The following is a 144179-nucleotide window of genomic DNA, read 5'->3' as shown; positions in this document are numbered from 1 at the left end:
GCTGTGTATACGACTCATCTCTGATCTCTCTGTCAGTCTGGATACCTTCTCCCAAAGGTCCCCTCTTCACCGCGCAGCTCACAAGCCATTAGCTTTGAAATGACTCATAAAGAATCAATTGAAAATGATCACAATAGGAAGTGAATATCTGAGGGGACGCTGCGTGGCTCATGAACAGATGTCGGCATGCACGCTGCATGTCAGACACATTATTGCTTTACACAGACATTACCAGCGCAGCCAAATGGGAGAGATAATTGCAGCGACATTTAGATATGACAATAATTTCTTGGAATGCGAGAGAGAAAAAAAAAAAAGCACGCTGAAATGACTCCAAATACACAGACAGGTTAGTTGTTGAGTGCAGCTTGTGGAAGAACGCGCAAGTCAGAAAAAAATAAATCAGGAAACGCAGAAAAGTGGATGACATATTATTTGCCAGAGGTTACTATATGAAGCTTAGGCTTTAATAAGCTACACTATGAAGGTGATGTATTGCTGGGGGTTGAGAATGTTGATGTAACCCAAAGATGTTGAAGTAATTACTTCTTGTACCTGGGTGGTCCCAATGAGAATAGAGTGAGTGCTTGATATGTGCATGTAAGTGCGTGTGTGTGTGTTTATGTATGTGCTTGTACTGGACGGTGTGGGACTGGTGCAGACCTTTTACAATTGATAGTTTCCTATGTGGACAGATATAGTAACAGCAAAACCGGCGCAGTTGTCTGATAATATAGAATTAGAGCAGTTAACCCCTGCAGCGCTGGGTGGATTGATGAAAGCCTCTTACAATGGGGTCCTTATGCAGGACAGGAAGTTATGCTGATGACTGTGAGAACTAGGGATGAGAAGTGTCAACACAGCAGATGATTAGTTATTGTGACACTTTTTTTTTTTATCTAGCATAATAAAGTGACTGTGTTTCTGTTCAGGTTATTATTATTTCAATAATGAGTCCGATATTAGTTGCCTTTTTGGAGTGATTTATCATCATTAGCCTGTTTATGGGTCAAAGGGAATAAACATTTTCATTATTTATGTACACAAATGAGCACTTCCTTGCTGCCTCTTCCTAATATCAGCCACTACTGTGAAGTAAGGGCACTAATCTGGACTTGAACTGGGGTGACGGTGTAGTTAAGTACACCCCTTTACACCACAGCCGCTTTGTTTCTTCTGCTTTTTGGGGGCTTTCTGGTTTAGTGGAGGCATGTATCAGTGAGTGGCTGCACGACACGAGTGCTTTGTCTCGTGATCAAGATTCATTGCCACCAGCTTTGACTGCATCTTATCTTTTTTTGATATATGCTGATTTTATTCACTTCAGCCAAAAAGGAAAAAACTTTTTTGTGCTAAAAGGTTGGTTCAGAAGTAAACTCTAGTAAATTTATCGCGTGATTTGTTCCCTTCACTAAGTGCATCCCATATGCCTTTTGAATCACAGGAAAGTAACATGAGAGTGATAAAGCACATGAAAATGTATTCAGCTAAAAATTACATTAGATGAGGCCTCTGTTTATTTTAATTTAATCATTTCACAATGAGAGCAAATGTAAACTAAACATGGTGCACGTGTTCTTTAAACATATTTAATATAATAATGTAATAAGCTAATATGTTCACAGATGTCTCACAGATATTTTCCTTAAACAAACATCTGACTTTTATCCCCATGCTCTGCAATGCATCTTTCTGCTAAACATAGCGTAACCAGATTAATGTGTAACTTGACGATATTGAAGGCTAGAAAGAGATATTTCTTCCCCTTTTCTCTTAGAGGAGCCCCACATGTCCTTGAAGCTTTGCGAAGTGTGATTTGTAAATGAGATAGGCGAGTATTACAGACCCTTGGTATTTCTCTTGGCGCCCTGCGATCAATTAAAGTGCGACAATAATAAATGTATACATTTAGAGGGATTTCGCTGCGGTGACAAATGATTTTACCCTTGAGCTATTGACATTGTCTGGGAATAAGCTGTGTCTGTCCCTGTTGTGTATTCTGTCTGAGGGTCCCTTCCTCTGCTCGGGGAGTCTGAGGACATGGCAGACACATATTCATCATTAACATGTGAGCATGGCTGCACACACACACACACACACACACACACACACGTTTCCCCATGCATGTGTGTATCCTCTGCTTAATGGGTTTAAAGTCTCTGCATTGTTGTACATTTCTATGCTCACAAGTCAAAAGAAAAGTAAGATTTAATCATTGTTCTTACTTATAATGGGATTAGAAAGAAATATTTGTGTGTTTCTGTTGCTTGCTGATACCATCTTTAGGTCGAGGTAATTGGATCCCCTGTAGTCAACTGAATGATGATTGTGAGCTCTCTTATTAAGTGGGACAAGAAAATTGAAGACTCTACGCGGTTACACGCGCTTTGTTGTACTGGTGACATTTTCTTTGCTCATTAATTCCACAACTCTCTTTTCAAATGTTTGTTTCATTTCTCTTTCTCCATGGCAAGCAGATTTACCCGAGTCCTCCATCTCGCCCACATTTCATACTTTTTTGTATCTGACATCACATTTGGAAAAGATATCCTCTAATCCCTTTTTTGATTTTATTCATGGCTTTGATATGTTACCTAGTTCATATGATTGATTGGTTGAGGGGGTGATGGAATTGCAGTAATAGAAGTCATTAAGCTGGTGGGGATCTAATATTACCAATCTGCTAGCCACTGAAAGATCCATCAATAGGTGAGATATTTTCTCGCGGAGAGGGGGGGGTGACACATTTAACATATTTCAATAACGTAATTTTCATGTGGGGCAGGTCAGGCTGTGAGTACAAAGGGCAATAGTGTTGGAGTGTGTGAGTTGAATCGGGGCGTATGCTAAGCAAATCAATAAAACATTAAAGGCAGCATGCAGAGAGCAGCCCATTTGGTACCTGTCTGCCAAGGGCAATGGTCTAGCCACTCAGAAAAGAGAGAAGGATTGGAGTTGCTGGGCTTGAGGAATGCTCTGGCACTAACATAATTGGAAGGTAGTTGCCTTATGACTGCAAATTGGGTTTTTGCGCTTCATCAATAGGCATTTTGACAAGCAGCGTCCATCACGGCGCATCTTACTCTTGCCACGCGGAGCACAGAAAGAAGTGTCTCAATAATTACATTAAATCTCTCCCTCTCACCCACCCCCAGCAACCTTCCTTATTGTTGGACAAGAAAAGCAATATGGTATAATTAGGTTTGATTGGGATGGTGGGAAATAGGAGGGGGGGGGGGGGTTAGATACGTTTCTGTGAGATTTGCAGATGAATGACGTTACCATAGCGACGTGCATCTGTATCCACTAGTGCGTAAAGCATAAAGCAAGGCACGTGGGCAGGTAGGACAACACATAACATCTGTTAACTGAGAGCATGCCTGGCGCACTGACATTGACCTGCTGTGACAGATGAGCTAATGGTGCCTAAACGCAGATATATATAGTTATAGATAGGCTGCTGGAAAATTTCATCCCCTTCTCACTCCCCTGTCTGAAAAATATACTGTTTTATCGTACAACGCCGCATAAGGCCCTGTCCCACTGCATTACTAGACATTTTGGGCAGCTGCTCCGGCCGTCCCTCCTCTCCAGATAGTCCTAGATCGTCAAATACAGATGCCCTGGCCGCACGCATGCTGGACATTAGTCAGCATGGTAAAAGTAAGAAGACATGCTTAACATCCTGAAACAGTAGCAGTTTTGTTGGTTGGTTGGATTTGGAAAACATGATAGTCTGGGTTAAAATAAGTACAATACTTACTTAAGTTTCATTTTTGGTTTCCCATGGTACTTGAACCACAGCCTGTTGGATGAAAGTGCTGTGTTTTGACCAATCCAACCAGAGGACTGCAGTGTGCATGGGACCCATTGTGTCCCGTGGAACCCAACAGAAATCTCACAGTGGCTGGGAGAAAAATTTTAGATTTCCATGGAATGAAAATTGCATAAATTAGTGCCATTATGTGTGAGTCAATGGTCACACTGTCTTGAAATAACTGCTGGTTTATTAAGAATAAACTAAATGTGAACAGATCAGACATTACGCATGTCCTCTTTCCTGACTGTGAATGAGAACATTTAGTGGCGTTGCCATTGATACGCATGCATAGTACAGTGGTTCATACTGACCAAACAACACAATCCTTCAGCCAAAGAAGCAACCGAAATCAAACCGTGTTATGTTTCAAAGGAGGAGGAATACTGACAGGTATACATTAGTGGACTGCGTTGGGATTGGGATCCCGAGGGTCCCTTGAGACCTTACACAAATCTCATGGGACTTGGCAGGTAAAACTTTGCTGTGGGCAGTATGGGGTGGTCTGGAACAGCCCCCGGACCTCAGCAAATGGAAAACTTTGCTCAGTGCTTATATACTGTGTGCACGAAGACTATCTTTTGGACTTGCCTGCAAAGCAACACTCACATTGCAGGAATGGACAGTACACCGGATGCCCTTCCTGGCGCAACCCTCGCCCCTTTTTTGGTAGCCGGGACTGGGAGGGAGTCAAACCCGGGTTCCCCAGGCCGACAGCATGCACAATTATCCACTGCACTACCGGCCGGATTGCAGGAATGGACAGTAATGATCAGAAATACAGCTGGAGTGGTGGACGCCGGATTGTAAAAAAATCCCTGTGCAGGGCTCTACATCCAACCATCTGTGGCTCCTTCCTAGGCGGACTTTTTTCACTCTTTATACTACATATACTGTATATATTTATATTTAACTTTTTTTTCTCACAGTAAATGTTCACCCCAGTCAGATCTCTCTTGTTCTTGTTTGTTTGTTGTTTGTTCGCTTACACTTGTTTATTTCAGTGAACTTTGTAAAGCACTATGAGACACTCTGTTGTGATATTGGGCTATACAAATAAAATTGTTGAATTGCCAATGCAATCAAGAGTAATCCGCCCCTTGTCTTTTAAATATGGTGATGACAAAAACAAGATGGCAGCGGACCATACCACTGGAGAGCAGGCATCTAGTCATGTGTCCTTTTAATACCATCCGTGGCCTATTTTTGGCTCCTTGTACACTCCCACTGACTGTACTAGGGTCAGCAGGACTGTGACTTTGCAAATACCCGAAGCCCGGATACCTCAGCAATCGGACTTTGGACTTGTGATTGAATTATTTTGACTTGCCTGCAAAGGACATTTTCTTATGTTAGGTATGGTTTTACATTGTACCTACTATACATTGATTTATTGCTTTGATTATTTCTGGGAATTCTGTTTGGTGAGTCGGGTTAAAGAGAGTAATTCCTGTATTCATTTAACGGACTGACCTTAAACATCAGGGAAGGCAGATTTTTATTTTTTTATTTTTTACAGCTGTTGTCCTTTAATGCTGTGAACCCAAATAATCTCCACCAAGAAGATAGCCCAGCCTGTATTTTGCCTGAGAGGCAAAACTTCAATTACTGTTGCTGCTCACAAAGTAATGAATAAAGGCTATTCAATGAGCTTATGAGTACTTTTATCAATTACTGGCTTTTCTCATGTGGATTTTGGCAGCTGGAAAGTAAGAGGACAAGAGGATTTTAGTTAGTAATCAACTTGAAACTGTAAGTATAAAATTGCTGCCAATGATAAACTTTGAAGGAGTAAAAGTTTCAGAAAAATACACTAACAACATTCATTTTGGTGGGTTAGCAGCATTCTGCAGAATGAAACTGTCACACCAAACAAATGAGTCCCAAACCTTTCATTCTCTGTTTAAGTAGCTTCTTATTTCCATGGAAAGAGCACACAATAGGATGTCACTGCTTTTTGGGGACAACTTATGACACCAATTGTAAACATCAGACCATGTAGTATAATACAGTTGTTGGAAAGGTACTACAGATTCGTTCAACTGCAGTAGCCTCCATAGACCAAAATGCAATGCAGCCAGACACAATACTTGACACTCTGTGCAAGTGACAGGACTTGGTTGTTGACAGGCAAATCTGTTGCTCCACTATCATCATCATTATTGCTGCCTGCACCCACTCATGTAACCCACAGCTGAGCGCAACACGTTAACACAGCGGGGTGAGGAAAAGCGGGTTCATCAAAGTAAATTATAATACACCGAGATGTAACCACTGCAGTGAACAGCACAGACTGAAAGCTGTGACAGAAGATCAGAGGATCAAGCTAACAGTGAGATTTAAAAACCACAATCCTCTAAGCAATATGTGATTGACAAATATTTGATTGTTTTAAAGGCCACATGCGGTATTAAAGTATGTGCTCGCTGAACATATGTTCGCAAAGAAACAGTGAAGACAAGAAATCAGCTCTAAGGTCTTGTTCCTTTGGGAAGTGGAAGACAGGGAACTGTATTAGCAAGTGGTAGTGTTTCAACTAAACTGCTTACGAATGTGTGTGTGTGTGTGTGTGTGTGTGTGTGTGTGTGTGCGCAAGGGGTGGGGGGGGGGGCAGTTAATGGTGCCACTGTTTCTAGCAAGACTAATGTGAGGATGGATTTAAACCCTGAAAACAGACAAACCAGTCAATCCTTACTTTTAGTCCAGAGTTGTTCACATATTGTCTGGAATGCTATGAACCCCCTCGTCTTTGTGTCTGCGTCTTATAAACACAGAACTGGAAAAATAAAACAACAGGAAGTGTATGACAGAACAGCTCTGTTTGGTGTAGGGTTTGATGTGTCATCACATTCGGTTTATGGATGTTTCTGCCCTTGTTTTTGTTTTGAAATTGTGTAAACTTTTTTGCAAGAGATGTACACAGATAAGTGGATGTTTGGATTGCTGCTTGTTTAGTCATCCTCGTGTCTGTTATTGCAGTATAATGACAGGCAATAATTGCAAATATAATTTTCATGATGGGGCTGAACAGATGCTCTGGGACGCTAGCATTCGATGTTAAGGCAACGACAGTAGTTGAGATGGGACAACTGAGTGTGATGTTGTGCTTCTGAATCCTTAGATCACTTATAAAATTAGACCTCATTTACTCAGTAAAGGAACATGCAAATCCTCTTTCCATCATGCATCGCCACCGCTCAGGTTTCATAAAATCTAGCTTGGTTGCCATGTGTGATTTTCCTTTGCGGGAATCGCCTGAAAGTAAAAACAATTATCCTGCTATTTTGGAGGCATATTTCTTTAAAATTGGACAGTCTGGGGATCTGTAATAAACCTAAGTGCAGGAATGAAGAAAAAGCTCCTTTTAAAGCCGTCCACCTTGGGGAGCATGTCACTGGAAATCCTCTGGCTCTTTTTAATACATCAAAGCAGCAAATTAATCCTGAATACAACACATGTACAGGCAGGTAAATGAAGACAAAGCCACAGTGGACCGAGGCTACATGCCTCTTATTACACGCCATTGATAAACTCTACCTCAAGCCTTACAAATGGTTTATTTGGAGGTGTGGGAGAAACTTATTCTTAATAAGCCTGTCACTTTACAAGGGAAGTGTAAGCAAGAGAAAAATTGAGTTAAGAACACAAAGACAGTCTCTGCACATACTGGTGGTACTGTTATATGGTATCTTCTCATACTAGGCAGTATACTACATCTTCTAACTTATATACTGTATATACTCATACAGGAAAGAAACATTTGCCGGAGAATAGTTTAAACTAGAAAAGATGAACATGGCATTAATGGTGCTAAAAAATGTAATGGACTCCAATTATTTTCCACTTAGCCTTCTAAATAATACCAACATAAATCCTCATTATTTGTCTCTGCTGTGACTGTGACTAAGCTCTTGCTCATTGTCATGACAAAGAAAAGGCGAAGCATGAAGTGTTGTGGAAGATTATGGTTCGGAGCAATGACTCAGTAGTGGCTGACGTGAAGCTACAGGATGTCACAATTATCAACCAGCTCGTAATTGTTATTATTCAGTTTTAATTGTTGCATGATGGGGATCAGTGGTTTTTCTCTAAAAATGGATGTGCAACACACATTTTATTCTACTACAAACAGAGAAAAGAGTTGAGATGTATTACCTCAACAATAACACACTACTGTAAGATACATTTGTATGTTCATTATTGAAATAGAAAAGGTGATACTGCAGTAAAGAAGATTTAATGGCTAAAACAGCTGCACCTTCAAGAAAAAAAGAATAATAACAAGCAACTTATCAGACAAATTTGCAAAAATATTACTGTATATGTAACTTTTGGTTAGTGGGTAAGTATGAGAAATAGATTTGATCCTACATTTTGAATATCAGTCAACACGTTCCTATCGTTTTTTGACACTGTCTATAAATTTGGCAGAAAGAAGGAGGATTCTGATGTCAACTACCCTCTTTTTTTCCATTAGTACTCATAATCATTTTTTTTTTTTTTAAAAACCTTTAGGCAAAAAGTACCTTACAAATAAGGTGGATACTTAATTAACCTTATTTTACTTAACTTCACAGTGAAATACCAATTTTCCTCTGATCCACCCTCATAAAACAGAGTACTGCACTGGCCTAAAAGTGCCACTACACTACCTGTACTCTTAACCCAACCCTGATTAATTAAAACCTGAACCCAACCTGAGATTTTTACACACAAAAACAGACCTGACAGGTAGAGTTTTTACACCACTCAACCACCTGTCAGTATACAGTATATAGCGTAAAACCTCATCAATCGAATAAGGAAAATGTCTTATGTTGGAACAGTGGTTCCAAACTGTTTTGAGACAATTTTGTGTGATGCAGTCATCAAAATTGGTCATTTCCGTAACAAGTAGCCATTTGCATGTTTGTGTTAGTGCAGATAGTAATCGGAAGTTAGGAAACAAATCTGTAACTACAACCATTTACGGACTCCCACTGGTTTCATGATTTGCATTAGTGATAGTACAACAGATTTTTTGAAGAGTGAGGCTGACTTGAGCCACATTTGATAAATGTGTATAAAAGTGATCTTTCATATTCGGGCAGATTATTAATGGAAAAAAAAAAGTGATTTCATTTAAGCATCATCTTGGCAAACTGGGCAAACATAATGCAATTTAATGCAAATATTAAGTTGTATGTTTAACATATGCACCTTCTCCCTCGTGCTATTTCATATAGTTCTGTGTCATTTTTGACACAACTGTGCAGCTGAGGTGACATATTGTATTCCCCGGTGGACTAGAAGACAGTATAATCCCCCAGAGATGACTTTCTTTTGATAGCAAGCTCTGAAAGCTTCCTGTCACTTAGTGCAGTTTGACGGCATCATCACGGCGACTATTGATCCGTTTGCTTGACTCTGCATTATTAAGATGACAATTGTGTTCGTGGGCGTGCGCTGTGTGTGCCCCAACTGTAATGCATGTCTCAGATCCATTATAACTCAATTAGATTCTCCTCTCCTGGAAGTGCTGCTCTGTGACAGAGAGCATAATCTTTAATGGAATTTGTGTGAAATTAAATTATACGAGCATCAATAAACATAACATAATTCAGAAGAGTAAATGGGCTTAATTTATTGGATGGGCAGGCGTAATGGCACCGGTGTGTATAGAATGAAGATGTCAGGGAGACAGGTTTGAAGCAGCAGGGTAAAAGGTTTTGACAAATGCATCACCGGTGTGTACGCGTGCACACACAGTGTGTGTGTATATGTGTCTGTATGTTGTATGTTAGCATGTGACACTTTAAGTGATAAATGTTAACGATGAGGCATAGCAGGGTCCTGTTCTTACTGTCCTGTGTGTGTGTGTGTGTGTGTGTGTGTGTGTGTGTGTGTGTGTGTGTGTGTGTTCAATATTCTGAGGCAGGAATTTGGAACAGCAGGGAACTGGCAGATTCTTCATCCACATGAGTGGGTAAAGAAAGTTCAACCTTTTATTAGAGAGGACTGTAATTTAATGGGCAGGGTGCACACATGGACTGAGAGAGCCGAGCGAGAGATGAAGACAGAGGGTGGTGAGGGAGATAGAGAGAGAGAGAGAGAGAGAGAGAGAGAGAGGAAGACAAAGATTGAGAGACAAATGGGAAGACAGCAAGAAAGCAATGGAGATGGAGAGGGAGTCAGACAGAGAAGGGGGGAAAAAAGGTTGAAAATGTTGGGGCGAAAACATATTGAGGGACGTGGTGAGAAAGAAAGGGTTGAAGTGTGTGTGTGTGTGTGTGTGTGTGTGTGTATGTCTGCGCTTTGAAAGGAAGATTTGATGGAGTGGCTCTGCAGCTGTAACAGTCAAGTGTTTGATTGCCCGGGTGGGGATCGTGCGAGGTTGTCATTTTGCGTCTTAACCTTTTCGGGGGAGCTTTTCTTTTTTTGGGTGGGAGGTTAATAATCAAAAATGATCTGCTTCACTAGAGCAGATAAATAGTGTCAAACACAGCTGGGACAGAGAGGGGCTGACTGGCCACCACAGAGCTAAATTGATGGTTGTAGCTGCAGAGGAGACGGGGAAAAAGCCCCCTCGCTCTACTGTATGACATGAATAGACTTCTAGGTGTCGTATGTTTTTTTCTGCTCTGTCGTTTTTGTGATGAGTCGCAGTCAGAAGCCGGGAGGCGCAGATGTAAAGTGTGGCTCGCCCGAGATGTGAGAGCACGCTGCAGCTCAACCGTCAGAGTGCCTTTACAACGGCCTTTCAATTTACAATCTGAGAGGTTGACATTTTCATTCATTATTTTTTCCCCCTTTCAGTTAGGTTGTGTGTATTTAGGAAATGCTCGCCACAGTGCTGACTCTGTGTGAGGGATTATGTCATAGTCAGGAGCACACACGCACACACACACACGTACACACACACACAATAAGGCAGAAAAAGGTGCAAGCTGTTGAAGACATATGTCATTGTCACATTTTTCCTCCTCCTCCCAGAAGGCCTGACTGTTTTTGAAAGATATACTGTCCACAAAAGCCTCTTCTTCTTTATCCCATAAATCTGTTTGTGTGGCGGATAAAAGGAGATGGACTGAGAGGAAAAGAAAAGCAACTCAGTTTACTTTATCATCTTTCACTCTACCACCCTCCCTCCCCCCATCCTCCCTCCTGGCCTCGCTCCAGCACCAGATTTGTGGCCATAATTGTGGATAACTTACAGTATAATCTTGTTTGTTCCTTTCTTAAATGGAGCGATAACATCTCCCTGGATCATGACTGGAACGGCAGCAGGGGGGGAGAGTAAAGGAGGGGGAGTGATGCGGGGTGGTGTTGGGTCCATGGTAGAGGGAGAAGGGGAGGAGAGGTTGGGAGTTGAGCAACGGGGGAGGTGGGAAAGGATAAAGAGGCTGTTGCACCTCTTTTCTTTATGTGGAAATCCTACAGTGCTGGCGTTTATGACCAGCTGCCTGGCTGCTTCCACTAGCTTCCACTGGATTTACAAACCCCCTCACACAAACACACACACACACACGCACGCGCACACACACACACACACTCATCTCACAATGTGGGCACATTGTTATCTGGAAAAAGGACAGTAATAAATATCAGCAATATAAGAGGTCAGCAAAGGTCGATCAGCAAGGAAGATCCCCTGTCATAATTTGTTTAAGGACCTGCATCCAATACATGTCCTAGGGACTGTCAATGTGTGTGTGTTTGTGTGTGTGTGTGTGTGTGTGTGGTTGGGGGGGGGGTTAAATGCAAACAGTTCATTATTCGGTGAAGTGAAATGGGCTTTTGTTTAGATCAGTCACAGCCATAAGAGCTCCCAGTGACACTGCCATATAAACTAGGTTAAAAAAATCCTTACTGGGAGCCCCGCATTTGTGATGATTGGTGATGTTTATCTTATTAAATACATTGAAAATCAATTGTGGACTTGGATTAGTCCAACTTTTGACTTATGTACCTTGGTGAAAAAAATACGAGTGGTACATTTCAAAGGTAATTCTCTCTTTCAGAGGAAAAAAGGTTTAAATTTAGTCTGCAAGCATTATTGGTTTTCTGTTTTGATTGATTGCTGACCGGAGGTCAGATATCCTCTGAAAACAGAAATGTACCAAAGTGCTCAAAGAAAAAATGATGAATCATTGTCAAAAGTGTTTAATGAAACCATATAGTATTCACATATACAATGATAGTGAATTTATCACCACTGTCCAGTGAAAACTATGAATCTCAAAAAGTGGTGATTTTGCATTTTTCAGAATCTAAAGTGGCATTTTTTCACATCACAACTGTTGACACACATCTCGAAATAATTTCAATATCTTGAAAATTACATCAAAATAATAAGGCTTTCTTTTTGCTATTTGTAACATCAATGCAATGAAAATGTATCGCCTGTTTGTGGTTTCATCGATATGAAATGCTACCAACTCAATTCTTGTTTATTGTTTTTATCCACTTATTTAGGGAGGAGCTGTGTAACTTATAATGTATTTATTTTGAAATAGTGTGATGTTCCCGTGTAAAAGTAATGTGAGGCCTGGCTGAAGCTGCACACTTATTAAAGCTTGTTGTTTATGCCCCTGTTCCTGGGAGGACAGGAACTGGGGCATAAACAACAGCTCTGGGCATAAAGGACAGCTCTGAGATGCAGATCCCTCAGCAGGAGAGCTATAGAAATGTACGCCTTGTTAATTATTTAAAAGGCTGCGCAGGCTCAGAAGCATTACCGATAAAGCCGATCAGAGATGAGGGGTTGTTTGCTCACTGTCGGGGAAGAGACGCGATAAAGGAGACCCCAGCCTTGTGTCTGCTGCCTTTAGACCTTCCAGGCCAAACCTCTCCCGTGTCCAGGGTGTGGCTGATGGATGGGCCTGCTTTTTCCAAGCCTGGGAATCACCCTGGATAAACAGACACCCATCCCCCTATCCTTGCTGCCCCCCCCCTGCTCTCCCTCCCCACTCCACCCCAGCCTACCCCCTCTCTCTAGCTTGGACAGGTGATACAAGTGTATATTTATTTATTTCCTTTAATACTCTTCTTTATCTCCTTCATTGTTAGTAGGCCTGTGAGATTGATCAATATTTAATTTTCTGGGAGAAGGAGTGGGGAGGAATCAGGGCTGCAGTGACACTCAGGAAATCTTCCTCCACATACCGGCTTCACTCTCACATCCTCTCCCTTCCCCATCCTTCCCTCATCTCTTGTCTCATCCCTTTCTTCTACCTCCCCGACATCTTCGCTTTCACACCCACTTCCTGTTACTCTGTTAACCACTGTTTCTCCATGCTGAACAAAAGGGCCTGTTAGTTTTGATCGTCCCCCTGATACAAAAAAAGGGCTGAGGTTAACCTCTAATGTAATGAAGGATCATAAAGGGAGCTGCTGTGCCCTCTTGCAGGAAAGCCTTGCTATGAACAGGGCCCTTTGGTGACCTTTGACCCCATATGGTCATTGCCCAGTGGTTGGATGTGCCCTTTAATGAGTTAGCAGTCTAATCAATGGATCATTTTTCACTTTGGAGACTTGAAGGTCTAGCCTTATGCCACAAGCAAAGGAGGAGAGCACAACGGAAAAGAAGCAGAAATAAAGGCAAGATCATTCAATAGTCATTTTCTATGTCTCCGTCTATATCTGGTGGTAATCTTAGAAGATGCTGAAAACACTTAAGTTGAAGTTGTGTCTGTCAAAATAAGGGATGAGCAGTGACACCGCAGTGCTGTGGTTTGAAAATGAGAAATCGGAGGCCTGGCCCTGCCAATAAAGCCTTGAGACAACTGCTTAGTCAGGTTCAACTAATCATGTCTTTTTGTCGATGTATTTGAAACGAGCGAATTGTCGTCACTGACATAAGCCATTATTGTCTTGACCCTTGAGCCCTGTTTAATTAACCAACACATTTGATTTAATACTTTTTCTTGTTTTGGACATGCAGATGTTACACACTGGAAAATAAAATCTTTGTTTATGTTAAGTGGCTTTAAATCTTTCGATACAAATCGGAGTCTAAGCTCACTTATGGCATCAAAGGAGCAAACACGTGTTGCGGAAAAGAAGGTTTTGGGGTTTTTTTTCCTTTTAGATGCCACTTTACAGAAGAATGTTAAATGGCTTTCTGTGGATTGAACACATTCCTGGAGTTAGAAGGAAAAAAAAAAAAAAGACGAAGCATCCCCGTTTTGCTCCTTGCATTATCAGTGCTGCTCTACAGTAGATGATCATGAAAGGGAGCTGATAGTTTTGACTGCAGGCCATTCAGGGATTCTTTAGATAGAGGGCAGTGCCACCGCGGCTCTCATTATACCCCCCTTCCCTTTGCCCCTCTTGGTAATCGCCACCAGAAGGGTGCAGGAATTTCTCAGCACATGCTGGTGGTTTCTGGCTCGTTTCAACCTCTGCTTCCCATTGAGCGGTGAGGAATTTAAATTTTCATACACAGTGAGGAGAAAGTACTCTTGCAAAGCTGTTCCTGTCTCAGAATGTCTGGCTCTCTTTGAAATATCCCCTCTAAAGTCTTTGAAATCGGGTGATAAAATGTTATCAGGAGAGCAAAAAAAAAGGAGGGAGCTAGCCGTTTATAGGTCTTTCGCTCTCTGTGAAGTGGCAGCAGCCAGTTTTAGCTCTGTCTATCTGTGATCCACATAGCTGACTAATAGTGCTGTGCAGCATGTGGTCTCTGGGGCTTCAGGCCAGGTGTTGGTGTTAATGCTGGAGCCCTCACAACACCTGTTAGGGCCGGCTTCAGCATCGATGTAGACATCTGCTCTGGTTAGCCTGCTTAACCAACTTGACTTACTCTCAATGAGAAATTTAGTAATCTAGAAATCATTACAAAGGAAGCCAAGTTGCCTGGCACAGAAAGTCTGTCATAATTACTATCACATGATATTTTTAGAGATGGCTCAGTTGTTCTAACGTGGAAGTATGGAACTCGATGGCAAGTAAAATATCTCCACCACAACTGAGCAACCTCCATTAGCAGCTGTAAGAGGTGACTAAGTGGTGTGGTGTCATTGGCATGGTTAAAAAAGTAGCCAAAAAAAGGAAAGAACTACTTGGTTAAGTTTGGGAGGAAAAAACATCATGATTTACACCAACTTCCTCCCCAGAGGTCTGTTCACTGAGAACGTGAAGCAAATTCAAGACACTGTGCGATTCCACACAAAGTCAATAGACAGATGCCAGTGGCTACAAAAAGACGAGGATGAGAAGATGTGTTGATTCAAGTAACAACAACAGGAAAAAAGAGTGAGATTAAAGATAAGACAATCACCTAGAAAACAACAGTATTGGTTAATAAGATATTGTTTAATTATTTGCGAGACCACAGGAGGGTACGCGTTACTCGTTTTTCCACTGAATACAGTCTTGCTTGATCCCCCATGATGTACCCTGTTAGTGTAAAGTGACCTTTAACTGGAGTCACGGTCACAACTTATTATGTGTCCCCCTGATTTCTTCAATCAATCAATCAATCTTTATTTATATAGCGCCAATTCATAACAGTGTTATTGCGGCATTTCAAGCAGCAGGCTGTCAGTGTTTGGTTAGTGACACAAGAACAAGTCTAGCTCCAACCACGTACCTCAGCATGTGTCGCCTTGTTCAGCTAGACAGCGAGACACAAAGCAGTGGTGGAAATGACCAGCTTTACTGGTGGAACTATACTTGGTGGAGACTGCTCTTCAACACAACTACTGACAAAAAAAAATGTTGTCCTTAACTTGCAAGTAGCTTTCAGTTTCTTGACTTGCAGCCACTAGCCATGACAGCGATGACACAGAAGCACTACTTTGGGACTATAGCGACCCTGAAGTATCACACCTTCCCATTGGCTGTATGGGTTGTGGTTGGATTTGTGGTGTGTTCAAGAGCAGTAAATCATGTATGATACCTGAACGCATCAGAAACAGTAGAAAACAGCTATATGCGATCTCCCCCATAAAGAACACTGAATAGATTTTCGAACCTGAGCAGGCGTGCAGTGCCCTCCTGACTTTTACTCCCTGAACAGCATTCCCATGGGTCCCACCCCATTTCCACCCCTGCTCTTAACACTTCCTCTTGTTGCCTTGACTTCAGTGAAACCCTACAGAAAAGAGAAACATGGGGTGGAAAGACAACAACTGCAGACATCCTCAGAAGATAGCAGAGTGAAGTTTTGAAGTGAAACAGCACTCTGCTTTACCTGACAGACCACGAGAATGTGAAAGGGTCAAGAGTGCGAATGAAAGAAATTTAACACAGGGTGAAACACAGTCAAGGTTGGACTCCTAACCAACCACACAGTGAAGGGAGAATTTCCCTGCTGGAAAGGGGTACATTAAATCATATCCAATGCTTGACAACTTGCCCTTTGTCTCTTCTCTCAAGTATCATTATCTGACCCTCAGCAGCCACCACACACAGCTTTACAAGATGTTATGACCTCTTAAACAGTGGCACTTTAAAGTATTCCTCTCCTGCTCAGTGGTCCACAGAGGCCAAGTTCTTGCCAGGGATTATCAAAGTTAACAGGATTTTAATGGGTCCGGGGAGACTGGTAAAGACCCTACCAGGGCCAGGTAGTGCCGTTCTCCTGCTACCCCTCTCGCTCCCTAATGCAGTCAGGCTGCACATCCAAGCACCAGCTAAATAATAAACAGATGGCCACTACCAAATATAGCCAGCCCCAGTTCAAACTACAAAGGGACCCCAAAATGAAATGATAGGGTATTAAAGGGAAGATACAATTTGCAGGTCAAAATGTAATGGTAACCCTCTACTGTGCAAATTGAAAATTAACCTTTTGTGTCACTGAATCATTCACAGCTGATGTTGTACATGCAACGGCATTCCTCTGCGGCAGAAAAAGCTGTAGGGGGAAAAGGGGGGAAATTGGTGGTGATGAAGTTGGATCATATTTATGACTCTGGGGTTTTTCTCTTATTTGTCTCCCCTCTTCAGGACCCACTGCGGCCAAGAAATTCAGCAATGAGACGGAGCGCTGAGAGAGCAGCACGTGTAATGCCTTTGAGTTCTACAGCTGTCCTGCTCTCACATTTTAAAAAGCCTCTCATGCTGCACCGATCATAAATCAGCCCTGCTTTGGGTGGCTATAAGGTATGAGAGCTAAATTTCTAGATGATCACGTTTGCAAAACAAAATGCCACTCATTTTTCATAGAATTATGAAGTTCCAAAACAAATGAGTCAAGGTCCAGTGTATTTTTCTCCTGGATTATTGCATTTATACAAATAGACTGGCCTCTTTTCGCTGTTCCTTGGGCATTAATCCATGCCCTAAACCCCCCCAGCAAGAAAAGGCTTATGATGCTAACCTTGTCATATTCAGCAGCTGTCAGCGAAATGGCCACTGTACTGGGCCAAGCTGGTAAAGTGGCCTATTCATTATCCTAATCTCATTAGTTAAGATCTGTTAAGTAGAGACCGGTTTTAATGCATGCTTTTCCCTTTTAATTATTGACCATAAATACATTGGAGTGCATTAGGGTCCTTGGGCGAAGAGCAGAACGGCTCCTAATAGATTAGAGGACAAGCACATTATCTAAATGTACATATCTAACTAATCATGCATCAGCCAGAGCCATGTGAGCATTTTGACATCAATTGCAGTTTGACATTTGACCCCGACTGTGATCTCAGAGAGGTCCAGTCACATAAAGGTCTAGTGCGGTCAGAAAGAAAGAAAAAAAAATTGACGTCATGATTGCAGCAAGGCTGGAGAACACAGCCCCCACTTTCTTACCTTGAATGGTTAAGACTGTAGTGTTATTTCTGAATGCTAACAGATTATTTCTAAATTGCTCCATGGTTAATCATGTTAAGGATTAAATCATTTGGGGATTAGTTTTGAATACATGAATAAGCACTGTACTGTGCTGTATGTCTGCCTGAACGCTGGTGATCTCATGTTGAGGAGATTCACGAGAGGAAAAAAAGAGGGGAGGACAAGTTGGAGGTCTGTGTCTCTTGTCTCTCCTTTCTGCTGCCCCCTCTCTTTTTGTCACTTTCGCTTTCCATCTGTCCTGGACGAGCATTTTCTTTCACACCCTCTGCAGCACACACAGACTCACAGACACACGGTCATTCTCTCAGTGATGAAGGAGAGACGAGTGCCGTTCGCCACACAGAGGGACTCTTTTACAGTTGTGAGGGGCTATTGTGTAAAACAAGAGCGAGGGCATGCTCCTTAGAAGTATCATCCCAGCCGAGGATCATCCTCGCCTCGTATGTCAGTGAATCGAATTATACCCAGTATCTTTTTTTTGTCTGAAAGTCAAAGGTCTTATTATTCAGCATTTCTAATTTTGGTATTACATAGTGTACATATGACCTTATTTTATTCAATAAGGTATTGATTCATTTACCGAGATCAGGTACTTAGTATATTCTGATTGGCCACCTATGCCCACTTTCTTCAGTGATGGAAGCCAATCAAGCTGTGATACATTCTATGGGAAATAATTGAATTGGAAAAAAGGCTTGTTTTTCCCCACTCAAAATAAACAAAATCTTGATTTAAATACTATTTACAGTAAGTACAGTTAATATCAAGACTAAATCCACAGTATGAAATTCTAAATACATAATAAAAAGGTGAACAGCGCAGACTTTCATTTCCGGGCCTGATATTTTGCTAACAGTGTGTCTTCTTGGCACTTTAAAAAGGTAAAACATGGCACCATTGTTGTTACTGCTCCAAAGATGGACATGTGCATAAAACCATCTGTATAACAGTAATAATAGACTGAATAAAAACAGCACACATGTAGTTACACTCACCTCTACCCTTTAGTTTACCCGCAAACTAACAGGCTGACTTACTATGAACCTTTAGGACATGAACATGATCAAAATATCAGTTTATGATATTAAAATATACAGCTAATACATTATGCTATCTAGCCAACGCATAACAAACCTCTCTTAAAATATAAGGCGTTCTGTTCATTGTTACAGCAGCGCAGGGCTACAGAGCAGCTGCTGAATTCGACAGCACAATCATCCCCTCACTCCATATCCAGTTGGAGACACACAGAATAACGACTATTGTCTTGTCCAGCAGATATCCGTAACAGCATACAGTGTGTTTGCATGTGAAATAAGAGCCTCAGTGTTACTTAGCCTTAATGACTGGCTACAGCAAAGTCACCAGTCACAGTGTAGTAAAGCACATTCACATTGTAGTGGAAGTGGTGTGGATTCTGTGCATCTCTGCTCCTGCATTCTAATAAAATACAGTTTCATTCGCTGTGTCGTTTTCTCATTCAGTCGGTAGACGTAGAAATATTTGTTTTCTAATTTTTGAAATAATTGTTTTCTGATAAACTTTTTCATAAATCCCGCAGAATGTAATTAACTCATACAAATCACATAGATTTACACTGCACTGTGCGCACATGAGGCAAACAGCAGTGTCATGCCTCTGCAGCCTTTCTCAATAACACACCTCCAGCATGAGCTAAAAGGATTATGAGTTTTCAGCATCATTGTTCATTGAGATCTCTGGTTGAAATTACTGACTGACTGCACAAAAAAAAAAAAATACAGTAATTACTGTCTTCTTTTCTGATGCTAAATACAGGTGATGCATTCAGTGTTTCCCTTTAATCCATTTAATTACTGTATGTATGACACCATGTGTGTATACTCTTGTGTACCTCCAGTCCTTACCCATGCTTCATGATTATCTGGCAGCTCCATACATTAAGGTCTAATTCAACTGAGGCAATCATTGCTTGGCTAACATGTATGGATGGATGTCTGACAGCGGCAGGTCATAACAGTCATATTGTATCGGCCATATTAGCGAGTCAATAAGAGCCCGGGGCAGGTTGATTTGATTACACCAGGAGCTTGATTAGACTGCTTTCCCCGGAATAAGTACAGACTATATGTCATAATCATAATAATGGTGCAAATTATGAACAGGTCAAAGTAATATCCCTTTGCGGTTTGTCAATGTTAATCATTCTGGTAAATTATTGTGTGCTGAAGTGTATTCATGCTGTGCCTGCAGCGTTGATTTTATTGGGTTTTGACAAACTGTGTCACAGAGAGAGTGAAAAATGACTGTAGTTTTTACTTGAATATTGGGGCAGAAAATAAAAAAAAAACACCTTTCACCACTTTCAACTTTTTCTTTTTCTCTATATTTATGTATCTATTTATTAAATGAATAGAAAACCTGTGTTGATTTGTGACACGTGACAGTAAATACTGCCGTGCCTAAATGACACCCTGGAGCTCAGATATTCATATCTCCTGAAAGCATGCTGGGAAAAAAATGATTTTCTCTGTAATGTTGAAGGACTTAATGAACTATCCCAATCAAAGCAAACTTGACATTTAGTCATTTTCTTAAAACACGTAAATAAATAAATGACTGAAGGTTTATGTTTGTGTTGTCTTTGTTTTAAATTAAGGATTACACCCCAAACCTAGCACCTATCACGAAGCAAAACAATTAATTTGGAAATGTTATTTAGACATAATTTACATATAAATGTGTTTTGTATTAAAATAAAGAAATAACACAAATACACCATAATGATAAATGACACCCTCAAGACTAAAATTTACAATTAAAATGTTAAACGTGCTGATTATATTCAAGAACAATTTCTTCTTGACCTTTCATCAATCAGAGCGTTTGGGCCTCAATTGAAATTTGAACGTTTTTTCCTTTTTGCCATTAAGATTCTCATGGTTTACTTTTCATTGTTTGTAACTACATTACAAGACTTTGGGGTAACACTATAGTTTTTGGTGGTGCTAATAATGTCATATATGGGAAGTTAGTACGCAATGTTTTTCGAGGTGTAGTTGAGATTCAGTATATTTAGTTTATACTTCTACTCCACCTGTACTTAATCGCTGCAGTTACTTTTAATTTTGCATACAAAACATATGGTCTACTTATTATATCATGATGCATTATGGTAAATTAAAGGCCCTGCACACCCTTACAGGTGTTTTCAGTCACTGTGGCTGTTAGACCTGCTCATGTTGGAGCTGTTTGAAGCTCTGCTGGGATTTACCTCAGGTCATCATGCACTAATAAGGAAGATAAATTGTAAATTGAGTTTCAACAAAGCTAACAGGAGAGCCCCTGAAGTTCTGAAATATTTGTATTTTCCTGCAAACGGTAAATTGCATCACTTGTGTGTGCAAATTAATATCTTGTGTGCAAACAATTTAAAACAACATCATCTTTGAGGACATTAAGGGCTTCATAATTTAACACTATTTTACATATGAGCACTTTCACTTATTTTGCTGCTAATGCTAATATTGTGAATGCAAAACCTTTACTTGTAACAAGGTATTTATACATTTTGGTACTGGTACTACTTTCACTCAAGAATCTGTGTACTTCTTCCACCACTAGTTATGATTTGAACATGAAACAATGAAATAAAATTTAGAGATAACTGAAAAGTACATACATGATAAACAGAAAGCACCTTCTTTTTTAATATAATGTTTTTTATGAGGTTTTTCTTAGCAATGCATCTTTATCCTGCAAACATAAATCTCTTATGAAGGAATAAAAACAAATAAAGCCCTGATCATATCATTTCCACCTCTAACAAAAGTTGCAGACACTATAAATGAGTGCATAAATGCAGCTCCAAATGAAGTCGCCTGGGTTACACGTGTAGGTGGATGTGGACCATCAACATGTCATTGTTGCTTACGGAGGCAGATGTGTCCTGCCTCATCCACATGGTGGCAGCAAAGTAACGGGCGTGAGTGAATTTGCATGTGTTGTCACACACCCAGTGTGTCCCTGCGTGTGTGCATTTGGATGTGCATGCACACGTGTACACCGTTGCTTGTTTGACAGCGCTGATCTGACCCATGCTAATGAATGCTGCCAACGTGGCTGACACAGAGTGACACCGGGACAAGAAAAAGACCCTCTTCTGTCCAACGCCTCCATTTCTGGGACTTTAAATAGCTCCACGTAGCCTGCTGCATGTTTATTAGTCATGTATCTGACGAGCTGCTGATGGACGCGGATGCTCATTACCAGTTAGTGTTGCTTCAGAAGAGACCAATATGTGCCCTGTGAGGGTCATCACTCAGAGGCAAACAGACAAGATGTGGGCATAAGTTGATTTAGAATAGGAAATGATGCATGTTATACTTAACTGAATGAAAAGGCGACTTTGACAAACGAAAGAAAATGTTCCTGATCAGATCAGTGTGCATGCAGCATATTGTGATAACAGTGCAGAATGATCCCATGAGACTAACTACTAATAATATCCCTGTCCTTTCTATTACCTCCAGGTATTTTCTCAGTAGGTTAGGTTACCTTACATCTGCATGAGCACCGCACATCCTTTTTTTCTATATTGAGATATCTGATATTTTGGCAACTGTGCAGTGTGACACACACACACACACACAGCCCTGAGAGTCAGACCTGCTCTCTCTCCTGCCTTCCATGCATGACATCACCATGTCTGCTTTTAATTAAAAGACACAAAATGGCAGTGCGGGAAATATGAGCAAAATATTTGAATTTCAATCACTATTATGTTTCCCTTATTTCACACACACTGCATCTGTGGAATGTGCCATAGTGCTGCATATCCAATGATGAGATCAGTCACCGAGCATTAGGCCTGGGAGCGGAGCAGAAAGGAGAGGGCTGTACAGTCTAGGCAGGCTGAGGAAATACAGCACAGTCTGTCGGAAGCAGCAGGTACTTTTTATATTGTACAAGAGGGCTCAGCGTGCAGTGGTGTAGATGTTTTGTGTTCAGTGGTTAGACGCAAATTTGAAAACAAAAATGGTTAACAAAAATAAGAGTTTCTTTTATCAGCAAATGTTTGGTGATGCCAATTCAAAGTAAATTCACTTACTGTTAACATTGCATTGGTAGGTAATCATAGCTGTGTTCTCCATCAGATGGTGCAAAGCTCCATAACTGATCATTGCCTGTGTGATAATGATAACTGTCATTGTGCAATTTATTATTTTACAAACAACAATTTTTACAAACATTAAGTAACTTTTACAAAAGTGTAAACACAATGGATGGTGGTTTGGAGTTTGTCTTGGAATTAGGAAGTCTAAGTAGCTTGAAAATTGTAAATTCATGTAATACATCAGCACCCCAGCAGATGGCAGCAGCAACTTATGAATAGCATCACCATTAGAGAATAGGATGCACTGTAGTTACCCACAACCCATCACTGATCGAGCTTTATGATGTAAAGACCAGGGTGCATTAAGTCAACTAGCCTTTTGTTCAACCTGAGCACTGACACCTTTAATTAGTCACGTCTTTTTTCAGTCAGACATCTGCTCTGTCAGTGTACTGCAAGGCCACTCCATCTGTAAAGTGACAGCTCCTTCAAACTATTATCATGCCACAACATTGGATGATGGGAAGATTGTGATTGCAGGTGAACTGTGCTAATTCAACCTTTTAAACTTTAACTTTCTATCTCTAAAATGCTCAATATCATATATGTAGCCCAATAATAAGATTTCCATGTTTTTCTTTTTAATTAGGTGAACGAGGAAAAATTTTGTGTCCTAAAATGAAATGTGTGCCAGTGGAGTTTCACTCCTTATTTACAGTTAGTGCTGCCTTTGTTTTCTGATCTTTCAAAGGTTTTTTAAATTTGAATAAAATATCATGTGAAGTACTTCTACTGTATGCAGGTAATATCTGTTACAAACATTAGTTCCCTTTTGTCAAGAGCCATCCTTCAATATATCAATATTTCTTCTGGATTAAAGTTAACTTTGAATAAAGTTATTTCAAATACTCTACCAGGTTGGATGCTGTTGGTGGACTTACACCAAATCAAAATTTTACCTGATCATCCAGATGATCAGCCCAATCAGTTGCCAACGTCCTGAGGGTGAATTCATCCAGTCTACACTAGGGTTACTGATAGAAGGTCCCATGTGCAGTAACTTTGTTTAAGGACATTTACATGAAGAAAATAGTGAGGTGGTAATTCAAGTACATTTCTTTTTCTTTCAAATTATTATTATTTTTTTTTTGTACTCCACACCTCCAGGCTGCAAGGACATTTTGCCCAGTTTGGGAGAGAGTTGAAAGCCATCAAAATCATTATTAAGACAAGATAAGATAAGACAAGATAAGATAAACTTTATTCCACATTGGGGAAATTCACTTGTTACAGCGAGTGAAGACAGAAAAAGTGTCAGTAACAGAAGTGGTGCAAAAACAAGGGATATAACAAATATAAAAATAAATACAAATATAAAACTATGAGAAAAAATATGAAATATATACTTGTGTGTATTGCACAGGATATTAAGTTAAACATGTGTAACTATATCAAAGCTAGTCCTACTATACTCCTGTGTGTGCTTTTCAAAAAAAAAAAAACTCATATCAGAACATGGGTCAATTAAAACAGAGCTTATGTCAGAGGAAAGAGGGATAAAACAGACATCTATATCACTATTGATGTTTTGTACTCTCATTTCTTCTGAGAACTAATGCAGAGCTTTTTGGCACCAACAAGCAAAACTATCCTCTGTTAAGATTTACAAAACTGCTTTCAGCTCTACCTGCAGCATATACTGTGTCGAGCTCCATAGATCCATAGATTTCTCCAAAATCTGTGTGAATCACAGCACCAACCACAACTGCAATCTGAAAACATTCATTCATTGTGAGTGCAGGTGTACCAACACTGAACTCCATCATTACTGTTGTCATTAGGGACAGCAGATTGTGTGTGCAAGTGTGGCTTAAAATGAAGGATGACAGGAACTATGCAAAAATATAACCACATTGCCAACATTACAAGTTGGTACATCCTCTCCTAAATCTTTATCACATGACTAATGGTGATTTAGAAAGACTTTCAGACAAAGACAAAATAATGCATGAAGGAAGGAAAGCAGTGATTGTTGGTCAGTATTACTCTGTACAATAGTCTTACACCTAATGCTATGGCTAAGTAAATAGTTTATACAGACAAAGAACAACTTTTAAAGTAAAGTGGTTTGCCTACATTGGTGTGCCCAAGAGGAACTCCCTGTTCAACATGGGACTTCAGGAGCTGTATCCCTCTGAAACCACATCATGGAACCATAACAGAGACATAATAACCTATTTGCTTCATGAGTTTCGTAACCGTCTGGTTGCTTTGAAAAAAAAACAAAAAAAACGAAGCGCCGCCACAGCAGCCAGCCTGCCCTCTGTTCCTAATGTGAAGCTAGGACACAGATCTGGTTCATGTGATGATATGTAAACAGTTTCTGGACTAAATTTCCATCTTAAGGATCTTGGAGCTCCGTTAAGGCCACAAGGGGGGACACGCACACACACAGACACAGTACTAATGTGGTCCGACGGGAGAGCGATCTAGAGCCCCACTGTGCAAGAGTGGGAAATCTCATTCATCTGGAGATCTCCTCACCCATGGCCTGGCGTGGCTTTTGGGAAATGCGGGAAGCCGAGGCATTGACTCACTCTAGACGATGGGTCAGGGTGGTTTCAGACTGTTGGAAGAGAATTATGTCGGAGGGGCCAGTATGGAGTGTGTATTCTCAGCTGGGGTAGCAGGGATTCCCTCTGACAAGACCTGAGCATTTTATTTTCTTACGAAGGGAAGGGGGGCATGGGAGGGTGGGTGTGTGAAGGTGACGATGTGTGAAATTATATTGTCCAGATGTATTTATACATGCAGCCAAAATTGAAAGAGTAGAGAGAGCCATTATTTTTGTTAAAAGTAAAAAAACCCTTTCTTGACATGTGTGCACACGTGTGTGTAGCATACATAGCTTTCTACCTACATACATTTGCTTGTGCACATGTGTCCATTTTTTGGCATGCTTGTGTATTTATCTTTGGCAACGTTGCAGCTCCTGATCTCCTTTTACTGGAGGACGATTATGGGTCCAGACGGTTTCCCAGAAGCCATAGCAGTTACGTAGATAGTGGCAAGTTTGTGACACATGGGAGATGCTGAGTAACACTGCCTCCTGCTGCCAGGACTGACTAGCTAACAAACCATGAAGGCATACAGGCTTGCACAATATCTTTAACTTGTGGGGGGGGTCAGTGTGCATCATAATTCCCAAAACCCATCGTACAAGGCATTATTACACCATATGTTCTCGGAAATGGGATACTATACGCAGCACTGGCATGTGCAGAAAAAAAACCAAATGCACCTCCTCATAATAAAAAAATGTATACCCCGATTAATGCTTTGGATAAATTAAACAAGCATCACACTGTATAATTAGTGATCTTTATGTACACACAAATGACTTCAACTGCAGCAACCATGCCCTGTTAGAAAACACCACTTTAAGCATACTGTAACCAGCACTAGAACACACAACTTCTGGCTGTCATGTCAATAAAAACGCCCAGCGGCAGGCAGGTGGGCATGCAATTCCGCCCTGCCCATTGAAAGTCAGTGCAGTTCAGGCTAATCCTGGATACACTTGCTTGCTTAGGACAGGAGGAGAGCATCCTGTTTATTGTCTGAAATGTGCACAGCCGTTCACCTCAGCTCTTCCCTCAATGTTTTGTCAATTACACAACATCCACACGAATGCAATCCACATCAGGCTCTTGATTTTCAGACACTGGCATGTGTTTGCTTGTTGGAAAAGAGTTAGACTTCATGATTCATCTCATTTTGAGTCACTCTGCAAGAAAATATGACAGTGTTTTAACTGAAAATGCTGATTTGTACTGCGGGTAGCAAATATGACTGTAACACTGGCAGCCACAACTAAGACCCAACTAAAAAATGAACCCCAGATCCCGACAGTCGTTGAATTCAAAATGGTAATTTGTAAATTGAGACTATTGCTTACTGAAATTGTGCTTTTATAATAAACCATGCAAGTTATCAGCAGGAGTAGAAGCCAGTTTTCCTACTTGAGTATATTTCCTGGAGAGGGATCCCTCATAGCACGATTATACTATTTGGTTTCAGCGCAGAGGGTCCAAACTGCAGCATCAGGGTATTCCTCCTGATTGGGATCACTGTCTGAGGTCAGGAACACCGCTGTAGGATTCAAGTGAAAAACATACCACCAGTTCAGGTTTCCAACGACTGGGGAGACGCTTAAAGCTGCAGGATTGAAGGGAATGACTTCAGATGGATCTACAGCAGGGCAGCATGTTCATTCCCTGAGGAGCTGCACTTTATTATGTCTGGTTTCATCTCAACAGTCTTTTAATGGTGTAAAAATGGACTGAGAGACTGAGAAAACGTTTTCTCCTCTAGAGCCGAAGTGGGTACGAATGAATGTTGTATGAATTCAGCCACTCAAGAGTCCTTCTGACCTGATGATTGTTTCATCTGGACGCACACATTCTAATTTGCGCTACTTTTAAATGCACGTGTGGTTGCTGTTAAACCTCGTAAAGGCCTCAAAGCAGAACACAGCCTGATGTAAACCTGTTGTCTATTGGCGCTATCAGCACACAGGTGATGTGAGGGATGTGGAGGTCAAGCCTCGGCCTCAGCGGAGCCGTCTAACACTTGAGCGTCACACTATGCGGCTGATTCCTCATGTGATGCATTCTCGCCCCAGTCGTATCAGAGCCAGATGGGAGTGAATCAAAGGAGAGGGCTGACTAATAACTGAGTGTGAATCACAGCATTTTTAACAAGGGCTTGTGTAGCCTCACAATGCACGTGTTGAACAAAACAGTATGTTAAATATAGGGCTGTCACGGTATCAGATTTTCATCATATGACTATTGCAGCCAAATGAATTCATGCTAATGATATTATTGTGGTATCAAAACAGAGTATGAACTAATAATCATAACGCTATTAGTCAAATTCATTCTTTACTTCATGTATTGTGGAAATTGTCTCTGTTTTGGCAAATGAATTGCACTCAAAACATGAACACATTTAGATGAACAGAGAGTCTGTCACCATAACTGCTACCATAACATAACTGTACAAAAGCATACAAGAAAAAGCAGTGAATAGTGAACAAGGCAACAAGATGAACTAATAAACAAAAGATCCACAAGGCCAGATATCTGTCATCAAGACAATGTCAACTATAACAAAATCACTTGGGGGGGAACATGGCCAGGCTGACAACTCGTCAGCCCACGAGGGAGGCTCACCGGACGATGGGACAAACGACAGGTCTAACAAGGGTTGAAAACCAGCTTACAGTGATCGAGGTGACTGGAGCAGCTGCTGATGAGACTTTCCTTGAGCCGGTGTTAGCAGGCCTGCTGACAGAGAGACGCTGGTCTAACTCACAGACACGTCTCTCTAACCGAACAGTCCACGTCTACAACAGTGGAGATGTCAGCACAAGCCATCATCGCAGTGGTTATCAAGGTTGGGTGAAAAAGGCCAATCAGGTAACACTGGGCCAGGTTAAACTGACAAGACTACTCCAAACACCAAGATCGGTTTGAAATTAACTCCAAGTTTAAAGCGATAGACTGAGCAGCTAAGAGTAGAGATTACTGCTTTTTTTTTTTTTTTTCAAGAAACACATTTTTTTTAATCATTCAAATATGGCTGGATAGTTACAAATACATCTTTTTAAGGGGTGACAAACTCAAAACAGATCATTATTATTATTGGTTTACACAAACTTTAAAAAGTGATACTGAACACCTGCAAAGTAGTTCCAGTAGTTCACAGTTTTAAATTAATGCTACCAGCTTACATTAGTAACCATAGCAACTGGTCAGAGCCTCTGTTTACAATTTGTTGTAACATAATTTATTTCCAAGGCTAATCTATCAGCGCCTCGGCCTCTGAGCACCACAGGATGGAGACTGTAACACACAGGCTGCAGGAAGTAGACTGTAACACACAGGCTGCAGGAAGTAGACTGCACCTCTGAACTCAGACACTTTGGATCCCATCATCACTCTCTGACCTGGTGGCACACAGTGATCTCCACTCATGGGAGCGATCCTCTGGCCTGCTGCTTTCATCGGAGAGTGGTAAATAAGCACAAGCTTATAGGTACTTCAGGCTGGGGACCAACCAAGTAAGATTACACATTGACAGCGAAAACATTTATATTGATTAAGGGACAGTGACAGGGCTAATTAGCTAGCTAGCCTTGTAGTTAAAACATAGGTACGGACTTTTAATCTTGCTAGCATAACATTAGCTTTCCGGCTAACAGCTGAGCCAAAGGGTTTTCTGAGCTGAAACATCTCCTTATTTACTGAAGTAATATCAGTAAACAAGCTTTATAGTGACCATGGAATAACATCAGTGTCAAGTCCAAAGCCATGATAACTTAACTTTAACAACACAGCCAATGTAGCATTTCCTGTTTCAGGGCTAGCAAACGAACGCCAACTACTCACTGCCTTGGTGAAGTCTTGAGGACGACGGAGGTGAATGTGGTTGAACAGGTAGATGGAATCAGCCGGCGTGTCCTGCAGACTGTGGTGTTCACCAGCAGCGTCTTTTTTGCGGGAACAAAATAAACTCCCACACGGACGCGCCAACTTTTCTGGTTACAGGAGAGTGCGTCGCTGCTGTCCGTCATAACCTTCCTGGCTTTGCGCGGCAGTAACGTTGGTAGCCATATTGTGTTAGTAGCTAGCTAGGTAGCTAACTAGTGGACTGGCAGGTGTGTGTGTGGCGTTGTTGGAGGTAGATAAAGCGAAAATGGAATGAGACAAATAATTTTAGAGGTGCTGGATTATTTCCATCACATGAGTATTTTTAAAATGATATTAAGAATATCACTTGTTGCCAATACCAGTATATTGCGACACTCCTATTTAGATATCATGTTAACTTGTCTTCAGATAAGAACGATAATTTAGGGAGACAACAGTCTTGTTTGATGAATTTAACCGTTTTAGCTGCCTTAAATTATTAGCATTATTTCCCATGACCACCTGGACCATCACGAGTAAAGCTGCACCCCAACAGCTGGACAGAGTATCTCCATAGACAAGTCCAGAGGTCAAGGCTACTTTAGACACATGTGGAATAACAGCAGGACAGAGAGGAATGAGAAGAGTAAACCCCTTTAGACGGCACAGCTAAGTACAGCTAAAAAGTAAAAAAAAAAGTTGAAATGACATTAAATCAGAGCATTGGCAGACATCATGGATACTGACTAAAACCAAGTTATGACAACACAAGCAGGCCTACCCATCATGCCTTGCTTGGCTGGTAAATGGGAGCTGTAGTTTTTTTTTTTTTGCACAAATCGTGGATTAATGTTAATAGAATCACAAAGGTTTACATTTCTTATGGCAACTGCTACAGTGGATGCCAGCTTGTTTCAGATTATGGATAGTACACCTCAGGAACACATTTCATCTGCTCAGACAGACACAAAATGTTGAATGAGAGATTGCACTGATTTACAGAAGCTAGTGAAACTTTGTCTTTCTAAGTCGATAAATGTGATAGCAAACATTTGAATATTTACACATCCAGCAGACAGCAACATTAGAAATCAGTTGGAGTCCCATGTCTGGCAACCTGACTAAATGAATCTAATTTCAATATTCATTCTCCCTTCGTGTCTATTTTAGTCTCCAACAAGTCCTGAAGGAAGAACCTGCTCTTGAAATGCTTCACTGTGTTGAGTGAGTGAGTGGCTAATTCTAACTTGGTCTGTCTGTGGTTTGGTGCTAAGCAGTTGACATACAGTAGGTTTATCAGAGTTTTTTTGTCTGAGTGACATGTAGTAATATTTCTTGTGTTAATATCAAAATGTGGAACATTATGACACCCAAAGTATGGGCAGTGATGTGGAGGCGCATAAAAGCTACGTAAAGTGGGAACAGTTCATAAATACCATAAGGTTAATAGTTATGATCTGTATTTTTAAATTCCCTCAATATAAAACTTGAATCAATTAAATACTTTTATTTACACATTATTTGAAGTTTAAAGAGGAGGACGAATCAATTTAGTGGAACACGACAATACTTTTGCCGATATATCAACATGCCAACGTAAAAACCTGTAAAGCATCCCACCCATATGCTGACCTCTTAACCTTCCAAGCCCCCCCTGTAACACCAGTAAAAAGAAAAAAAAATCCCTCCCAACTGGACAGCTGCCATGGTCTCCAAGCAACTCGCACAAACAGCAGGAAACAGAAGAGGGGATCCCATCAGAGGGGCCCTGAAAAAGGAAGGCATTGACTAGAGACAGGAAAAGGAGAAAAAAAAGAGGAAGAAGATGGGGGTTGGTCCTTGAGTTGACCCCCTCCACATAAATGTCCAGCAGGGGTTATTTTTTTAGACTCCTCAGTCAGAATGACTGTCAGCCGATCTTAGACTAGAGTGTGACTTGCTGCAGCACTGTAAGCCAGGATCGGGCTATTTTTAATCTTTTTATGACATGTCAATACCAACACCAAGGGCAGGTCATAGAATCACAGTAATAACAGTGTAAGTGACCTGCCTCAAGCTTCTATGGGCCTGAACATGAAAGTCCCTGTAAATCATACCTCTGCAGCAGCACTGAAGGACACCAACTCCAATCGACATCTTCCTCCTGTCAATCTGTCTACACACTTTTAGATTCCTCGAATGTCATTCTTACATTGCTCATGTTGAATTTGAACTAAAGTGGTAAAGAATGCCATGTAATAACCTGATGGATGGGATCTTGTGTCGACTTGTTCCTGAAAATCTGGTGCTGCTTGAGTGCCCTGCTTGTCTGCTGCATGTATATGACAGAGTTAAAGAGTTCAAATGCAAGCTGCTACCCAGACTTATGAAATGACATGGACAGCTTGGAGGACAGAGGGATCAGATAGTGTGACAGCACACCCAGTCTATATTTTAGCATTGCACAAAAAGGAACTCAAAATGGAACAGGGTAGAAGTTATTATGCTGTCCTCTGTCAATGAGGAATCTCTTCCAGAGGAAATGCAGCATGTCACTTTGTGGGATATGAATGATTTAAAGGAATCAAGCACTAATAGGCACGCACTGTTATGCACTCAACTTTTAGTAGATCCCATTTTACAAGAAAATGTTATTTACAGAGTACGGACAGTCATCAATTGCACAGGCATCCAAAAAGGCCTAAAGATCAACCTAGTTAGCTGTTACTTTCACAGTCAGCATTGCAATGTGTAGACTGAGACTGAGTAATTACTTTAGCGTAGCCAAAGTTTGGCTTGGAAAAAGGTCACCAAACTCAATAGGTCTCCTCCTATTGGGAGCAGGAAAGCACACAGTAATGTGTGTGTTTTATGACCAAAGACTCAGGAAATATAGAGTCGTTTGAAAATTGAAAGATTGGATTTATATGATGCCAATGAGCCATGGAGTCACCAAAACTGACTTAAAATTGGCTTGTTTTTTTGGGGTTTTTTTTAGCCCTTTTGGGATATTTAGGGGATGCAGCAAATGTCATGCCAATCAGGTTAATTACGAAGGAAAACTTTATTTTGGGGGGTTCACAGAACACATCAAAGGATAGATGGATGTCTGCATCTTGTCAGAATAATACTAATAGGAGCAATATGATTTGGATGGATTAAACAAACAAGGTGTGACGTGGTACTCAGCGAACTTTAGCCATGCTGGTAGGTAGATTTTTTTACCTTTAGATAAGACCCAGCATCAATCTTAACATCTAACTCTCAGCAGGAAAGAGAATAAGTGAATTTCCCAAAATGTTATACTGTCCCTTTAAATGTGCCTTTGCCTAATTTGTGTCTTCAGATCAAATTTCTGCTGCAGAGGGAATGTTTGATCCTCACCTGTATTAAGGCTGCATGTAGCACCGTGCAGCCTCGAGTCTGGTGAATGCTTGAATAATGCACCAGAAATTCGAAATCAGCCTAAAGAATGTAAAGCAGAATGTTGAATTCACAAAGTACAATTCTCTTCCTCTAGGTTTTTCTAAGTGTGTGTGCTTTCGGAGTTTGCCTTTTGAGCATCTTTTGTTTTTCCTTAAATGAAACATACATCAGTAAGCCTGTCCTCTCCTAGTTAGATAAAATAGCAATGGAAACAATGACTGTCTGTGACAAATCACCTCTCTGTTTATAGTTGACAAAATGATTCAAGACGCAGGGAGATTGAGCTCCTGAGCTCAGATATGTGAGTGACCCTTTAGCATAACTAGGACCCTGGCTGTGCCGGACTATATAAATGTTTTTTTTAATGTAGAGCAGCCAAGCTGGAGAGCCCTGCAGTAAAAATGGCCTTGGCATATATGCTTGGGTTTAAATCACTGTAATGGACCTGGATGTGACAGTCATAGGCTAGAAAAATGAAACCATCCGCCCTCATAATCCCATAAACATTACAGGGATTGCAACAAAACTGAATGAATACACATTTTGGTAGAGGGAAAAAACCTTATTATAAGCTTATATCATACTGTTTTGTTTGAAACTGACAATATGGCCCTCCTCTGATGTCTTGCCTGAGTAATTATCTGTGTTAGAAGTGATGTAGGAAAATTGTCTCATAGGTCATATGTCTTTGACCTACAGAAACTGTTATTGGCCACAGGTTTCGAATTAGCTACACATGTGGGTAAGATACAGTACCCATGGCGGAGCTCTTATCACATCTCACACTGTCAGCAAAACCAGTCGTAGAGAAAACAACAGTGAAAGAGTGCAGTAATAGGTCATTAGTTAAAAAAATGATGTGCAGATATTTCAACCCAGTGGAGCTGTATTTAATCTAGACAAAAACAATGGACGGCATTATCAGAGTTTTATGATTTTGTTTTCTCTCTTGTATTAAGAGCTTGGGAATTTAAGTTTTTCTTTATTTCAAGAAGTTTTTTGTCTTCGTTTCTTTCAGCTTTTTGTTTTTGAATATTCAAATCGCCTCTTGAATTAACTTTCTGATAAAGAACAGTTGCAGGACATAAGCTCTAAGTGGGCAGCAATAGTTCTAAGTGTTATATTAATCTCACTTACCAGGCCTGCAGCAATGGGGCTATGTCCCAAACACGTGTTAAACAGAAGATCTATCTGAAGTATATCATGTAAACAACTATGACAAAAAAAAACAGCCTCACACTGTTCCTTCCCTATTTTCTTCCAGCACAGAATCTTAGTCAATGGCCGTGTGACAATGACAGCCCGGCTCCCTTGGTTTACGAGCCAGACATGTACGTTACTTCCTGTTCATAAGAGGAATCTCTGAAAAAAGCCAGTAGCTAAACATACAGCAGTGTCCAGACATGCCTAAGATAGCTCCCAGCAGTTCTCCATTGTGAGCGCTGAAGTATGCGCCTCCATGCATCTAGATACCAACAAAGGAAAAGGAGAAGTGAGGAAGTGTGTACAACTGGCTGTGCGTGTGTGCTACAGTCATGCCAAAGGATGGAGCCGCTCAAAAGTTACTTTAATTAACCGCAGACTTCTTCATTATAACACAAGCATCACTCATATTAGACTGCAATTAAGGGATGACTAGCGATCTTGTCTGTAGCTGCAGTAGCTGCCACCGATGCTGCAGGCGTAAACACGGCTGACTAATAAACTTGTATCAACAGAGTGCACACAAATGGGTGTTTACGGCTATTAAAGCTGCTTGATCCAAGTTATGGCTCATAGAAAAACTTAGAAAATAGATAATAATAGTGTAGGGAACTCAAGATGCCAGTGTGCACATTTCCCCGGATATGTCAAACATGAATTATATGTTGTAAAAGGAGAAGATTAGCTGTGCAGCTTTGAGGGAAGAGCTTGAGTTTGCAGTCTTAAACTTTATGTATTGCAGAGATTAACCCTGAGTTAGCTACACTTCTCTTGGTTTACATGTCTTGTTAGTGTTCGTGTCCATATAAATATCTGCCTAGAGCTCTCTTTTTTTCCAACTGGTAGCATTCCTGATGTCTAGACAAACAAATATGACAAGACTAAGCCCACAACTTGGAGAGCGCTAGATGTGAAAATTTATACCTGTCAACTTTCGGTCCGTCTTTCACGTGTAAATCTTTTATGGAGAGTTCTAAGAAATGGTTTCTGGCCATGCCAAGATGTAGTCTGACTCCTGGGCCAAACCACTGGTAGTAAACATTATAGAAACTGGCATTAAGTACAGCACTCATACTGAAAAACCCACCCTTGTCATTTATTATATCATCAGCACTTTTGGCAAACATTTCCAATCCCTCAACAGTAATGCATCACATTGAAGTGATATAGCAACAGCAGAAAACGGGGAGAGCCTTAAGGAAACTTGAGTGAGGTTTGAGCTCAGTATTGGGAAATCCTGATCTCGAATTTGGCATATTATGTTGTGCATGTATGTGTGTGTGTGTGTGTGTGTGTGTCGCAAAGAGCCTTGCATTACGGAATGACAACAAGGAAAAAGAGCAAAACAAGACGGCAACAACTCAATTTGTGTAAATGTAAAAGCAGCATGTGTCTGTTTACAAGACACGAGCTATGATCATTTTCTGTGAGACACACGAGCGAGGAGCAGGCCGCTCATAAATCTGAGCGCAAGACATAGTATGTCTCTAATGCTCTCCGCAGACATGTTGTGGCTGCTCGCTACGTGCAGTATCATGGGTCCAGATGTAGTGGCACTATAAATTATAATCTTACACTTCCAGAGAAGACGTAATGTGTAGGCAAATAGTTCCGGATGCTACATACAATTTGTTTTACTGACAATTTGAAGCTAATGACGGTATTAAACCAAGTCAGATAGACCTAGAGATAAACTCCCAACAGTAGTGATGTCAAAAAAGAAAACAATATAAGAAAAAGTTAAATACTCAGCAAGCTTCAGCAAATCAAACACAGCATGTTAGTTTGCCAAGGACAGGAAACAAGGAAAGACAAAGGAAAAATACCTAACATACTGTGAGTGAGTCCAGCTTTCTTATTCGCTGCTAGCACACACTTTGGATCTGAACCTCTGTTAAGTTATGATTTGGCCCTTCCTGCAAGTACAGAAGTGTCCAACACTGTAGGGTTTATTTTGGCACGTCAACACAGTCTCAGTATGGATGTTTTTTACATAAAAGTCTTACCTCATGTATAGTTAAACTGTAGTAGATTTTGGCCAGAGACTGAATCACGCTGCCAGACTTCTGAATTGATCTTGAAGAAAAGGTAAAGTAACTTTATGGGAAGCATTACACCATCGGGTTTTGTAGAATAAGCCCATCTCTTTATAATGAAGTATAGACTGCCTGGTGACCTGGTGGCTGTAATGTCTGACGCTGTAGAGACGGTCTGAAGTGCTCTGACTATTGTTGACAGACACTGTAGCTAATGGTACTTTATTCAGTAGCACAGGATCCATCAAGATAAGCTGTCAGGCTGCCGCTGACCCATGCCACACCACAGGGTTTTAAAGTTGTTCAACATTAGTGCAAGTCCATCCCACCGACTGTGCCAACCACTTGTGCAGCTACTTTTTTCCTACCACCGCTTTGTATCATTTTCATCTCCCAAAGTATGTGATGCTGCTTTTTCATCTTTGTGCTCACACATGCGCATCAGCCAAAGCCGCAGCTGACGCCAGCGAGCTACTGTAGGCAAAGAAAACACAGCATACTATTACTTTCCCCCTCTTGCAGTCAGCTTATGCTTGCCCCACCGCCAGCCTACCCCCAAAAGGCAGTCTGCTTCTGATTATGTGTGATCATCCTTGAGCCTGCCAGCTACATCTCAGACTCATGGGAGTCACTTTTTTTTTTCTTGAAATCTGGCCCTCATTCAAAAGGAATTACATTGTAGCTTGTCTACGCCATTGTTAATTGCACTCATGGCAGTTACCACCTATTCAGTGATATTCTTTCTCTACTTGTTATATGGAGTTGTTTTTTTTTTAACTTGCCATTATCATTTATGTACTATTTGTAACCCACATAATGGAGGCTCTGTTTTCAGTCCTCTGCAATTGTCAAAAGATAGTAAATCGACAGGACCACTAATCGGACTGTTAATTTTAACTACCCTATCAAGTATCATAATGACACGTATCATTACAAATGAAAACAATTTATCAATCTAAGCGTACTGTAGCCAGTTGCTTCAGTGCTACTGCTAGGTGATACCTGCAGTTTGCTGCCAAGGATAATGTATATTTAAATATGCAATGTGTGCTTGTTATTGAATTTCTTTAACATCTGTCAGCCATATAGAACTTTATCTCATCAGCCAACAACACCTCCCTGTATTTTCACCTTTCTGTATCAGTTTATGACAACAGAGTCATAATGGGAACTATTACTTTGATAAATGATAATAGGAGTGCAATTAAGGAAATAAGATGAAAAGTGAACCTCAGTAAGGCATTGTACCCGCAGATTTACCCCTGGACGAACGTGATTCAAAGTATTGGAAAGCAGTGTTTGCGCTGTCAGTGGCTCAGATTAGTTATCTTGGGCAAATTTGTGAAACCGTATTTCCCTCAAACACGAGGAAAACACATTTGGAAATGAAATTGGATAGCATTTGAGTTTTGATTTTAATCACGGGGATACGCTGGATGTTTGAATAATGTTAATGATCATATAATAACGTGATTGCCAACATTAACGAGGAACGTCATTATAGTTATATCAGTAAGTGTACTGCAATATGATACTTTGCTGTTAGTGTGGGAGACCCCCAACTTCCTCCCCTTCCTCCATAGTGGAGTCAAAGGTCAGGGTCTGCTGCAGAAAAACATGTGGAAAAATATATTCATTGCATGTATCCTAATAATATACAGAAGCTGCCAGTGAAGTTTATACAGCAGGATGAGTAGAGGGCAACACACACACACCACTTTTTTGGCTGTATAGTAGACGAGTTAATATAGTTTATACAAGTTTATACTGAAGTTATTCATCAGTTTTATTGATAATCCAGAGGGACTATCTTGTGAGAAACAAGTGAGGAATGATATCTAATCATATCATTTCATTTATAGAATTACGTGTTAATATTGACGTTAACACAGTGTTGCATAAATCTCCACTGACAATATCACAGCCACTACCTGCACTTAATCACTACTCATTTGTGTTTTCACTACGGTGCAATATCCTGTGAAATACACACATGTATATATTTTGTATTTTTTCTCTTAATTTTATGTTTGTATTTCTTCTTATGTTTGTTATACCCCTTGTTTTTGCACTACTTCTGTTACTGACACTGCACCTTTTCTGTCTCTTCTGTTGCTGTAACAAGGGAATTTGCCCGGTGTGGGATAAATAAAGTCTCTCTTATCTTGTCTCATCTTAAGGCAAAATGGAAGACAGGTCAATATAGAGACTTGGAAATTGTTAACTACTGAGGAAGAGTGAGGAGGAGTGAGACCAATTGAAAGCTCCAGAGGGGCAACTAATTAGGCCCTGTGCTGACATTGTTTTCTTTTATATTTGTGCCCTTATTTCTGTTTTCATCATAAATATTGAAGCTGTAAAGGTGAACCACAAATACAATACAAAAATAAGGGAGAAATATAAAAGATGAAATGAATAGTTACATCGATAACTGTGGGTTATTTTGGAATTTAAATTTAATTTTGATGAAAGACTGGATATTAGACCCAGTGGTATGTTATTTAAAAAGAATTAAAAATTGTGACTGAAGTAATAAACTTTGGGGTAGGTCTCTCTCTCTCTCTCTCTCTCTCTCTCTCTCTCTAGCTCTCTCTCTCTCTCTCTCACACACACACACACACACACACGAGCGCGCGCGCGTAAACACACCTCACACACCTCCCACCTCCATCGGTGGGATCCCAGGGTGGAAGACATCATCAGGCGGTCCAGGAGGTTGCAGGAGCCGGTCGCGTCATCCGTGGATGGGCGGCGCGCTGACGGGAGGACGGAGGGTGTTTTCCAGCTTTAAAAGCACCGGAGCCGGCCCCTCTGACAAAACCGCGCCGCGTCATCGACCTGGGGAGACTCTTGAAAACCTTCATTGGGCTGAAGAGAACCAAACTCACCTCAGCCACGGTCCCCGTAGCAGCTCTACCTGCGCCGGTCTCCAGCTCCGCGTTCGCTCGTTGCGCACAGTCCACCGCGCTGTGGTGCCAAGTTGTACACTCGCTTTGCTTCCACTTCTCTGCGAATTATGCTTTTGTTTGATGGTGTGTGAAGTGATCTAGCTCCTGAGATAATTGCATCGGCGTTGCTTATTACATTCTGACAGTCGAGGAAAGTTGCGCATCGCTTGTTGAATGCAGGATACATTCTGCCTCAGCGGCGATTCCAAGTTCAGCTTTGGAGCAACAGCCGGTAAGCAGCGAGGACTCCAGTTTCTCACCTCTCTCGCCACCGATATGAAGTCTGCAGAAGAAGGTAAAATTAATCGCTTGAAGTTTGTCTTAATGGTTCAACCAGCTCTCAAATATGAGTGTTTTGTCATCAGGTGCTTCTGCTTTAATGCAAATTGATAGGAACCTTGTGCACTACTGTAAAGTCGAGGTCAAGCATTTGGTAAGATCATATTACAGTGAAAAGGATCTGTCACTATTGCTGAATTGCAATGTAATCTAATTTTATTTTAAAACATTAATTTCATGACTACAAATTTTCATGATATTTCATAAAAGTAAATCCACCTGTACAAACTTGAGCAGCTGCTTGACATTATATTGTTGTTTGATCACTTTAATTCAGCAGTACTAGTTACTACGAGGAAAAACTATGCAGTTTGAGGACACATGTTTTTGAATGATCCTCTAGTGTGACATCTAAAGAAGTCACCAAATACATTTGCTTTATCTTTGCTCTGCATGAGGATCAGATGAGCACCCACTCCACTATACTGAGTGGCATGCGCCCATTTCACATCCACACCATTAGGTGTCTCCAGCTGTGCTTGCAGGTGCTTCTCATCATGTGCATAGGATGTTGCTGTCACCTGCACTCCTCTTGATAAGAGATTCACATCTTTTTTTTTTTTAAATGATATAAACAGTAAAAATTGGGGAGATTCTCCCAGTGCACAGTGAGGTCAGATGTCAGGGGTCAGCCACTGAACAGCAACATCAGGGGTTGTGTGATACTTAATCTTGGATGATGATTCAGCCTTGGCTTACCATTAAAAGGAAAGTCACATTTTTCATAAGCACTTTGATTCTGCGTTTATGGTAGCAAAATTTGATTTGGTCCATCAGAAGTGATTGAAACTCTGTCTTGTCTTAATTCACTGACTCCTCCAGTGCTGATGTCACTGGCTTTTTGTGGATTTTGGGAATTTCATTTAGTCTTTGGGGTTTCAGACGGACGGGTGCGGGCTGTATTATTATTCATTTCAGTCCCTCAGTCCTGAGCCTTATAATTGGTAACAGACGTGTGTGTATATGTGTGTGAGTGAGACAAAGAGTGAGAGCTGTGATCTGTGCGCTCTGGGATGCCGCATGCCGGGTAGCTTGCTTGACAAGGAGACGTGCCTAACCACACACAGCTTGAGCAGGGCTGCTTTATTATCACACATGTACATAAACTTAGGCACATGGACACACGCACACACACACACACACACACACACACACACACACACACACACACTCTACTGGTGTTTTGCCATAGCCCATAGTCAGCCATGTGCGATAAGTGGCCCCAGGGTTCTTAGTTCCAAAGGCTGCAGATGACTTCTGTGGGCGACCACCTATCTCTCCCTGAGGTCCCGTCAGTCTGAGCCCAGCCTGGACCACAATCCCCGTGGATAAACCCATCCATTCTTTAGTCACGCTGGTTTGGTTGTGGGGAGCGAGTGTTTTGATCATGATAGCATAATTGAGAAAAATTGTGGAGGACAGAAAGAGCACGCTATAATCTGTGTGATAGTGTTTTCAAATGAACTCTGCTTACACCACATTTTCAGTGCACTGAAAACAATTGTGGAGGCTTTGCCTTGAGTGCAAGAGTGAGTCATTTGATTTTTCTTTCATTTGTTTCACCACACAAATTATGATATGGTATAATTTGGTTAGTTCAGCAGATGTGACGTGTGTAACCCGGAAAAGCCAAGTTTCAAGACTGTAGAGCACACAAGAGTGAAAGGCCCAGTGTGTTTGAGTGGGTGTTAGAAGAAGTGAAGTATGTTGTGGCTTAGTGCACTGATCGCACACACATTCAAAAGGGGGAGAAAAAAAACATGAAAGCAAAGGAGGTGTGTCAGTCACACCGGGTGGAGTGGGTAGGAGATCACAATCTGTTGAGCAGTAGAAGAGGGTAAACTAGAGGAGAGAAAAGCATCTATGGAGACTGAGCTGAAGGAATACTAGTTTTTATGTTGAAATTTAGTGTATAATCACTGGGGCGGAGATGAGTTTCCAGGATGAAGAGCAAGAGTTTGATTTCAGCTATATGTTTGAGTACAGCCAAGGTGTGCAGAATGAATCACAGACAAGTGAGTACTCTAGGGCAATGGAGGGTTTCTTTTCTTTATTGTATGTTATGTATAGTGCACAGTGTGAGGGCGCTGATGTATACTGGGATCAGTGGGAAAAAGACTTTAAGATCTTTAATATATTTCAATGAATTTTTCAAGAAAGAAGGCAAGTTTTTCTATAATCTTGTATTTTACACTAAGTGATTGGCACTGGCCACTGAAAGGTGTCCCAGGCTTCGCTTAACTTGTGGTATATTGAACTTCTCTGATGCCTATCTCATAATCACGTCTGAAAATAGACTCTCATAAACTAATTTTAGATTGCCTACCCACATATTATGTGGTGTGTGACAGATTCATCATTTCATGTGATGCAGAGCATTGTGGTTAACAAATATAGAACACTGCATCTAGGGGAATGCCCTTCTCTGAGTTTCAGACTCAATGGTAGTCATTATTTGACCAGTTTTACCCTCATTGACATTATCAATAAGAGGCAGACGTGAGGTTTACAACTCTTGACAGAGCAGCCAGTCTCTACAAGGATAACTGAAGGGCATATCTTTTAGGCTACAAGTGTCTCCACTGGCTGAGTTTGTATGCCATTGCACTTGTCTGCATGTGATTTCCTTGTATGCTTGCTTGTGCATGCCCTTTGTTTGTGCACGTACCACTGTGCATCTGTATTTAACGCTGCAGCAAACTCTCTTTGACTTAATCACAAGCTCAGAGCGATGCGAGAGTGCTGTCAGTTTTCCACAGGGGAGGGCCTAATTCACTCAGTGAGTGATGCAATCAATCAAATAAAGCATCCATCAGCGCTGCTGGAGGAATTCCTGTAGAGTACATATGACAGCAGGGAGTGCCAAATAGAGCCTTAGATGAACTGATCAAACAAACAGAGTGGCTGTGCAACTTGCGACTACACAGCAACCACATACAGTAACTGCTTTGAGATGATTGCTAAGCTTCTCCAGATGTTTCTAAAGAAGAGAGGCAGTTATTTGCAAGGAGACATATTGGTAAAATGTGTATATGGGTATTGTTCTAAAATGTTAATTACCTTCATAATGTAATGGCTCTGAGTATTTGCACTTGCATGTTGTCATATATTACTGACTTCCACATACTTAAAATATACTTCTCCTTTTTCAGATGCATACAGCTACACACCAAATGTCAGCTTGTCCCTTCCACTGGGTATGGGCAACCCCTGTCTGGCCACCCAGTACCACACCTTACAGTCCAGTCCAGTCATCTCAGTATCCTCTTGCCATCAGACAGGCTACAGTCTCCAAAATGATAACCATGCAGCATCAGGTTATTACCTTCCACATGGCTTCAGACCCAATGGTGCACCGGCCCTGGAAAGCCCCCGTATTGAGATCACTGCCTACAGCCAGTATCCCGAGGATGAGGTAGAGGAGAGCAGCAGTGAGGACCACATCATCAAACGAGGCGTTAACTCAGTCGTGACGCTGACACTGCCCAATGCAGACGGCTACCGTGATCCCAGCTGCCTCAGCCCCGCGAGCAGCATTTCCTCACGTAGCTGTAACTCTGAGGCGTCCTCTTACGAGTCCAGCTTCTACAACTACGACAACTCACCACAGAACTCCCCCTGGCAGTCTCCCTGTGTTTCTCCCAGAGGCTCATCCTCACTCCTGCCCTGCCCGAATGCCAGTGGCCCTGTAACTTCTCCTCACCATTCACCTTCCACTTCCCCTCAGATCGGAGCTGTGGCTGAGGAAGGCTGGCCGGCGCAATCTCGTGGCTCCAGGCCTAACTCCCCTTCCTACAGTGGAGGCGGCGGAGGCAATGGCGGCGGAGGCATCGGGAAGAGAAAGTACAGTTTCAATGGCACTTCTTACCGTCAGACACCCTGCTCACCCAACCAGTCGCCCACCCCATCCCCACATGGCTCCCCAAGGGTCAGCATCACAGATGAGAACTGGCTCGCCAACACCAACCAGTACACCAACTCCGCCATCGTGGCCGCCATCAATGCCCTTACCACAGATGGAGTGGTAGACATGGGGGAGGGAATCCCGATCAAGACGCGGAAGACCATGTTGGACCACTCCATGAGCCTGAAGGTGGAGCCTGGTGGAGAAGTGCTGGGTCCGGATGAGGAGCTCTGTCATGAGGACTACCCCTCCCGCTTGGCCCTCAAGAAGGAGAGCTACTGTGGAGGGTTCCTGGATGTGCCCCAGCATCCGTACACCTGGTCGAAACCCAAGCCTTACCTCAGGTGGGTGGAGCTGCTCCAGCACTCAGTAGTACTGTAAAAAAGTTAAACACACAAATCCACATGATGAAACACTTCTGACTTCAAAGATGATTGAACCAGTCAGTGTAAAACCAACGTTGTTGTCTTGCCCTTAGATTTTCTAGAGAAGACAATGAAGCCGACACATGTTTACTTATTTAGTCAGATTTATGGTTTTTAAAATTCTGCCTGAGGATTATTTTAAATATTTTCAGAAAGGAAAAACAATTCATTCGATAATGCCACTACTTTACCCTGCTGTTGTCTTTTCCTTTCCACATTTGGTGTTGTTTATTTATTGCGAGGATAAGATTGTTTAAGTTTTCATTCTTCAAAGGCCATATCAAAAGGCAGACCTCCAAAAGTTGCATTCTCTGCACTTCCAAAAGAGTCCTCTTTGAAGATCAAAACTATTTTATAAATCATATTTCACAGGGACGAGTTGCCCAGATTGTGTGTGCGTGTGCGTGTGTGTACCACTGTTGCTATAGCAACCCACACACAAACATGACAAATAGACACAATCACTTGCACGCTGTCTCACAAAAAACAGACATGCACTCAACTATATAATAGATTTTATTTATTTTTAAGAAAGGTAAGCCTTTTCACTTTCAATTGTGTCCCTCGTGGCATTTTTTCCAACCAATAACACACTTTCCTGTCAGAAATCAAGTGTTTGATTAAGATAGTGAGCAACAGGAAGTAATGGTGACAGGCCTGGCTGAAGGGGAAGCAGTCTCTGGGTTAATCAGCTGGCTCACTGCTCTGGTCTGTCGCGCCATCAGCCCATCTCTTTCTGTGTAGCCAGCCTGATGTCATGCACTAACTGGGCAGATAAAGCCCTGTGGGGGGAAATCAGTTCGTTTTGGGTCAACAAACAGCCCGCAAGTTCCACAAAGATGGCAGAGATTGGTTTCAGTTGAGCCACCCTTTAGGTCAGGAGTTTGCATTTAGCAGGCATCCGGCATAGAGAAATATTGTCTTGCACATGTTTGTTTTGGTTTAGATATCTCCACGGTGTTCACATGGGAAGCTCTGACTCTCCATTTCAAGAACAATGATGTTAAGGGAGGCCAGCTGTAGCTCTGAGAAAGAGATATCATGCTCTAAGGCAGGGTGTGCTGCTGACCTTATTCCATTGTATAACTCCATTGTCTTTAATGCTAGTGTGGCTTTGCTTTAGAGTTTTACAGTTATCAATTTGGAATGAATAATAATTGTATCAAAGGACAATCAGCCTGATTGCAAGTTTGTGTAGGATTTGTTTTTGTGTCCTAGAAATGTCCATCCTCCCACTGTCACTTGCTTAACTGTGTCTGTTTCCACCTGTCACACCATAGTACAAAGTAGTGCACTGCTGCAGGCCACATTCGTCTCTCATTTATTTTTCATAAAAAGGGCTTCAAGTTATTACCCAGGCCCAAGGAATTATGCACGTCAGTGAATGACTTAAATTGATTAGACTAAAGATGATGATGATGAAAAGGAAAAGGATAAAGCCAGCCTAATTTGAGGCTAATTTAAAGCAAGTGTAGAACTTGTTGAGTTAGACTTTCTTGGCAGTGATGGAACCATCAAAGAAAAAGTAACCTCACAGTTCCTACTACAAAAAAAAAGGTTTTAGGAACAGAATAGAAGAACGTGGAAAATAAAACATAAAACACAATAATTCTTCTTTTTATTCCATGCGAAGTGGAAACAGCACTTCCTGTTTTTCAGAAATGAATAACCAGACAGCAGGTGTTAAGCACAGAAAGTGTAAATCTTTCATGGACTAAATAAAAGTTAATTCTCTATTATAGGAATCAGCAATACAGTAAAGAACAGAAAATTGCATTGTGTTATTGTGTTATCTTATCTTAATAAAAATGTGTCATGTTATTGCAGCCCAACTATGCCAGCTCTTGACTGGCAGCTTCCGTCCTGCTCCGGCCCATACAACCTACAGATTGAGGTGCAGCCAAAGTCCCACCACAGGGCCCACTATGAGACTGAAGGCAGCCGAGGGGCAGTGAAGGCGCTGTCTGGAGGCCATCCAGTTGTACAGGTTGGTCACCAGCACAATGTGAGCCAGCAAATGGTTTTTGAATTGAATCTTTTAGATTCACTGCACATGTTGCTGTCTACCAGAGACGGGGTTAGCTTTGTGTGTTCAAACTGTGTAACAATTTGCTGTCATTACAGCATAAGTGGTAACAAGCAGACAAGTGCATGAAAATCCAACAACAAGTTAGTGACATGGACGTTTGGCTGTTGCTGACTTTATGACAGCATGTAGTCACAGAGCAAAGTCGGTGCAGTCTTAGCATTTCTTCCAGTAGAGTAGATTCTGACACTCTCTTACTATTTATGTCATATTTTGTAATCAGATTTTAGCTGTCAGACTTAGTTGAATTCTGAACTATGTTATTTACCTTCAAACTAATAGGATTTGCAAGAATCTTACTTACTTTCAGAAGAAATGATAAATGAAACTTGTTTAGGATATACCACAAAAATCTGATTTGAGCTGCTTGTCTGCATTTATTTAAGTTTGCATTAGAAAAGTAGAAACTATTGTAAAACATTCTTCAAGTCAACTATTTCAAATTTACAGAATATTTAGTGTCTCAGGACATGTATTATCATTGCAAACTTGTCAAGCTATCCATAAGTTTTGACAGCAGCATTGCAGTATGTGCACACTACTGTCTCTATGTTTCTGTATGTGCTCGTGTGCTGTGTTATTAATGTTGCCTGATGCCGGGAGTCAATCTACTGCTGCAAAAGGTCGCCCTGACCAGCAGCAGTGCATGCTGACTCAATTAGTATAGAGCAGGACCATCGCCTCTCACTATTGTGCTTGGCGAACACTTAAAGGGCACACGTCAGTCTCACCAGCAGCACAGCACAGAGCTCCTTTCTCTGCTACACTGTCATCACACTGTGCTGACATCTTGGTTTACTCAAGGTGGGGATCTTGCAGTGTGTGCGTGTCCTTAAGGTTAAGAGTCAATTTGCATTTAATGTTGTCAATTCAAAAGGAAACTGCTTTTAACCCAATAATAACGGGCATTCATTCTTTGTTAAAGACTGGATTTGAAGATTTTGGCCATATCATGCAGCCAAAGCAAACAGTGCACCCTGAGAAAACATTTTCCAACCAATATACAGTTTCAGGTTGGTGGTCTATCCTTGTCACACGTGTAGCATTAGACGTTGTTAGCGCCACAGCTGTTTTGTAAATACATGTTGTCAGCACATCCTGGTCTGCTCAATGTCAAATGCACTTGACAGCTGTTGGCCAACGTGGTGTTATAAACAGGCCTGTCAACCTTCACGTTTTCTCTGTAAATACAGGTAATTATTCCCCTTCATTGCAACCTTTGTAGATCAACATGCGGGTGAATCAACATTTTACCCTTGCACCTCCCCATGAGGCTGACCAGACTCAGCCTGCCATGAACAGCTGTGGCAGGTGAGACTGGTTTTGATTTAGTTTACACCACATACTGACTCACTCAGGGGGCCAGAGCAAAAAGTCGTAAGTAAGCGTCCTGTGTGTCATTGCATAAACTGTGTTGTCCAGATTAAGATTGATGACTTGGGTTGTTTATGTCACACTGCACAGGCACCATTTTATTGCCAACTTTGCAAGGGTGTTTTTAAGTCTTACTGTATATGTCAAGCATTCCTTATTATGTTGTAGTCATGAAGAAACTATGATGACAGCTGCTTTACTGTCACCCCTCCCCCCTTTCGCTCGCATATCTCATACTTTACTCTTACTTTTTGGTGAGGAGTGATTTATGCCTGTGATATTGCATGTGCAGTCAATTGGGATATCTTGGGGGTTTCATAACAGTGGAAACCACTGGTAGCATAGCAGTTGGCAGAAAGATAAATCTATGAGGATTATGCAATCATGTGTACTTTCTAGAGGGTAAAATATAGAAGGGCATGGTCTGCATTTTCACAGAGTTTTTGCACAGTTTGGAAGACCAGATCTCTCATAAATCTGACTGTCTTACTGTTTCTCTCTTAGTCTTTGTTGAAGTGTGTTGTTTTAGTCTTGGTGGATAGGGCATGCTGTAGTCCCCGGTGCCCTGAGGTAATGAGTGGCAGGCGCTGGATGGGTGGGTGCAGTGAAGGAGAATGAGTCAATAATGACATGGGGACACGGGAGTAGGAAGCAGCTAAGGAAGTGTGTGTGTGTGTGTGTGTGTCTGTGTGTCTGTGTGTGTGTGTGTGTGTGTGTGTGTGTGTGTGTGTGTGTGTGTGTGTGTGTGTGTGTGTGTGTGTGTGTGAAACAAGTAAAGAGAAAAAGAGAGAAGGGGCAGAGGGAGTCACCAGGCAGCTGAGGCCTGGCTGCCCCTGGAGATGCTCTGTATCCTGCTGATTAGGGCCTGGGTGGCCCTCAGGTTGGCTGAGCATGGTGGTGGAGGCGGGGTGGTGGATAGGAGGCAGACTTCCAGCACCCATCGGACGCCACCTCCCCTTTCCATGCACCGGTGCCCCCCTCCCTCCCTCCCTCCCTCCCTCCCTGGGGTGCCTGAGGATGTCACTCCTTGTGAACCGTTCATCCTTCAACCATCTCCCAAACCCACACCAGCAGGCCTCACATGGCTGAAGCCCAGTCATCCACAGCTCTATTGTTTTTTTAGCTCATGGATGATCAGACATGCACCATGAGTGATGGTGACATATGTGTTGGAAAGCAACACTGAAAAACATGAAGGGATACACTGTTTCTACATTGTGTGATGTTCCCAGGAGAGACAACTGATGACAGTCATACCGAAATGCTCAACTGCTCATTTACTGTTGTGATCTTGTTATTCAATAACAAGCAAAGGTGTTTTCTTGACAAGCACACAGGAAAGTTTAGCATCTATAAGGTCTGACATCATCCTAAGCTGCAGCAGATCAACCACACCACGCTTAGTGCTCTCCGCCGCACAGGATGGAGAGACTGCGGGGTGGATGGGTGAGGAGCATAGTGTTTACACTCCAGCAGCACACCAATGAAAACCTCTAGATTATGGGTTACCTCGACTCATTACCCCGCTGTTGCTCCCACCGGCTCTCTGCGCTTCCCATTCCAAATCTCAGTCATTTATTCTGGACATGCACTCAGACCTTCCCTCCCCATCTCCGCATCCGCCGCCTTTTAACCTCCTCTCCCCCGATTGGTCCACATTGTGACCCCCGCAACTGCTTTTCCACTTTATTTACTGCAGCAGACCACAGCGCCATTAAGAGGATCTAGGGTGCTCTATCGGCTCCTCTCACACTGTTCCAGACGCTCGCCTCTCTCACCACAGCTATGCCAAACGTCTACCGGATGATTTTCGAAGCCATACTCAGGAAAAAAAAACAACCTGGTCTACCTTCTCTCAGAATACCACCATGACATTGATTGATGTGTTTTTCCAGAGGAGAACATCGGGGAAAAAATATGATTTGTGCCGAATTATTTTCATTGAGAATATAGTAACCGAGGACATGACCTGGTTCTGATCTAAAATGTGGGTTCAGTTGAAGATTAAGCAAAAGCTTTCTGGTTCAACACAAGTCAGGAAACAGACAGACATCCGCCAGGCTCTTAGTAACAACAGACACCAACACCTGTGGAGTATTAAAGCTATCGCGCAGCACACAGCTCAGTCCTTCATATGGCTACTTCGTATACAATAATGACTGGCCTATAGGGCTTTCCTCCTCACGCAGACACACACTCTCTCGCTCAGTCTCTCATTAAGTATAAAGCAGCAACAGACATGGTGTAATTTCAGCAGGATGTGGCCATCATCCCTATTAACATGTGCGTGACTTAATACCCATCTCCTTTCCGCTACAACTGTATGTAATGCACATCAAATTTGCAGTATGTTTCCGCCAAGACGACATGAAAGACCTTGGCGAACATGTGCTCAGTTCTTCGCATGTGCGGTTTCACCTTGGGATCCGGTGCTTGCTAGCTGCGTAATGTCTTACAAGAAAACCCCCGATCTACAGCACCCAATACTATAGCTGCTAATTGCTCATTAAACCTACTGCCGCCTCTTGTTTGATATTCAAAAGGCTTGGTGTACCCTGTAGTGCAGTTAGAGTTTAGTCAGGGCTATTATTCGTTGCCCAAAGGGGTATTTATGCCACTCTTAAATTGTGGTTCCCCATCTGCGGGGCTTCCCTTACACTGGTATTGGGCTACCACTAATTACCGGTTAATAGCAAGTGGAAAAAATTTAGCGAAATGCATTGCATCGTTTTCACTGGTTTGAGGTGATAACCAGACAACCCACAGATTTATTAGGTAAGACACTGGAGGGTAGTTGTGCTATTTGGGGGTTCAGCAGTTGTCCCTGCATCATCTTGCTCAAATGCTCTGTAGGTTTGGATTATATTTCTCATGGCAGGCAGTGCTGGTAACAAAGTCATCCTTTTTAAATGGAATTTGGACCCTCACTGGTCTAGACATGGGCTAGTGCTTGAAACTATGCCCTCAATGACATAACACCAAAGTAATCAGTTCAGCAAAAACTTTGTGGGATATAGCTGTTTGGTTGCTTATAAAAGGAGCAGCTTTCAGAGCTATGGGAACGCAGCACATTAAAGGATTGCATATGTTTCCTTATGCATTCAATATGAGGCACAGGAGACATTAGCAGGGCAGGAGGGTGATGGAGTAAAGTCTGGAAGGAGAGACAACTTGGATGAGTGTACATTTAATTGGGTACAGCAAAGGCTGACTGTGTGACTGTCAGCACTTGACAGAGAGAGGGGAGCGTGATAATGGGAAAAAGCCTGAATCTGCTGTTGTATTTCTCCTCCCCTGCTTTAGTCCCCCCCCCCCTCCTCCTCTGCTGCTTCCAGTCGTCTTCTCTCTCTCCTCTCCCCGATTCTCTGCGCCACGTGGACCTCTACGAGTCATGACATTTCTCCAGGCAGTGATGAAATCACTGTGGAGGGATAGAAGGCAGCCCACTGCAGGCCTCACACTCAATTTCTAGCCAGGCCAGACACATCTAATTTATCAGCAAGTAATTATTAAACATTACATGTTCAAATCCTTTCTTTGAACTACCGAGGCCAGGTGAAGGCAGCACTGAGAATGTCACTATTAGTAAAGAAATAGCTAATACAATATATGCTACCAAAAATGCATATATATTAATAAGTTGAGAAAATACCCTCTACCATTATTTCATCACAACAGATTTTCATAGAGTGAAGAGAATTAAGAGAAAAAACTGATGGGTGCAAAGGGACTCAGAATCAATGTAGGAGAATGGATTGGATGTACCCCCCTCTCCCTTTTTAACTCACACATCATCACAAGTGGCCCAGACAATACAGCTGCATACAATTACACAATTAATGCATCAGCTGCCATATCCACAATGTTTTACTTGAGCCTCAGCTATCAAAAATGGCTCGTGCAACAGTGGCTTGTGGTGGGAGGTGTAAATGGATCTAGCTGACACAGTGGCAGAAGTTGGCACCCCGAGGCAGCTGCAAATCAAGCCTCAATTCAAACTCGGTTTAGATTATCTCAAAATAAATATACGCTACGTGTGCCAGATAGACTGCAGTTACAGCTCGAAAAAGCTCATCTGGTCAAAATTAGCTGCTCTCTGGTTCAACCTCACTGGCTGCATTAGACACAAATACAAAGCTGAGGTCACAGGTGTGAGTGAAGCCTCTGTTGTTGCACCACGGTTTACTACACTGTCTTGACTTTTGTCCTCCCCACGATATTCCCCCCTTGAGAATAAAATGAAGAAGTAAGCTTTGCGCTTTGCTTGTGGTGTGCATTTTAGTGAGCATCGTAGCAGTTTTGCAGAAGCTAAAGGAGAGGGTCAGGGAGCACATATGGTAAAGGAATCGAGGGAGGTCGCCCAGGGGGGACTAGACTGCCTTCCTTTGCTGCTGGGAAGACCAGCGTCACCAAGAGGACTACCTGACCTCATTAATCACTTCCTCTCCTCCATGAGATCACTACGGCTCTGTGAGGACGCCACCGTCATCGTGTGCTACCGCAAGATGAGTGAAGGGATAAAGACCCCCCCTCCATCCTGCCTCTCATGTGGGCCTCCTTACAGCCACGTGGCAGCTGAGGTAATGGTTGGAGGTCACCTAGAAACCCAAAGAAGTCTACTGAGGCAAAAGTGACAGACGACACGGCTTTGTAGCGCGGCTGCCTGCGTTTTATTAAATCATAAGGGGACGTCATGCAATTTAACGCTCCGGTGTTTCAGATTTGTACCTCATGCTCCACCATAGCGCTCTCACGAGTCAATACACTAGTAACTGGTAGCATGTGTGGCTATGGATAATTACCTCTGGTGACACCATAAGTAAAATATAACAAGCAGAGCGGGGTCTGCTGGTGAGATCACTGCATAGATGAAGTGGTCCCTTGGGATGCCAAGACTTCAAGAAGCTCCTGACCTCGGCCTAACTCACTGATGACTAGCATGTGTGGCTAGCTCACAGGTCAAAACAGCTGCTAGAGACACTATGTGGAGCTGAAGAGAAAAATAGGACGGTCGGAACAGGAGATGAATGACAGCCTTAGCTTTACCAGTCCCTTTGCACTCCCTTGATATTTGAATCAAAGTGCAAAGCCAGATAACCACTGGTGCTGAGATTATTGAGACATATGGATATATGCTCTACTCCAGTGACTAGTCATATTCTATTTTTAATCAACATAATTAATACTGACAATTTTTTTTAACTGGGGAGAAAAAGAATACATCTTCTGCCTTGTTCCAAATCCAAAAGGTCTGTCATCAAGTGCAGACCAAAGGCATTTAATCTTCATGTTAATTATCAGGCGAGACAACCTTTATTATAGTATCCAGACAAATTTGTTCTCAATCCAAAGACATTAGATGTCCATGAAACTGTAGTACTAATTTCCATAGACTTCTAATGACGTAGCTCTGCAGTCCTCCGCTAACCTTCGTCTTCCTCACACCCCCATCCCTGACCATCCTCACAAAGGTAATTATAAACCCATTAATCAGATTATGTCATAGGTTACATGTGGTCTGAATTTTGTTATATGACTCAGTCTGTTAGATAAACAACAGGGGTCTTTTATTCCATTTGACGGTACCACTGTTTTCATGGAGCTCAAAGGAAATTGGTCGGACCGGAGTAATTGACCAATTTGTGGGATTTTTCAGATGGTCATAGCTTCGTGAGCCCTGGTCTTGAGTAAGTGATCCCTCACAGTAAATGTCAAGTAGCCACATGGGTGGATCCACGGAGGTCCACGCGATGAGAAGTTTGTCCTCTCAGTTTTTTCTTGGTTTTAATGGATTCTACAGTGATCTGACGGTTTTTAGATTGGAGAGATTTGCAAGCCCACACCAACATCCGCCCTTATGACCATATGACCACTTTGCACTGCAAAGAACAGGCACGTCCTGGGAGGTCTGCAGTGCAAGACTCAGTTCCACCAGAAATCCACATTTGGTTGGCAAATTATTCTGGTTAGAAATCACTCACAAAGTATCAGGTGCCCTTCACCACACTATGGAATTTGCAACCCTGCCCGTGTGTTCATACTTTTGAGCCATTACGCACTTGGTTAAATCATCAAATAATGTTACTTTAGACGCTGTCAGAAAATGATCCAGGTATGCTGAATGTAAATTGGCAGTTACAATTTATATTTGAAGTGTCTTTGACCCCAAAGTCAACAGTACATTTTAAACTATGCATGGCTATGGAGTTTTTCTTCTCTTTTTTAAACGATTTGATCTTTTTATTACTTGAGCAGTAGCGGCTAATGGAGGTCTTCTAGAGGAAGTGGTAGTTGTTTGAAGTGGTGGTTCTGATACAGGAGTCTCTTTCATCACAGTGGGACACAGTCTCAGAGCTTTAATGGAAATCATAATGCATGTTCATAACTGCCCAAAGGCAAAGGGGCTGGATCCAGTCTGCATACCAAGCTCCATGAAGTTTTTTGGTGTCGAGGTGTAAAGTTTGCTGAATTTGACAGCTAATGTACCTATATATGGGTATTTATTACACTCTGGATGTATGTTGATACTTATTGTAGACGGACAGAAAAAACTGAATTTGGACATAATTTACACTAATGATTCGTAAATATGGTTTGCCAGTGTCCAAGTTTTGATTTGATCTCATCCACTAAATGTAACTCATATTTATACAGGAAAATGGTATCAGCCCAATCATCGGTTTGATAAACCTTTTAGACTGAGTATTGCATCTTGAGGCAGACCTTAGATGCCTGCCCCCGTTTCTTTTTTTGTCTTTGTGAGGGTCACTTTCCTCTGAGTCACTGTCGACTGCTTGCCTCTCTATTGGTACTTTTTTTAATAGCTGCAGTGAGATTTTAATGAACAGTGGAGTGATGGGAAGCCAGACTTTCAATCAGCCTCCATTTCTCTGCACCCAGGAGATCGCTACCCCAGACAGACTCAGAAACATCAAAAAACTTTTTTTTTTCTCACTCCCCTAAAGGAATGTAGAACTAGCTCAAAAGAGAACAGCAAAGACCACTGAAAAGGGGTCTCCAACCCAACCAAAAAACAAACAGAGAAGAGGGGCTTATTTTCGCTGCCCCTCTACCATGTCAGAGCTATCATTAAAGGCCCCTTAACTATCAGTACCCGATGTGCATTCAATCTCTATTTCCTAAATGAGGGGTTGCCTGAGATGGGGGTCTTAAAACCTGATGTTTCCTCTCACCTGGGTCCCTTTGTTCTCCCGCCAGCTTTATGGCTACATGGAAAGCGAGCCGCTCACCCTGCAGCTGTTCATAGGGACCGCAGACGACCGCCTCCTGCGACCACATGCCTTCTACCAGGTCCACCGCATCACCGGCAAAACCGTCTCCACCACCAGCCATGAAGTCATGCAATCCAACACCAAACTTCTGGAGATCCCTCTGCTGCCTGAAAACAACATGAGAGCCATGTGAGTGCTCTTAGACCTTCACAGGTCACCTATCCATCTTTTTCTTTCCACATTTTTCACTGTTAACCCCTACTTTAAAACACAACCACAAAAACACACACTCTTCTCTCTCTCTCTCTCTTTGCACTTTCCTCTTTGCTTTAGCTCTACAAACAGAATGCTTGATGATAGGTACTGTACAGCACACACTTCTAAATAAGCTAAATAGGCAAAACTGAGGTCTGTGCTTTCACCCGAGGAGATGCATGATTTTCAGGGAAGTGAGTGTTGACACACTGACCAATGCAATGTGTGCAGGCGCTCTAAAGTAAAATAAACAAAATAGGAGCCCTTGTGCTAGTCAGATTTTTTGCAAGTAACGCCCAGACTAGAGCCATGAAACGTTAAGGGTCCCATGCTCCACCATGATGTAGTCCCAGCTTGACCAATATTTGCCAGCAAGTTGAATGTATTAGAACACCACTACTGAACTAACAGGTCCACTAAATCTGTGCTAGTCATTTAGCAATAACAAAACAATGTTAATCAATGATCACTGAAATGTAAAAGAAAAAGAAACAGAACAGAAGTTTTGTCTGAAATTAGAAATGAAAAGGCACATTGTACTTTGTGAAAGTGTTTCCACACATTAAGTACTCTCTTCACTGTGATCTTAGTTTACCTTTAAAAATGTTACCATCCCTTGAGGTATAGACTCAAGTAAATCAGTCTTGGCCTCTCTCATCCTCCCTCCAGGCTTGCAGTAATCCAAGGGGCTGTGCTCTGTGGTGTCCAGGCAGTAGCTGCTGTCCTGGGGCTCCATTCAGACTAGGCAGCAATGAATTTGGACTGAGGCCCAGAACTCTGTGTTATGGATCAAACCACTGTATCTGAACATAGGTTACATAAGGCTGTTACCTCTTAATGCACCTCACGTTTATCTTTCACCATTTCAAATTTTAAAATCATTACATTTTTTTAAAAGAGGCAGTAATGATTTGATGCTTCTTTTCTCTGCTGGGACGTATGCTCGTGTTTGTTTAGAAGCAGGAGATTATGAAGATATTTATAGGACATAAGAGGTTCCTGACTGGACGTGGCTTTCTTTGGTTGGATGATTTTAACATTCGTACTGCCTTACAATATTGTTTCCAACAATACCGCAATATCCCTTATATTGTATCATATTTAAGGGCGCCCTTAAATTGACTTGACTTAATGTGTCCCATAGGATGAATATGATATTATAAAAAATATTCAAGAGGAAGTTTCTGCCCCTTTGTCGTCAGCACACAATTCTCTCTTTCTCTGCCGAATTTCTGAAAGGTCAAAGATGAAGAAAAACATTTAACTGTCTCTTTCCACTGAGCTGTTTAACAGCCGTCTTGATAACACAGGATCCATCTCTCTGCTCTTACGCCAGCTATCATTTGCTCGTTGTGTGGGATGCAGACAGTTGAGCGCTGCCATCAAACTTTCAGACAGTTTCAATCTGTCTTTCTTTCCCTTTCTGGGAAAATTCATCTCATATATTTCCTTCTGCAAAGTACCTGTAAGCTAATCAGCAAAGTAATGCTTAGAGTAAGCTTTTCACTGTTTTCACTATGAAAAAAGTTGTTTTTAGCTCACATATTGAGAATTGCTGGCAACTTTCATCTAGTCCAAACATTTCCTTGCTGAAGATTTAACTGTCACCGGTTATATAGGCTGTAAAAAACATCTACACTACTACTCATCCACGATATCCCTCATCTTGTGTTTATTTTAAAACCAGTAAAACTGGATGACAGAACACTTGGATCATGCAAGGCTGATAAGGAGTGGGTAGTGAGCATGACATATTATTTTTTCTTATTTATACAAATCATCCAAACCAAAGTCGGGGGAAGAAATGGCTTGGTATAAAACCTGACATTTACCATGTTCCAGGAATAGTGCCCAATAAGCTACCATGTAAAATAATTGAAATGCCAAACCATATCCCATTCCTATTCTCTCACTTTTTTTTTACCAGCCACACTAGTTTTATTTAATTCATGAAAGGCCATGCCTGAAAATGAATGCTTTTTTTCCACTAAGAAAAGGGAAAGAAAATTCAGCCCTTTACCTCCCAAATCGTGAAATAAAATAAATAAAGACAGAACATTCATTAAAGGGTCTGCTGCTACACATGGCAATGATTAACAGAGGTTTAAGCCCTAAATGTATGAAGTGTAAGGCTTGAATGGCGTGAAGGAACTGGACAGGCTTGGTGCACTCAGATAGCAATAAAGTGACTTTGTGGATACTGACTGCAGCTTATGGGGCCTGGTGTGCTCAGTCCACAGGATTCCTCCAGAGGACTGCTAATTCTTGGACCACCGTGACCCTTTAAAACTGTGATGTGAAGTCATTAATGTCCAGCTCTGTCTTTGATGACATGCTGGATTAATAATGACACGGTCATGCTCCGGTGAACTTCCAGTGCATGATCTGTAACACCAGTAGGGACTTCACTGCTGGTCTTAACGTGCAGCAACTCTGCTAAATGTCTCAGTTTAAACAGCCAAGTCAAGGAATCAAATCTTCTCCCATTTCAGCCTTTAGTCCACACAGTACTTTCTGTAGAAAATATTAGTATCCTTTGTGATTATATGTGGTGTAATTGCAGAAAACGCAGAGCTTGATGCTTCCCTGAAACAGTATTTGTAATAGCATACAGAGACACTAAGCTTTCTCTTAACTTCTGTACCTGTTCTCTTCGAAATATGAAGTAAAATTTTACATTTCTTTTTTCTCTGTACCAGTATCGATTGTGCAGGGATCCTGAAGCTGCGCAATTCGGACATTGAGCTTCGCAAAGGGGAAACGGACATCGGGCGTAAAAACACCCGTGTGAGATTGGTATTTCGAGTGCACATCAACCAGCCCAACGGCAGGACAGTGTCCCTGCAGGTTTCTTCCAACCCCATTGAATGCTGTAAGTCACACACGCACATTAACACTCAGAAATAAACTCACTAACTGGCATGCCTTTTTTCTTGGCTTTCCACTTAAGCAAAAGGTGGCATCTATTGTTGTAATCCAATAAACTGGGCTACTATTTTATTACCTGCTGGAGCAGATTCAGTGCCTCTGCACCCAAGAAGCTTTATATGATCAAAGCAATTTGCCAAGGCAATAGATGCATTGTGCAAGATGCCAGACACACGTGTTATCTATCTCAATTCACATTTTATGACTGAATGCACAAGTTATTGTGGTCAGACTACCCCATTAGCACAGGTTCCACAAAGGTCATTTGCCAGCCCCAGTTTTGGCACGGTTGAATGAGCACATTGAAAGAAACCTCTGTTTCTTTGTTATTCATTTGTGTATATAGGTGTGATGTTATTTGCACCCATGGAAGCTAATTAAAGTTGGATGGTAAAACACAGCTGGCATTATAGTTTATATTCCAAAGTGGATGTTAATCCGAGTTGGTTCATCATTACAGAGAAGTTTGATTTTACTGAACTTCAGATTACTTAAACTATGCTTTGGGATCCTGTATTAAATACAAGAAATGTACGTGTCTCTGGCTGTGAATCTTGTCACCAAATCCCAGAAGCTAAAGGTGACTAGCTAGCCACATTTATAGAAAGCAGAGACAGGTGGTTGGCTGCAGGCTACTTATTGGAAAATCACGACCAAGGATCTGACCATGAAAGTATTGTTTTGATCATTTGTCCGCCTTTTTCAATGTCATTTAAAGAGCATGCTGTTGGCTGAAAACCTCTTAGCTAGGGGTCATGAAATCATCATAATAAAGTTGATAAGCCTGTTTCCCTAACAAAGAACTGCTGTTTTACTGGCTGTGTGCTGGGCTTGTACTTCTTGGACTGGACCGAGATCAGGCTGTGAGTTTAAGTGGGCTCACACTCTGTGCTGAAATGCTTGTGTGTTTCCCTCCAACAGCCCAGCGTTCAGCTCAAGAGCTTCCCTTGGTAGAGAAGCAGAGTGTGGATAGTTACGCTGCCACCGGAGGCAAAATGATGCTCCTGAGTGGCCTCAACTTCCTCCCTGACTCCAAGGTGGTGTTTGTGGAGAAGGCCCAGGGTAAGCTGCCGTCACCAGACCATGTTTACTGCCTCTCAATTTCCCCTCTTAATAACTCTTTCAAATGTCTCTCTCCCTCTCTGCCTCCGTCGCGTTTCCTCAGTCTCTCCTCCCGTCAAAATAGAGCAGGCCTTGCCAGAGAGCCACATGTGGTGTGCATTAAGCCGCTATATTTTTAACCAAAGCGTATTTACATTTGCTGAAGTTTCCATTGCCTGTTCATTGGTGCTCGCCACAAGTTAAGGAATGAATCACAACCAGGGCATGTGCAACGCCTCTTTCTCTCACTTTCCCTCTCTCCCTCACTGTCTCTCCCTGCCTGTCTCCCTTGCTTTTGACATTTAACCCTCTCGTTCACTTTCACTACTGTAGCTCCCTCTTCCACCCATTCTTGCGGATACTCACTCTGACTGCATGTCACTGCTTCGTGGCTAAGAGGCTATTCTATTTTATGTCCAGATTTTTCGGCCATGGGTTTCCTCCCTGTGTGGGAGGGCGCAATGGTAAAAAGACTAATGATCAAGTTTGCAAGTGAATGATCATTTCCTTGATTGCACCCACTATAATCAAAGCAAAGGCCTGGCTCAGTGATACCTCTGATGTCTGCTGAAACACAACGCTGCTGTTGATGGTGATGATGAGAAACAAGAAAGGAAGGATGGGGGGGAGCATAAAAATGATTTCTGACTCGTTTATAGTATCCATCAACTGATTACTCATAGATTTCATAATTTGTATTTATGGTTTTGGTTAAGAAACCCCTAGTTTCACACAAAAATACTTAACACCCCTTGCTGGACATCATCTGCACTTTTTTTCCCTTCCTAGACCTCGGCCAACAAGTGGTGAACAAGACAGACAAAACAAGATAACCTAATTCGCTTACATCAATGAGTGAATTGAGTTTTTGTTATTGTGTCATGTATACAACTATGTCCAATTTCTATGGGCTAGATCCAAAAGTCCAAAAATAAAGAAAAAATAATAAAGGAATAAAAAATAAAGAAAAACAAATCAGAGTGAATACTTGTCAATACTAGATCCACTTTCCACTCCAAACAATCTCAAATGTTTACTTGTCAACTATTAATGGTTGAATGCACCAACAGTCCCCTGTGGGCCACCAGGTGATTCAGGTGATTGCAACAATTGGTTAGCAAAGCACTGAATTCAACCAGTAGAAAAAACCCTTTTGTTATTGAGTCTACACATTAACATTGGGAGCAAAAAGACTTAAATCACTGCTTAATTTTCCAACAATTATTTAAATCACGTCATGAACGAGCCAAAAAGCCAATTTATTACTCTTGTCTACACCCATGTCTTCCTACCTTGACTCGCTCTGTGATTCTTAAGCACCTCAGGGGTTAAGGGATGGACAGAGATGGAGTGAGGGAGGGTGGATGAACTTGGTAATATGGGGTCTCCTTCCTCATGGCTTTACTTAGTCATGGAAGGGAATCCCCTGGAGAGGAAAGCCCATACATGCACAGCACCTTTACCTCTTCACCCCCTGATATTTGATACTCATGGGCTGTATTTCCCTTTTTTCACCCCTCCCCCACCCCTACATCTCCTCTCTACCTCTCTGTCTAACCTGGATTCTCTTTTTCCTCTTTTTCTCTCTTCACTCCCTCATCCTCCGTTCTTCTTACCTCTATCCTCGATACCCGTTAAAGACATTAGCCGATGTGGAGCTCTGCGCTAGCGGGATCCCCACACTTGTGCCTGCCATCGACATTTCAGTGGTTTGTTTTCCGTCTCTGTGGTGTCGAGAAGGAGAGAGGGGGATCGAAAGAGAGGTTGACTGTCTACTACTTAGTCTGCTTTTATGTAAACTTTAATGACCCACCACTTCCAGGGTGTCCCAAGTCAAAAAGGCCATTACAGACAGTCACACTTTACACACATGCAAGCTGAGCAACACACACATCACTCACTAATAGCAACTATCTATGAGCAAGAATGAGTGTGGAAAAGTACTTACGTCCCAAATATACTGCAAAATATTGTCTTTTGGCATTTTAATCAGAGAATCCTGCTGTTTCATGAAGGTTCTCAGACTTAAAATTTCTCTGATTGTTGATTTAGAGGGACCAAACTGGGATGAGGAAAAAAAGAAACCAATAAAATTATAATTACATTACAGATTTATTCTATAACTTTGGTTTTATTTTCCTCTGGAAAAGTTCATGACTAAATGCACCCACCAAATACAGAGCATTGGACCGCAATAATTACTGCTCGCAGACATGTGCTTAGACACACACAGTGGGACACACACGCGCGCACGTATAGCCAAACTCTTTGTACAGCACAACACCAATCACTGCTTTCGCCACAGTGGTGACAGCCATTACTGTCGCTGCCATCAAAGGTCAGGACGGCTGCTCACTTTCCAAAATTGACTCCAATAAACACCTTCCAGAAAATTCCACAAATCCTAAGGAGCAACAGACGGTTTTTCAGTGTCCCAATCCAACGTGTGCGAACAATTATATACAGTTAAGATCATCCAAGTTGAGTCAGAGGGAAATCTCACACACAACACAAAGGCCTATGAGCACAAATGAGACAGCCATAAATCATAAATACATGTATTTCGTTAACTGTTTCCATTTGCTTTCACACATTCAAGGATGTAACTGCTTTTAGCACAAACATACCCAGACGCTTGTTTTTGAATTGCCTGCAGATATCAATTTATCACTGAACTCATAAATAATGGATGACATCGACACTGGGGAGATTGGTCCATTAATTATTGTTTCTAGTTCAGTGATGAGAACAGAGCCACCAAAACCAGTCACTAGCCCTTGGCAAATCAGTGACAATACAGGTGCAATACAGGTAATGACAGATTTACTTTTTGCTAGAAATAAATAAATGATGAATAATAAACTTGATTTCATCTTAATGTGGGTTCAATTTGAAATTAAACATTTAAAAGTACTTTTTTGTTCAAAATATCACGTCATAGATCTGCTAAGTGTGAGCATGTCTGATGTAAACAAGCAGTAGTGTGTCCTTCAATGGAGACATGTTGCACCTACATATATACATTTACATTTTCCTTTGACCTGTAAAATCTTAGTCCTTCTGTCTGTCTTTCTCTGATCTTCCTCTGCTGTCCTCCTCTCTGTGTTGTTTTGATTGTCTGTCTGCCTCCCCACCACCCCCTCGAGATGTCCCCAGTATCAAATGAGCAGAGCTCATAGCTGTTGCCACTGCGGGAGACCTTAATGCGCCTTGAAAAATAATTACTTCTCCTTTTCAAATGCCACGTCCATCCCCACTGCTCCACTCAGTCACCCACAGGATAACTGATGCAAACTGTGTGCACCCACTGCATGCGCATGTGTGTGTTTGTTGTTGTGTATGTGTGTGTGTGTGCACTGTGGCTGCTAGCCTGCGGGCCTGTTTGCGATGTTCAGTAGGAAGTGTTTTCAGTGAGTCATCTACGAGGGATTCCCTGTAGAGGGGTGAAACGGAAAAGACGAGACCCTCAGAGGGAAGGTAGAGAGATAGGAGAGGAAGAGGGGAGGCAGAGGGGAGTCAGAAAAAAACAGGGCTTCCTTAGAAATCCTGCTCGTGACCTCGTGTGTCGAGACATCGGAGCATCGAATGATCTTATCCTGCCCTGATGTTGACTCTTATTTAGTGAATGAATGCCAAGTCTATGTTCAATTTGTATGGGTCCCAAACCTTTTTATGTATTCATGTGACTTCTATAAATACACTTTTTCCTTCAAAAGATGAATCAACATAACTGCTTTTGCTAATGTTTTAGTTCATCACACACCACACATAGCAGGGAGAGCAAATTAATCAGACTGTAGCCAGATAATGACAGACTCAAGAACCTCAAGTTACTGCTGCAATCTAAACATTCCTTTCAACCGTAATTATTGTTGACATGTATCTTTAATAGGCCTTGTCTGTTTTTTTTTTCTGTGGAGAGTCGTACCCTTTCGCATTTAAGAAACTTTGCTTTCTTTTGCATTGTTGTGCTTGGTTCAAATATGCTGTTATTTTATTATGTGTATGTGTTGAAGTTGTGTCAGTGTTTAGGTTTGCCCAAACTGCTCTTTTGGCACCAGAGTAGGAGGACATACCTGGCGCACCTATTGCAGTGTGTTCTGGCTTGCCCTGCTTTCCATGGATGGAATGAGTGCCGGAGGCAGGGAAAATAGAGAGAGACAGTCAGACAGACAGACAAACAGAGAGGGAGAGAGAGAGAGAGAGAGAGAGGAGAGAGAGAGAGAGCTGGGGAAAGCCTACACTCTGACTCAGAGGGGAGGTAAGGGAATTCCCTGGTGAGCTGGATAGTTTTTACATCTGGTGGGATTGGAGCTTTGCCTGGAGCTCGGCAGCACCACACAGCCTGGGCTGCAGCAGGGAGAAGTCTGGTCCTCTCCACCTCTGCTTCAGGCTGGTCGAGCTCACAGCCAAGACCAAGAGAATTTTGAGCAGGAGTATAATCTGTAATATTAGGACAGCATAGTCCACAACAATACCCCTAGGCTATTACTCATTTCGTGTGGAGACTCCTCAGCAACAGGCTGAAATATTTGGACTTTCAAGCCTCCATAATTCGAGGAACGCCGGCTGAGACCTGAGTTCATTCATACATACTGTTTATACTGCGCTGAACAGTTCTACCTTGGGCAAGTCTAAACACCAGACAAATCGGTCGATGTATTGTACTTCTAGCGATATGTCTAGACTGCCCTTTGGCTTGAGGCTAATATAACCTGCATAATCTTGGCTCAGTTTTGGCACTATGGCCGGCCAGCCTCCACCCCTGCTTCAGGCTTGAGATTAGTATGACCTACAGTATCCTGTCTAATTAGGATGGTATACTGCACCAAAATCGATGATCATGTATAATAATTACAGTTCAAGGAGGAGCTCTCTAACAGTGCTGTGGGGACTTAACCTCTCATGCTCCTTCACCATCCCCAATAAAACATAGCATGCAATAGCTACTGCATGTCTGAGGCTGTACATTTGTGAAATTGTTTGATCAGTACCAAGAAGAGCAAAACACAACATATAGTATTGCAGGGGGAGATGTCACTCTCTTTGATGAGATTGCATGTGGCTATACAGGTTTTCAGTGTGTGGATCTTCTAGGAAGTTAGACATATAGGATACTGTTATAGAGCCAATCATACGTGAAATAGAACTAAAAGTTTGTTTCTCCATGAGCCTCCAGCTCATTAAAATGGGTTTATTCTACTGATATATTCATCAGCAACAGGCCAATGTGCCTTTTTGGAATGCCTCTGCTTTGGGCACGTCTATGCATCACAGGAATCAGTTGAATCATTTCAGAATCATAACAGAGAGATTGTCCTGTGGCCTCCACCCTGTCCTCAGACTTGCATGAACACGTTATAGCCAGATAAGTAATTCAAATCAGAGAGAGGCAATTGTTTCTGTGGCCTGTACTGAGGTGGTTCTGAAGGAATACCCCCCTGCATGTAATAAGAATAGTAATATATCTTGATGAAACATTGCTCAGTGTTTAGGACTTTGTGTATGTCAACAGTTATAGTGACACTGGACAAATACCAAGGCAGTGTCTACCTGCACTTCTCTTCACCACACACTCAGTTTGGGGGTTTGTAAGGGCCTTGCTTTGCTCCCTACTCTGTGATATACTGTGCAACACACCATGGAGAAAAAACCGACCTTAATGTATTCCTTGTGAACACAAATATCATACAAATGTAAAAGTCAGGATGATGTTCCAGCCATCCCTCTCAGTCTTTAGATCATTTTCAGACGGTATACCACACAGCTGGAGTCATGGTTAAAGGATAAAATCTAACTCCACTGGCCGCCTCAGCCTGCACCCACAGGTCAAGTCAGCTCACGCTTTCCCTGTTATACACCAAGAATAACTCACTTCCTGACTATAAACCTATCACAAATCCACTGTCAGGTCATAATTTATACAGAAGCCGCTCAGTCTGAAGCAGACCCACATTTCTCCAGTTTCACCAGTCCTCAGATTGGCAGAGGTCAGGTGCAACAGAGAGGAAAGCAGCTGCACCTCTTGGATCAGTCATGGAGGAACCCTTTTAGCCTTTTGGCTTTGCTCTTCATTGGACAACAAGGTAACTGCTGTGAAAATATGTGTAAAATTACTGAAGCTTTTTCAGTCCAGGTAGCAGCAGAGAGGCACTAAAGTGTAAAATAAACTTGACGTACATAAACAGGAAAGAGAGAGAAAAATACTCCCGTAAAATCATCTCTGGAGAGGAAGACAAAGCTGCAAAATACGTCTGGGTTGTCTCACAAGACAGCCTCCGCAATTAAGCGTGTGAATCATATTTTCCATTCTCAAAAATGCTAAAGTGAACTCTCTTTGGTCAGTGAAAATTGTTGTGCTCTACACAACATTTTAAGAAGCAAAAATCACCCCGTTGTAAAAAAAAGGAAAGAAAAAACCTGTTAGAAAAAACCTGTTAGGTCATTGTGAGGACAAATGATTTGTAAAAAGTAGTTAGTCGTCTAATCAGATGGAGACAAAAACCCTAGGAATATTATTGTATCTGCAGTGGTTGTTTGTCTTTTGGTGGAGGACACAGCAACACTGTTGCCATGTTGTGACAATGTTCACAACATTATGTGTTGTCAAGAATTGAAGACATGACTCCAAAGAAGCCTCACCCTACATGTGGTCTAATTGCCTGATAAATTACTGTGTTGTCCCAGTTGTCTGTGTTGGTGTTAGTCTTGGTGGATCTCCTGTGCACAAGTGAGTCATGTACAGCAATAGACAGACGGTTGATTTACCTTTGAGCACAAAGCCTAAGAATAAATATGCTTCTATTTGTGTGTGTATGTGTGCTTGCACTTGTCCATGATTTTTTTTGTTTAAATGTGGCTGGATTATACCAAAACCTCTCCAGACACGGCTCCCTTAGCACCTTTTGTTTTGTGCTTGGCCCTTTTTATCATTCAAGGTGAAGGTCAGGACCAAAGGTAGAGGATACTGTGGCTGAGTGTGTGCACGTGTCTGCATCTGCGTGTGTGCATTATGCGTGGGTGGAGGCTGCGTGAAGGAGGAGGTGTTGTCGGGAACAGAAGCATTTTGCAGATGTTGCAGGGAAGAAGGAGTGAATGGAAAGTTCTGTGGTTATCAGTCGTACAGCGCTCTCTGACTTGCAAAGGTATGCCTCATGTGGCCCCATCCCAACTCAGTCTCAGGTTTAGATTTGCTAAATCTGATGGAGTAATAGTTGAAAAGTTTGACTAAAAGGTGAGATAAAAGATCAAGAGGAACTTAGAGAGAGAAAAAGAGAAATAAAAGTTCGAAAAACATGTTTACTAGTGGAGCTTGGGGTTGACGTCGTAGTCTAAGGTTTCCCTCTTGGAGTGTCTCCCAGAGCGGAGGCGGGTGAGATTCCCTCTTGGTTCCCCTAGACGTAACATGAGGAACGCTCATCTCTGTTTGTCTCTGTCTCTCTCCCTTTCTCTGACCTTCTCTCCGTCTGTGCTCACTCTAATTGCCCTTCCATACTCTTAGCCACTTCACAGCATTACGTGAGCTTCATTCTTTTGAGCATCTCAATGGCCTGCCACATGCACAGTATCACTGCAGGTGCCCCATGGCAGTCCTACAGGCGTATCACTGCTTCTATGCCCCGGTCATCCACATCATCTCCATTACAGTGAGGCGCATTTCTCCATATGCAACTCTTATTTCCCCAAGTTCAAATAGAAACCCTTATCTGATCTGTTCACCGTCTGTTTTTCTCTTTCCCTGAGTTTTAATATGGCCATTTTGGAAAGAGATATCTACTGATGTTCACTCTCTGAATAATAAAGCTGACCACCCGCCCCCACTACCACAGCTCACCAGTAATAAGCCAACCGTGTCTGGGATCCTTTATTCTTTCAGTCGCCGCATGATGTGAAAAACATAACGCTTGGGAGAAAAACAGGGGTTTTACATCTTCCAGAGCTGCTAGACTTCTGCTATCAGTTATTTGGAAACTGACTCTGATTATCTTATCTGATGGCTTCCTGTCCCTGAAGCATAGCGCAGCGTTTCAGCAGCAACTGCAATGCTGTATCCATAGAGGCACAGCTGCTGCCTACTCCCGTTAATGTACAGTAGCAGTGCCACAGTGCCCATGCTATTGCCTCACATGGTGTGCCACTGACACAAAGGCTGTTCTGTGTCACTTCTATTTCTGACAGCTCTAATGAGTCATCGGTCCTGAAAAAAAGAAAAAAAAAAAATGGCACCGTGGTTGGTGATGATTGCCCTAGCAGAGCCCAGAGCGTCTGTTCACTAAGGTGTGGCATGAAATCACAGAGAAAACCCAAAGAATGTGAGTTGAGCTTCTGCAGGCTCCCAACAGCTGCAGTTGCTCACAGGCCTTTTATTGCATGGCAGCAAGGGAAACCTCCTTACCACAACAAGATGGAGATGAGAAGAAAGAGAGAGCAAAGAAAAACTTAACAGAGCAGAGTTAAGAATAGAAATAAGATAATATCAATATCATGGGTTTAATGAAGGGCTGCATAAGAGCATGCAGTCCCTCTTGAAGATCAGAGATTAAAAAGAGACAAACTTGTTTCTGTCACTATATACACATACATATGCAATAATTGTATAAAATATCATGAAATACCCATCACAATTCTCCAAAACAACATATTTCTTTTGTCTTTTTGTTTTTAGCCTGAAAAGGTTTTCACTGTTCAAATACTTGGAGAAGAGGCAAATTCTGATTGATGAAGTTAATACCAGCAACTGCTTGGCATTTTTGCTCGATAAATGGATGTTAATCAATTGTTTAATTGAGAAATTGTTTCAGCACTACACTGAATGAAATGCAAAGACTCCCAATACTCTAAGCCAGCCCCCACAGAGCACATCCATTCTTCTTTAATAAGATGGGCATCATAGTTGCCCTCCAATTTAATGCCCTTTCATTTTGTAACTGTAATGATGCCGTCCATAATGACCCATACTAAACACTATATTTTATTATTTTGTCAATAGATGGACATCATCTGTGGGAGACAGAAGCCAAAGTTGACAAGGACTCCGTCAAATCTGTAAGTGCACCTCACTGACATGACTCATTGGAAATGCTCCTGCTGTCTTCAGTCCCACCTTCCCTTGACAGTTTCTCCTCTCCTCTCCTCTCTCTGTCTCTTCCTCATCTGTCCCCTGTAATGATGTAACCTTTGCTAAGACGTTGCGAGCTGCAACATAGACAATGATGATTAGCCCATGCAATCCTGAGTGGAATTTTCACAAAATCTCTATACCCTCGCGGAGTAAACACGGGCTGTCATATTGTTTTTGCATCTCAAACAAGCACAAAAATACACATGCAAATAACAAAATGGGAGCATAAACACGCACACATTTATACACACGCACACACACACACACACACACAAAGTCACACCACAGCCCCTCTAGCATAGCCAGACGTTTAGTTCACAGCAAAGTGTTGCGGTGAATTGGACTTAAACACCTCGTCTGCGCTGGGATCATGCAGTCAGGAGTGGATTACGCCCCTGCATTCACAATACCTGCTGGTTTTCGTCAGTAATGAGAAAATAAACCAAGGCACTCATTTTACTGACGCTCAGTCACACATTCAGATTGTGTTAATATAAAATGGAGCGTAAGGAAATCGTCAAGCGAGGGAATGAAGTGAATGTTGTTCTACGTGTCACAGAAAGCTTATTGTGCTCTGGAGTTAATTAAGATTTCGCAGAGGATCATTAAATCTGCTTTCAGTTTGGAGTGTCAAGCACAGGATCTGCAAAAACCTGTTTGCTTGTGCACGATCACGGTATGTTTTGAATTGCTGATGCCTTTCATCAGCGGCGTCTCATCCTCCCCCCACTCCCCCCCTTTTTTGTGTAAACTAAGCGAGGCAATTTACACTTGCACAGGGTCCAAAATAAACCATGTGCATCTAAATGCTGCAACTCGAGGGTGTTTTTCTCCTCGCTGTTGCTGTTATTTCACTCAGGTAAATGACTTGGTTGCATCAGGAGAGTAAATGTGGACTGATGTCTAATTGGCCTGTAGGGCTGGCTGATGTGCTATGGCTGGAGTCACAGATGCTGGAAAATTAGCGGGCGCGCAAGGCTCGGCCAGGGGCGGCGGTGTGGGAAGGCGAGGTTGATGAAAGACAAATACAGCAGTGTGTTTATTTGTAGATCCAACAAACAAGAAGGGAGAGAAAGCAAGAGAGCACTGGCCTTCTTCTTATGTCAGTTGCCTCCAGACTACCTTAAATTGCTCCAGCCTGCCTGCCTGACAGTGTTTTTATTGCCATCCAGAGCGTGCTAACTTTCATTGGCTAAGATGGAGAGGGAAAGCCATTTGCACACACACACTTAACACACCCAATCAGCCACCTGCACGCTTTCCTTGTCGTCATCTGGAGAGCAGACCGGGGCTGAGGACGAAGACCCCTCACCAGCTGACCCCCCCCCTCGCCCTTCATCCACAGTGGTGGCCAACAAAAGTCTGCTTCCTGACAAAGTGCCCCATTCTGGCCTGTTTAGGCCCCAACAAGAGTGACAGCTATCCCAGGAATTAGATACAAATTCTCCCCATGTTCCCTTGTCAGAAAAAAAGCAGTCAAAAGTTTATATTCGTCCAGACTTGCAGAGGTCTGGCCCGGGGGGAGGGGGGCATGCGAGCCTCTCCACAGGAAGGCATGGCTGTGCAAACAAATAAGCCGGCTACCTCTATCCTCTTGTGCAGTACGGGGACAGAGCTAAAACCCTGGGGTTTTCCTCAGAGACAAACACGGGCACTGGACCAACCTCACGGGCTTTACTGCTGCGTCTACACAGAACAGACAACCTCATTTAGACCAGCCTCTTGGAAATAGTACCCCTAAATGCAGGCCAGCTGCAAAATAAACTCTGCTGATTAATATGCTGCCGGAAGTTGTACTCTACTCTTACATTTGTAGAGTGATGTGTAATCAGATTAGTAACTACAACTAAAGGCCTGTTATATTTTGATGGCATCAGCAGCTGTCTTATCTCATAAAGGTGAACTATCTCACTGCATCTTATTCTTATTTTAGAATACTGTTCTTGTGGAGATCCCGCCATACAGGAACCAGAGGATATCCAGCCCCGTGCAGGTTAACTACTACGTCTGTAACGGGAAAAGGAAGAGGAGCCAGTGCCAGCGCTTCACCTACCTGCCTGCTAATGGTAATCATCATAAATTTCTCACCTTTTTATTGTTAGTGACATTGAAAGACATGAATTCTTTTCACAAGCAGCACACTCTACATTCATCACACAGAGTATTTTTCCAGGTCTTGACATCCATCCGCAATAGTTTACCACAGCTGTCAACATGCCATGTAAAATTTGTCGCCAGTTTTGGTTGGTGTTCTTGTCGTTATGCTTGGCACCACCTGGCCGCAGCCTGTGAGTGAGAGCAGAAGATGTGAGGTGTGTTTATTCTATAGTGAAGACCGCGTTCCCCAGCGATGAGGTGTACCTGCTGAGTGACAGAGCCTCCGAGCGCTGTTGATGTAGACAAGTCAATCCCCCAGCGACCTGACTTTCACACCCCACCTCACACAATGCCCTCGCAAATACACATCCACACACACATGTGCACTTACCAGCCAGCGCTTTGCCCTGCCATTCATGTAGCAACCTGAAAACCCAGGAATACCTCTCTCTGTGTTTATCATGTGTCCCGGGCTTAGTGTTTATAGATGGCTTTCACATTGGAATTTGAAGAATGTATTGCTGAGAGTTTGGAGAAGAGTTCAGCCTCAAAAGTATATTGTGAGCTATTGACTTTTCATAACGGGCACAGGTGAAATATCAGCTTTGGTATCACTTTCAACCATCCAGCTAGAATACCGTTATTTTATCTTTACCTGTCCAGGGAAAGATGACTAAGCATGTTTGCTCTCCTCTACAGCAAAATAATGCTTCCAATGTTCATTGCTGTTGTCTGTTGAGCAGCTTTATTGAAGCAGTCAGGAGTTCAGTACCTTTCGGCACTAAATTACATTCTGGAGTCGACCCACATTGTCCCAGCTGGGATTCCAACCAGCAACCTTCTATTTACACGATCATCCTCCCCCTTCATGATAACCAGTGAAATCCATTAGATCAAAACAATGGTATCTTGTTTTCATTGATCAGTGTCTAATGGGTCTGGGATAGCATGCATCGTGTTTTTAGTCTACAGTTGTTAATAAGATGTGACATTTAGATTATCAGCAGATGTATTTACAGCCACAGGAGATAAGTGATTAGGATTTTGGATGAGGCTCGGAGAGAAAGTACAGCAGGGCCCTATTTGGAGATGCCTGATTATATGATGAACAATTGCCTAATGGGTAACTGGACCAGTGTGGGGCTGACAAAATGTGGCCATATATAGCATATCCATTTCATATATTGTACTTCCACTGAGAGAGAGAGACAGAGAGAGACAGAGAGAAGGAGAGAAAGAGATGTAGAGGCTTATCAGCCTCCGCTATGCATCTCTAAGTCATTTCCCTGAGCATAAACACGGCTCTAATTAAAAGATGACTTGTTGTGTTCTCTCTTTCACTGCCAAGTAAACCACAAATACAGTGTGGACCACACAGGCAGGGCGAATGTCTTCTCAAAGGAGCATAATTAACTCACAAGTGTTACAGCCAACAAGACCATGAATCAAAAGCTATTGAGCTCTATTTTGAGATTTACCATGCTTTTGAAGACACAATTTGAAGTATACAACATAATATCTTTCTAAAAACAAGTTGAAAAGGTGATTCACAGAACAAATGTAATTGCAAACAAAGCTGCAACTTGCTATATACTATAGTCTAGTGTATTGTTATGTATTCATTAGTTTTAGTACTAAAGTTGTAATTATACATTTAGAAAAATATCTAAATGGAATGGCAAAAATGTGTGTTTTTGATTTTTTATTTGTGATTCTAGCTGGCATAGTGACTTATCAGTGCACATGGAGTGAAAAGCACGTACAAAGAATACTGTATTAAGGTTATAATCAGTGTAAACAGACCCTCTGTGTCAACGACGACTGTAATACATTCATGGTTTCAATACAGCAACAAAGAATGAGGAAATCCTAGTGAAGCTGTTTGCTTTTGAGGGTTTCAGTGTGTGTGTCAGCACTGAGAGAAACAACCAACACTGTGGCCAGGTGCTCAGGGTGGGCTGGGGAGGAGGACACCCACACACATACATACACACTCACTGTTGTCAACACTTTTTTTTTGCTTGCTTGTATGAAAAGACGCTTCCGGCCCGCTGTCCCACTTCAAGCGCAGTTGTGGTCAGTGACGTTGTTTAGAGAGAACATTTCTTTCACACTCTGGTGTCTGCTCATCTATAAAAAGGGTTGGGTTTCCCTTAAAATAGCCTGACTTGTTTGAAACAGCGGAAGGATGAAGCAAACACTCTCTGGGACACAGATGCTTGTGAAAACCACCTTTATTTTCCATTCAGGTCATGTGACCATCTTGTTATTCTTTGACACGCATGCAAATGCAGTTGGTACCTACAGTGTGATAAAGATAAATGCAGTTTCACTATATGTATGTTCCAGCTCAATCAAATATAAAATTTCAAGTGTGGAATCATAGCTCCTCTCACTCTTACTAGCCGACAGACCCAGATAAGCTTCAGTGATATGGATGCAGAGGTGCTGTAGACCTGTTAAAACTGCATCATAATAATGCACTGTGAAGTAAAAACAGGATTTGAGCCCTTTAGAAACAGCTCCCTTTGAAATGTGTCATTAGCACTGTGCAGTATGTCAAAGAGCACACAGACCAAGTGTGTTTATGAGCTAAGCGATCCTTCAGTTGGGCTTCAGTGAGCAAAAGAACCTGACCCTTAGCTTTGCAGAAACAGAAAGGTTTAATCAAAAGGTTTCATTTGAAATAATTCAATTTAAGTTAAATACATAAAACACACACAACAGTTCAACCAATGGTGTCGATTTTTTTGCTGCCCATTAGATATTGAATAAGAGGTAAAGCCGCCTTCGCTCAGTGGATCACGTAGACATTTATTATTGAGATGTACCATCAGCAGCATTTGCGGTTTGCTTGTCAAGCCTAAGTGCTCGACTGTGATGTCTGAGATGTACATACACTACACATGTCCTTGTCTGGCTAAATGAGCCTCGCTTTTCCAAACTCCCTTCCAATCATTCTTGCGTGAGTAGGGACGTGACGTGTTGCTCTTCAAATAAGAAACAGTTTTCACCAACCACATTAAACAACAAACGCCAAAAAAGTGCTGGCAATGACCGAAGCTCGAAGAACTTCTCGGAACCCCTTTATTTTTACAGGCCGTTTGGAGATTCCTCTGTAATATCAAGTTCTATTCTTAACGCAAACGGGTGCCGACTCCCCCCGCTGCATTGGTTTGTGGTCGAAGTTGGAGAGGGGAAAGTCAGAAACATGTTCTGTGACACACATAGGAAAAGTTGATGAACCACACATTGTTCTTTTTTTTGGTAAATATTTGCACAGTCATGTTTTTCCGCCAATTGGAAAAAAGACTGAACTGTTTCTGTCATGTCTACAGCTTTGGGCTTTGTCAGACTCACCTACAGTACACTACGGCCCGCAGTATACTGGGTGACCAGATTGTCTACACAGTGGGACATGGTGCACCAGGTACCTTTGAGTTAATGAACTACCACCTGCTCCATGTTAAATGTCACCACAGATTCATGCCGTTAGAACAAGATGAGTTCAGCATTTCTGCAACAAGAATATCCCTGATTTTTCGCAGTGGCAAGATAATGTCATATCCTAGCCAAAAAGTATTGGAAATGCGAATCAGAACCTTTTGTAACCCAAAATCCCCCTTGCCCGTTGGCTACAAGCCAAGCCAAGAGAGCCTCTTTCTGAAGATAGCTTACTAATCTACATAAGCCCCGTATGCTTGCCCTTCCTAGTCAAATACACTGACACAGGCACAGACTCACGTCCCGGATCCATTTCCCTTCAGAGGAAACGAGTGCTCAATAAAATACCCAGATCAGGTCTGATCAGTTTAATACAAGCAGACAGAGGGGAAACTGCCAGAGATGGAGAGAAAACCATATGCAGAACATCAACTGTCTGTGGGCCATAACCCACAGGTTGGGAGGAAATAGAAGCCAGCTGAAGTTGGGACTTGCCTGGTGAATCTGTTTTCTCAGCTCACGTACAAAGTGGAAAGGAGACACACAGATGGATGAAGCTGGAAGGGGGACCACTGTTTATATCTGTTGCAGAGGAGGAAGAATCTTTGAAAAGAAATGGTTGAAACTTTAAAGAAAGGCCATTTTAGTCCAACGTGATTAGATTTCCTACGGTATTTTGCCAGTCTTGCTCACAGTCAGAAGGCATACAGGAAAATAATGTGGACAAATGACTTCACTGGGAATGAAAACCTTAAGCTATATTATACCAAACTTCTCTTTAAAAATATACCTGTCTTTTCTAACTGAATTACAAAGTGGGGCTGCAAAGGACACCAGCATCCCATCCCTTCTGAAATACGGCTGACTCACCTAATTTGACTAAATTAAATTCTCTTGTTGGTTATGGTCACAGGCTGTAAATCTTGTGACTTGTGACATCCAAAGCCACAATTACAAACATTATTTTATTTCTCTGGTTTTCTTTCATATAAATCATCTCTAACCAGAAGGACTGGTAAACACGAGTTTTACCGCTTTGTTCAGACTTAACTTCATGCATCCCTATATTTGAAGCTGAAATATGAAAATTATCCAATTTTGTTGGCATTTCCACATGACAGCTCTGACATCACACTCTTGGCTCCATGGCACTGTGCTCACCATTGACACCAAAGAGAGGGCAGAGAAGAGAAAGAGAGTCACTGAGGGAAGTGACTGTGGATGTAATGTGCGCCATGTGACTCGCTTATTCCCCAGGCTGTGAAGAAGAGGCTGTGCATCATGGGACTCGCCTTACGATGCTCCCCCAGACATCAGCCCTGCTCCCTGGGCTCTGAAAGCAGACGGGGCTGACGTAAATCTACTCCCTTCTCTGCGTTATCATTGCATCGCAGCTCAGCACCCCAGAGGCTTCGAGCGCGATTAATGCCTTTTCAAATCCAACTCCCACAAAAATAATAACACACTGAAAAACAGCCTGTTTTTCATATGACACACTAAACTTTCATATGTTTCATTTGCACCCTTTGCTTTTACTAAAGCTCAAAGGTTCTATTGTGTACAAACGCAAACACACAGCTTGCACAGACATCTTATTCATATTGACATCTGTACGCCTTTGAGTAAATGTCACTTGGAGCAAGTTTAGCCAAAAACTCTTAGTGGTTGGCATCAAATGCTCACCACACCCATTAACACATTTTAACAATGTGTAGAAATAGAAACAGTGTGTCCATTGTGACTCAGAAGCCTTTGCTATGCATCTGGGTATCTTAACACTGCCCTATTAGTCTAGTGCTGGCACAGTCTGTGCGTATGTACTTACATAATAACTCACCAGTGAGCTTTTTAATGTGGATCCCTCCCCATCTATCAACCCAGGCCATATAGTTCTGTTTTGAAAATTTCAATTAATAGAAAGTTGTTTTCAGTAACTACTCTTGACAGTGAACAGGAAGTATGTAAGTATACCTGTCACTCAGAACTAATCAGGAAACAGTGCAGACAGTCTGCACTGGATTAGAAATTAGAAGAGAGAAGGTGGGATGATCAAGTGGGGTCCCTGCACTCTCCTGCATTAGCTGAGGCCTGAAGCTCCTGAAACCTCAGGCACAGCTCTACAGCCTCTTAAGGAGCTCAGGCGGCCTAATCAAAATCAAATCATCTCCTTTTTTTCACTCTCTCCCTCTATCTTTTGGTCCTGAGAGAAACAATTACTTCTACAGTGTGAAGGAAACCTAGGGTTCAGGCTCCTTGAGCAGCAGCAGCAGCAACAGCAGCAGCCCAGTGCTTTAAAGTAGTCTTTTATTGGATATCAGAGCTGGAGGAGAGTCCAAAGAAAATAGGTCTTATTCATTATTAGAGCCAGCTGTGGCTTTCCACACTGATGACTCATCCATTTTTCTTTCCCCCCCTATTCTTTTGCTTTTTTCATAGTGTGGTAAAGAGGGGTGGTGGTTGGAAGGCGTGAGGGTTTCTCTTTTACAGAGATCAGCCAAGTTGACACTGAGCCCATATCCACTGGTGGTTGTTTGTTTGGATTATGGAGGGTATCGAGGCCACAATTGTGCCTGCTCACTGCTTTGCTCAGCCTCACTCTGCACTCAATGTGCCACGTGGATTCCCTGCACGTTTTTTAACATTTCCACCTTTCTGTCTACGTTTTCCCCCCAGTGCCGATAATAAAGACAGAACCCAGTGATGAATATGATTCTCTGGGGACTGCGAGACTGCCCATGCATTCACAGCCCTATTACAGCCAGCCCAGGCTCACTCCCATCATGCCTGTTGCCGATCCTGATGCCTGCCTGGTTGGTAGCTACCCTCCCTGCGCGCCTCGCCATGCTGCCATGCCATCGTCGCCCCCCAGCTCCAGCCCCACCTTGCATGACCTGTCCCCCGTGGCATACAGCAAGTGCCTCCCCAACAGCCCCACTCATGCGGCACCACCAGGCCCCGTGGTTCCCTCCATCCAGGAGACCCCTGGCTGCCCCAACCTCGCCCACCCGGCATCACCAGACCACAGCTCTCCCCTGGGGATGCTGCATTCCCAGGGCAGCCCCAACCACCTCAACAGCCCAGGGCCTCATGGTTACCAACCTATCTATGCCAACAGCAGTCCCTCATCCTCCCCGGTATCCCACCCTTCTACTCCTGGAGGGACTGCGGAGAGCCCGTTCGTTCAGGCCTACAGCCCCAGTCAGGCTCAGGCAGCAGCCAGCTCACCCAGCCTGTTGCCTGAAGATGCCAGCCCCCCTCCGATGTCCATCACCGTCAAACAGGAGCCCCAGGAACTGGACCAGATGTACCTAGATGATGGTGAGTAATGAGAAACAAGGTGTTCATACGCTCTCTGCGATTTTCCACTTGACATTCATTCGATTAACAAACAGGCATTTTGTTTTTCTTGATGAAAGTGTCACTTTCTGAACTCTCTGTCAATGCCAAAATACCTATTTACGTAGCACTTTACATTTATTTAACACCTTTTGCTTATCTGCGAGCCCCAACACAAAGCCGCACCCTGCCGCACCCCTCCGTTTTTTCCTGATGAAATCGTGCTAGCAGATTTACGTCACATTTGTTTAATTTTAGACCCAGCACATTTATTTGCTTTTGGTGTAACATACCGTCCGGCTTATGTTATCCAAGTGGCCGCTCTACTTTAAAACAGTAAATTGCCTTGATGGGATTTTGAAACAATCTGTCAAAACATCAGAGCGCTGAGGTCAGCCGGGGCACAGCAGAACAAAAACAGTGGCACACGCGTAGCGAACCAAACTGTTGACACAACGACTAATGAAGGAAGCAAAACAATGGGTAGGGGTTTCCTGAACGAAGCCATTTTCCCCCATCTTTCTGGGAGGGATGCTGGGAGTCAGGAGGCAGAAGCTTTGTTTTCCCGTCTTTTCCCCACAGAGTTGACACCATGCAGCTGTCGTCATCAGGGGAGGCAGTGGGGTCACTGGTCTCCCTCTGGCAATGAAACCAGTCACACCCAAGGGACCATATGGTCGGGTTTATTGCCTCCTGTGTCCATCCAGGATTATGTATCTCAGGTCACCAACCTGTTATCTGAGTTAGCAGAGGCTCCACTTGTTGTTATGATTTATATTCAGAGAACACATCAATGGCATCGTGCCAGTTTGAAATGTTTAAATCCCCCTGCATCCTAATGGAGGAGGGGGGAAGACAGCTCTCAGGAATATCACCCTTCCTGTGCACCTTTTGTTCGGTAAACTTATGTAGTGTTTGTGCGTGTGTGTGTGTGTGTGTGTGTGCGCGGACTTCACTCAACAGCTTTGGGAGTGGAGAGGTGATAGGCATGAGGGGACCAGGGGAGTTTTGCTGTGGAACTGTAATTGAGTTGAAATGCAGTTGTCAGCATGTCTGTCAGTCCTGATGAGTCCCATTAGTCCTCACCTCATAAACAGGCAATACAGAGACAGGGCGATGTCTGTCTGTTATCAGCTTTATAAACTGATTTCCAACTTTTTCGTTTCCTTCGTCTTTTCTCTTTCTCTCGTAGCAGTGCCGAATTCTATGGAAATCTAATTTGAAACAAAACTGCTCATTTGAAATTCTTTCTGCCTGTTTTTAATATGTTTATGGCAGGCAGAAGCTTTCATTTCAGCGTTAATTGAATAAAGTGAAACTGTAGCTATATTTTGCATTTTGTAACAAGGTTGGCACCGGATCCTTTTACACCAACAGTATGGAGATATACCAAATGTACATAGCAGTGCTAAGGTGAAATCATGTAACCTTGTTTCTCTTCCCCACCACTCCATCCACTGTCACTTTAGCAGGCTCAATCGTCTCCAACCCAGTGGCCAAATGTATTCAGCCAGTGATTACAGTTGCATTAGTGACGCACAGGAATGTGTATTGATTGACCAAGGACAGTGAGGCAGCCCCTTGAAAAACCTCAATCTGCTGCCGTTGTGCATCACCTAACGTCTGTGCAAGCATCTGTGGTGAGCTCCTGGATTCCCTGTAAGTGTGTGGTGGTAACAGCATACTCCAAAGGCATCTATTGCTCCCAATCCCGGCCCTATCCCAAACCCCTCAAATGAACCCTAAGCTAAAATAAATAAGATCGGAAGGCAGCTCACGGGGTGTCCCGCTCGCCGTCCGCACGCATTACCTCTGTATGTTAGCGAGCTAAGCGCTCCATTAGAGAGGGAAGACAAGCGGATGACCTCACCACAGCAGCGGTGATTTAACGCCAGCCATGTAGAGGAGGGTTCCTCCCCAGCAATTGGGGGCCGGTGATTTGGAGTCTGCGGGAGCACACTTGATCTTCCCCAAGAGTGGAGCGCCTCCCACGCTCCAACGCTTGGGCCTCCAGCTCTCATCAGCCAGAGGAAATGTGTCTCTCTGGCCAGGCCCGCATTTTACACAGCCCCTGAGAAATCACTCAACTTATCAACGGTGAGCTACTGTACCACAAGGAGCTTGGTTAGTATGTGGGGAGTCTGAGATGTAAACCCCCTGACTGCCATACAGTCTCCATTGTAATCTGCTAAACTCCTCTCTCTGTTGCAATAGACTCTTACTAACTACAGTGGAAGAAATTAGGTGATAATTCTGGTGTCTGCAGGTGAGGGTTTATGGGAAGAATCCAGTTGGCACTTAAATCTACGTTGGAACAGTCATTTTCACTCAGTGCCATGTTGGCTCTCTTCAGGCTCACCTCTCGTACCTGAAATAAAGCAGCAGGTCAGCAAGGTTTAGAGAGTGGAAGCTAGGAGAGGATGAAACACTCAATGCTGCTGAAAGACTCCACCTTGTTGCATTGTTGACTCACTGTCGTAAGCAATGCATGGTGGGACTCACATAAAAAAGTCTTCAGACGTTTCGTACTTATTCACAGCCCACTATCTGTGCTTTACAAGGCACACGACTGTGAGAAAAACACCAGTCAAATGACATCAGTGTGTATAACAATAGAATTTGATGAAAAACACAGTCTGCAGCATTCACGTTTGCCGTGTTAGCCACTACTAATTAGGCCAAAAAAAGAAATGCTAAAATGACGGCATGCTTTATGACACGTCTGAAGGAGCATTTCTGGTGACATCATACTTGTCTCAATCAACCACTGACACACGTGCCAATCTACATGCACACACACACACACACACACACACACAACACTCAACACTCATGTGCACTTTTGATCCTTTTTTGAAACAAACGATTTTGGAAAATGTATCCTACATTACTTATTGCAAACCCTTCACTTGGACCCCTATTCCTGGTATTTATAGGCATTTTTGCTGTGGAACTGTGCGTGTGCATGCGTGTGTGTGCGTGTGTGTGTGTGTGCAGAGCAGAAGTAGTTTGCTGGCTGGGCTAGGAGTTTGTTCCTGTGAGGCTGCTGCTGTGTGTCCTGTCTCATTAGCTGCTGCTGTGATGGGTGATATCATGAAATGTAGCTGAATGCAGCACACAGCAAAGGAACTATTGCTAATCAGGGGGCCAGATTTCTACCAGCTGCCTCTCTGGGAAACAGAGGGCCCTTATTCCCCAAAATAAGAAAAACACAGAGCGCAACGCAGCCTCTGCTGATTTCTGACATTTGACATATGTGCTCTGATTGCCTCGTGTTACAGGGTAGTTTTCCTTGTGATTGTTTCCTCCTCAATTCAAGGTTTGTGCATTTCAAACTACTAGGCTTGTTTTCTCAAACTGAAAACAGAATTGTTGTCTGCCCTCCTTCCCTCCCTCCGGCAACAAAAAAAAGGCATTCTAACCTTCCTGAGGATCTCCATCCACCACCAATGGTTCTGAAGGCAACTCAAGGCTTTCCTCATGGAAACTTTTACACACCCTGGCAAGTTGCCCAGACCCCAGGACTCCGCAAAACCCCTAATGATGATTGAGAGCGCGTCCGCACTGCGCTGAAAACATGCTGAGTCGCTAACATTGGAGTATGCCGCAAGGCTGGCTCTGGGATTGGAGGGGGGCAGAAGAGAGAGAGGATTTTAGGGGGGCGAGGGTGTTCATTAAAGTGGAGGTTGAAGTGTCTAATGGGACTCACTAAAGCAGAGCTGCTCCTGTATGTTTAGACAGTATGTTTGTGTGTGTGTGTGTGTGTGTGTGTGTGTGTTTCTGTGTGTGTCTCTTTTACTTAGTAGAGTCAGTGAGATGTGGAAGCACTGTAAGAGCCTGTGACAGGCTGTGCTTTCACAACACTCCACCTCTGACCCTGTGGCCTTTTGGGAGCAGGTCAAGCTCCAGCTAATAGTGCACAGAAAGATGTCTTGTGGTTAAGTGCAATGCCAAGAACATAGTCTCCTTCTAGACGTGGGGATATTGACAGGTGCAAGAAGAATGCGTGATGGCTTTTTTTATTATTTATGATGACAAAGAGGATGTGGATTTATTTTGCTCTTGTTGTCATTGCTGTGTTCTCATATGGGGATCTGAAAAGAGCTGGAGGCAGTATAAGTAAAAGTTTGGGTTTTTATTTTCATAGTCACAGGAAAAATTAATAGGTGGCTGCACTCTAGGATTGGCCTTTTAAAGTCACTGACCAGTGGATCATTGGCAGTGGATCAGCCACTACACTTTTGGGATCAGCAATAGATGGGATTCAGTTTCCTCTTATAAAGATCAAAAACCATGATGTTGTGCTACTTGTTAGTAAGTACTTGTGACTTTTATTACCCATCCATCCATTGTCTATAAAGCTTATCCTTAAGGGTTGCAAGTGGGCTGGAGCCAATCCCAGCTGAGTTTGGGCGAGTCAATTGTCAATTGACAGTCAATTGCAGGGCCGACGCATACAGACGACCATTCACACTCACGCTCACTTCTATAGACCTCGCAAAGCATTTGAAGGGGTGCTCTCAGTAGTGGGCTAAGTCGAAGATGGTTGGTGGTAAAGGTTGTGCATGATATTCATTGATCAATTTCCTTATACATTTTTACTAAAGAGCACAAACTTATCATTAACTTGTGACTGAAGTTGTATAACACTGGAGAAGAGGGGCATGGTCAAAATTGGTATTGGAAAAAAAAAAAGGTATTTATCAGGATATAGTTGGAAACATGAAGTCACTCTTGTAAAGCAGATAACAGTCTGTTTAAACACGTTATTTTGTAGTTAAACGTGTGGAAGCTACAATGAATGTACTGTAATGGAACCCAGAGAGTACCATGGCATATTCACAATAGAAGAGGATTACCTTTGCAGTTGAGTGGAAGTCCTCTGGATTACCTTAGCACCCTCTGTTTCCTCTTACATCTCTTTTATCTCTGTCCCATTGGCTGAGCATAAGAGCCTTTAGATTCCTGGTTGTGATCAGATTTTTTTTTTTTTTTTTTTTTTTGCAACACATATTATGAAACCCACACAATTACAGACACTATTGTCTAAGATTGCTTGCAGTTTAGCAAATAATTGGATCTAAGTGGTTACATATGACAAGTGGCAATGGGGTCACAGTATTAGTGCTTTGATTTTTAGCTCTTTGTAAAACCATTGGGAATATTATTAGTTTTGATAAGTGCAAGATGAATCTGTAAGAATTCAATCCTTTCATTACCACAGCACGCTGGCTTTTATGTGTGCGTGTGTGAGCCAGAGGTTCTGGTCTGGTTTCAGTCGCTCCGTCATAATATCCACAGTCACTGAGAAAGAATGTGTCTGCTGAAAAACTGCAGCCAAATTATCTAAACAAATTGGGTTTCTTTTGTGTCTGGGATCTGATACACGCACACATTTAGATGGGAGACCTTGATTCTTACTTTGAACGGTTTTAGTGTTTATTTTGCCCAAATGTCAGAAATGTGTAATGCAGATTTGCTACTGTAAAGATGTGTGTCTTATTTTCTTTCATTAATCCAAGCTGTGTAAGAAGTGGACACACTATGTGGACTTTGCAGATTGACTTCGGTGAAGTACACAATCAAATATAGTGGAGTAAAGCCACAAGGTATATGCTTCCTTCTCAAAGACAAATCTGAGTCTATTTTATTAAAGCTATATCCCTTCAGTTCATCACACGTCATGTATTTCTTATAGTTTTTCCTGACGCAGCGGTTTAGAGGCTCGGTTTATGTGGCTCACATTCTGAGGTTTGGGAAACACGCGTTGAAAAGCCACCGAGCCACACGGATCACAGCGGGTCAGGACTCAGACAGGGCCTGTGGCTTGGCTGGCATCTTCCTGTGTACATCTGTGATCATCGAGCTACTACCTCATGCCAGACACGCTCATTACGGAATCATAATATGACAAATGTCAGTGTGGTTGACTGCTCTGTGACAGGATGATCACTGAGTGAGAGAGTCTCCTTCCCCCACAAGGCTGTGAGGTCATTATCGGAGCCTTGGTGAAGGTTGTGTTTTAGCATGATCCAAGTCCTTATCTGCTTACTTTCATGGCTTTTTTTTTCCTTCCAAATTTGAAGTTCAATTTACACTGTTTTCTGCGGTAGATGTTCATAAGGCAAAATGTGGCATGTGCACAACTCAACCCCCTACAGCCATTTCAGAGGTTCTGATTGGGTGGCAGTTACTATGATGGTTTGTTTGTGATGAAAAGAACATTGTGTAACCTCTGCAAACATTACACACTACTACTGCATTTACTATTAACACTTTTCCTCTGTGGAGATAACTGATATTGCTACAAACACCACAAGCACAGAAACCATAAATTTGCCTTGAATCTAGGATATTTCCTGCTGTCATTAAAAATATGAGCGCATGGAAAAGTCATACGGTCCAGGCACATACTAAACACCAAACAAGCAGAACTTTTTTGATGGACGTCAGGGGTCAGGATCAGCTCCTGGACTGCATCCCTGAAGTTTGCTCAAGGACACTTAAGCAGTCACACACACAGTTGAATGTGGTTCAAAGATGAGATCTTCCATTCGAGCATAATAAGCACACTGAAATACCAGCAGTTTCAGTGTTCTTGATTGGTATTTAGGGGATGTAAATACCTGCGGCATCAGTAAACAGGAGCAGGTCTCCTTCCCAGACCACTTAATAACAGCTCCCCATCTGAAATTTGTTAGCTCAGTGAAATAGTATCCTGCAGCGACTGATGTCAACACAGAAGTCTGACCCAGCCGGGAGGGATGGGGAAAGCCGTTGGGTTTTGCAACTTTTGGCAGAGTTTGCCATCTCCTCCATGTGCAGATACCTCAGAAAGAGGAGGGTGGGGGAGATGGTCATAAAGAGAGCACTACAGTGAGAGGGGAGGAGAGAGCATGAAGATGGAAAGTGAAATAAAGGTGCAGGCATAAACTTTAAAAGAGTCACAGCAGAAGACTAAAAACCAATCGCATGTGTCCCATGTTTTAGTGTTACAGTCCATTGACAAATCATACTAAACACAGGCAGGTTAATGCAGTATGCGACAGTCAAAATAATGGATTTGTCTTAAATATTTGAATCATGGTATTATCTCATTTCTGTGTGTTGGTTTTGAGTGTGATATCTTTTGTTGTAAATTATGGAACTAAAATGAAGGCACAGCCATAAGCCATGTGAAGTATTTTAGTGTTTTCAGATTTTGGGGTCAGGATATTCTCATCATGTCCTCACATCCAGGAATATTCAGCGAGCATGAGAAGAAGCAGGTCAGCCATAGAAAGAAAGGAGACACAGACAGACAGACTAAGAGAAAGAGGGGAAAATTTGAGGTGGAAGAAAGTAGCATGCAATCTTGGTGATTTTCCCTGGCAGCTTCTCCCACTGCCCCTGTTCTTCACATGCATGCACGCACGCACACACACACACACAATGGCAGCTACAACTGTTAAAATCAAAACACTAAAAGTCAAAGAAAGATAAACAATGTCAAAGTTAAAGATCACATTTTCTTCCTTTCCGATCAGTGGCCGCTCGCAGCGCAGAGACTTACCAAGCAGTGGTTGAATGGGTTTACTTCAGGGGAGGGAATGATCATAACCGCTGAACTGTAAGTGTCCTACTGTTGACATATGACCCATGGCAGTTATAAACCTCAACGGGTCCCCAGACTCTCCTGATTATGCTCAGCTGAGCTCAATTCCTCTCAAAACAACATGCTAACAAATAGGGAAATCCTTTTACGCTCAGTAAGCCTTTTTTATAGTGCGAGCCATTGAGAGATTAAATGATGAAAGACTACAGTGGTGCTACACAAACCTCAGAATAAAGGTCTTTAGCTCATGGTGTTTTTACCTAAAAGCTGTGCTGTGTTTAGCACTGAAATATATAGCAGTTAACAGTTATTTTAACCAGGCCACACACCTACACCCCTTATTTAGCATTTCTAAGTAGCATATAAACACATCATAAATAGGTTAAAACACATCGAGTTTTCTAAGCAGATTTAAGACACATTTTAACTGTTAACAACAACAATAATTCCTCTAATGAGATGGCGAAAGATTCAAGATAAGAATGGCAATATACAGTATAGTTACATACGTATTAAATTATGTTTACATGTATTACTTTTATTTCTATATATTCTTTCCTGATCAAATTGACAAAACATTATCTGCAGATGAAGGCCATGAGATGTAGCTAAAAGCCCCAGCAGATATCCAGCAATTTTTCAAGCATACTGTCAAACTGCATCTTCAAGCTCAGCCTTCATGATGTCCAAACAGTTTTAAAACTTACTTGGAATGATTCGTAATTAATTTTAACTTATAAGCACTTTGTAAAAGGTGCCGCATTAGAAAATGGCATCATTGTTTTTATTCTTTGAAATTGACAACTTGCTCAACTTTGACTCAAATCTATTGGACCTCCTAGAACCTGACAAGACAATTCTCCCTGCTCATGTTGTAAATCAGCCGTGTCAAATGCGCAGGGAGCTTTAGATGGAAAGCTCGGCTCTAAAACACCGTGTTTGAATGAAAATGTCACGTACATTTTAATTAAATCAGTTAGATTTACTGCATCACAGAGTAAAAGAACAGGCTCTTGTTTCTGTTAAGGTATTTAAGAGTGCGCTCCCTAAGCTCCAGTAACTTTTAAATGTGTATGATTTGAAATAAGCACGGACAGAAGGAGGTGAAAATGTGGTTCTATGATTTACAGGTGACAGCAAATGTCTCTGTCTGACCCATTATCCATAGCCTGGGTTTCTGTCTGTCTATGAAACTCAAGTTCAAATGTGTTGGAAAAAAGATAGGTGGAACATTTGCCATGATCACCTCAGTCCTGCCTCCAGACTGGCCTTCGCAAATAGGTCCACCATGTGCCCTGAGACGACCTCTCACTCTGCCTCTTTGAATCCCTGCAGGTGTTGAGGATTTAAAGTTGTAGGGAAGCTCTCTGGGTCTGCAGACTGTGTTAATCAGATGCAGAGCACAGAGTCAGATCACTAGAGCTCAGTGGGGATGTTGAAAAGTGAGAGGCCATGTCTTTTTTTTAAAGATTTAGTTACCTTTAGTATACTATTCATTGCCTATTTTGTGACTTTACCACAAAGCCTGCAAAAACCCTCCATCCAGCTCAACAAGATGCTGGATGGGTGGAAATGTTACTGTCATCAGAGCGTGCTTTCCAAAGCTGTAAAACAACCCATAAGGAGTGCCAGTGTGAGCACGAGGAGCACGCTGCTGTGGACAAATTTGGTCTGAGACATCTGACCAAATGAGTGAACAACTGAGCAGTTTAGGGAAACCTTGCAGAGCAAAACTCTTGCTAGCAGATGACAGCAAAACAGATGGGTTGAGCAAAGGCTATGATGTGCAGATACGCTCTCACAAGCAGACATTCACATTAAAAAAGCACAGAAAGGAGCCTCTCCGAGCCATCTATCTTTGATGGATAGTGAACAATAAAGCTTGCGCTGAGGTAAGCCTTTTTGGACAGTGAGAACACAGCTTCTCTATATATAAATAAAAGAAAACAATTCTGAAATCCCACATAACAACTGACAGGCAACAGGTGATTTAAAGAAGCACAATACAAATGCAGTCATAAATCGTATTAGATGCAGGTGCAAAGCCAACTTCTCACTCAGACGGCTGCGACTCACTGAAGTATGATCGTTTCAATATGCTCACAGTTTTTCACTGTGTGCCATTTTTAAAAAACCAGTGAAATCTCGAGCCGTCTGCATCAGCCTCCGTGGGAGCATAAGTTTCTAATTCTGAATCAATCACACTGAGTTTATCAGATGGCTGAGTTATTTTACCATAAACCTGTTGGTAATGAGCCATACAGAGAGTTTTAATCTGTCTCCTTTCATATCTCCATCATAAAGATGGGTGTTTCCCTCAGTTTGCTGTATTTTCAGGCTCTGGCATTTGCTTTATGCGGTTATGCTTCACTAGTTGTGTGAAACTGAGCTTTTGATTTCTCGCAGTCTTAAGTCATCCACACACACTTCATGTCAGAAGCTCTTTAGCTTCTTACTTTTATGTTTGCTTTTGATAAACACTTTGATTGTTGAGCCCTGCTGCCGTATTCTTCCACTGCAGCTAAATAGACACGTTTCTACTCGGTGTAACCAAACTGAACTTTGTAATCAAAGCAAGTGGATGCACCATTTTGCTGCTCAGCATCTGAGAATCTACACTGCACTTGTTGAGATCACCTGTCAATCGAAGAGTGTGGGTGGTACTGTGGCCTCTTTTCTTTTTCCGTTGAAAAAGTACACACTGCAAAAAAAGATTATTGAACCACTCACCAATCATGTCCACACTAAGGCAATATCCTGTTACACGTGTTACATGTTGTTAAATATTACTTCATTTTAGACGTTTACAACAAGACAACAGCTGCCAAAAGTGTAGCACTGTTTGACAGATGATAGTATCCATGTTCAGCTAATACAAATTCACAACTTTTGAGTGACTTTTTTTTCTATCTAACTTTAATTTATATCCTTTATATCCATTACCATATTTTTTAACACCGTTCAGCTGTGAGAAGCCTCTTTATTTTCTTCTAGTAATTTTAAGTATAATTCATTTTCCACTGGTAACATGCTATATATTCAAAACACTCTTACTATATATTTTTTTTTGTTTTGTTATTGTTTGCAATGCAGTATGAACCCACCGCACAACAATTTCAGAGAAGTCAGTGATGAGGGCACAGGAGAGCAGCTCCAACCATGTAAACACCTCCCCCTCATCCTCCCAGGAGACCGGCCTCGAGTGAGCACACCCGCGGCCTCCTGGGCCCGGGAGGAAATGAGAGGGAGGTGGCAGGCTCACAAAGAGAGACAGAGTGAGGTGAGATAGGGAGAGGCGCAGCACACCATGCAAGATCAAAGACAAAGGTTATGCAGCGCTGCAGCCAAAACAAGCACATCACTGGTGGGGCTTTCAGTAAAAGTTGTTGTCTTTAGATTTCTAATTTGGGATACTGCTGTTTTATTGTTCTTAAGCCAGGATCACAGCATTTCTAGTTAATTTGGCTATTTTCAAGTGATTTTAATCTGGACAAGGCAGACACCTAAATTCTCCTGGGCCGGGTAATTTACTTTGGCAACACGTCAGATTCAGTCGCCTACAGAGAGCCATAAAGCATGTCCTCTGAAAAATGAGGCACAACGGAGACTCACAGGTGGAGATTAGAGCCCTGCTTCACTTTGTCTCTCCACATGAGAGGAACAGAGAGTATGTCATCGTTATTTCTCAAGGCTGCTCCAGCTCTCTTATCCAACTGAGCCCAGAGCCCCCGTCTAAAAACAGCAGCAGACATATTGATTGGAAAACTCTTCGGTAACATCAGAGCACTTATTGTTTACACTCCATACTTGATTTCTTCTTTTCTCCTCGGCTCTCCAAAAGAAGGATCGTATCACTCCTATTTTGGAATCCCAGCTCTGGTCCCCTATCTGCTATTTAAAGTTTAAAGTCTTGCCTCTGGTTTATAAGCACACAGCAACACACAGTATTTCCTCACTTCTGGCTTTAATCAGTCTTCTTGTCCCTCAGTGTTTCCTCTGTCTGCTTTCCATGACTCTACTCTACTGTGTTTCACATAATAATGGTGGAATAGCATAAACTAGAAATGCTACGTCTATATTATAACCCTTATTAACATCTTCTTAAGTTTCTATAAATTGAAATATAGATTAAATTATTTTTTTTAAGCCGAGTGCATTATTTCAGCAGTGACTAATGTCTGCAGTTGTTCATTTCAGTCTGCATATTGCTGCAACAACCTCTGGCAATGAAGTCGGGCAGCCTGCATGCCTGAGAGGCAAGGCTCAGGGCATACAACAGATAATCAGTTAAGCACTGGCAGCATCACTCTCTGCTGCTCCTTAAGTCTTTGCTTTGAGTGCACAGTAATAATTGAAAGCGTCTCAGATGAGTGTGTCAATTTTTTTTTTTATCAACTCAGATCTTCTCACATCTGGACGCTGGTGGCTGAACAGTTCAAAGAGACTTGAGTAAGAGAATCAGCCTGAAACTGTAAAAATGAAGGGGACAAAAATAGGACATGTCCCCCACATCCTCAGTGGAAATTATCTCCTTGACTCACTTACATCTAAATCATTAATTTCATGGCATCACTGTTCACCTCAGCAGGGCGAGGATATGATTGGCTGCGGCCTGCGGCACAGCGGTTCTTTACACAGCGCCACACAGCTGCTGCAGGGCAGCTGTAGAACCTCAGCTCTCAGGGTAAACTCAGCTCTGTTTGAAAGCAAACCCTCTCTCTGCAGTCCTATCTCTTTCGTGCTTTTTTTTATTTTTTTTTTTCTTCTGTCCACCTCCTCTGTCAGTAGTGGAGACTGAGTGGTTCCACATGGGAAAGCCTAGAGCTTCACACATCAGCGTAGCTGTGGGGATGAAATATGCTGTCTGTACATATCATCACATCATTAGGCCCAAAGGGATCCCTACGATGGATTAGAGGCTGTCTACCTGCAAGGCTCAGATGAATTTACGAAGCACTTTATCATGATGAAGCATTAGTGGAACAGTTTGTCTCTTTCCATTTGTGTTTATCTGTGGGAATAACGAGTGTGTCTCCCTCCGTTTCACTCAGTCTCTCCATCTTTATTTCTCTCTCTCTCTGTTGTTTATGAGTGTGTTCTGACCTTTGACCCCTTCCTCATTTTTGACGCTGCTGGTTATCAGCACAAGATAAGTGACGTTGTCCCAGCTTCTCCGTCCAGCCGTTCGAGCCGTGTGTGGGAGGCAGCAAATTGTCCATTAAGTGTTTCTGCTGAGGACGAGAGAAGATTTGATATAGTGGGGAAACAAAAGTAATATGTACCAGGAAATTCAATTGTCTCTCTCCAGCAAGTTTGAGCTTAGTTTGGCTTCCCCACCAAATCAATTTCACATGAAAGCAGTTCAGACAAGGTTTAACTCCGACTCTTTCTTGCAGCCAGTCTCCTTTTGCTCTCTGTGTTGTATGACAGAGCTTCTGTGACTCACTTCCTCAAATGCTGCTAAGAGTCTGTGTGCAACAATAGGAGGAAGCTACCTCTTTTTTTCTCACAAACCTGATGTGCTACTTCAGGGGGCACAAGTAAGCATGGGAAGCGTCCTCCTTTGCTACGGTGTGAAGGTCACTGACCCAAACACAGTTGCAGTTTATTCATGTAGTGAAAGTGAGAGACGCTCAGGAAGGTGCCCTCCGCTCCTGCGGTACCAGGAGACTCCAAGTGAGAACAGAAGTGCCTGGCAGGAAGCCTCCGTTACAGCCTTGAGTTCAGAGGTTGTGTTTTGGATAGTCAGCTGAGGGAAGCCAGGGGAAGGTGAAGTCACTCTTTGAGAGGTCATTGCCAGTCAGGCCTGATTTGGCGGTGGGAGATCGTGTTACGGCAGCAGGAACCTCCGAGCGGCTCTCAGGCCTTGAGGCTCTGCTTCTCACCAAACCATAGGGCATCCTCTGTTCTCTGAGGAAGCCCGGTGGTTATCGAACCCCACTGCACAGCGCTCTCCTCTAATAATGCTAACTAAATCCCCAGTGCAGGTCGGGTTCACACTGAACTCATACACACAGAGTGGCTAAATGAAGTCATAACGCCTAAGGTTGGATTACTGAATAAAAAGGACATCAAATTGCAGCACAGTAGCCTGTTTCTTAAGTCAATGTGTTTCTTTGATCGGCGTGCCTTCATGTCTGCTCAATGTGTAAATATTCAGCTGTTTCATCGCCATATCAACTTAAAGGATGATAATATGTCAGCGTCACGTTTGATCCTCAAAATCAATATATTTTTCTTAGGTGTTCTTGCGTGCAGAGGAGCAGAAATGTTCTGGTGTCACTTGATCTGAATCTAAATCCTTATTGCACATGTTCCTTTCCACTTACATAAATTGACATGGACCGTGAGCATTGTGTAAAAAAAATACTCCTTATTCATGTAAATGAGACCACTGCGTTGGCAAGACACTTTTTTTGTCTGTTAGGCCTTTAAAATCATGGATATATTACTTAAACTGGACTTCCCAGCTTGGATTGCGTCCTCTGGGCAGTACCTGTAGCAACATGCCCACACCTACGCAGCTCCTTGTGTTTTTTTTAAGCTGTGCTATTTTTGGCCTGAAGGCCCGCTGGGCCTTGCTGTGGTTGGTCTCAGACAAACACACATGAGCAAGCTGTTGGCCATTTGTGTGCGTTACATAGTTAAATGGTGCGGTTTATAAAAGTTGACCTGTAATGTATTGTCGATGTCCGAACTACTCAGGCAGTATGTGCAACTGGGGTACTCCACCACCGGCAGGTAGAAACAAATCATTTTCCATAACAGTTGATGCAGACAGGTTATTTAAGCGAGGTCAACATTCATTCAGCCAGGAGTCACACCCAATAGAGACAGGGGTTTAGCTACAAGCCACTGCCAAGAAACACTGGTAGGCCTTCACAAAGGAGCTGAATTGTCCATTGAACTGTTCAGCACAGCTGGCATCACAGCCATATTTTTGTGTCACTCTCACACCTGCCTGAAATAGATCTCCCAGCCGCCCAGCCCTAAGTATAAGTCCTGACAGGTCCGGACTGTGGTTAACTGATTGCACTGGCACCACGGCTAATAAGGGATGTCACTCTGTTTAACTAAGACTAGCAGGGCATGCTTTTTTTCAGCAGGGGAATATTTGGAGTGCAGTTTTCCGCTGTTTTTGTTTATTCATGAGACGGTATCCTCCCAGTTACAGCTTTCCATTATTAACCTGGGCAACTGAAAAAAAGAAAAAAAACAAAATAAGTTTCCAATGCTGTTGAGGGGGATGACGCCAGGCCACAGAGAGTTCACGAATGCACATATCTGACAATGAACACATTACTTTGCATTACTATGATTATTATTATTATTACTTCTCTTATTCTGCACACTTTTAGTTATTTAGTCACTTTGTGGAAGGTGAGACAGACTCAAAAACGAAAAGCTGTCTTGTGAGAGAGTTTGACTAAAAAAAAGAAAAACAGAAAAAAATATGCATTTGCAGACCTGTGACTTTTTTTCAGCATTATAACCCATCATTTGAATTAAATGCAATCGATTAGATAAACAGTATTAACTAAATTAAATCAAATGCATTTGAAAAACCAGTCTGATGGGTTTAAAATACAGCTTGTGCACACATGTATTGTTTCACAGTCATTACCTGTGCGTGTGGTTATCTGTCAGCCATTCAAGTTTCATCAACTGCTTTAAAATTTCTTCATTTCCCAGAAGTTGATGCAACCAAATAGTGACACCAGCAAACTCATTAAAGAGCCATAAATAGCAGCTTGGTGTTGTCTTGTGGTGAAACAGTTTGCCACATCCTGCTTCTGAGACTAACATTGCTGACACAGTACATAGATGAAAACACAGGGGCCAGTGTTACCTTTTCTTCTCTTTTTATCACTCGTTTCTTCAGAATGGAACATCATCAGGCATGCCAATGGAAAATATTAGTTGATAAAGCACAGCAAAATAACACTGCAGTTAATATGTGGGCTGAAGAGACGTCACTGTTTTTTTTTTTTTTTACTGTGACTGAAATGAAGAAAGGAAGCTACTACTTTCCCTCTGAGTAAAATAAAGGGTACTTTTGTGGCTTTTTGGTGCAGAGCTGTTGGGTTTTCCCTTTCCTTCTTGAAAATTACCTGGAGCTGTTTTCTCACCTCAGCTAACAGGGGCGAGCAGCAACATTTAAGTTTGATCATTTAACTGTAACATGTGCTTGCACTTCCTTTATGTCCTGCGATGGCAGAGCTAAAAATAACCTCAGCGTGTAAATGCCTGTTTAGCCCAGAGTGCAATAGAGTTGAAAACAGACAGCAGTGTTGGCACAGGTTGGATTTTTCCAATGGGAGTTCCTCCTGTTTGGGGAGGTGAGTCCCAACCAACTTATGTGTGTGTGTGTGTGTGTGTGTGCGCGTGTGTGTAAATAGGGGGGCGTTCAACTGCATAAAGATAGCTGGGCATGCTGTTGTAGGTGTGTGGGCTACTCCTTGCGACACAGTATTTATTTATCTATTCACATATTATTTTTGTCTCCACCTTGGTAGGAAGTGTGCATATTTCTGCTGTGTTTCCACACTTCATTTCCCATCGATCAGTTCAGCTGACATTACCACTAATTGTTGTACAAGAACAAAAACGTGCATCTATAAATGTCTCATCAGCCATTCATATTGTATTGTACTAGTAGCACAGCATTGAACTGACTGGGTATTAAAGGACTTTTGTTTTGGTCTTGATCAGTGCAGATGCTTCACCATTCACCAAACAGTATCTAGTGATAACAAAAAGCAGGCCTTCTTTGGGCCTCAGAGTGGGTGGACTTCCTGTCTCGGCTCCTACCTCCGGATGGTGGTTTCGCCAGGCTCTCTCTCTCTCTCCCTGTCTCTCTCTCTCTCTCTCTCTCGCTCTCTCTCTGTCTACATCAGCCCACTTTATCATAGCAAGCTGTATAACTGAGGAGCTTCTTGTTTGTGTTGAGCCACAGGGCTCAGGGTCCTCGCCATCTTCACAGTCACTTCCCTCTGTTTTGCCAAAGAACACAGAGCAGATAAAGGCAGGGGACTGATCTGTGTCTGCCCGACTGTGGGAAAGGCGCGGGCACAGGAACTAGAGCAGGAAAGACAAGACGATGCCTTAAAAACAGACGTGTGTGTATGGGGCCGATATGAGTTTTAAGGGCTGGTAACGGCAGTGATATGTTTGGACTGCAGCTACTGATATCCACTATTTTTCAACTTGAACACATCTTTGCCAAGTATTCAGTGCAGTATGCCTCATGTGACATTTGTTGCAGGCTGCAAGCACTGAAGAGTTACATCATTTTCAGTTAAAGTTTCAAGAGTTCTCTACCAAGATGAATAAATCAGATTTAAGCACAAAACCTGCAAACAAAACATGTATTCTCACATGTATTCAGTGACAAACAGAGGCAATAAACGCGCACTTTTTATCTGCTTGCTTTTCTTTCCCCTGTATCCACATAGGACATGGCTGGATTTTACTGCCATTGGGGCCTAGGGCAAAACTTGGCTGCTGGGCCCCTATTAATCCCCCCTTACCTCCCAAATCCACTGTGCAATATGTGCAGTTTTTAATGCTAGAATACTACCTTCCCTCAGATTTCCTAAGTGGTAACTTAATTGATTTGATTCCTTTAGGAATATGCAGTGTGCAACCACAAAACTGAAATGATAAATGCTTTCGACACAGACACAGTGAGGCCCTTATAAAGATTAGGTAATAAACATTTATTGTTCTTTTGTGGTGCATATTCCTCAAATAATTTTGATTAAAGGGGTACTCCTGTGATGTATTACTGTACTTTTATAGCAAAGGAGAGATAGATAAAAAAAAAAAAAGATTGGTCAAAACTGAAGCGAAAGAAACCAATGTATCCTCAACGAAAAACCCTGGATCCTACATTTCCCATAATGCCACTTGGCAGGATCTTTCATTACAAAGTCTTAAGCCATAACTGTGACTTCCGAGTGACTTCTGCGAACCAGTTCAGTATCATCTACCAAACACACCCTCCCAGTTTTGCAGCCTATTTGATTAGCAAATATTTCCCATTTCTCCCTCTGCTGCATCTCATGTGCACATATCTGCAGGGAGTGATGAAGTCACAGTATAGAGTCAAACTAAGTTCTGCTGTTATAATAAACACTTCTACCGTGTGTTGTCCAACTGAAGTGAAATAATAGTTTCAGATTGTTATACTATGATTGTTACAACTACTTTAGTACAACCCTCCTATGACAATCTTCCTCTCTGTAACTTGTCGGCCATCTCTCTTCATTAAATGTAATAGTGTTTTAATGATCTGAGCTGTTACTCGCTGTGACTAGTTAATAATGACCCGCAACCTCTCTTTTCCTTCCACAGTTAACGAGATCATCAGGAACGACCTCTCCAGCATTTCCGTGCACACTCACGCATAGACATCCAAGAAGTCTTCTGCAGCAGAACGCTCACACTCAAACAGCAGCAGCATCAACAAAAAAAGAGGACAAAACCAAAAAAAAAAAACACACCCAGAGATCCAGGTGATGAAGAATAAAGTTTTGACCGGGATCTCCCACCTGACCGTCGTTGCCAAGACTCGCTGCAGATTCACATTGACAATCACTGGCAAGCTCCATTTGAATAAACAGATGAATGTTATATTTAGAAAAAAGGGAAGTGATATCAGGGGCAAAGTATACGTCTACACTTGCCTTAATCCACAGCAGATGTTCTTTAGTGGACCAAACAGCTCAATGAGACTGAATTACTTCTATTGTTGACAAATGACAATCTTCATTTCAAGTGTGATCTGTATGTTAATGCATGGACAAGCTAATGGGACAATAAGTGTCACGCTTCATCACTTTGGCTCATTTGTTTGTGCAGTCAGTCCGCAACAGCCGAATTGGTGCCTTACAGCAACGATATTGACCGCAAACAACAGCAGCGGTCACACAAATGCAAATGGTTCATCGTAACCCAAAGTGGAAGTTTTTATATGACATTTTTGTATCATTTCAATGATTTGTTTACAGGGACACAGAATAAAAGGCTGGAAAATATGTAGGGAGTATGTGAATAGATTAGAATTGTATTTTTTCTTGCTTCCTCATTATTATCTCATTGTTCATTTATACTGAATGTTATTGTATGATATTCTTTTGTATAAACATGTATTTGAAAATGTACTTCTGTATGCCTTATGCTCATATCATGCAGTTTGTTATTTAGCTTTTCCTTTTTTTTTTTTTTCAATTTTTGTCTTCCCCCTAATATGATTTGTACCATTTCTACTACCCCTGCATTATGCTTTTCACCTTAGTGCCTAATTTTTTCACCTGCCCTGGTCTTCCCCCCCACCCATAACGTGACATAATGATGCACAGACAATCAGAAAAATATATAGTACATATCCTATGACAACAGTTCCTGGTTGCGGGAGCTTATAAAGGCAGGTATCAGTTTTCTTCTCCCCCAGCTATAAGATAGTTGAACAATGGTATACTTACCTGCTGAACTTAAATGAGAATACTCCTGGACAATATGCACTTGTCCGTTATTTCTTGCACTGCAGGTTTGCATGTAAATAGGCGAAGGGATAATCTAAGTACGCCACAGGCTCAGTTTTTCTCGTCATTTGGGTGATTCCACTGAGGAATTGACAGGACTGTTACTTACTGCTGACAATAATTGATCTGAGTAAACCAAAGGATTTTATCTTTGGTGAAATTATTGTCCAAGTTTCCTTTTTCTGTCGGAGACTTTTGCATAGAACGACTCCCCGTACAAAAAAAAAACAACAAAAAAAACATGATGCACTTTACCGTAGAAACAGAGCAGGTTTTCTTGCTTCCAGACCAAATATTGTAGATTGATCTCTGCTGTCGTGTCATAATCTGACTCACATCAACTCTTCTTCTACACAACTGCAGCCTCTTCCATGTTATCTGTCTTTTGGAGCATGCACATCGTACTAATGTTGGGGATCATTTAGTTGACAGTAGCTTACAATATAGCTTCCTAATACATTTTTGGACATATAGTATATTAGCATGACTAAAGTGTATGAATAAGGTTTCTATTTTGTGCCTTACTCTCTTTCTTGGCTACAAGATCGTTGCAACTCTATATTGCTTTTCTGTGTAGGCACAAGGTGAAACATATTTCTCTTTAATATGAAATATTTATGAAAAATGAAATGTGTTTTAAGTGCATTTAATGTGTTCTCAACAATGAATTAATAAATGACATAATGGTGACCATTACCATAAGTTCTCAGTTATTTGGAGGTCATGTTTACATTTGAGCAAGTACGCTTTATAAGATATGTCATGAGCCTTTTCATATTAAAGTTTTAAAAATGTTTTAATGTTGGGAATTTGTATATTTTCAGACATTAAACTAGTTCTGTTATAGATTTTTTTTTTTTTTTAATCTGTTGACGATGGAGTTTTGATCTCATGTTAATCTAAATTAAAAGCATTCTATGACTACTACATGGATGGCCCATGTGGCTGCGCTTTAGTTTAAAGTCCTTTACTGTAACTTGCTGCTCTTGAGTTATATAGCTTGACCTTAGTAAACCTCAGACTGCTCCAAGCTGTACCTATATCCCCAATAAAACCTGAAATGGAGACAGTTTGACATTGACAAGGAAATATTGAAATGGACATATAAAATATTGATTACTTTCTTTTTTTACAGTTTTTTTTAGTACACAAAACAATAGTGTATCACACTAATTTTTCACTGAAAATTTTACATTAATACTGTGTTTCTTCACTATAATTTTAAATGCTGCAAAGGGTTTGTAGGAACTAGGTGTTTAACATCTTATAATTTTTTCTATGCCACTGTCAGCAAGAAGGGCACTTAAACCAATCAGCAGGTGGTATTTGGTCTTGTCTACTGTTTTTGTTTCTAACTGAAATACAAACAAACCTACACTGTACTTAAGCAGGATGAAAAGCAACAAGCTGCTGATATGCCAAGTGCAAGCAGAGGCCTGTGTGTTTTCCGGTGAGTATTGTTAGTGGTGGTTAGTTATGAGTGAAACAGCTCTTCGCCATGGGAGCTGTGCCACGCTCCTGTGTACCACCTGCCAGTCCTCCAGACTTTTTCCATCCAGCAAAGTTATGAAGCGCCCATCCCCATAGTGACAGAAGGCAGGCCTAGGCGGTGCTCTCCTGTACAACCGTGTGAGCCCAAAATAGCCCCACTATTTACAGATGCAGTCACGCCCCTTTTTCCTGGCACCTTCTTACCTTAGTCTTCCTCTGACAGCGCCGTACCCTTTGACACAGTGGAGAGATGTCTCTGGGCCATGATTTCCACCAAGACAGTATCTAAAGCAGTGGAATATATGATATGAAAATAAATGCAGCTTATATCTACTGTAACTATAAATCTGCTGACATCTGTCAAAATACTCACATCTATTACATATATAATATTTCATGAAATTTAAGTGTTACATCGTTACATAATATTTTTCAATAATCATTCAGTTGAGTGAAACACTGAATTGTATATGCTGAAACACTGAACTCTCAAAAGGTTTATCTGCTTCAACCTTGTAGTGGGCTACATAGTTTATATATATATATATATATATATATAACACAATGAGCTGCATTAATTGTCAGCTTATCTGCTTTATAAGCTTATCAGGCTTTGCCAACACTTGGATGAGAAGATTGGTTCTTCAGCTTGATTCTGTCCAAATGTAATAAAATGTGCCAACCAGCTTCTCTCAAGTTTCTTTTTTTCTACTACAGCATGCATATCTGATCTGATCACTTTTAGAGAAAGAAAAAACAGAAATGAATTGGAGATTTTTTTCATGATGGCGCCCCTGACTTCTGCCTAAATTCGATGGAATGCTGTTCTCGACACCTTATTTTGATCCAGCCGATTAAATGTTCCATAAAACATTAAAGTCAGGACTCTATCACAGGCTGAGAGAATGGTGCAGGCTACTGTGTCCCTCTGTTTATTTAAGCTTAGCTGTCTGTCTGCCAGCTTCATACTGAACAGACTGGAAATTTGATGTATGATTAAAACTTTCTTTTTGATTTCAGTGATTTTGTGAGGAAACTTAACACTGATGTTTTACTGAAAATATCCTTGTAGAAATGATGATTAATTTACATACAGATGTTCCGTGCACACAGGAGCTGTGACTGAACTCAGATGAGGATTCCCCAGATTGACAGACCAAATGATCACATGATTCGATTGGCTGATGATCAGACTGACAGACTAGCTGAATGACTGACTGACTGACAGATAGAGACTCTGCCTTTTGATGGCCACAGCACAGAAAGGCAAAAAGCAATTCCCAATCATAATGATTGCAGCGCGTGCCATTTTCTCCCCAGGGTCCACATGCACACAGCACCTGGCAGAGACTTAGAACTTTCATTGTACGGATTTATAGTGTCTTTACGGTCTTGCTTCCTCCCCCATTGTATTCCCACAGAGCCCTTGATTTGGGCTTTTATGAAGTGAGTGCATAGGCACAGTGCTGGAGCTCCTGCCCTTGTCTCTCATCGGCCATCTGCAGGCAGTAAATCCCCAATATACCTCTGTTATGAAGGGCATGTTGAGAGAACCATGGGGGTGACTTTAAGAGATGCTTTAAGAGATAATTGTTTGACCATACTGGGGGACCTTTGATAGTTGTGTCCCATAAGCCAAGTCTACATTTGATCTTTTTTGGTCCCTTGAGTCAGTTTTTGTGATTTTTTTTTTTCTTTACAGACATATGTCAGATGACTATAAACAGACCATCTTATCAGTTGCTTTTAGGATGATAAAGAAAGAAGATGTGGACCATATGTGTGTGGATTTGAGCATGTGTTTACATGTGTTTTTTTAATCTGTTTAGGGTGGGGCTTTGGGGCTCCACAGGTGTACACTGACCCGTTTCATGGGACCGTTCCACATGTGACAGGCCCAGCAGATGACCCGCTGACATGCTGACATGGTCACATCTTTGCGCACCCACAGACAAATCACCTTTTTAAAAGACACTTTAAGAGACGCTCAGAAAGGCAACCAGATGGGGCCTGGAAAATCTTGTGCCGTTCTTTATTCTCCATCTGCAATCATTCAGCTTGATTCGCTCTCTCTTTTGTGATGCGTGAAATGTTGTGCAAGGATTTGTAAAATTTAGCGGCGGGACAGATGTTTGAGCTTAAGAAATGTGTAAAGTGAGAATTATCTTTAAGAGTCTGTTTATATGATCACAACACATGAGTTCTCTATTCTCCACATCAAAGTCAATGCATTCAATTTCCCCTTCTAGTTCACTCTGAGAGCTCTATTTCGTCATTGAAAAAAAACCCTCCAAGACATCCCAAGCAATCAGTCTTCCATTGTTTGCTGTAAATGCTTCGGTACATATGCAGAATATTTATGTTGAAGTACATTGTAGCACACATTAGGGATGCTCTTAATGGGCTACAGTAAAAGCCCTTGCTAGTCAGGAGTTCAGACAGGTGCAGACTCTTACAGTAGATAAAGGAGCCTGGCACTGGAGATGAGTTCACGACAATCACTGTGAGGCTTTTAGACGCCTTCTCCAAGCTCAATCTTCATTTCCCCTGACACTGATTTTGCAATAAGGATCCGGAGAAAAGGGGAATGTCCATCTATTCATTTTAATGATCCCTCATTATTGACTGCTGGCAGGGAGGGGGCGGGCAAAGGTAATGATTCTTTGTCTTTGCTGGCCAATCACTCCCCTTAAAGGAATAAGCCTCTAAATAAGGCCACTAATGGATGCCCAGTATGACCTAAAGCTGACCCCACATGCAACCCATTCGAACTGACTTCCCGACATGAAGGAGTAAGAGTTTGCTGCTTTCGTAATATCTGTTTTTCACAGCGTTTGTTATGGAGGAAGGAGGCATTGTGGTCAAAAATGCAACCACAAATTCCATGTGGTCTAGAAATATTGATTTAGAAAAACATAAGCGGTACAGTGTGTCACTCCAGCTATAGTTATGATTGCGTTATGCTTTTTAACTCAAATTATTATAGCTAGTTTGACATTTGGGGAAATTGTTTATGCTTTCCTGCTGAGAGCTAGAGAAGAAACTCAGTACTGCTCTCATTTCTGTAAGGTTGCTGCCAGTTAGCTTAGCTTAACTTAGCTTAGCCCAATGACTGGAAACAGGGAAACAGTAGCCTAGCTCCATCCAAAGTTAACGTAATCTGTAACAACGTCATAGGGGGGTTATGAGCTGAGCTGTTTATTGGTCGGACATGTAACTTCCTTCAGTCTCCGCTGGCTCAACCCCACGGTGATGATAGCACCCAAAAAAGTTACTGCAGCCAGATGAAAAAGTTGTCTGGATAAGTATGAAGCTAGAGATAGTTCGGTTAGCTTGGCATAAAGACCACAGTTAAAAATAAATGAATAAATAAATGCCTACCAGCTATAACAGTACAAAGCTTAAACATGAACACATTGTATACTGTATAGTTTTTTTCTCGCAGTGAAAGTTGCACGGTGTCCAACCGAGAAATAGTCGAGCACAAACAAAGTACACGTAGCATTAATTATAGGTTCTGGTAGGCAAACGTCTAGTCACAGTCTAGCTGTTTTCTCCTAGCTGTTTTGCAAGAAAGCAAACACATCTCTTTTACAACATTTTCTCACTAAACCTCTCTAAATACAGATATCTTCTCTGCACCCACAGCATGTTTCTCTTAAAATGATTTGGAAGCCCTCAGCAAATGATTTTCAAAGGACTTGCAATGAGAAAACGCCGATGTATTTCTTTATTTGACTGTCGCTCAGGTGTTCTGATTTAGTATAATATATCCTGCTGCTTGTGCACAGCTCACGGAGCACTGATAGCAAATTATTTAGTCTTTACTTTAGTATTTATGTGTGAGCGCCTCTCAGCCAGTCTGAGCTGTCATCAGTCTGTCAAGGTAATGAACCCTACTTTATTGCAGCCTCCAACAGCTCTTTAAGGCATACTTCACACCGCTGAAGAAATACGCTCAGGTATTAGTTGTTTTGCCTGGATGGTCCGCTGGATGATGGGTGGGCGGGGATGTTATTAGGAGCATTCATCTACAAGGCTCCCCAAGCCATACTATACTGAAACTGACCACAAGACAACCCTATCATCCTCAAAGATTACCTGGCTCCTGCTCTGTATATGAATGTTTTATCATAAAAGCTTTTTCTTTTTTGCTAAGTGCCTCCTTGAGTGTTTGCTTTTAACTTTTGATTACTTTATGTCTTGTTGCAAAGAAGAAAAAAGAAAAAAGGCCCGGTCCATTTGAATATAATGGACTTAACGGGAAAGCTTGTCTCTCTTGCTTCATTAAAAGGATATATATCGCATTGGTGTAATCCAACGCAGTGGGTGTGAAAAAGTTTGCACAAAGTGGTCATTTCAGAGCCTTGGAGTTTTTATCTTGATATTGTAAAAATGGGGCGAGCAGGTGGAGAGAGTCAACAGACATGACACAATCATATAAATAAAACAGTATGACAGGCTCTGTATAGAATCCATATGTTTCCATCTGTGAGGAAATATAGGATGTCATGCATTACAGTGTAAAAAGACTCATTTACAACCATTAAAAGCAGCCCAATTCAACATATCTGCGTTTGATGTGGTGGATCGCATCTCATTTGGCTCTTTTTTTTATATATGATAGCCGAGTTTCTCTTTTATATAGTCGTGAGTCATTTAGAAGAAAAAATATTTTTCTCTCGTTTGGTCTAGACGTTGAGGTTTCCAGCCCTTTACCCCCCCTCCTGCTCCTCTAGGTTTTACCAGACGTCGCGTTGTGAGAGGGGAATGGTCGATTGCATAACGGAAGGCGAGACGTGATCGTTCCTGGCCTTCTCACAAAATTCAATCATTCTCTGCATTCTCCAATCCCATGACGGCCCATTAAAGAGCAGCATGGGCTAGGATTTCCCCTCATGTGTTTTAAATTGAAATTACGGTCACAAAGTCCTGCCATACGCATGAATCGAGGAAGACAAGGAGCTTGGAGAAAAGGAGATATCAAAATAGTTGGACTGGAGGAGAGAAAGAGGAAGATGAGGAAAACTGCAGTCGCCCCCTTTTCTCTCATTATGTTACTTGTGTCACCTCGTCACACACGCTCACATTGTCTGAATCTCGCTGCATTTGGATCATTTCATGATGCGTACAGGGACATCTACAATGTTTTTTTTTTTAGTAAACTTCAGAAGAACTTAAAAATCAGACCTGATCTTGAATATGCACCCCTGTTTAAGTTTCAAGCTATTGCTAAATTAATCCCAACCGAATTCAGCACACCATAAGTCATAGAGGCTGCAGGATGAGATAAGGAGAATAGGTGAAGCATGACACACCAGGAGATGATGACCCCAGATGTTCTGTGAGGAACCACTGGGATCTGAATCAGACTCTGACTGGCCACGAGTTTCTCATTCCTATTTGTCTCCGTGGACTGGACGAAGGATAAATACTCACACACACACACACAGACAAGACACTCTCTCCTATTTAGTGTGAGGAGGATATGATGCAGACGTGACTCTTGTGACCTGGGCAACCCCCCTAGAGACATGCATCACGCCTCAACCTACACTGAGGTTGAGCAATTTCTACATCATTTTGGAAAACACCCAATATGAGAGCAGGATCAAAGAGGGACAAGAAGTGTCTGCTGATGCTCAGTTCTTCAGTTGTTCAGTTTCATATGTTTCAATGAACTTTATAGATCTATTTTTATTCAACCACTGAGAATAAAATGTTTTTCTTATGGACTCATTTAGCAAATGTGACTTGATCAAACTCACAAGATTATTTTTGTTTATCTATTTTTTTTTATTTAGTCTTGTAATTTAAAACTGTATCTTGATTGAAGCCAAGATGTACAGTACACAGCACAAGGTCCTTGTAAGAATCTCTTAATCATACAGCGACACCTAGTGTTGGCTTTGAAGACATGCAGGCGGCCAATACTACCAAATTGTTCACTGGCGTATCATTAGAAGATAGTGCATAGATCTGAACCAGTTATTTGCTTATTCAATTAAGAACAGTGTTAATGTGTAGTAAACTAGCATAAAAAACAATAATATCTCATGATGAATCATTATTTACTGGAAACAAAGCCAAGCATACCAAAGGAATACATAACTTTTTACACATCATCTTGCTACTTGCCATGCCAAACAACAATATGTCTGCAAAAAATGTAGATTTATTAAGGTTTGGAAAGACTATTAATTGGAAAAGAATACATTACAAAAAATTCTTACAGTATAAAATGATTCATAGATATTATTAATCAACTCAAATATGAGATATATGATGTCCAATATGATCCCTTTGTATCCAGTATTTTTGGTCTCATATGACGTGTATATTAGCAGATATTATTGGAACCAAACCCTGACTATGTATCTGAAAACTACTGTGTTTGTGAATGAATGACATATCATTTCCCCCCCCTTTTCTTCTGTTACTCTGTATTTATTTCTTCATATTTGAATATTTCATATTTTCCTCTTATCCTGTATTTTACAAGTGGGCTGTAACCTGTAAAATAAATAATAAAAAAGAGTAGGTAGGTGGAACAGTGCCCTACACAACAGGGGATATTTAAGATGAGTTCAGTCTATTTTTGTCTCCCCCTACTGCCCCATTTAACACACTAACCCTGCTCTGGTACTTTCTGCCCTTGTAGCCTCTCTAATCTTGGTAAATGTACTTGCATATACTGTACACCACTCACAAAAAGTTAGGGATATTCGACTTTCAGGTGAAATTTATGGAAAATGGAAAAAGTTAATGCTACAGTGATATTATATCATGAAAGTAGGGCATTTAAGTAGAAGCATGCAATGGTAATTTCTTCATTTTAAACAATTTATTGAAAGAAAATCTAACAACAGTGGTGGGTATACCACAACAAAAAATTTTCAGTGTCTCAATAAATTGGGATGTGGCCAAAGGACGTCCACTCCTCTCCTTTCTGTGACTCTTCCAGTCTCTGTATCACTGTTCCAACCTCCTGATGACACTCTGTGACCCTCTAAGCTCAGTGAACACCTCCGTCTGAGGACTTCCTGTTTGAAGCCTCCAGTGTTGAGGTGCTGCTGATCAATTGTTAGGTGTCGTCTTGGTCTCATGATGTCAGAATGTGATCAGCAGGATGAGGAGGACTGTTTAAATACCAATTCTAACTGAAGCAGGAAATGTATTGGTGGATTCATGGATCAAACCTGTTGTGAATTTTGCTGTTAACCCTTTGAGGGTCTTCAGCACTTTCTAGTGTGTTATGATTTTTATTTTTAGCATATTTTATCAGTTTTTCATGCATATTGCTTATAATTTTGCAAGATGGTGAATTTTTCAGAGTTCTCAATTTTTTTCATGTATTTTTTGTGTATTTTAGACCATAAAATGATGTGCATCATGACAAAAACATGGCAATTTAAGGGTTAATTTTTTAAAAAACTAATTAAAATTTGATATGTATGATTAGGGCTGATGCTGGTCTAAAAAACTATTTAAAAAAAATTTAAAAAAAAGAAAGATTTTTAACATTTTTATGGCTTGTTTTTATGCATACACATTTATGTGTGTAAGGATCTTTAACGTGATTATTTCTGAGGACCTTCAAGGGGTTAAGCTTCTTGTTAGAGAACAGCAACTTGTGCAAAAAGTACTGAAACACTGAACAGTTGGACATGTGCATTCAAAAGTTTAGAGAAGGTCACATCAAGTTCACCTGGAAAGGTTAGAATGCATACTTTTTGTGAGTAGTGTATGTACCTCACTGGGCTTTTTGGCTGCTCAAAACACTTTAAAGCTATCCTCACATACAGGGTTACCAACATCCAATGAGGAGGAAAGTATTCACACATCAATTTGGGGTTCAGTGTTTTGCTCAAGGATGCTTTGACGTGCAGAGGAGACAGGGACCATAACACACATCTTTCGGACGACCCGCTCTACATCTGAGCCACGCCCACCCAGGCCAGAAGGAGTAAGATAAAGGGAATGTTAAAGATAATTTAAAGTATAACGCGTGTATTTAGGCATCGGTAAAACAAGTGTTTTATTTGGTTTTGTTGAACAGCTTCTCCAGATCAGACAAACATTCAATGCAAGATTTAATGACAGACAACCATATACACCAAAACAAGCACAAATCTTTCAGTGTCTCAATTTAAGGCACATTTTAAAGCCAAAGGTACCATACTTTCTTATAAAACACAACGTACATCAATCCATTGTAATTATATTAACAGTTCAAGTAAACTGGCTTGGACCTCTGAATTGAGAAGGAACTGACACACTGATAATGTACGCGTCATGTCAGCCTTGTGTAGCGCTCACGCCATAAGTCAATAAATACACTGTAAAACACAAGTTTGCTGTCTAGCTCTCACAAGAGCAAATCTATTAAATGACATGAGAGAGCGATACTGTTGTAGATAAACAGCTCTGACCTCCCAGTTGAAACAAGAATGAACATGTAAAAGCTCAGTGCTATTGAAATAAGCTCAAATTATTTCACTTTTGTACAGCAGTGTTTACCTGCACATATCTATGCACTACATTGGACACTTAGTGTTGCAAGCATCACCTGACTTGAAAAGTCCATAGACACTGACCAATGGGAACATAGATACGGCACCAACCATGGAGCCCAGCTGCACTACCGCTCCACACCACACCAGGGCACTGTGGCCCTCATCCCTCAGAATCACCCCAATGATAACCTTCACATAGGACAGGGAAAGGACAAACAGCACCCAGGTCAGCACCTGCAACACAGAGGAGGTGAATATTATGGACACAAATCTAACACACAGTAACACAATAAAATAAGATGCTGCTGTGTGTGGCTGATTACTGATACATTCATAGTTTTGTGCTTAAAACATCCTCTTGCATTTGTTTTGACTATGTTTTTAACGGTTTGGTAGTTCTTTGTGTGTGATACTCATTACTGCACTATCCACTATTCACTTTTATTGTTATCTCTGATTTACTGGTAACTTGATGGTAACTGCTGTAAAAGCTGTATGAATTATTTGTGATACAAATGGGACAAAACTGTACACAATAACACTGGAGAAGAATATGATATATTCATAAGAGAAAAGTTAGGATGGCCAAACAGATTTGTTGGTCCAAGCGAAGAGAAGTAGACCCTGAAAGACAATGATTGTTTGGTATTTTTTTAACCACCTGGAGAACCCGGAAGCGCAAGTCACTGCCCTAATTAAATTCAGGTGAACCATCACCTCACGTGAACTCTGCCCCCTCGTGCCATATTTCATTGCTATAATTTCATTGCAACAGATGATTGACTACAACTGATATTATACTGAAAAGGCTCAAAGAAGAAAATACATAAATTCATTGGAAGTTTTGACTTCCAAATCTTTCAAAGCATCAAAATATAATGGCAATAAGCAGAATTCAACTTTTGGGATATTTTTGTGATGAAGTGATAAAAAGAATAAAATGAAATTTAAAAAAACAAACAAATAAAAAATCTAAATATATGAATATTAGCTGTAAGTCTTTCCTACAGCAAGGCAAGGCAACTTTATTTATAGAGCACATTTGATTACAGAGAAGCTAAATGTGCTTTACATCTAAAAAGAGACATAAAAGAGACACAAACACAAGTATATTAAAGACAGAAAGACAATAAAGAAAACAACATATATTTATACATACCCATATTACCAACACCACCCAAGGACTGTTTATTGATTTGTGATCAAGATATTTTAAAGCTACTTTTTTGAACTATAAACCTTTATTTTGAAAAAAATCACTTTTTATAGCACTTGCATAGCAGCATGTTGAATTGTAAAGTTCACTAGCTGATTTTGCTAGCAAGACCAGGGGGTGACAGTATAATGTCACTCTGTACAAGACCACCAAGGCTAATCGACATTTGTGGTGGTGAAAGCTCTCCTAGGGGAAGGTAAGTGAGTGTTCATAAACATGGGACAAACATGGTCTGACAGTATTGTCTTAATCAAGTCAGACAGGACTGAGTTGACACAACCTGATCTTAAAACCTGCCAATCACTCTACACTCCTTAACCATAAGAAATCTGAATATAGTCTACACGCCACCGTGGTTTGTTGTGCCTTCATTTTTTTAAAAGGTGTACCACAAGCTCCATTTACAAGACAAAATATGAGATCCAAAATTAACCAGCATTAAGTAATATTCATCACAGTCTGAATAAAACGTCTTTATGTCCCAACTGATTAGAAGAAAGAGACTCACAATGATCACAGTTCCCGAGGCACTGTTGACCAGCAGGGGGCAGGGACTAAGAGCAGCCATGGCCATGATGTAGGCTCCAAATCCAGTCCCAGTCATGGTCAAGAAACCCATGAAGATGAGAGACCTGGAAACAAAAATGTATGCAAATGGTAAAACTGGTCATTTCCTGTCACATTGTACCACTTTGCTTCATTCAATACCTAATATGAATCCAATACTCATAGTCTTTAGCTATGACGATTCTTACCTAATGGGTATAAACATGGCAATGAAGCAGGCCACTGGGTTAGCGACAGAGGCCATGGTGGCAGCTAGATGATAGGCCTTGTTCCCGTACGGCAGACAGGAGTAGGTCTGGACTGAGGGCAGCACTGCGTTGGTCAGAGCATTGACCCAAGCCAGTACACCAAAGATGAACAGCACCTCCAGATTGCTATAGGTCCCCCTCCCAAAAAAGCTCCTGGGCCTGGCGGCCTCCAAGGGGCTGATCATAGGCTTCTGCTCTGGTGTGTGGGCGTGCAGAGACAGACCTTGTTCTCTCTTCCCAGCGGCCATGTCACCACTGAAGTACAGGTCGTTCTTTCTCTCCCGAGCCACAGCCGGGTGATGGTTGAGTAGGATGAAGGCGACCATGCAAACAACCATCATGGCACTGAGGAACATGAAGAAGACCTGGACAGAGAATTTAGCGGGCTCGTATATGGCTTTTAGCTCTCCACTGTCAACCGTAGTGGCATTATCAGTTACATTGTTGGCTCCACCAGCCAAAGTGGCATTCTGACAGTGGACTACACCAACACCTTGAATCAGAGCCACTAGTGCAGGCACCAGACCACTGAGGCCCTCACCTGCAAAGTATGTGGTGAGGTACTGTGGACGCAGCCGCATCATGAACGGTAGGAAGGTAACAGAGGAGGTGCAGTCCACCACAGAGAGCAGGAAGCTTAACACCAGCAGGGGCACACTGTGCAAAGAGCCCCCTATTGTCACTGTGTGCCTCCAGAAGAAAGCCAGCAGGAATGTAGCAACGATCCCCAACCCTACAATGCAGTAGATGACCGGCCGCTCATCCAGCACCCCAGGGCGGAAGCGGTGCATCAGAGTGATGAAGAGGGGACCTATGTTGGCCATCTGGATGAGGACTGTGAGGTATGAGGGCAGATACCATTTCTCTGGGATCTCCGATACGACCAGGGGCAGCTCTACCCACATCCCGTTGATTGCCACCCAGGAGCCCATACCGAACAGGCACGCCAGCACGTGAGTCAGGAGCGACATGATGGAGTGATGATGATGGGATGAGGTCAATCAGAAAATGTAGATGCACGCAATCTGAAATATAGACACAACATACCACAGTTTTATTAGTGGAATACAAATCTTTACCATAATAGAAAAATAAATAAATTGCGCTTTCTTTTTTTAAATTAAGCATTTTGGAGTGATGATTGCTGTGATGTGTGTGGCTCATAAACAACACTATGACTCGATAGCCATGCTAATGGCTCTGTGAGGCACGCATGTTCACATGCTCAAAGTGACTGGTGCTGGAGTCAGTCTGTTATACTGCTGTTCATTATCCTGCAGTTTAGCATGTTAGCATGCTTATTAGCATTAAATGGAATGAAACTGATGGAATTATTATTCATTTTTTGCAGGTATTTAGTCATAAACCACTATGGACAAATACACATTTTGACTTAATGATTGCACTATATAAGATGTTAAGAGGTCACTTCCTGATGGAAACATGAGTATCTGTACCAAATTTCATGAAAGTCCATTCAATAGTTGTTGAGGCATTTCAGTCTGGACAAAACTGACATTGCCAAAGCTATGCTGCTAGCATAACAAAAAAAAAGCATAGCATTGCTGAATGTCACATATTTATTGCTGAGTACAAAAGCATGTGCCCATGTGGCAGGCATTGACCTTCTCAGTCTCCCTCTCCCCTTGTCTCTGCCTTTTTTCTTATCCTTCTCTCATGTGCTGTTTGCCTGACCTTTCACACACTGACACAGTGGTCCCATTAAAAGCACCAAGTGGCTGTGACATAAACAGACACATTAAAAGGAAATGATTGGGAAGATGTGTGATGAAATAGCTTCGCCATCACTATCATTGTGAAGAACTTCACAATGATAGTGATGGCGAACTCCTATTAAAACCATAAACAATTAGCAAACTTTCATTTGATATTGAAACAAAAAGGGTAACTTGATGTTGACAAAATAATAATAATAATAATAATAATAATAATAATAATAATAATCATAATAATCATAATAAAGATTAAATGAGTATCTAAAATAGAATATAAAATAAAAATCTATCATATATATCAGTAATATTCAGAAACAAGGAAGACTAAGCTGGCAACATGAGCCCAACAAAATAAAACTTCCTGTTTCTGCTTCTAAATATACAATTAAAAACTGTACAATCATGCTGGTTCCTTTTGACCCCCTCATTTTAAAAGAGGCAAATGGACGAAGACTTGAACCTTGAGGTTGTAGGATAAACGGCAAATCCCATAATCCTTACTCCCCCATACACACGTCCTCCAGAGAATGTATCATCTTACCTCAGAACATAGCCAGGAAGAGACTGCCCTCTTTCCTTCCTTTTTAAAAACCGTCACTCCATTGTGATCATAGTTACATCAGCGACAACTCTGTGTGTGTATGCATTCCCTCCCCTTTCTCTCCTCCACACACACACAGTATCCACAAGCTTACACTCTACTTCCGCCTCTCTCCTGCTCCTGGCAGGGGAGGGACTGCACAGGCGCACATGTGCTGCACCACCATGACACTTGGAGCGTCCTTCTATTGGAGGGCGGTTTCAAAATCAGACAGCCATGTGCTCTCTGTGCGCCTGCATGCTCAGCAATAGGAGGGCAGAGAGTGAAGGAGAGGGAGGAGCAACTCCTCCTTTTCTTTTTCCCTCCCCCAACTGACGTACAACCCTGTGGTCTGCCCTCCTTTAAACGCGCAGGCTTTTATCTGAGTGAGAAAAGTGAACCTGCTTTCTAAGCAATGAAGTTACGTACTAGATACATGAAAATACACGCTCACTGGGTTTGTGTCTTGCGGCCTGCTGAGTCTCTATTGGTTTCTGTTGACCAGGCCAGTTTTGTTGCATGTTTGCAACTCAGCTGAAAAGACCGGTCTGTCAAGTTCAACTTTCACATCACAACCATGACACTGCAGTTTTGGTTTTCCAATTTAAATCTACTTAAAGGAACACACTCACAACATACAGTGTGTTATTTATTCTAACCTGAATATGTGAACTGAATATGCTAACACTCTTCCTCAGTCACATTTGACACAGTTACTATTCAGTGAAGTATAGTGCAAAAGCAAAAGTATAAGTCAAATGTATCCCCAGGAGCCTGGCAGAGCAGAGGAATTCCAAAAGTTCTGCAGGGCTTCAGGTTGCTTCCTACAAGCATCTCCTTCAGTATACCGTCTCAGCAACTTAGTAAAATGGCTGTTAAGGACACAAAAGCTGTGTCTCCTCTGTCCACGCTGCATGTGGATCCTGGTCCTGGTTCTGCTGATGTGGTTCCCTGGTTCCTATGGATCCTGGTCCTGGCCCCGCTGATGTGGTTCTCCACCAGCCAATGGATGTGCGTCTGTCCAAGGCTACAGCCTGTCCGTCCTTGGAAGCTGGATCTCTCCTTCACTGTGGTGCTCCCGGAGGTTTCTCTTTTCCCACCGGGTTTTTTGAGTTTTTCCTTCCCGAAGAAGGAGGGTCATAAAGGGCAGGTGATGCCTCGGACTGATCCATCGGACTGATCCATTGGCCTCATCGACTGCTGGACTCTTTATTAGATTGTTTGTTTATTTCAGTGAACTTTGTAAAGCACTATGAGACACTCTGTTGTGATATTGGGCTATACAAATAAAATTGAATTGAATTGAATTGAATTGAATTGAATTGAATTGAATTGAATTGAATTGAATTGAATTGAATTGAATTGAATTGAATTGAATTGAATTGAATTGAATTGAATTGAATTGAATTGAATTGAATTGAATTGAATTGAATTGAATTATTAGATAAAGACTTACACAAAACTAAATGCCCTGCAATCAGACCAAGCCAGGATCCTTTCATTTCCTAAGTAACCATCATAGACTGTATATAAGAAGTACACGTAGCCACCGTGATGTCAGCCATTGGTTTGTGGGCTTTGATTTTAGCTTCATGGTCATCGTCATCTTGGTTTTTTGAAACTAGGAGTGACGCTCTAGAGGACTAGTCACAAGGTAGTTCCACCCTAAGGCATACTCTGCTTTATGGTCTATTCTACTCTAAATGGGTTCATTTAGAAAACGAACATCAGGCTGATTTGAAGAACACTTTGAATTAGCAACTGAGACCATGAACTCATTAGGAAAGTGTTTACTGAGGTGTCTCCATGTCTTTTATACAGTGGTTACCATGAAGACCCACAACCCACCACCAGAGAATGCTGACAAGCTGTTGTTCCAGTTCATCTGACCATTCCTGCTAAATTTCCAGTTCTTGCTGCAGAGCAGGATGACCTGAGCAGCAGTGTAGCTGAGACAGAGTGCAAATGTCTACATGTTTTTAATCATGCTAGCAGCAGTGTCGATCAGTTGGCTGGGCCATCACTTTCTTCCAGCCTGAAAATGTCAGAAACCATTGGATGATTGCCATGAAATCTGGTACAGACATCCATGGGCCCCAGATGATAAACCCAGCAGACTTTAGTTATCCCCTGACTTTTCCTTTAATGTTGCCATGAGAAAAAAAACCCAACATTTTGAGCTAAAGATCACGACAGCTTTTGAATGCACACAGTGCACCAAATGTGATGATCACTTAAGCCCTTTAAAAGTACCATCGGGTGGAAATTTTAATTTATGAAATCATTTGTGATTTTGTTAAACAGCAATGACTTAAAGAGCCAGCATGAATGTACAACATTCTAAAAAACTAAATAAACAAGAAGCTTCTCTAAGCTCACATGAGTCTGTGATAATATTGTCCATGGACAGTCAAAACAGTTCCTTTTTCAAGGTTGTGAGCTCAGAGGATGGGAAGAATGAGTGTTGCTTGGACAAGGTTAAGAATGAAGGCGGATTGGTATCGTAATTACTATTGCACATTGACGCTGATATTATTGCCTCTATCTTATATTGCAATTAAGCACTTAAAAATGTATAAAAATTTCCTGAGTTAAGGTGAAGTAAAACTGTTTTAGAATGTCAAATCTCTCTTTAAGAATATATATTTAAGTGGCATCAAAAGTATCAAAAGTTTTTTTTACAGCGGTGAATGCTGATGTAATACAAATCTTATAATGTTGGGTCAGATGAGGACCGTTGCTAAGGCCAAACTAAATAGTGCAGTGGAAAACTTGCACTTGTGTTTCCAAAACTTTAAACTATGATGAGCAAATGACCTCATTAAAAGATTACGCAACTTAACAAAAAAACACCATAAACTATGTCTGAACTCCTTTGAACATTTTAAATTACTTCTATTCATCATTCTAAATTAGAAAAGATACCACCTACCTGCTTGTGGGAATGGAAGTTTAAAGTAAGCTCTGGTGAGAGATTACACAAGTGCAGCACGATATCAGCTGAGGGCTCCTCTGTTCAGATGCATAAGTGGCCTTCTGATGTTTCTGTGCATGGAGTATGCATGCACATTGACTTGAGTGCTTTGTACTTTACAACTCTGGGTCTCTGAATCTGTGTCATGTGACAACAAAGGGCAGAGCCAGGGGTCCAGTTTGGGAATCAAAGTCCTTAGCAGCAGAGGTGGGCGGAGGAAGGGAATGAGGTCGAGTGGGAAAGGAAGGAGAGAGAATGGATGGGGGAAAGAGAACCAAGGGCCAAAAAAGTAGGAGAAAGGACAGAATCTGATGAGTGTAGTACATGAACACAGCTATTTTGTAGAGGGTGCAGTGTGGTGAGCTTAGCCAACCAGAAGATGACTTTGGACAGCTTTCGGTGCTGTCTGAGTGGGTGTTTGGTTGGGGTCAGTCTGGCTTTTGTTCAGCACAAATTCCAGCCAAAATGAATGACTCCTGTTGAGCACTAACCTCATGGCATCTCGTTTGAGTGCCCTTGTAACCACTGCTGCTCTGACTGGTACTACATGTTCCCTTTCCTGAATAATAACATTTCTTTTTAGTCTTGTGACAGTAAAACAAATCACTTTTGATTACAGAAAATAATAATGATTTGAGCTTTCTTGGATGTGGGATTAAGGTGATTGTGGTGTTACTAACAAATTTAAACTTTGGTTTGTTAATTGCTGCCAAATGTTGATTCAGTCTCTGTTTTTTCCTGTCCCAGATTTGTATTCAACTTAACTGGTTTATACTTAAAAATGATTATTGCTTATTTTTCACTGGCATGAGTGCAGTTGTTCTTTTCCCTTGTGGATAATGAATACACCTGGAAGACGGGCAATGATAATAGCATCAAGGGCATTCAGATAACATGTAAAAACACAGGTGAAGGGTGACAGGGAAAACAATAAACGAGAGGCGAGATCCTTCCATACAAGTGGGGTGTTTTTCCAGTCCCCTAAAAGCGCACCAACATCGGGCAAATTATCTCTCGATGTCCCATTAACTTCGATTGAAGATGCATTCTAGCGTGAGTTTCAGCATTGAATTTACACTGCTGACAAAACAAACACAAACCGCAGCATCGCTTTCATTTTTTTAACAGGTTGTAATCGCTCTGATCAGTACTAACAGCATCTAGTAATTAGATTGGAAATGTGGGTGGGTGTGGGACAGTTTGTTGTAAGGAGGACTAATAATATTGCTGTACAGTTCATTTCATTCCATTTGCATATTATGCCCACGGTGTGCACAATAGTGAGCGGTCACAGGACAGTGTTGTTTTGTTTTGATAAACATGACACCAGTTCACAGGGCACTCCTGTGAACTGGTGTCATGGCGAATATTTGTGTAGAAGTACAATACTCTGCTTTCTTTCTCAAAACTGCTGGGCTCTGTGTTTAAACAAATATGTCTGTGTTTTTGGTACTGCATGTACGGCGCAAGCGAGTCTGAAAGATTCACTTGTTAGACACCAACAGGAGGGCAACTTGAGCTGGGGACCTGCAGTTGAGCTGGAGATCGACAGATAGAATTTCTGCCATTGAGAATTTATCATTGAGATAAGATACCAAACACGGGACTATGTACACCTGACCTTTCTCCTTGTTATGGTGACTAGTATTCTTTCAACTGAACATTTGGATGCTCATTTGTCTGTTGCTTGCTTTGTCTGTCTGCTCAGCATCAAACAGACAAAATTAGCAACTAGCTGGTGAACATAACTTGTTTAACAGCTGAAGAGGCAGATATTTCCCTCAGGAGTTGGTGGAGACCAAAACAGAGCGGGAAGGAAGGCAAATATTGGACTTAATGTACATTCATCAGGTGATCAAAACTATGACACCAGTGTTGCATCAAATTAGCTGCATATACAAATAGGCAACTGTCAGCAAACAACTTTGCTGCATGAACTTTAAAGCAGCCCTCAACTTAGAGTTTGGTTTACTCTCACTGCCCTCATAGTGATGCTTTTGGACACAGCAGGCAGCTGTTTCCTGCAAAATGCTCTATTGACCCACTGTACACTATCTGCTCAGCACCAACCAGCAGACTGACACAGTTAGCAAACAGCTGGTAACCACAGTGGAGCTGTGGACTTATGTTTATCAGGTAACTAGAAAACGACTACAAATGAATGATAATGTTGCACCGTAACTGCTGGATGTGTAAAAGCAACTGTTTGCCATTAACAGTCTGAATAAAGGGACAAACTGTGACTTAAATAAATTCATCATTTGGACAATCTATTTGTAGGATGTTTTAGTAAAATGCATCCTTTATCTGATTTTCTGGCAAAATGGCTGTGATTGCAGTACTGTAAAATATTAATGAGGTAACAGTCATGGCAAATATTTTTTTATTACAAAAAGATGTGTTTTTTTTTTTATACAAGTGGACGTACAATTATTAGTGACATTCATCTACAGTTTCCCTAAATTAGACATCAGAATGAGTGCTGGGTATAGAAACATTTACAGTACAGAGAGATTAGGGTGCATAGCAATAGAAGTGAAATCTGGCTACTGTATTTTTACAGTATAGTAAAATTTCAACCTTGTCCAACATCAATATATTGAAGCCAAGAGTAAAAGGTATTTTATGTAAAAACATTTTTGACTTTAAAAAATCCTTTTGACAACTGCATAGACCAAATGCCATTAGGTACATATAAGCTACTGTCTTCAACCTCAGGTAGTTCTAGTACAAATGTACACATACAAATACAGTAACTTTACATTGCTGATAAGATGCTGTGATTAGTTGCTCAATAATGAAACAAAAGTGAAAGCCAGGCACAGTGCAACACTGTTTATCTCTCAGGGAAAATGTATTACAATATTTTTTTGCTGCTGCATATTGGTATCTTCAGGATCATGGATGGAGAAAGTGGATGTAGTGACACCTTTAAAAGTAGAGTAATAAAATCAAGACAGTTTTGAATGGATTAGAGGAGGAAAAAAGACATTGAGACAGAAATACAGAAAATTGAAAATATACTGCTTTTGGTAAAAGAGGCTGGGAAGGGAAAACAAAGAAACTAAAAGATAGACTTCACTTTAAAAACTACACGGTTCAACCAGACATCACCTCCAGTGCATTCTCATGACAAATTAATTCTCTCACTCCTGACAACTGCCAAGTCTCCCACTAAGCATAACAACCTATCTAGAGTAGTAGGACACAGAAAAGTGCATTTTTATGAAAAGAATGTGCTAAACAAAACTTTCCCAGGAAGCACAATGTTATAGAGAAAACAAAACACCTACATGTTCACAGTAATGTTCCACAGAAATACGCACACCCAAAGGCAAAACCAATCCTGAGAAAATAATCTCTACATATCAACAATGACCTGTCGTACTTCAGTGCATTGTTCATTACACAATCTCCAGTGTTTAAAACATCCTTACAATAAAGAACGATAAAAATACATACTTATTTGAAAACACGGTGTCAAAAAACTTAAAAAACAAAAATAGTGTGGCCCTGCCAACAATGTCATCCTCATGGAATGAAATAAAGACAAAAATATCACAAAGTCGAAGGACAGTATACTATACCCTTCACAAACTTATGGTTTTGGTATATGTGTTTTTTGGATGCTAGTTGGGGCAGCTTTAAATACCATGTACAAACGTGTTCTTGCTGTATGTCACTTTTAAATCAATTACACCACATTGCTGCCCATGACAGAGCATTATTCTTGGATTCTGACTTTGCTCATTTTTACAACCAAAAAGCTGGAAAAAAAAAAAAAATACAAAACCTGATTTAAGCAAGGCTCTTGCTATCATGCAATAAGCATCCATGCAGAACTTTTCAATTCCTACTCTCTACACAATCAGATATTAATGTATGAAATGTAGGTGGGGACAAAAAAAAATCTTTGTCTTGCATTTGGACTGACTTCCTCATTGTCCACACACAGAAGACACAATCCTTCTTGCAGATTTCTCACAGTTAAAGAACCCTCAGCATCACCTCTGCTGACCTTCGCTGGACTTTTCCGTCAGGGTCTGCTCTTCAGATGTGACTGATGCATTGTTTTTTCGGCCCCTCTATCATGTTACATCTGCTCATCGCTCTGTTTCGGGCCCCCTAGGCTGTGTTTGGGTTCAGCACTGCAGCGTACACATGATGCTCAGAGGCACACGTAATCATGTGGGTAACCTCTCAGCTTCATCTGCAGGGTGCACAAAAACAAAAACCGTTCACTCAACTTCTCAAGTTAGGAGTTCTTTTTATGTTTGTGTGAAAACATTGCATGAAAATTAGAGTTCTTTTACAATAACTGAATAACTGATTGGCTCACCTGATGGCGAGGGAGAAGTGTCCGTCCCTGTTGTGACAAACTGCACATCAGAGCTCAAAGCAGCGATGGAACTCCTGGGGCGAATGCAGCGGTCACCTGAGAAACTTCTGCGGAGTAATGCCTGAAAGCAGGACATGTTTTTAAGTAAGAGTGAATAAGTGAGATGTCTCAATGGTAAAATAGTGCCAAATGTAGTATTTTATATTCCTTAAAAGTACATTCAAGAAAACTTGGTTTAAAGGATGTTGCTACTGTCCTGGTATCACTCTATTCTTTTTATAGATAAGATTCTGACTTTGTCTTAATTGATTACAAGATGTACGTGTGTGGTTGTGACATTTTGTCAATTAAACGCCACATGTAGCACCTAAATACATTGATTTCCATAAAATAAATAAATAACAGGATGTTACTACAGCACAAAGCTTTTGTCTTACCTTGCGTGTCATGGGGCTGGTGGGGGCAGAGGCACTGCTGTAGAGGCTGAGGCTTGAGTTAGACCTGCTGACAGTCAAACCCTTAGAGGAGCTTCCTGCGGGAGACAAGTACTTCTCCTTGATCTTCAGGTTGGTTCTGCCTTTCACTGTTGGCGACACAGTAGGGGAGTTTAACAGAATAATGTAAAAACCTGCGTGTGAATAAATAATTGAAGCAAGATTGCCAATATAGGTCAGTATAAGATATATCTGTATTCAAATGGTAGACAATATTCAGAGTAAAATTATTAGAATATCAAAACTTAACCAAAACAGATACTCAGTGGGACACATTGACATGTTGGTTTGTTAATATCTCATTTTATAATGGAAGTTAGCAGTAGAGTACTGACCTCTGCAGGGGTCATTCTTGACCAGGAACTCGTCTAGAGCAGTCCAGCCTCCTCCCACCCTTACCATCAAAGTGCTACGCAGGATACGAACCATCCGCAACTGTTGTGAATCTCCAAACTGCAGCGAACAGACAAAATATGTATTGCAAGTTATAACTTTTGAACCCCTTGTTGCTGTGGCATCTCTGTACTTCAATTCCAGCATATGAGTGGTGTTTCAAGTTGACTCACCCTGTATCTATTGGCACTTATTTGCTCCACTTGGAACCTTTTGGGACAGTTACACTGCGATACCTGACGACTCACCTAAAGCAGCCAAAATAACGAGATAGTGTCTCAGTGAGAACAACAGTCACAATAAACAACCACGCTAATGAATCAAGCCACATGTGTGTGTTTTCTTATGCACACGCTGTCCGTACCTCTTCGTTGATTTGATCTGCGTCCAGTGTTTTCCTGTAGGGATCTCGGCTGGGGTGAAGCGCACTCACAAACTCATAGTAGTCAATGTAGCCGTCACTGTTCATGTCGAAGATGTTTGCCACTGCGTTCATCTCCAGAGAGTTGGTGGGAAATTCTGTAGTTGAGAGGAGTAAAGTCAAGGATATTTAAAACTGTGTTAACTTAAATAGACAAATGCTGCAGTGCATAAGCAAAAACAGCGGAGATGTATGTTGAAGTCACTCAGAATGTGTGATACATTGAATTACTGAAATGGTTTAGGACGAATGGGTCTTACTGGAGGCAAGAACATAATCAACAAATTCCTTCTGGCTGATGCGTCCGTCCTGGTCCCGGTCGATGCTGCGGAACACGTCTAAAATCCGTGACTTCAAATGACTGATCCACTGTATGTAACGCTTTCGCCAAATATTGAAGTCGAAGTTTGCAAATTCTTCCATCTACACAGAAATGCAAAATGTTACAATTTCTTTGTTGGTTATTACATTAGATGTAGGTCTGTAGTGCCAAATGTCCTACAACACAAGAATTTTCTAATATACTAGTCAGCACCATAACCTGTTCAAATGGGCTCATGTGAAAAAAGTGGAATAACCTCTTTAAGCATTTGCTGGTGTTGCTCCAGACGGTTTTGTCTGGCCACAGACAGGAGCCAAAGCTTTTGCCACTGACTGACCAGCCGACTGAGCTCTGGGGTCTGGGGGTCGAGGTGCTCCAGGGGAACCGGTACAACGGGCTGCATCTTCAGAGCGCTTCTCCTCTCTGGATGGAGAAACAGCAACATGGGAACCTGGAATCAGCTCAGGAAACTTTCTACTTTACAAATCATTAGCAGTGAGTGTCAGTGGCTTATTACAATAATGTGCTAATAGAATGTGAACTGTACTGTTCTCGTGGTGGCTTACTTGAGAGAGGCCGTTTGCTGGGGGAAATTTGGTGTTTAGAAATGCTCTTGCGTTTGCAGGACTTTGTGGCATTTTCCACCTCTGGAAACTTTTTATTCAACTCCTCCATGAACACCTGCAGAAAAGGATGATAAGTGATAACATGGCACAGCTAAGATGCTTCTTAATGTTCTGTAAGTGGTTAATTGTCTGGCTACATTGTAACCAAACCCAATCTAACCATTAACCAATATGTAATGTAGTAAAGAGGCAGTCTCTATTTGACGGAGAGGACAGTTAGATGGTGTAGGAGGTAGATCATGGAAGAGAGAGAAACCGTACTGTGTGCTGCTCAATCAGTTCTTGGTTCTGCTCTGTGCTCTCAGGCAGAGGCTCTTGGTCTCTGAGGTTGAGGGCTTCCTCTGCTGAGGAGATCCAGTCCAGTAGCCTCTGGACTTCCTCTCTTTCTGCCTCCAGCGCTGCCAAGCTGGTCTGGATCTTCTGGCCCTGTTGTTGAGCCCAGGTCTGAACCTAGCTCAGAAAACAAGGAGTGGGAGAAAATTACACTAGTTTCATGCAGATTCCCTCAGATGTTCACACTGTTTCACAAGTTAGAAACTGCTTAAGGTATGAAAGCAGTGTCCCTCTGTCTTCAAAACATTTTCAGTCTCTCTATGGAAATTAACATTTGCACTCACCTCCTCATAGCGGGTCTTAGTGACACTGATCCAAGATTTTAGGGTGATTATGGAGTCTGGGTGACAGGAGGCCAGGATCTCCTCCCCCAGACACTGGATGTTGTGCAGCGCCACTGCATGATCCTGCAGGGCGTCCATTGATTCCTTTGGAGAGAAAAGAAAAATAGTTTATTCAGAGTTTCATTCAGTAAAACACATATTCTGATCTAGGATGAGTCACTAGCTTGTAGTTTGTTTACCACAAAGTGTGTAGGAAGAGCTTCAATGTCCACCCTGCTTGACTAGCCTTATCGCCACTAACTTGTTGTTCTGTTGCAGACACTGACCTTTGGCCATCCCCAGAAGCAGATAAGACGGGAAAATACATCCCTCTATAAGGTTTGTCAAAGCTTCATGTTATACTGACCTTGTGTTGTTTGTGGAAAGCAAGCAAAGCTTCCTCCTCCTCTGGTATCACCCCATACTTCAGTATCCTCTCTGCCTCAGTGAGGCGTTCCATGAAAGAGTGGACAAGGCCATCAAACTTCTCAGCCTAAGGAGAGCAAATACAAAGATTAGGATAATAGCAGGGGTTGGCCCTACTCAGTATTAGTATTAATGATGAGATATCAGCAAATCAACTGGCACCCATTGCTGATATGATACAGTTTATAGACTATAGCTACTTGCAATCTGAATTTTGTGCATAGGCTCCAGTATTCCAGCCTATGAAAATTCTGAATGAAACTACTACTCATTTTTTTGTCACACTTACAGCTGCTGACAGAATTTAGGAGCTCATTAAGCTTTCACCTTTATTATTTATGAGAACTACCTGCTGAAGTGCAGCCTCCAGTCTGTCCTGCTTGCTGACTGACAGTTTGCACACAGCCTCCCAGCGGCCCTCCAGCTCATCCATCTGCTCCTGCAGCCAGTGAGCATCGGCTGTGCTGCTCCGGGTCAGATCCCTTACGGAGCGCTTCAGGGTCCTAATGCACCCGGCTCGCTTCCCCAACTCCTTTTGGAAGGCCTTAAAAAGAGTACATTTGCTGAGAAAATGCCATTTCACTACAAGAAAGCATATTGCACAAGTCATGACCACATAAGAAGTATAATGACTGTAAACAAATCACCAAACACTCAATTACAACCAAATTAGAATGAGTTGTGTGTTTCTATTGGTGTTTCTATCTGTTTAACATTGTGAATTATTCACACCACACATACATATATATGATAGGTGTTGTACCTTGTGTTTGTCTATCAGGTTGTGGACCATGTCTTTGTCTCCACCAACAGGAACATCCTCAGCTAGCTGCGGCTCTGCTCTATACAGCCAGTCATTCAGTGCTTGGAGAGCATCAGTGAATCTGCCTGAGAACAGCAGTGCTTCCTCCAGCTTATGTTGTCTGAGAGAAGCAAACCAGAATATTGAGTCAGTTTTCAAGATCAGGATTTTTTTTTAATACTTAGATAGAAACAGAGATCTGAATGTGTGCCATACCTCTCCATAGACTTGCCACTGATGGTGTCCCATGTGTCCTTGAGTTCAGCCAGCAGATTCTCCAAATGCTGCCGATCATGGCCGGTTTTAGCTCTTTCATGAAGGCTGCGTCCCTTCTTCGATGTAGCTTCGTACATGGGCCTCTTTGACCTCAGCAGTTTCTGGAACTCCTGATTGAGAAAAAAGCAGTCAGCGAAGGAATTCATACACATGCAGCATATAACAAAGAGCTATTCACTGTGATGCCTGCTGCACCTTCTGCTCAGTCAGTTGTTGTTTGATCTCCTCATGGGACACCGCAATCTCTTTATGCGTGTCTAATGTCTGTTCCACCTCCGTCATCCAGTCCACAAGCAGGCGCCATGATTCATTAAACTGAAATGCGAGAAACAAAGACAGATGGTCACACCTACAGTACTTGTGTAGTTTTAGAAAGATGGAGAGGATCATCCATTTACATTGGAGATGATATTGTTGTATACCTGTTTGGCACTTTTTTTGACCTCCTCCAGCGCCCTACTTCTTTCTAAAGCGCGCTGCTGTAGCTTCTTGTAGCGGTCCTGAACGGTCATGATGAGGTTATGAATGACATCGCAGTCTTCCTTCCTGCTCAGCTCTGTTAGTCTACAGGCTGTGTTCTGGACTGTGCTCTTCTTCTCGCCGTAGCTGTTCACCTCATTCACCAGCGTCTGCACAAATAAATGTATTTCATGAGCCATCATACTTCCAAATGTGTCTGTAATTCTGGATCTGAAGCGGACAGATGAAAAGACCCACTTTGTGATCCTGCAGTTGAGTACAAACTGTGTCCAGAACAAAGCTGGGAGCAGGAAGAAGCCCGATGGACTCTTCGCACTTGCTCATCTTAGTGAGAAGTTCCTGGACATTACTGTGGAACTCCTTGGCCAGACTCAAACCTTCGGTAAGCATTGCCTGTGGGAACAGCACAACACTCAGATATAATCATGCTTTAAACATATGAAAAAGCACCAGTATGACACATGACAATGAAGAGTTAAATAACCTTTCGCTCCTGGACTTTGCTGTAAACAGAAGACCATTTCTGTTCCAGAATAGAAAGGCTGTGTTCGGTGCTCGATCCCCGAACAACATTGCCGCTCTCCAGCATCCTGTGGATGGCATTCTTCACATCTGTGTAGGCGTGGAGCTTTGACTCCATCTCATTGCACAGCTCCTTTTATGGGTGAGAAAGACAATGAGGTTTTAGAGAAGAAATTATTTTTTTTCTGGGTTACAAATTATTATACTAATTCTTTCATATCTCTTTATTAAAGTCTGGTCGATTTTACCAAGTGTGCATTAAGCCTTTCGCTGGCAGAGTCCGGCTTACTCCAGATGGTTTTAGAGGAGGAGAGTCTTAGGTCTGTGTTCTCCAACCACTGAAGAAGATCCTGTATTTCCATTGTAACATCTTGTACCTACAGTAAAAACAAAAGAATCAATATTCGATACATCTTTGTATATTTTATGTAAGCATACGAGGAACAATGACTGCCAATTGATGAAATATGATTTGGCTTTTACTGTATATTTTCATTTCATGGTTCAAATTATTATTTCCTCTATAAACTGTGACTGATTTTATGATGTTAAATTTGGACTCCCCACTACACACTTCTGTGTTCATTTTTATCATCACCACTAGAGGGCACCATGTTACACCAATAATGAAACAAAAAAATGCAGGCTAGCTGAGAAAATACTGCATCTTAATATATTGCATATCAGTTTTCTATATATTTGCAGGCACTATTTTTTTTTTGCAACTGTAACAAAATAATGGATCTGTTTTTCTCTCTTCACCTGACTCAGTCTGTTTTCTAATTCCAGCTGCCTGCGTTCAGTCTCACAGCGGACAAACTCCCAGCTTTCATTGAGTTGCTCCAGCCGGGACTGCACACCATGCGGGCTGTCCCCAGACCCAGCCTCCAGCAGCCCCCTGCCTGCCTGGTTCAGGGACTCCATCGTGCGAACATGGGACATGACATCATTACGCAAGACCTTAGAAAAAGAAGCATTAGAGGTTAGAGACTCATCATAGTATCAGTGTCTGTGTAATTCAAATGCAGATAAGCAGATAAACTCACAGCTCTATGAGAGAGCTGAGAGTTACAAAGTTTTGTGAGACCTTCAAAGTTTGAAAGAGCTCTCTCACATTTACAGCAGAGCCTGACTATGATATGATGAGAGGCTTATTTTGAAATGTTGTTGTATTGGGGCCACCACTAACCTTGTGTTTGGCCAACTCTATTTCACAGGCTTGGAGGTCGATGCTGATTGGCTGGCTGTTCTGCAGTTGTTCAGCGGTCCGAGAAAGCCATGTATGCAGTTCATCCAGTGTGTTTTGGAACTGTCCCAGACCCAGCAGAGCACACTCCAGTTGATGCTGGTGGCAGCACAGGAAAAAAGTAAAATTTATGATTTGCTCGTTTTCCAGCTAGGCCAGCTGTCTGAATTAACATTTTACATATAGTGGATATGGTGGAATGCTTATATGTTGATGTTGATATGTTAAATGTTAAATAATGATATGTGCTTGTGTATGCTCACCTGTCTGTTGACAGTCTCTGACTCTAAGCTGTCCCAGCGCTGTCTGAAATCACACAGTGGTGAAACAGAGCCTGGACGCTCTGAGCCCGGTGACAGCCGGCACACAAAGCGATGGTTCAGGCTTTCTATCTCAATTTTCTTCTGGTAAAGTTCTCGCTTAAACTCCTGGAAAGACAGAATATATGTGATATGATTGTCAAGACTGATATGTTTTATGTTATAATGGAATACATTACAAGACTAACATACTTACTGAGAAAAACTGTGATCATTGCTGGTTAAGAGTAAACTTTAGCATATGAACTCACCTTGAGATCGCAGAGCTGATCTTTGACAGATTCCAGGTCAGGTCCTACTATGAACTCTTCAGTAGACCTCAGCTCAGCTGACTTTAACCACTCAAAAAGACCCTATTAGTAAAACAACAACAGAGGGTGTATTAAAGCACAATAGAATACAATCACTCAGCACTAGTTCCATTCTTGCAATGCTGTGTGATTTTAACATTGAATACTTTTGTTCTCCACAGCCAAACATATAGCCCTGTTGGTATATACATTGTCTTTTGATTCTGTCTCACACAGTTTGCACCATTAAACTCATTTGCCTTTGGCGTAGGGCCACACAATCTGTCAGTCATAAGTCAGAAGAGTAGACAGAACAGAACAAAAGACTAGCTTTCCCTTGGCAGGATGCCATAACAGTGGCCAAACTGTCTTGTTCACTATGGCTATAGGTTGGGTTGGGCTATTATACTGACCATGGAGCATTCGTTAGTATGTGCATATGCACATATAGCAAAAATATACTGTAATAGACGCACACCTGCATAGTGTCTTGATAATGTAGAGCCATCTGCAAGGACTCCTCCAGCTTTTTGTGACATTCGGTCCACAGTTTGCTCAAGTTGTTCCATGTGCAATAGAGCTTTAAGGTAGCAAAAACACAAGGTTTTAAGTTAGTCAACACAATTTCATGAGTTAAAAAGTTGTTTCTTTTCATTTAAATGTGGTTCTTACTTCATCTAGGCTCTTTGTGACATCTGGTTTGTCTGTATCCCCACATGCTGACATGAGATCCATTCCCAAAACACCAAGGGTGTCCAGATCTCCCTGTAAACTGTCAATATCCTCCCTGAGAGTCTAGAAGTTGAAAGGATGGAAAAGGTTATACAATGTTTTATACAGAAATGGGCTTCGTGTACATGAAGAACTTCCAGACAAACCTGCATGGTTTCAAGGCTCTGGCGGATTGTTTCGGAGTCTGTCCGACTGGCATTGAGATCCAAAACTGCCTGCTGAGCATCATTAAGAGCAGCCGTGACATCGTTGACATCACCCCAGAACTTCAGGGCCAGATCCAAAAGTTTGAGCAGCCAGCTCTCTCTTTCCTGGGCCTGAGTATGTGTCTCATCCCACATCTGGGACAGGCTTGACACTCGCTCATGGATTGCTAAGATTGCAAGGATACAACAGTAATATTGTTTACAATTGGCCCTTTTCTCACAGTAAATAGCATTGCTACTTGCAGCCCCATGTGTACTAGGACAGTGTCATACCTATATACAACCAGGATCACGTTACCTGTGCCGACAGCTGCATCACCAGCTGCCTGCGTGTTAGCCAGCAGCTCGTCTGCCTGTGTCTTGACACTGCCAAGGCCCAGCTGCAGCTTGGACAGCTCATCCAGGGTGTGCTTGTTATCCTGCAGCTGCTCCTGGATCCTTGGGGTGAGGCCTTGAAGAGAGCTGGGAGTCTGTATGCGACTGCGTAGGCGGTCAAGGCTCTCTCTGATAAGGCTCATCCTCTCGTTAAGCTACAAGTTCGAGACAAGATGTGAAATTGTGTGCTTGCGTATATTTTTTTTAATATATTACAAAGTCTAGGGTTGTTTCTAACATTTACCGCATTGATGTAGCATTCTTACCTGTGTGAATCGAGGCAAGGACTCCTCAAGAAGATTAGCAGTCTCTCTGACCCGGTCTCTGATGGCTCTGTGCTGCTCCTCGGCCTCTGTAGCTTTTCGACAGAACTCATCTCCCTGAATTGGGTTTAATTCCGACAACCGTTTTGCCAGCGAGCATAAGCGTGCAATCAAGGGTCTGTGTTCTGCTATAGACTCCCTCAGACCCTTAGCAGGAGAGAGACAAAAAGAAAGATTTGATAAAAATCTGGAGGGCAGACTTTGTTTCCCTGAAAGAACCTGATGTGAAATTAATCCCTAAAACGAATAAAGGACAGAAAAGTAAATCATTCTCTCAGTTTTCATGGCATTCCTGTCAAAACTGATATGCCATTATAGTACACTGGTGCAAAAGTAACCTTGTCAGGAAGTTCTTAGACAGAACAGTTCATTTACACAGAGGAAAATGGCTGTGAAGTATAAAAGGACTTCTTTGTTGAACTGGACAAAAAAGGGATGATAAAAAAAAAGAGAAAAGCTGGAACTCTAATGTGAGGAGGCAGATTTCTTCTACCTGTAAGAGGTCCTGTTGTTCCCGAAATGCCTCATAGCTGATTGTGCTCAGAGAGAGTTGGCCAATTAGGGTTTGAGTTTCTTCAAGCCAAGGCGAAACCTCAGCGAGGCCCTCTGAGAACTGGAGAAGAAGCGACTGAGCATGCTCGAGCTGCAGGACCACGTGGGAATTGGTGGCTGAGGTGGTGTTGCATTGCTCCTGTAACGCCTCTAATGGGGTCTGCATGAAGAAGTACAGACAAAATAAACACCTTAAAAATGATATTTGTTTGTATTATTGTTAGAATGATCACATGAAATGAAGTGTGGACAATACCTGCAAATCAAGTGTCTCTCCGTCATCACTGTATGTCATCAAGATTTCAGCAATCTTCACCATCTTCTCGATGTTGAACCTGTGTTGGAGAATCTCCACGGCCAGAATCTATAAAGGAGATTATATATCAAATTAAATCTTTACAGATTTGAAACTATATAAGTGAATCTGCAATGCTTTTTATTTAAGTGGGAAATTGTTCATTTAGTTCATAGTCAGTTATATTTGCACGATATCCCGACCTTCTGCTCATAGAGTTGTTCTGCTATGATCTCTGGATCCAGATTAATGGTTTTCAGCTTTTCAAGACTCAGTGCTGTGTCTCTGAACCAAGCCATCTCCTTCACCACTGCCTGTTCCAGCTGATAAGAATAAATTGGATATTAGCATCACATCTGAAAAGCAACATCACTTTGCAACAAATACTGACATGCTGGGTTATAAATAATTAGAATTTTAATCATATGATTGGTATGCAAATTATGTTAAGTTCTTGAACAGTAGGTTTCGGCTATTTTCCATTGAAAATAGTTTGCAATGTTGCAAAAGCATCTGACTGGTTCATCGTGGGATTGTGTGGGAATGTTACCCTCTGTCTCTCTGCTGCACACAACACTGCATCTCCAGCATGTGTCTGAGCTCCTGCTGCCCCCAGGAGCTCTCTCTCAATGCGGCCCAGCCACAGGTGGAGGTCTTCCTGGCTGGACGTACAGCGGCTAGAGGCCTCCAGGGCCTGCTCCAGCCTCTGCAGCACGTCCAGACTGCTCAGACTCAGCACAGAGCAACGGATACGCAGAGCATCCATCCTCTCCTGCACCTGCTGGGCTTCCTCCTCTGAAACAAAGGACAAATCACAAATGAATGGATATTAACATTTTACAGAGAAATGGCCTGCTGTTGCTACTGGCAGCTTTAGAACAAAATATTAGTATATTAGTATTGGTATAGATAATTTCAAACTAATATTTATCCAACCATACTATGCTCATTTATTTTTTACCTCATGTTGTAAACATTACCTGAAATTGCTTCCATCAGATCATGTCCTGACTTTTGTATTTTCCCTAGTTCAGCAGTTTTTACTTGAATCTCTTCAACAACCGCCTAAAAGAAAATGACAACACGTCCAAATTATAGTTCTTTACTCAAACAGCACAATGCACATTTACTACACTGTATGCAGATGAACCATACATGGTAGAGTTCTAACCTTGGCCCTATCCGTGGCATCTGTGAGATGCAGCATCACTCTCTCTGCATTTCGTAGTTCAGCAAGGGTCTGTTCCACAGATATGAGCCATTGCTGCAAGCTGTCTACTCCTTCCTGGAAGAGCTGCGCCCTGGGCAGAATGAGCTCCAGACTCGTTCTCCTACCAACAGCAAAACATCCACCGATTTGTACCATTGGTGAGTAAGATTTTCATCATACAGTAAACTTTGACAAATGAAAGTATGGCATTGCCAGTAGCTGACCTTTGCTCTGCCTCCAGCTGTAAGGCTTCCCACTTCCGTTTGAGAGTGGAGAGCTTGACCGTAGACTGCTCCCCCTCCTCTCCTGAGTGGGCCTCCACCAGCCGAGGGCCCTCCATCATCATCGAGTCCATATTAGTCCTCCGGTCTGTTAGGAGGCGCTGTAAGAGCTGTATAAAAAGAGGTAAAGCCACACTTTATGAAATCCATCCATCCATTATCTATACGGCTTATCTGTCAGGATTGCAGGGCAGCTGGAGCCAATCTCAGCTAACTTCGGACGAGAGGCGGGGTACACCCTGCCTCATCCAAGCCACTTTGTGAAATCAAAAAGGTTTACTGTAGATGGAGGAGTCTATAACATGTCACGACTGAAGCTTCAAGAAAAAGGACAGGTGGTAAACATTAGAAAGCCCTCACAGAGACTACTTTGTATTATATCAAAAATGCTCAGTACTGGAGCAAATGTTTACCTTGCATTTGAAGTGTTATTTCAGAGAAATTGAATTGCTTGCAGTAAGAAATAACATTTACCAAAGCCTCATTCTTGTGCTTTTCTGCCTTTGTGTCAGTGTGGAGCAGGCCCCGTCTCGTGTGTCAAGCTTACATTGTTACGAGCCAGGCAGGTTTCACCTCTTCCAAGGAGCTCACAATAGGTGTGATTACCGCTGAAAGGTGAGAAACTTCCATGCTTTTTTCATACCCCCAGGAAATGTTCACAAAGACTTACTGGAGCTCATTGTGGCTAAGAACACCACCCATTCACCAGTGAATAGAACTGAATTTATATTATAAAGGAAGCAGTTGAACATTTTCCATGACCTCAGCACACCTTTCTATAGGTAAACCTTTCAGGTGTATTCCCCTTACTATAGCAATTCAAAGATGCATTTTAGAACAAGAAAATGAGGTGATGTGATGTCGGTGATAACAGACCTTTTGTTCTTGGAGCTGTGCTTTCACCACTTTGACCTCTGAGGATGGGGGTTTCTGATTGGCTGTGAGCTCTTCTATCTCACAGACCCATGTCAGCAAAGCTTCCAGGTTTTGGAGAAATGTCTCAGAATCTGTTGCCACATCCCTTAGTGCCAAGGCAGATCTTGTGCCCTTGAGAAAGACCATAATAAAGTATGAATGAATGCCTCCAGGTGAAACATGTTGAGTTAATGCTGAAACACAAGGAGGAAAGTGTTCTGGGTGAAAACATACCCTCCATCTATCCAAACTGGAATCCTGTTCTGAGCTTAAGTGTCCATCACTTTGGAGCTGCAAAATAAAGACAATTCAATTCATAAAATCACAATGTCATAGAGACAAAACATTGCTTTCAAAGGAAGAGTCTCTGTGAGAATTTTTAGTTCAGATGAGAGGAGAAAAGAATGGAAAATGGAAGACAAATGAGATTTTTTCAGGTTTGAAAGTTGGTGGTTTTATCAACCTCAGCGAGTCCCTCGGCGACTCCATTCAGGATTCTAACAGTTCTGGTGACTACGGGGTCCCCTCCTTTATCTGCAGATGGATACTCTGTTACTTCAACAATTTCAGTCACTGTCGTCTCCGTCACCTCCGTCACCTCTGTAACCTCTCGTGATGCCAAAGTCTTCCAGGACCAGGGGCTTCCTTCCCTGGAGTCTCTCCTCTGGAAGCTGGCCCTCCTCTCTGCAGCGCCCTTGTCCGGGTGAGCCAGCGGGGATCTGGCAAACTCTGGAGGGACTGCTCTCCTTGTTAGTGTCCCATTTCGGGATGTTTTTATCGGAGAAGGGCTGCTGTTCCAAGCGTTATCCAGTGTACTATTGCTCCTGATTGTGGAGGCAGGGGAGCTGCGGAGAGGTTTGTCCGAAATGGGAGTATGAGCCCCCTCCTCCCTCTTATGATCAATTTCCTGTGTCTCCTTATTGCTCTCCACCTCTCTCTCCTTGTTTGCATCCTCCCTTGCGGTGTCTTTGACAGCCACCTCTGGTTTGGCTTCACCATGTTGCTCCTGGGGCTGCCACTCTCTTCGTCGTTGGTAGCACTCCTTCAGGAAGTCCTCATCTGACCTCACATGCTTTGACTTCTGGCCCAGGCAGCTGGGCCGACTGACGAGGTTACCCATAATCCTTCAGCCCAGAGGCTAGTGAGGTAATAGGTGAGGTAAGGCCCCTCGGCCATGCATGCGGAAGATCAGCCTTCAGCTACCTAAAATAAGACAAGGCAGCTCTGGGTCATCATGCAGTAAACAAGTGCTCATTGTGTAAATCAACAAAAATACAACACTGCTTTTCTTTCTTTAAAAGCACACTCTCTGCTTTAAAGTCACTGGGAACTCCTTTCCACGGCTTTCATCCTCAGAAAACAGCTACTAGACAAAATGAAACCAGTCTCTCACATTCTTTATTTGCTGTATTTCTGTGCCAGCATTGCCCTTTCCTTGGCACTGAAAGACCAGAGGGAACTACAGCAGAGATACTTGGCCTGGATATTCCCCTTCCCTTTGTCTTCCTTTAGACCACATACACACATGCTCCCCATCTATCTCACATCACCAACTGAAATATTCTGGGCTTAGAAATCAAAGTGACAGGCTTGTCGAGGATCCCACTGTTGAGCCTGGCACGGCGGAGTGGTGGCAAACAGCCAGCTCTTTCTCTAACTGAGCCTGGAACAGTCCTGGGAAACACGCTGAGGATCTGATCAAATATGACAGCCATAAAAACGCAGACATCGCCTCATTTCTATGGGGTGACAATAAGAGGGGGGTAGGAACACCGAGTGGCATGGGGGCAGCGGGGGGTAGTTCGGAAAACATACGGCAATCAACAGTAGAGTGCAGTATAGAATGACTGGATGGGGATTTTTTTTATGGAAAAAAGGCAAAAATTAATGATTTTTCATAATGATCACCAGTGGAGCTTGTAGCATGTTGGATATATTACTGAAAAGACTCATTTGCAGTGACAATTTCAAACTGTGTCAGACTGTCTGCTTCCCCCTCAGCTCAGTGCCTTCATTGTTTTGACGGGAGGGTTAAAGGTGAATGTAATTATCTTGGTCTAGAGGAGCTGAGGTGAGCCCATCAGGAGATCACAGGGAGGGTTCCTGTTGAAGCCGGGTTCTCCCTCTGAGGCGGTGTTGGACTGGTCCATTCAGAATTATACAGGTCACCTCAGGTCACGCTTGGTGACTAAAGATCTGTGGGGGGGCCAATATGGGTCAACAAAGGGGAAATTGGGATGTTGGCTTTATAAAGTACTGAGAGGGATTTTTTTGTGGCGTGAAAATCCAGACTTTTTTTTTTTACTGTTGTAGTGCAGCTCCATGCTACAGTCAATTACTGTCTGGAGGCAGAATTATGCTGAATATGCAACTGTCTCACCTTTGCTAGAGGTTAGACACAAAGAAAATCTGCAGCCAAGGAAAACTTTGCATCATGCCACTGTCACTGTCAATATCCACCCCATATTTATCTCATTTGTGAGTCTCCCACATAGGAAACTAATTACAATTAAGACATATCACAGCCTCTAACTAAATGAGAACCTGAAAATGACTTAGTTTGATATGATGCCTCTATGTGCATTAGGATAGTAATTACCTACATCTTGCATGTCTCTGCAGAGCAGATGATGCAGTCAAGGGATCCACAGGGGAGCACACAGTCAGATCAGAGAGTGGTGCCCAGACAAAGCCCCAGCTTCACGATCAATGATTACCCAGTTAGCTCAGATCACTGCCCAGCAGTCTCCTGAGGAGGGCAGAGAGAGTGCCTGTGGCCGTGTTCACATGGGTTAACAATTCAAGAGAGAGGGTGTGCCGTGTCTGGTTACTGCACCGCATGTGCGGTCGTTTGCTAAATTACACGGTTGTCTCTACAGTAATCTCACAGCAATGTGTGTGAGGATATGCTGAGGAGCCTCACAGCACATGGGATATTGTATTAAAAATAAATATGCGAATGTGTTGTTTAATTATATCTACTAGACTGGCCCACTCAAGCACTGCAAAAGAAAAGGCAGTTTAGTCATTTTAAGGGCAGCTTTCAGTCTCATGTGAAAGACTAAACAATACCATGACCTACATTATTCTACCATCACAGCCAACCAGGAAAATGGATATGCAACTCTTACTTTCTAGCACAATGATACTAGAAAGAGCACCAGGGAGCCACGTAGCCACTCCACCATTTAACTCATATGGCAGATGACCTAACCATCCCATCACTTAACTCATTTTGAAATGGCCCCTTATTCAGCCCAGCCCTTTCTCTGCTCTCAACAGTGATTTATGATACATGACCGCGGTCCATTTCCTGATCAATCTGATTATGACCATAGTTATAGGGATCTGTCCATGGTATGGGAAAATAAATGTGGAAAAAAACATCCAACATTATTGTTTGGAAGGAAGCAAACATTAAATATTACACGTTTCACATTTCATCTCTAATTTTCATCTAAATCTCAAATTAGGAGGTGTGTGTGTGTGTGTGTATTCAGGCGCAACAGCTCACATATCAAAATACTAAATGGAAATTCTAATGTTTGTCTCAGGTATTGCATCGATTTACCCATTTACATGATTCAAGAGGCATTTTATGAGTGGGTTTGTAATTAGCTGCAGAACAATAATCATCAATCACAACAGTAGAGCCCCATAATGTCGTGTCACTGCTGTGGGTCTGTCTCTGCTAAGAGGGGTCCTGAAGTGGTAATCATGGTAGTGGTCCCTAATCAAGGATGGCAGCTGTGCATTCACCCAGGAGACTCATAACATTTTAGGGTGGATATTGTAGAAGGTCATCTCAAAGATAGTCCTCTAAACATGCAGCACAAAGCTACTGTATGGAATCATCAGCATGGCTTTGGCTAAATGAATAGTTACTGAAAATGGCCGTGCCTACGGAGGTGTGTTAAAGTGTTGATCAGAACTTTGAAGCCTTTGATGAAATCCCAAGCAGCTACAAGAGTGTTTACAAAGAACAAACTGCTGAATCAAATAATAGATACTTACATCAGAATGATCCATTCACACTGATGTTGCCTTTACGGGAATATTTCATTGCCTGCTGAATTTGTTTCACTTGGTTAGAGTAAGTGAAGAAAATCCCCTGGTTACAACTCATTCTCTGTCACATGGCTCCCTAAGTCACTGACTAGCAAAGTCCAAAACCAAACTCTCTCTGAGCCAATCCTGGGTTAGTGGCAGTTTTGGCGGTTTGAAGCTTAGATGAACCACACTTACCCTGAAGCACAGTTGAGCCAAACAGCATGAGTAAAGGAATCCACCCAGTCCTCAATCACCATTCAAAAACGAGAGAAAGGGGGAAAAAAAATCCAGCTTTGTTTGAGCATCCTTTGAACGGCCTCCCAGCACCAACATCCCAAACTGAAGGCTCCTCACACACACACACATACACAAGCATACTCCCTCCAACGTACACTCAATCAAGTCCACTCATTCACACATGCCCACATACAAACACACTTTCTAAACACACTCACACATGCCCTGATAACTCATGCTTTTCCGTTGCCCACAGTCACAGGCAAACAATGTCCTCCTCTCCCCTCACAGTGCACCCCTCCCCTCCCCTCACTTCACTTCTCCTCCCACCAGCTCTGCTCCTCTCCCTTTCTTCTTTGTTGTGGGAGCCGTGATAGAGGAATTCCTTCCTTGTTAACGCCACTGATGGGATAGTTCGCCCAGATGGAGACAATGTATTCCAACGGCTCAGTTGAACTCCCACAGTCCCCAGCCAAGAGCAGTTTTCACATGGAGGTCAGATTGTACCAGTGCCGTGTAATAACAAGGCGGTGGCATTCACACCAGCGCTGCTGCTGCTCAGGTTGCTCCTGTACCAGGCAGCTAGGCGGCAAAATGCCCCCTTTACCTTCCCCAGGCTTTTCCTCTCACTCTCTCCCCCTTCTCATCCAACAAAGCCCCTCCTCTGGGTCTGACTGTGGCTCAGAAACTCCATGCTGCTTCTGCTTGAAAAATGGGATAGGTGGGGGGCAAAAAAAGGAGAGTTTTCTAAAGCCCCCTGGGCCGCCCTCGGAACATTCACATGTTAAGTGACAGCTGCCTTAGCCCGTTCCCTCTCTCGATGGCGAGGGAGAGAAGTGCAGGCTACAAAAGAAGGGACCCACACCCACCCTGCTACCCACCCACTCACACATTCAACCCCAACCCCCTTGCAGTCCCCCCTTCCCCATTCAGAGTCAGTGCAGCAGCCTCCACAGCAGCAACAAAGACAACTAATTACTGTAAAACATCTCAGATTACTTTTCAACTCACTTCCAGCCACTGCAACCTCGGCCCATAAACAAAGAGACTAGAAGAAAACACACACACACACAAATAGAGAGCGATGGGAAGATAATATAGAGTCTTTTCTCTGTTTTTGGCATGGGAAAGCAAAGGAAGGAACCCTACGGTGAATTTCTATCATTCCCCATTTCAGTAAGTCACAATATTTGCCTTAGAAATGCAGAACAGCTAGAACACTGTTTGCAAACGCCATTACAGCAACATTTACCCACATTTCTTACTGTTTGAACTAAACCATGTGAACTTTTTCAATGAAATACATTTTGGATGTTTTTTTAGATATGAACTATGACGTGGTGCACAGGTGCACTAAAACCCAACAAAAGCGTGCATACAGGTGTCTATCTTACAAAGAGTGTTTACGCTCCAAATCCTACCCTCTTCTTTGCTTTCCTTCTGTCTCTCTGCAGCCAACCAAATAATCTACCAATCGTCTGATTTACCAAATGTGAGCATGTAGGCACAGTACACACACACACACACTCTCTCACACACACACACACACACACACACACACACATACACGCACGCACACGCATATGTGCAGATACCCGCCATGCAGCCTCTTCCCTAATCCCCAAGGTCATTCACTTGAGTGTTTGGATTAGTTAGGAGAGCACATCTGACGGCAGACCAACCGAACAATTGACTTTTTCAGTGAGCAACAACATCTAGTTCACATTTGATGCTATTATTTTGTTTTTTTTACATAAAGACACCACATGCATTGTATTTAATCTCTCAGCCAGCAGGTGGAATGTTCATGTGTGTTTCTGCCTGTATTCCACTATGCAAGTACATGAAATATAATTTAATCAATACCACTTGCTCCAGTGTAGAGTGCCGTCTATGTTACATGTGAGTGTAAATGTCAATGCAAACCCTGTTTATTCAGCATGAGATGTGTGCAGAGTCCTGATTTATTCAGTTTGGGCCACAAGATCAGGATGTAATTCACTTAAGAAAAACTTAAGAGTCCAGTGTATTCTGCAGGAAATTCATGCAGTGTTTTTGTCTTTTAGAATTTAACACAACCAAAGATGTGCCAGTAAAGTGTTGTCATTTCACTGTAATATTTGTTGAATGACTGAATTTAATTTTGAAGGCTGTTTCACCGAACTCAATAGAGTCTAGAGGCATGCTGTGATGCATAGTGATAGTTTGAGCTGAATACTAACATGCAGATCTTAGCTCGCTCACCGTCTTAATTACAATGATAATGTTGCTTATTTAGCATCAAACATAAAATAGCTTTAGGGGATGGGAATGCCTTTAGATTTGCAGGTGCTGTACTGGATAATTAACCAAAGTACTGAGAAAATTAAAATCTTGGCCAAAACAGGGTAAAAGTCATAGAATATTTCATCCAGGTACCCAAAATAATTGGACCAATTTTCATTACAATCCACTCAATACTTGCCACAATATTTCACTTAAAACCAAGGATGTAAACCTCATGGTTGTATAGAGTAAAAGTCAAAGAATCACCACAGGCAGTAAGGTTCATCTTAAATCTGTACAAAGAGTCTGGACCGAAGCGATGAGCCAACATTGCCATTCCTAGAGCCACACTGCTGTCGGTAAAAATCACATAACATGACATTAAGAAATTGCACTTTTTCTTAGTGAGTTGAAGGTGGATGTGGTGAGGATCTGCTAGGATTAGTAAAGATTAAGTTGTGAATAATTACAATTGGGTGTTAAGAACATTTTCTGCCAGTAGTCACATACAAAAAACTGTTGAAATATGTGGTTAACTGGGATGGGACAAAGTTTTGTTGCAGCCTCACATTGCGACTGATAATATGTCTATATTTTTGCATAAAATCTTTGCTGGCAAAGTTTTAGTCTTGTAAACCAGTTTATCATGTTGTTGTCCACATAGCTTCATTCAGTGGTATTTGAAGCCTCAATGAAAGCCTGTGATGGTTAAAAAAAACAGGTTAATTTTGTTAATTCTGCTTTGAAGCTGCTCCAGGTTTTCACTACATCACTGCCCCATTTCTGCCCCCCCCCCACCACCTCCCTCATGCCTCAATTTATGCAAATGGTAATAAAAAAACAAAGGTGAGGAAAAGGGAAAACTGAAAATGCCTTTGGCTGATGAGAGAGAGAGAGAGTGCATTGAAAAGAACGACCCCTGTGGGGTCAAGTTATTTAACCCCTGAGCACTCCAGCGCTGATACGAGAGGTCCAAGTCTCTCCTTGATAATACCACAAAAGATATCTTGTGTATCACAATCTTGAAGATATACAGTAGTGCAAAAACCAGGGAATCATACAGAACACCTTTACCGACAAGACACAGTTGAGCTGTAAAAAATACACAAACTCACAGATAGATCTTTGTTTGGGTCACTCAGAGAGCTAATGTCTTTAACTGTTTAATGAACAAGTAAGGCCCACATTCCCCGTCCCCCTTTTCTTTATCTGAAAAGAGCTGGCAGTGATGAGGCACTATGGTGCCAGGAAGACATTGTTGTAAAACCATGACACCTGATCCCAGCTTTCAGCATCCTCCAGCCCCCTCTGTACTAATTAAATGATTTTGCCAAAAATTTCTCCTCTCCATTTCACAGTAGGTGCACACAGAGCCTACACACACCTCATAAAAAGACAAGAGCTGCTGTGCTCAAAGAACGTCTGGCAAGCTGAGCTATGCAGTGATGCAATACGCTGCTGGTGGTGGCAAGAAAGATAGCTCATCTTTCCGTCAGCAGGCCTCATTACCCTTCTAAAATTCATTCAATAATGGAGTGGACACAGGTCAGGAGATAGAATATAGTGAGCTTCCAAATTAATGTGATTCCAAATTAGTGTCCAATGGGAGCCTAAATTTGATCACAGATCCCATGTGCCAAAGAATCAGAGAAAAAAAGATTAATTTTACAGGCTTGTTTTCCTCCTCCTCCGCTATCTCCACCTCTCTGCTGCCTTCAAATTAAATAAGACCTCAATGGCTCCTCTACAGAGCATGGTAATTAGCCCTCTTCATGAGACATGAAAAAAGAGGGGGTCCCTTTTAAGGGTCAAACCAGAAGCACCATTCAGAATGCACACTGTCATTTATCACCAACAGAGGTTGCTTCCAAGAAAAGTGGATGAAAGGCTGATGGGCTTCCCTGTGGGTTTCCTGGGCCCTGCTGGGCTGCCTGGATGCTGGAACTCACAGTCATGGGTGAGACTTAACCACTTGGGGACAGAGGAGTTCAACTCATCATCAGCTCGGGGTTTGATTCAACCACTCCCAGGAAGAGAGGATTTACAGCCATAAATCCACATCTTCCATTGAGCACAGGAAGTAACGGGCAATAAAGCAAGAGGCCCCACATTGCCATCAACCCTGATGAAGTGCGTGAATCAAAAAAACTCTTACGGGAGAGATTAACTAATGTGCTATAAGATGAAAATCAATTTGACACGCCGCATTTAATCTCAATTTGAGTCTGTACAATAAACAAGTTTTCTTTACTTTCATCCATGCATGCTTCATTATTCATTGGTCTTGTAGGTGATTCACAGCAATGAAAACAAGCCTCCTTTTCCCCCCCTAAAGGTTATGACAGCGTCAGAGAGCAGGAATGCTGTTTGCTGGCTGTCAGAAACAGACAGGAGAGGATAATAGGCTCTGATCTCTCACCCGTCTTCCTGGCCCTGTTTGTAAGTTGTGTGTGCACGGCTTATTTGGGATGCAGCATCTGCGACAGGCCCAGGGAAACCAGAGACCTTTAAGACACAGAGCCTTTATCCAGAAGAGCCCCATCAGCAGGGGGGCAGGGAAGCAGAAAAAAGAACTTTTGACCTGAGCAAAGTGAAGAGATGTGGTTTTGACCTGTCACTGACATGATGCTCTTACACAGTGTAAAAGAGACTCCAAAGACAAACGTCAGAGTTACTCAGATGCGTGAGGCCTTCATGTTCATGTCTGTCTCTCATGATTGGAAATGACTGACTTTATTACTGACATTAGACATAGTGATACTGGAATTGTCTTGGTCTTTGCTTTCTCAGCAGGTTTGGGTAAGTTAACATTTGTATGACCACCTCTTTGAGTGGCGAAAGCTAGTGAATGCTGGTGAATAATGAATGCTCTAGGACCTTCCCACACACACCCTGGTGACTGCAGAAGTACTGGACAGTATTCCATGGTGTACTCCCTGATAGGATATACTATTGCACTATTTTTTGGCAAGTTCAAATTACGCATTAAAAATTTTGACAAAATTTTCATTAAGTGAGTTACAAATTTACACTTGTTTATTTCAGTGAACTTTGTAAAGCACTATGAGACACTCTGTTGTGATATTGGGCTATACAAATAAAACTGAATTGAACTGAATTGAATTGAATTGAATTGAATTGAAAAATTATTGTTAGTGACATCTTCATCGTCATTAGTTCAAATCAAAGATGCTCCAGGATCTAATGGTATGGTTGGCTATTAATCTGAGTAGTAGTTTTTAAGAAATAAAATGATATATCTCTTCTAGCCAACTGACATTTATTCAATTTACACCAAGTTATCTATCCTTTAATATCACTGGTTGTATTGGGGTCATTTCTGACAGTTTTGCAAATCACCTCTTAGGGTTTTTTTATAGCAATATTGATCTCAATATTTAGTATTTACAGAGTATTTAAATCAGTATGCAGTACATTGAGTTGTCAGATATTTCATCCACTGAATTAACACATTAACACATATTCCCATCTGGTGATTTTATACACAGCCTAAATGTCCAGATTGAAACTTCATGTTTGCCTGGGAAAACAGCAGTTGATAAAAACAAAAATTCACTACAGGTCGATTCAGTTGCTGTTTTGGAGGTTTTGATTGACTGGTCTTCTTTGAAAATATTCTTCAAATAAACCTTTTAAGTAAATCTTTACAGTGCTCAGAGGACTGGAAATTTGAACATCTACAATTCCACGACATCTGGGCAACTCCATCTGCTGAGAGGGATCGTGTGATACTAATGAAAGCTCCAGAGCACTACTTAATGAACCATGTGGAATCACTAGTAGTAAGTATAAGATTTTATAGCAAATTATGCATTTACTGAACTGTTCTTTGAGCTCTTAGTTGATTAATAATCTTTTTTCATATTTAAGTTTTCCTGGTCCAGCAGTCATGATGGAGCTGAACGGTATTTCCATTTTAAATGCTTATTACATTCATGCTTGACAACCCCCAAATTGAAGCTCAGATGTATTCCACTGTTCATGGGAAAAAAATTTGCCAGTACATGCCTTGTGTTAAGGAGCAGGTGTGTGTCTCTGCCGTGTATTGCACAGGGGTCTGTACGTGGGGGGCTGCTGAGGGATGTCCTCATTCATGCTGCTAACTAACGAGTCCCTCAGGCGCAGACTGAAACCAGCAGTGCTGCAGACTAACAGCATTACCATGACAAAGGTCTGTGGTCGGATGCAGTATGATAAAGGCATGGTAGAGATAAAAAAGACACCCTCTTATTTCACACACTCTCATTGGGGGTCGGACTAAAGCTCTCCAGAGCATCTTCCATGTCAGTCCCCACGGAAACAGAGACAAAATGTATGAAGAACATGTACATGTAAAAACATGTAAAAAGAATGTTTAAGTAAGAAGAACATCTTCACTTGACGGATGTTTTTGTAAAAACTCTTCCTGAGATGGAAACCAGAGAGAATCAGGGAGCTTCTTTAAAGGTCAAACGAGTTCAAACACAGACCACATTTCATCTCTTGGCCCTTTTTAACCATGTAATCAATTAAAGGCTCAAACATTCAGTCAGTACCATAGAACACATTTACATCAATGGACTTAAACCCAATCAACCAAAACCAGTTTTTACTATAACAATAAAAACATCAAACAGTCTTGAACCTTTTGTGTAACTGATTCATGGCTCACTGAAGAAGGTGCGGTCACCCTTCACTAAGGATATTTGAATAAATTATTAGCTCAACATCTTGCTTCCATCAGCTGAACTACAGAGTTGTATCATGTTAATGTTTTGTGCTAGAATGGCTTTCAGGTGCCGCTGTACAATAGATTGAGCTTAATGAAAATGTTTACTACCTAAACGCAGAATTAATTATTTCGTTGTCAATGACCAGTGCCCGACAAGATAAGAAATTATGTTAGTGTTTTATCCTTCCATTGTATGAATTAACAATATCCAATCAGCAAAACATTCCTCATGGGCAGAGCTGCTTTGGAGATAGATGTAATTTCATTGGTTGAGTTAGATCTGATGGGCGGAACCTAGACACAGCAGATTTTATGGCCAATTAGATATTAGCAATGCTAATGCTAGGGTTAGCTTTTTGGCAAATCTGCTGACCTGTCGTGACTACACCTCCACAAATATTTGTTATTATTTAAATCAAAGGTCTTTCTTTGCCATTCAAGCTCATCATTTAATCCGTATTTAGCACTGCGCAGAGACTTTTAACCCAGCTACCAACACAATTTCTGGCTGACAAATCTTTGTACAAATATTGGTATAAATGGTTGTATAACAAAATCTACAGTTGGTGTTCAATACATGCCTCAATAGTCAGATCACAGTGCTCTTACCATAAAGATCCTGCTTTTCTTTTTTTCTGCCCCCTTGCCTCTTCCTCCCATCTGAATCTAATGTCTTTTCAGTGTGTGCGCTCATGTGTGCAGAGGGCCTCCAGTACCAAGCACTTCTCTAGCCTGGCTGTCCGGGCCAGGCACAATGGAGCCTGATTCCCCAGCCCCTCTGTCCCCCTGTGGCCTAAAGAAGTCGCCCCGCAGGAGTGGAGCAGGACCACCTTGGTGTCTGTCTGAGTAAGTCAGACGCTCAACAATCCCTTTCCTCTTTTTGCAATGCTCAATTAACTTATGTGTTAGAATACTGACCAGCGTGACTCATTGGTTCACTATCCTCGTACAAACATATTCTCAGATAGTCATTACATGTGCCAGTTTTATTACTGTTAAAATGAAATAAAATCCATCTGTATTGATCTCCACAGAAAACGTAGGATGTTACAGTTGGGAATGCAATAGGATGGTATAATTACAGGATGCTTTGTGAGGAAAACTGAATAGAAAAAGAAAATGTAATGTGAGAAAAACACCAGCAAACAGTAAAAACAACATTTCAGATATTATGGTTAATATTCAATCAAGCATATTCATTGCAGCAGTAATCTGATCACAACTGTAGTGAACTGTACCTCAGATAAGACAGCCTTTGTCCCTATGAATATGGATTCTACAGCATCTCTATTAACATCTCTGCACCAGTGGACAATTTGAATGAGGTTGAACATAACTCACTGACTTCATTGGGATTCATGCTCAGATTCCTCCCTACACACACACACACACAGTTGAACCAACAGTTGGTAGTGCACATTCACCTACTGTCTGAGTTTTAAACAATTTTCAAGTGGAGGCCTTATATCTTATAAAACAAATTAAAAGGACCTTGAAAATCATGGTTATTCAGTTTGATTGTTCACTTTCCATGAAATTTGGTGCAGATATCCACGTGCCAAGAAACTGTGTGGAGACATTTTGTGACATGTAGAGACATTTATGCTCTGACATTCCCATCAGCCACAGCGATAAGTTGTGTTAATTGGCAAATATTAGCATCCTAACCCACTAAACTAAAGTGGTGAACATAGTGATCATAACACCGGCTTAGCATCAGCATGTTAGCAATGCCACTGTCAATATGTTAGCTGCTGACATTCGCATTCAGCTTAACCCTCCAGAGTCTTGGGGTAAAATGGCCGTTTTTTACTACTTTTCATTTTACCTTTGTGTTTCCCATTAAAACTGTTTAGCTTGCTTTCTTTGTGTTTGTGTCTTTGACGCCGACGGGCGGTCCGAGACTGAAGAGTTAAAGCATACTGTGGTATGTGGCTAGACTATGGCGAAAAGGTGGTTTTCCGTATATTTTATCATGGGAGCACCTATGCACCTGTCTATAAGATAATGAAGGTGTGCATGAGCGATTTACTCAAAACATATGGGAGATAGTGAAAGAGAAAAAGAATCAAGGGTGGAGAGACAACAGACAGACTGTAAGCCCAACTAACCCTGGGGTCTTGAGGAGGCAGCCTCATCTCCATGCTCTTCAGCCACTTTCTCAGTGCTCTGATTTGACCCCTAAACTCGCACTGCCATTGGCTCAAGTCCTCCTCGTGACTCCTAAAACACAGAGGAGGAATACAAAGTGTAAGTACTCATATTGATCATGTTTTACAATCAAATATTAAACCTATTTAGGGAAAGGTAACACGTGTTAAAAAGGATAATCTAAATCAAACACATACTGAGTATCACTGTATGAATGAATGCAAATGCCTTCTGTAGTGTTGTTATGAAATCTGACTGATCTCTGACTGTGATGGCAGAAAGCAGGAAACTGGGAGAACAGACACAATACCAAAGTCATGACCTGAACTAGAGCAGGACGAGGTAAAACAAAGCCTTCAAGGATTATTACTCAAAGGATAATTTAACCAGATCTTAGAAAAATATCTCATTAGGGAGGCATCTGCTCTCTCTCTCTGTCTGTCTGTTGGGCTGGAACCGTATTCTTCATGATTCAGTATGTTTCAATTGGATGTTTTACTCTCTGTGCTCACTTCACAATTTACTTTGTCTTTGTGTTGTTACAAATGCAGACGCACCGGTCTACAAATCCTATACAATTGAGCAACTGTCGTCATAGGCATTTTCTTTCTTTCTTTTTTTTAATTAAATCTGACTGTTGGTGGCCACTTTGAATTGTGCAGGTCTCACTTGGATTACAGTATTTGCTTCAAATAGTAGTAGTTCAATAGCATCGACTTATGCGATGAACCATTAGTGCAAATGTACTAACATAATCTGAAACTCCTCATTTAGTATATATAAAGTAAGTTTCCTATTGCAGTGGTACTCTGTTGAGAATAATGACTCATTATACATTAGCATACCCATATCTCTGATCCTGTGATGTAGATGTTGGTAATCCAAACAAAGCACTTCCTTTATCCTGCAAGAGACCATTGAAAAAAAAACAGTGGAGTTCTGCCCACTTTAAGAGCTGGTAATGTTCATTTCAACAGTTCATTGCTGTATAGAGGATACAATGGTGTGAGTGTTTCCTCTTCTATGATCTTACCTCCCTACCTCCAGACTCTGATGCAAGGAGTGCTGGGAGGGAAAGGGTCAGATCAGAGTAGTCAAGGGAGCTGAGTGAAGAATTCTGGGAGGTGAATGCCCCGTTGCTTTTGTTGGCAGGCTCCTCCATCAAACCCAGCGGCTAATGTTGGCACATAGAGCAAAATATGTTTTACACCTACATGGAGGCATTGGATGTAAATCCACATATATGTCCAATAGAGAAAATCGGTACACATTTTTGGGGGGAGCTAAAACAGCTATTATGTAGCACTATTATATGATAAGCTATTAAAAAACTTAACAGACCCTCATTAATCTGACAAATACCTAATCGTTATAGC

General features: G+C 41.9%; 3 protein-coding genes across 4 annotated transcripts; 1 reads left to right on the top strand and 2 right to left on the bottom strand.

Annotated features, from left to right (window-relative positions):
• The first annotated feature begins 38823 nt into the window (after positions 1-38823).
• Positions 38824-95013, top strand: LOC139205299 (nuclear factor of activated T-cells, cytoplasmic 1-like). The gene is made up of 10 exons (XM_070835468.1): positions 38824-39051; positions 42248-43343; positions 45252-45411; positions 54103-54305; positions 57071-57243; positions 58221-58361; positions 67390-67445; positions 69455-69587; positions 75736-76380; positions 94349-95013. Exons 1-10 carry the CDS (start codon positions 38931-38933, stop codon positions 94402-94404), a joined length of 2784 nt encoding a protein of 927 aa, XP_070691569.1. The 5' UTR covers positions 38824-38930; the 3' UTR covers positions 94405-95013.
• A 10081-nt stretch (positions 95014-105094) lies between these two features.
• On the bottom strand, positions 105095-109908 carry slc52a3-2b (solute carrier family 52 member 3-2b). Of its 2 annotated transcripts, none has more exons than XM_070835477.1 (4): positions 109854-109908; positions 107517-108601; positions 107270-107393; positions 105095-105779 (listed from the first exon to the last, which is right to left on the bottom strand). In XM_070835477.1, exons 2-4 carry the CDS (start codon positions 108545-108547, stop codon positions 105567-105569), a joined length of 1368 nt encoding a protein of 455 aa, XP_070691578.1. In that variant the 5' UTR covers positions 108548-108601; positions 109854-109908; the 3' UTR covers positions 105095-105566. The 2 variants fall into 2 exon arrangements, with proteins under 2 accessions (XP_070691578.1, XP_070691579.1); XM_070835478.1 differs by having other exon boundaries at positions 105095-105734.
• A 7081-nt stretch (positions 109909-116989) lies between these two features.
• On the bottom strand, positions 116990-130488 carry macf1b (microtubule actin crosslinking factor 1b). The gene is made up of 36 exons (XM_070834798.1): positions 129832-130488; positions 128397-128563; positions 128134-128293; positions 127513-127755; positions 127166-127285; positions 126924-127031; positions 126708-126827; positions 126059-126172; positions 125716-125947; positions 125358-125584; positions 125152-125274; positions 124958-125059; positions 124441-124542; positions 124133-124297; positions 123813-123968; positions 123386-123583; positions 122872-123000; positions 122586-122756; positions 122339-122494; positions 122044-122250; positions 121817-121936; positions 121562-121731; positions 121307-121466; positions 120893-121087; positions 120485-120610; positions 120079-120222; positions 119723-119911; positions 119402-119516; positions 119092-119258; positions 118774-118936; positions 118457-118611; positions 118266-118340; positions 118035-118152; positions 117643-117788; positions 117206-117326; positions 116990-117076 (listed from the first exon to the last, which is right to left on the bottom strand). Exons 1-36 carry the CDS (start codon positions 130486-130488, stop codon positions 117051-117053), a joined length of 5847 nt encoding a protein of 1948 aa, XP_070690899.1. The 3' UTR covers positions 116990-117050.
• Between the last annotated feature and the right edge of the window lie 13691 nt (positions 130489-144179).

The sequence above is a fragment of the Pempheris klunzingeri genome, chromosome 8 (assembly GCF_042242105.1).
Source record: "Pempheris klunzingeri isolate RE-2024b chromosome 8, fPemKlu1.hap1, whole genome shotgun sequence".
Taxonomy (NCBI): Eukaryota; Metazoa; Chordata; class Actinopteri; order Acropomatiformes; family Pempheridae; genus Pempheris; species Pempheris klunzingeri.
The sequence above is the reverse complement of the archived record's forward strand: the minus strand, read 5'-3'. Positions and strand labels throughout refer to the sequence as shown.

Bases quoted from the DNA above. Each gene is read 5' to 3' on its own strand.
- macf1b (XM_070834798.1), bottom strand. From the start codon at position 130,488: ATGGGTAACCTCGTCAGTCGGCCCAGCTGCCTGGGCCAGAAGTCAAAG. The intron at 124,543-124,957 runs GTGTGCGTCTAT...TTTTACTAATAG, and splicing joins ATTATCAAGACACTATGCAG to GGTCTTTTTGAGTGGTTAAA. The intron at 120,611-120,892 runs GTAGTTCTCATA...TGCTCTCCTTAG, and splicing joins TGGAGGCTGCACTTCAGCAG to GCTGAGAAGTTTGATGGCCT.
- slc52a3-2b (XM_070835477.1), bottom strand. From the start codon at position 108,547: ATGTCGCTCCTGACTCACGTGCTGGCGTGCCTGTTCGGTATGGGCTCC. The intron at 107,394-107,516 runs GTAAGAATCGTC...TTTTGTTTCCAG, and splicing joins GCCATGTTTATACCCATTAG to GTCTCTCATCTTCATGGGTT. The intron at 105,780-107,269 runs GTGAGTCTCTTT...TCTGTGTTGCAG, and splicing joins CCTCGGGAACTGTGATCATT to GTGCTGACCTGGGTGCTGTT.
- LOC139205299 (XM_070835468.1), top strand. From the start codon at position 38,931: ATGCAGGATACATTCTGCCTCAGCGGCGATTCCAAGTTCAGCTTTGGA. The intron at 69,588-75,735 runs GTAATCATCATA...TTTTCCCCCCAG, and splicing joins CACCTACCTGCCTGCTAATG to TGCCGATAATAAAGACAGAA. The intron at 76,381-94,348 runs GTGAGTAATGAG...TTCCTTCCACAG, and splicing joins CCAGATGTACCTAGATGATG to TTAACGAGATCATCAGGAAC.